The sequence below is a fragment of the Centroberyx affinis genome, unplaced genomic scaffold (assembly GCF_046629955.1).
Source record: "Centroberyx affinis isolate AG114_WGS23_722 - 3 ecotype Tasmania unplaced genomic scaffold, CSIRO-AGI_Caff_v1 ptg000043l_1, whole genome shotgun sequence".
Classification (NCBI taxonomy): Eukaryota; Metazoa; Chordata; class Actinopteri; order Beryciformes; family Berycidae; genus Centroberyx; species Centroberyx affinis.
In genome coordinates, this window is record NW_027278756.1 from 7,867 (window position 1) to 152,045 (window position 144,179).

The 144,179-nt window shown below is 43.1% G+C and overlaps 2 protein-coding genes across 2 annotated transcripts in view; both read right to left on the reverse strand.

The window, feature by feature from the left end:
* Positions 1-607: 607 nt before the first annotated feature.
* LOC139642357 (neogenin-like) lies at positions 608-88,303 on the reverse strand (the record flags this gene model as incomplete). Its single annotated transcript, XM_071517164.1, has 4 exons — positions 87,770-88,303; positions 30,375-30,698; positions 2,283-2,558; positions 608-758 (listed from the first exon to the last, which is right to left on the reverse strand). Coding segments are annotated over exons 1-4 (842 nt in total), but the record flags the coding sequence as incomplete, so codon positions are not given.
* Positions 88,304-136,795: 48,492 nt separating this feature from the next.
* bbs4 (Bardet-Biedl syndrome 4) overlaps positions 136,796-144,179 on the reverse strand; it is an 11,892-nt gene continuing 4,508 nt past the window's right edge. Inside the window, exons 6-15 of the mRNA XM_071517216.1 lie at positions 143,615-143,668; positions 143,397-143,524; positions 142,330-142,384; positions 142,086-142,154; positions 141,723-141,875; positions 140,452-140,623; positions 139,612-139,681; positions 139,350-139,494; positions 139,051-139,255; positions 136,796-137,753 (exon numbers count right to left, since the gene is read on the reverse strand). Coding sequence (XP_071373317.1) covers positions 137,593-137,753; positions 139,051-139,255; positions 139,350-139,494; positions 139,612-139,681; positions 140,452-140,623; positions 141,723-141,875; positions 142,086-142,154; positions 142,330-142,384; positions 143,397-143,524; positions 143,615-143,668 — 1,212 coding nt within the window. The 3' untranslated portion in view covers positions 136,796-137,592. The remainder of the gene's footprint in view (positions 137,754-139,050; positions 139,256-139,349; positions 139,495-139,611; positions 139,682-140,451; positions 140,624-141,722; positions 141,876-142,085; positions 142,155-142,329; positions 142,385-143,396; positions 143,525-143,614; positions 143,669-144,179) is intronic.

Sequence of the window (144,179 nt, forward strand, 5' to 3'; positions counted from 1 at the left end):
TCTTGGGGCAGCAGTGGAAGGATGGCATTAACACCTCTGGGAACAGGCGCCAGCACTTTAAGTGTTTGCTCTTGGAGGCCAAAGGCACTGGGTACAAAGAGCAGTACATTACGGTTTCTGCTGCTTCTCAGAGGCTGGGAATGTGGGAGAGCCAGGGGAAGCTCCGCACACAGCCTTGTACAGCTTTGGAATAACAATTGAGGAAAATGACTTTGATGGGTAAAGCCGATTCTGACAGGCGTGTGTTTAACAAACGGTATAAGGCATGGGTATAGACGCTATAAGAAAAACGTGTTTCTAAAGGTTTTTTTTATTGCTGCTTTATTCAACAGTATAGTATCTGTAGAATCCAAAAAAGCAAAAAGACCAAGGCACACTTTCTCTTAGATTAAAAATGCCTTTATTGACATGGCATTGATATTTTTACTTGACGAGAAAGATTGCCTTGTTTTTTTTTTGCTTTTTTGGATTCTACTGATTCTACTTTCTATCATTGATTTTTAACCTATGTGTATCCCAGCAGCGCCCCATATTCTTCTTTTCTTTTCTTTGTATAGAATCTGTGCCTAAAACATTTCCCACTTACAAACAGAGTTCATGCTCTTACCTCTCCTCTAGCAGCTTGTCTCCAAACATCCAGCGGACGTCAGTGGCCGGGTAGCTGGTGACCACGCAGGGCAGCAGCACGCTGGCGCCCGCCGCCTTCGCCGTAGCCACAGGCTGCACCAAGAACTCCGGCTTCCTCTCTTCTCCTGTTTCTGGAACGGGAGAAGTTGGGGTCAGGGTTAGGGTGGGGGTTAAGGTTCGGGGTGAGGCAGTGAAGCAGAGCAGCAACCTTACGCTTAACGGGTGTCATCCGTCTTAAAAACTTCAAAAGAACTGGAGTCTGAAGGGCTGTTTTTCCTGACACCTAACCCAGAATGGCCAGATGAATGATGCCCACGCTGGTGACGGAGACAGCTGAACTGGAATGAACTCTTTAGGGGTTCAAAGTGATCCCCCACAATTCCAACTGTGACAAACTGCATGGGTAACATCCAGCAATAACCAGGAAGTCATGGTTGGCTTAAGCTTTTGTGACCCCAACACACATGTAGGACTTCAGTAAAATAACTGAAAAGTCCTGGCGTTTTATCATTACAATTCACAACAGTTCAAAGCTGGATCTCAATTCACACACGGAGACGCATGGAAATGAAATCGACTGCATTCCTCGCCCTTTTTCAACTCTCAACACCTCTCAGCAGAACCTCCCAAGTTAATTTATTCCCAAGCTGATTCATCTCGACTTCAAAAGGAACCAAATGGAAATAAATGTATTTCTGTCCCTTGAACATCTGGTAGCATCCAAACAAAATCTCTTTAAATTTCCTCACACAGCTTTATGAGTTTTCCTGCTGTACGCATAGAGCCTTTCGCCACAACACCACACATCCTTGGGAGGAGACATACAGAGAGATAAAGGCCCCCGCCGGGGTCTTGTTGAAGTCTGATTTACGACCTCTAATATCTTCTCTGTGCTGGCAGGAGCCTGGCGCTTAACAACTCAGTAAATAAAACTTCTGGAGGGGGCGAGACGAGACACACTGCCACGGAGGAATTCACCCCCCCTTTGAGCTACAACTGAGTGGCTGCACTGATAACCCCACTGGGACTTTTGTCATTCAACCTCAGTCTCTCTCTAAGGTGAGATGTGTTCATATTACAGGTAATGAGCAAGGCAGGGGGGGCACACCATGTACCTCTGTAATCAAACGATGTACTGAGCTATACATTAATTTCAATTTACTCTACAAGAGGTTGCAAATGGCCCAGCAGCTCTACCATAATTGCACTGTAATCAAGGATGTGATCAGGATAATGCATGCAAAACAGGTAATAACTGAAGACAGGCAGAAAAAACACTGTCTATTGAATATCAATGGGAGTTTGGTATCCAAAAAACCTGAAACCATTCCATATATCCATATATAATATTAGATTATATCAGTATATTGTCTAGTCTTTGAAATCATGACTATCAAATGCTACGTTAAGTGACAGCAACAAAAACCCAATGATCGGCATTCTTACTCGAAAAAATGTAGCAAGTAATTTCATTGTTCTTTTTTTTTGTAAGATTTTTTTTTTTGAGAGAGACAGGAAAGATTGGGAGAGAGGGGAGTGACGTGACAAAGATCCTGGTACGGATTTGAACCAAGGACACTCGGAGGATAGTATGCGTCTTAGACCACTGAGCCTCCAGGATGCCCCCATTTCATTGGTCATTTGAGCACGGTTACCTGGCAGTATCTGGAGCAGCGCCTCCTCGCTGGACTTGACCGGTCCCATGTTCTCCACCAGGCAGCGGTACATTCCGGCGTCGGCCTCCGAGGCGTTGCTGACCACCAGGGCTCCGCTGGGCAGCTGGACCAGCCTGGTGCCGAGCTCCAGGGGCTGACGGTCTTTCTCCCAGCGGGTGAAGGGCACCAGGTCCGGGTTCACCTCGCACGCCATCACCTGGCTGTCCCCCACACGCACGCTGGCCGGCGCTGGCTGGCTGGTGAACCTGGGCATTCCTGAAGGAGAGACGAGGACAAGGGTGTAAAAGCAGCTCTTAAAAATAAAACTTCAACGTCAGCATAAATGTATTCATGAAATATGGAAAAACATTTCAAAACATTTCAGAGGTGGTAAGTTAAAGGTGACATAATATAGGAATTCAAATTTTCCAATATTCATATAAATATATGATTAAAGATGTTTAATGAAGGCATTGTTGGGTGGTTAAATTTAAAGTTGTTACGTTTTCTAAAATCCACCCTTTTGTTGTACAGGCAGTTTCAGATGAAACCCAATGAACGCATCACAACTGGACTCGATCTTAATTGGCTCTCCTCACTAAAGAATTACTAAATTACTAAAGTTTGCAGCCAGTTTTCTTGATGCCAGTTTTCTTATCTTTAGCCATAGTATATTAGATAACAAAATCATTTAACAGAATAATATTGGGCCTTTAATAAAGCAACTAAGTTATAAAGATTGAACTTGGAATATCTTATTTATACTTGATGAAGCCAAAAATGTAACTGCCCCCCTCCCCTCTTCCTCACACACACACACTCAACATACACACACACACACACATCCACCCACATGTGCAAACACAGTGGTGTAGCGCAATCACTTATCCTCGATGGTGGATGCTAATTCGGCGCGCGGCGCACAGAGACACACGGCGCTAATTAAAAAAGCCTGGATCCACAGGCTGTTTGTGTTGCTGTACCCCGACTTTCATCTTGACGCAAAATAATTATTTCCTGCGTTTGAAGCCATTGATCTGAAACCGACACTTGCGGGCCACACCGGCAACAATCGCACACAATGGCTTCAATTAAAAAGAACTTATAATGTGTAAACTGCAAATGGTATTCTTGGGTTTATTAGTGAGTAAGAAGGAAGAGTTGCTTCTAAAAAGTAAGAAGGCCACTCCATCCAAAATGAGAAGAATGCCATGCTGTGTTATTACCATGAAGGGCCTCTTGAGTGTTTGGGCTGGCTGCGGCTGTCTCCTTGGTAATGTGTGTGCGTGTGTGTGTGTGTGTATTTGATACAGTGTATATAAACGTGTGTGAGTGTGAGCGAAAGAGAGAGGCTGATGTGAGTGTGTGTTTGTCTATTTCCGAGTGTGAGCTTGCCTGCTGTAACTGTGCTCACACACACACAGAAAGTGGTGCTGAAGACTTGCTGAGTGTTGATCTGGCTCCACTGTCCCCTCTCACCTACAGACGGCTCGTCAAATCCCCTGCCAAGAGCGGCTCTGGGGCAAATCACACTTTAAGATAAGGCCCAAACAGCTACAGACTCCCCTCCCACTGGCTTAGGCCGAGGCGTAGTGTACACTCAGCACTAGCTTTCGACCAATATGGGCTTTTGAAAGCCGATGCCAACGCCGATATTTTTGTATGGAAGCTGCCAATCGTCTATATTCTTCTTGCCAGGGTAGAAAAAGCCTCAGCAAAAGCATTTCAACCTTGGGACACTAAGAGTCTCCACTGAAACCAATACTAATGAAATTCTTTTAGGGTTAGCAGCTCTTTAAGGCAGGGTGACCCATCGCCCCAGGCTTCTGTATCCTTAATGCTGTTATGTAACTGAGTATCAAGTTTATCTTTCCTAACTTGGTTTGGTTTTACTGATTTTAGATCCAGCAGAGTGATGCTTGCAGCACACAGCTGTTTAATTGTTTAAAAAAAAAAATTAAAACGTCTTGGCTCGGGACTCGCCAGTGGCAGATAATCAATACGAAATGACTAAGATTGGAGATTAAAAAAAAAGTTGATCCGGACATCCCTATAAGGGCTGAAAGATATTGACAAAAGATCTAATTTTGACTATTTGACAGAATATTGCAATTGTGATTTAAATTGTGTTTTTTCTTGTCATCATTTTTTTAGAACTTTAAAGAAAAGTAAAACATGGATGTCAGTGTGCAGGATTTACTGAGTTTGAGCATGATGAAAGGTTTTCACCAATATTGTATTTGATACATGGACCAAAGATTACTGGCAGCACTTAAACACATTGTTCAGAAATCCATTTTAGACGCTCCTCTCTCTTAAGAAATTAATTGCATCCTCTGCGATTTGGAAATTGCAGAAGTTCATTTGGCGATTTTGATTTTTTTTTTTTTATTAATTGTTCAGCTCTAATCCCCATATCAGCCTAACTGATACTCAACACACATGGACACACACAATGACAGTATCTTAAACTGCACCCACGGTATTGAACGATTCAACACTCATATCTACTTCATGTACCCACAAATAAGACAAACTGAACACTACTCTTGCAGTCACTCCAAACACAGATCAAACAGACTAGCCCTCTCGGCTCATTGCCCAACTGTACCAATCTGATAAAGATAAACTAAAGCACATGGACTGGCTTTATCTGAAACTTTACAACTGCTTTCTACAAAGCACAGTAAATCCTTCAGCCCATGGAGCATATGACATTTAAAAAGATACACTTGAAGACAAAGGTCATGAGTTGATGTGCCCCAAGTCTAACATTTACAGCTATATCCAGATCCCTTTGGGGCAGCCAAACGCTTGACATCTGGCTCAAGCGGACACACAGGGGAGTATTGAAACCCATCGGCAGACACGACAGCAAGTTAAGCTTCTGCAAAGACTGAACCTCCACGGAGAGGAGAGAGTACATTGGATTGTGCCCTCTCAACTTTGTCTCAGATTGTGAGCACTTTTCTCACTCAGTCTGCAGTGGACTCTGCTCTGCCCCCAGACATCGACTAATCCTTTGTTCCTCCAGCCTCATCACATCTCGCCAGGCTGAGTTCATCAGTTTGCTGTCTTGAGGTGTGTGTGTGTGTGTGTGTGTGTGTGCATGTGTGTGCATGTGTGTGTGCACTGGCGAATGTGTACTAGCACATTAGGATTGGGTCAGGGCAGGGCATTATAGATGGGAAATGCTGAGTGTCGGTGCTAACACTATCGACTCCAATTAATCACAATTCTCCATTTAATCGACTGGGTGGGAGCTTCATTTTCCACCCCCCTGCCCAGCACCATCTATCGAACAGAGGAGCTGCACTGCCAGCCTCTACACTTATTATCAGTGGGTGATGAGGCCCAATGAGTCCAAGAAAGCAGTGATGCTTCAGTGGTCAAGACACAATGCAAATGCAGGGCAGTAACCCAGATGTTTTTCTAGCTAGGTAGGAAATGTCTGCACACAAACTAGAAATAGAATCTGTTGTCACTGGAAAGCAAACATTCATTTCAATGTGCAATGTAAACGAGAGCAATATGTCCCTCCTTTGTGGGAAGTGGCACTCTGCCTGCTGTGCAGCGTTAGATTCACCAAACCTTACATCATCTGCTTGGCTTTGCCAGCAAAGCTTATAATCATATGAATGCTAATGAATGAATGTGTCCATCATTCGATGAAGATTAGCAGAATAGAATGCCGCTGCTGAGAGCTACAAACAGGCGGAACGACTGTCTATCTCGCCTCGGAGCAAAACTGAGTGCAACCATACTTGCACACACACACACAGAGACATACACACACTTAAAACACACAGTTGGGCTCCTACTATTCTTAATTAAAATCAGGTATAGAATGAGAATGAGCAGCTTAATGGAATATGCAGTAGGCTTTAAGGATCTCCCTCTAGATTCAACTGAATTAGGAACTGACTGCAGAAAAGCTGCCTTTCACCTTGGATCAAAAAATAAAACTGTGCTCTATGTTATTCAAATATTATTTTCGAGCAGAGTTAATTTAACAAATTAAGCAAAAATAATCAAAATAGCTTGCATTTTAGAGTTGCCCAGAGGTTTATACCTCCAAATAAGCCTCTGGCCTGCCAGAGTGCTGTGTTTGGTCTGGTAATCTGAAATAACCAATTTTCCACTGGGATAATTTGAAATGACAAAACCAATAAGATGACCCAATTAAAGCTGAATTTGGCAGCTCCAAAGGGCAGCGAGAGGTAAAAGCTTGAAAAAATGGAACGACTGTGACCCAGCCCAAATCAAACCAAATGCCTCTCTGGTGCACCTTGAGGTGCAGCAACTGTGTTCACAAATAGGATGGACAGGAAACCTGGCAGTCAGGGAGCAGTGATTACCTTTTTTGCTGATTCCTCAAACGCACAAATCAAGCCAAGTCATGACAAGAATTGACTTGAAAAGACATTTCATTCATTTCATGACGTGAGAGAAGATTAAAAAAAAAAGTGACACTGACAAACTGACTGTGTTATGCAATGTCAGCATTATTGGCAATATTGATTTAGTAGTCAAAACGTCTACAAACTAAACCAACAACCAAACTTTATGCTAAGCTAACACAGCCAGAAGTCCATACTAGTTTCAGATAAGAAGCCAGAGACAAAGCAACACCTCACACCTCTGCTGGACAAGCCACACCTACAGGTATCATGGGCCCTGGCTGCACGTTATAAACCGCTTAACATGTTAGAAATGATTCAACTCCAAATCAATTTGTTCAACTCCGACTGGTGACAGACCAACCTCTTCCCAAAAAGTCAGTCAAAAAAAAAGAATAAGAGATAAAAGAATCAAGTAATTTAATTGGAATGCAGCCTAAATGTATTCCTAACCTTAAAGGCAAAAATCCACCCGTTAAAACTCTTCAACACTTGTAAAGAACAGCTATTGGCGACGCAGCTTGCATTTCTGGGGCCATTTTGTTGTTTGGTGGTGTAATTGTCTTATTCCCACGGATAACTGGTCAAAGGTAGACGACATGACGTCATGTTGAGATGTTTCTAGTGCAGCTACAATGGATCTAACTAAAGCATCAATGGTAAATGTCAGGTTTTGGTGTCATTCCTTTAGAATCAAAGAACAAGGGCTTGTTTTTAGACTTACCACAGTGATGTATAACAATCACACAGGGGAAAATCCACCATAAAAGAGGCAGAGAGACCAATTTGTCCACCAACTGTAGCCTCAATAGACCAGAATGGAATCTAGTCACAGGACATGTGGCATTTTGAGTAAGGGACACAACTCTCACTCACTTCCATTCTCCTTCTCAAGTGGAAAAACTCTTGCTTTTATCATGCTGTCGCTTTTGTTACTGCTCTCTCTCTCCCTATGAATGCAACAAGTTCACACCCATTCTCTGGGGGTTGGCAAAAGTCATTCTGGGAAAGGAACAGGTAGGAAATCACTAACAGAAGTAGAAGTAGACGAGGCAGGTTGAAGGAAAGTGGGAACACCAAAAAAGTAAATTGCAAGGCTTCATCACAAAATAACTCCTGGAATGCAGTGAAAAACATTGCAAATTGAGGATATTTAACAATCGGCAGGGGGATTTTTTTTTAAAACCCTCACCAGCTTCACCCTTGTCCTGAAACATCGTCCTCCCTTCTCGACACATTCTATTACCGGTTCACAAGCCACACACACACACACATCGACAGAACAATCACATTCCTATCGTCGGTACGTTTGATCAATTCCACAGTAGCAGACGAAGCCAAACCGAGCTCATCGGGCCAAATAGGACCAATTTGAATCAGTGAGGCGGTAGCTTCTTCCCAATATGAAGAGTAAGAGTGTGAGAAGACACCCAATCAATGGCAGTGCATTGCAAAACTGAGGCTGGGGATGAAGGGTGTGTGTGTGTGTGTGTGTGTGTGTGTGTGTGTGTGTCTGTGTGTGTGCGGGGGTAATCAAGTGATCCAAAAGAAGACAATATCTATTAGCTGTATGGGCCTTAAGCTGTGTGTGTTTAGGCAAGGTCTAAATGTATTTTCCCCACTATAAAATCTCTCTACACAATATGTACTTTGCTTTATTCAGTTCAGTGGAAACTATTGCCTCATTCTGTTCATGTTCCCTTGAAGGCCAGCCGCAGAATAAGAGGTAATTAATTCCCTAATTGAAGGTTTCAGAGCTTCAGGGGAGAATATTTCTAAGGGCTTTTACATTTCTACTCCATTACAGCGAATCTTGCTATTCAGACCAGATCTTAGTGTTACATTCTTTAAACAGTAAAAAGGATTCAGCCCTTATTGATATTTTGTACATTTTCTTGTGCGACGCAAGGAAACTATAATTCACAAAGTGCTCCACTCTAAGTGAAAAGGAAATTTTTGAAATTTCTGAAAAAGACATTAAGTTCAAATAACAGAAAAATCGAACCGTATTCATGTGCCTTGTTTCGCGCTGGGCTTTAGACTTCCTATTTACAGTAAATTGTAAGGCTTCTGAGTAATATTTTTCTTTCAGAATTGTTCTAATGCTAAAGGTATAAACTTTAACAAACTAGACTTTACTGTTATTTGAGTTTATGCCTTCTCATTCAATTTCAGGGTTTATATTATGGTTATGACAGAATGGATTAAAAAGCCAACGGGACGTTGTTTTTTTTCGTTTTTTCTCAGTTTCTGAGAAAGCAGCGTTGAGCCAGAATGTCCAGAGGCTTTAGCATGAGAAAATAAATCTACCATTGCTAAAGCATTGGTTGTGTGTGATATTAATACTTTAATGCAGTCTGTGCATGCATGTATGTGTGTGTGTGTATGTGTGTGTGTGTGCATGTGCGCCTGTGTGCATATGTGCTGGCAACCCCATAGAGGAGGGGCAGTAAACACCAATCAGATGCATAAATGCCTGATGTCTGCTCTGGAAGACAAATGCTTACATTTCTCCTTTGCTCTAGCTGTAATCAAACATTCACGGCCTTGTTATGCAAAACCCAAACACTGCATTCCCTCCAAATAACAAAAAAGGCAATTTTGTTCAATCCCCCATGTTATCATTCTATTAATGAAAGCACTTAAGGATTTATAGTACGGAAAAAAAAAGATCACTCTATCTCTCTAATGCACACTACGTCACTGTGAAGTTCATCTTTGTTGGGAGGTGCTTTGGTGATGTTCTTAAGTGGCTGTGCATATTACATGAAAACCACAGCGTGATGAATTCTTTATATCCTACGCCAAGAGAAAGTTCGCTTTTGCCTGCTTTAATACGAATACGAGATGCGGTCAGAAATGGGGCCGATATAAGTATTTTACAAAGCTATCCTTGATGTTTAATTACACAGTCGGTATGGCTTGATATGGGGGGGGGGGGGGGGGGCATAACGTAAGACAAACTTGCTAAAGCATTTCTTTTACCATTAAATCGGTGGAATCAACATACTGAACAGGGTCAGAGGGAAGTGAGGGAAATGGAAACCTTGAACACCCTGTCAGTGTTAGAGAGGTTTGGTGGGTGTTCTCTACTTCTTCTATTTCAAAGGTAAAAAAAACAACCTTCATCCTGTATGGGCGATTGAAAAGAGTGAAAACAGGAGGATTAATTGATGACTTTGGGCTGGAATCTAATAAAACAGTCACTGAGGCACTTTGTCATCATGCATGAAGCCTGACAAGACTGACATGCTGATGAAATTAGGAAATGCACAGTCTGGTCGCGTCATCACAACAGATTTGTCTTGTTCAACAACAGGAAGGGATTATTGGGAGTGACTGCCATGGCAACCTGAGCTGAGATGATGCTGCACCCACCGCACAAAGTTGTCCAAATCTTTATTCGTCAAATTTTTGGGTTGAAACATAATCTTGTTTTTATCCAATTCAGACAGCCGTTCTTTAAATTAAGCGGTTAACAACGACACCAATTTATGACAGACACAGGCCTGTGCTACATAGGCTGTAGTGTGATATTAATTTCCACAAATCCAAAAACAAACTCATGTGAAATCTGGGGGACAATGCTGTGGATCCAGGCCAGCTGAGCCAAAAATGAAGAACAACGGCTTCGTCCGATAACCCTCTGGCAGATTAAAGCACAAGTTTGCCCAACGGAGCAGCGAAAAAGGCTGTGGCTTGAATCGCTACTTTTTGTACACAGTGCTCGGCGCGGAGAACAATGGCAGCCACAAAAGCATACACGCTCACAACACAGAAATGCTTTTGTAGCGCGCACACACATCAGAAGGATAGACAGAAGATGGATGGGTGGCGTTCCAAAGGAGTCGGGCCTCAGACAGGGGTAGTTATTTTATCTACTGGGCTGTAAAAATGGCTCTCGGGTGCATGAGATGACAGAAAAAGCGTTATCCTGACCTTGTAACCAGTCACCGCCTGAAGAGAGTACAGTAAAACCTTCTGACGACAGCTGCTATCCCGGAGTGACACATCAGCCTATTGTTAAATTTTCAATATGACAACCTCAAGACTATGACGGCAGGAGGCGGTTCACACGCAACTGCACAGTAAAAAAAAAAAAAAAACACACATCATTTCATTGTTCAAAACAAACAGAAGCAAATCAGACTCGGTAAAATTCGAGACAATGTTCCTCACCCGAACAATTGACAGAAACACCTTTTTGTGCATGTTGCGCTAACTCAGCGGGGCTTAACGTCTGTGTTAGCTCTCAGCCGGGGGAGGGATATTTTTAACTGAACCGCTAAACCACTCCGGGTGCAGACCAGATGTTGTGCTGAGGACGACCTCTTAAACATTCAGGACTATCAGCGGACGCGGGCCTGGGGGGCGCAGCTGCTGTTCAGAGCCGACTTCACCTCCTCCTGTTTACAAAAATCCTCACTCTTTAACAGAAGTGTGTTTTCACTGCTGCGTTCAGGAAAACAGGCAATGTGACACGCATTTGGATGAACATTCAAGATGCTCTAGGCGCACGTTAGAAACCGGCTTCTTCATCGTGCTCGTTACTAGTGCGATAAGCCGCTTGTTTGATTGCTGAATTTCCTTTCCACTTACATATGTTAGCAGAAACAAAAAACAGATCGCGCCGAAATGAAATTGCGCGCAATCAATCCTGTCGGGACGAGAAACGACACACGAGCATGATTCTCCTGGCACAGTTGGCACTCTGACAGCTCCCGATTGCCTGTTGTGGGCACAGAGGGAGGACAGACTACAAGGAGGCACATGGACGGTGATGGATGGAGAGGGACTCATGACAGGGACAGGCCAGTTGCCATGGGAACATCAAGTTGACAGTCACGGGAAGAAAATGAAGATTTCTTATTCAGATGTCTGGTTTTCAATCACACGACTGTGCTTTCCTCGGCTGATTAATGCCATTGTTTTTTTTGGAAAATATTTCATTTGTCGAAATCACATGTAATAGCACAATTTATTAATGACTGGTTGTAAATAAACTGGTTGTTGATTTTGCTGTAAATCATTATACAAATACAAAAACCTGCATATCTGAGAGAAGAATGTACAATATTTGCTACTACTAAACACACATAATCAAAGGCCTACAAAACCTGACCTGCAAAATAATTGTCCCTTCATGTCTTTGGGTGTGTCCTGGCAGCTATGGAGACAGTGTATAAGGCTGAAGAAGTGTCTCGTGAAATGGATGGGTGTCTCTGCGAACCCCTCTTCTCTACACAGACCAAACCTGTCAATACCCGTTTGGAGCCATCAAGTGAGCGACAGCACCCAGACAGCTGGGGACGTCTGTCTATTTTAGAGGTGTCACTGCGAAACAAAGCCTTGCAGATGGAGAATTGAGCATGTGTGAATTCAATAAATACCTGGAATGTTTCTACGTGGGGATTAAGTTTATGTACAGCACATCACACCAGAGGCACTGGGTGGTATTCCCTGAAGGAGAGGCTGAGGGAGAGAAGAGAGGTGTGACTGTGCGTCTGTATATTTCTGTATGTTCCTCAGTGTGTGATTGAGTCGGCATGTACGGGTTTAATCTCTCCTTTGTGGGTATCACATGCTTCTTCTGCCTCCCACGTGTTTTGCGCCTGTTCAGAGTCAGACCACCAGCCGAGCTAACGCCCCCGGTATCTGGAGGGAAAGAGCCCGTTTTCATTACAGGTAATTGAGTTGTAGCTGAAACAATACTGATTGCATTAGGGCCCGTAATCATGTTAAGGTGTCTTATTTTATCTCTGGAAACTTAGCTCATTCTTGGCCCATTTTGAGGCTAACCTTCGCCAGAGGTCGTTGCCAGGGGAGACCGTGGCAGCGGCTGCTCCCGTTGGCCGAGCACAGATAAATGTGTTGTCACTACAGCCGTACGTACCCCCCCACCCCCCCCACCCCCCGCTCCCTCCCTCGCTCCCTTATCAGAGGAATAAAGGGAGGAGGAGGTGAGAAGTAGGCGAGGATGCACAGAGACGCTCAACAGAGTAGTCTGATGTCAGAGGAGTCACCCGCGGGATTATAAAGGAGCTGTCAATCAAATCCAACGCAGGCGCTACAAAGAGCAGCTATCGGTGGCCTGTCCTCGCATCTTTCGTCAAGTGCTTGCTTCCTTAAAGCCCCCCCCCCCTCATCCTCCTCCACTGGAATGAAGGGCCTCTCCGCCCTCCACCGGCTCAACAGGCCATCCAGATAAAGAAACCAAACACACCCCAGCCCTGCCGTTGATGGACAGATAGATACAAGCTAGAGGGATAACACTGGGCCTTCAATCCCTCAACCCCCCTCTCCCTCAATTCACATACCGACCCACTCCCTCCTCCACCTATCTTCTGTGCAGTCTCTCTCTCCACATCGACCTTTGTCTCCTTCGCTCCTTCCCCTCCCTGCAGCAGCATCCACCCCTCACTTCCATGCCTGCATTTCTTCTCTGTCCTCCTCTGTCTATGTAGCCGATTCCCTGCATCACTCTCAAAGTCTCTTTCATTCAGTCTCCACCCATCCCTATCACACCCCCACCCCTCCCTCCCCTCCCCTCCCCTCCCCTCCCCTCCACCCTTTTCTCTCCCTCTTCCCACCACACATTTCAGTGGGAATTCTATTGTTTGCTAGAGAGGGGCATGCTGCTGCCGGTTCTTATCTGGGGATGTTGGCGGCACATCTGCAGATGCTATCGGCGGCCCTGTTGCTCTGTTTATGCTCCAGCCGCGCCAGGCAGCTAGCAGGGAAATGAGACGGATGGAAGGAGGGACGAGGGGAAGACGGAGCATCCTACTCACCGGACATGATGGAGCGAGGGGCAGAGAGGGGCGGACGGACAGGGGGAGAGGGGCGTACAGTTGGGATATGGAGGGGAAGGGATTACTGCACTGTTAGGGCTGGGCCATAATTCAATATTATGGTTTATCGTCTTTCAGTGGAATCGTGTCGTGATGATATGGTGATTTTGGGATGTCGTGACACACAATTCTGCTGTCTAAATTGATGATAATAAGCAAATTATATTTAAAAACTCTGACAAAATGAAGTATGGTAGGAATATTATTTGAAAATCTCAGTTTTGTGTGACATTACCAGTCGGTTCAACAGGATGAACATTAATTTGATCATTTAATTTTGCATATGTGAGCTATATTGTGATATATCTTGATATAAAAGAAATCCTTATGATTAACATGATATTGATTTCAACCATATCGCCAGGCCTTACTGCACTGACACACAGACAGAGAGAGAGATCATGCACATCATGTATACATGTGCAGACAGACCCGACTCAAGTCTGCACAACCAGCAATATGCGCACAAAAATGTGCTATTGTTTGTTGCTATGCAGCATTTGTATCGATTTAAAGAACACATCGAGAAACTGTTTCACAGCCTCACACTCATGTTGGCACCCATGTCAATGGCTGGCTACCCTGGTCGCCTCGCTCTACTAGCTGCAAAAGCAAGGTCATAAAAGAGGAGACAGAGACTACAACGAACAGGAATGTTGCATGAATGAATCATTCATACACTTATATTGGCTTTCCACTGACCTTGACGCTGCCTGTCAGACCCTCTGCTCTTTATGGACTCAGCAAATAACACCATGCCTCTGTAGGGGGTCAAGACCATCTCAGTCGAATCAAAGACAAACCAAGAACTGGCCGAGTCCAGGTTGAATGAAGATGAACTCCAAAAAGGAGGATCAAGACCGAGGGAGGGTTGGCTCAATTCAAGACCAAGACCAGAGCAAACTGTCTTCCTTTTACACCTGATCAATGCTAAAAGTAATAAGGAAATCTTTAAGAATGTAATGATAATGATACTGAGCAGTATTTTATCAACAGGATACAATGCATAATGGAGAAAGAACAACATAACTCAACATAACATAACTCTTCAAGTTGTTTATATCAGACTACAAGAGCAAAATGCAAATGTGTCAAAATAAATAACCAAATACACATTAGTCGAGACAAATTAGGCCAGAGTCCAAGATCAGGAAGTTTTCTCGAGACTAGACTTGAGTACTAAATCCAGTATCTGTGACTTATAGTACACACTGCGGGCATACAACATGTTTATCTTCCAATATGACTTTAACATGCATCTTTAAATTACCGTGAGCACTGATATTGTGTGGGTGTGTGCATGAAATTATACTCTGGTGAAGCTAAACGAAGATGAAAACATTTCCTACATCAGGCAGAGTAGAGGTGACAGGCTGTATTTAAAGGGGACTGTTAAATAAACATGTACACATTTGCACACACATTATGCAGAGAGTTTCCAACACACAGCATTGCTAAATATGAGCAGCTGCTATTTGGAAAATATCTGCATGGGTTTTGTGGCATTGTTGATTATAATTATGAAATGTATGACGAAACAGAATGTGCAGGTTTTAGTGGAATGAAGCACAGGTAGGGAACCTCGCAATTAGGAGAACCAGCTTGAACTTAAAGGCCCCATGAAGTGGCATGGAGAGCATGATTTGCTTCCATGTATTGACGCATTTCTGAATTAAACAAAGTTAAGGCGGGAAGTGTCAGCGGGAGGGGCTTACGCGCATATTAATGAGATATGGAGGAAGTGGGTGCATCAACGTCAAGCCTGCTCAGATCAAACATGGACAGCATTCTACACTGGGTTGTGGAGGAATATTCTGTCTCCATCGCCCGTCTGGGAAAATTGTTTTAGGGGAAGCGCAGCCAAAAACACGCCTTCATCTCATGTTGCTAGCTGAACTGAGCTGCATGCTACAAAAAATAGCGGGGAGTGGGGTGAATAATTCCAACGGTTAACAAACTTTTTTTTTTTTATACATACAATTTCTAGAAATCAACTTTTTGTCTTTGGCCTTTATCGGTGAATAGGTATACACTAAGTCTAGTAACATCGACAAAAAAGTAAAAAAGTTATTTTTCATTTCATAGGGTCTTTAAAAAGAATTTTATGGAGACAGAGGAAGGCAAAATGGCTGCTGACAACTTATCCTGAGACAGATTGGTTTCTCTGCAAACCCGTCTTCTCCACAGTGGACCAAAAGAGGGACTATGCACCTGTATGTGTGTGTGAGTATGTGCACAAGGATGAGGACTGGCAGCTTGGGAGCAGCAGATGTTTCTGAAGACACAGCTGTAGCGCTGGGTGATGATGTCACTCGACGTGGCCAGGGGCATTCATCATCATTTACCTCGTCTAGGGGCGTGATGGGGTGGTAAATTAACGTCAGTTAGCCCCCCCCCCACCTCCACCACACAAACACAACATCTCTAGCACTAATTTCTGCTTCCACACTAAAACACTGTGTGCAGACACTTAGGTTTAAATTTAGAATCAACATAATGGTGACAGAATGGAAAATAGACTTGGACAACTGAGTGACTGATCTTTGCAGTTGGATTAAGTCTGAGGTGTTGAAGGGCAATTTCAGCACAGGAAAACTTTATACTGTAGAAAAATAATTTAGAGATTAAAAAGTTATAGTGTGTTTAATTAAAATTGTGTCTAAAGGCTACTGTAATTTAATTTATAGCTTACTATTTAGATTATCATAAATCCTAATTATTAATTAATACATTTATATCATCAGCAAACAAAGCTTTCAGCCCCTTGGGGCTTGGCTGTGGCTGTCAAGAGTTGAATGATCAGAAACCCAGATTTCAAATGTTTTTTTTCCTTTCCCACACTGAAGTAAACATCTTTCTGAGATGCTCCAGTGAGCCCAAATAACAGAGCATGCATGGATGCTCATATTTCATCAGGGCCGACTGGGGATCCGGCATGATGCGAAGACCAATCTCTCCTCCTAGAAATGCACCGAATTTTTAAAGTTCATTAGCCATGTCTGGTGCATATTACAGACTAAACAAAAGACAGCAAACACAGATGTCAGATAATAATGTGAAAAATTGCTGTACATACTGAATAGGCTGTAGAAGGGCAACTCCTGCTAAGGGGCTTCCCTATTTGAATGAGAATCATGCAGTGTGCAGCGTTTATCCATAAGTAGCCAACTCTTTACACAGTATCACTAGGCAGATGCTTCACTGTTTACTTATCACCCATAATTAGGTTTGCAAGTATGAAATGGATATATTTAAGGAGGGTAACATTGGTTTTCTTTCAAATAGAACGCCAAGAAAACAAACCAAAGAGTCTTTTAAATGATCCCATCAGCGATAGCGAGGGAGGCAATGTGACAATGGAGGAAATCTAGTCAATCACTCAACCCTAATGGAAAGGGAAGAAACAGATCTCTAGAACACCTGGACGGTCTGACAGTGTGGCACCAGCAATTAGGCCAATCCATCTGCAGTGTATTACCTACAAACGGAGCAGATGCTACGGCGAACGCCTCCGAATGAAGTCCACCTCTGTGATGAGCTTTAATCATGTGTGTGAGAGCGTGCGTGTGCCTGAACACTGTGCTGTCCACCCAGAAGCAGGGAGAAGTCATCCACCCAAAAGCCCAAACACTGATTGTGTGTTTCTGTTTGTGTGTGCTTGTGTACTCCATGTTTTACCGATGATGGAAGACGGCTGGATGGGCTGCAGTAAGAACTATATTTCTTGCCTTTCAATGTACACTCCAGGTTGCGCAATCCGAAACAAATTCCTCTCGCCTCAACAAAGATTTAATACATACGTACTATATCCCTACCATCAAAGACAAATGCTTTGATTCCATTGTTGTATATAAGCTTGCTGTATGTTCCCTGGCTGCAAATGTGTGAGAAATTGCGAACTGAGTGTTAAAATGCAGTGCTGAAGTGTGGAGAAGCTGAAAGGCGGGGTAGAATGGGGGATAAAAGCAAAAGTGTTGGCAGAGTGCAGAACATAAGACATGCTACTGCAGTGCTATTTCCTTTGTCTTCCTCTGTGTGTGTGTGTGTGTGTGTGTGTGTGTGTGTGTGTAGGTAAGTGTGTGTGTATGTGTCTGGTGTGTGTTGCACTTAACCACACAAGAGGAAACAATAGGGGAGATGCGTACTTATCACTAACCTTGGAGCACAAGCTACTCCACAGCTTGTAAGTGCGTGCGCACGCACACACACACACACACACACACACACACACACACACACACACACACAGACACAAGGAGAAGGATGCAGTGCAGCATGCAGTCAATTGTACAAAAGGCAATTCCATAATACCACACATCAACACTAGCAGCAGGGTGCCTGTGCTCAACCACCAGAAGGCTTTCTTTTTTTTTAATCATCAATCAAGCCTCATCAGACTCAATTCAGTGACTCTAACGCCTACATGGCGTCCCTAGCACGTGCGCACACACACACACACACACACACACACACACACACACACACACACATCACGTCCTTGACACCTCCACAGCTCGCATGCACCAATCAGAAGGCGGTAAGGGCGCTGCATGGTGTGGAGAGGAGGAATCTCAACACCCTCCCCAGGGCCCTCGCACACAGAGTTCAGGGCAGCTCAGTGAAAGGAGGGCACACACCCACACACACACACACACACCCACACACACATTCACTCTCACACACTTTTTTTTTTTTTTTAGCTTCTTTACATTCCCCACATACACACACTCGACTTTCTTTCTTATCCTTCTTAATACGAGATATCACTTTCTTGTGCCTTCCCTCTCCCTTGTTTATCTCACTCTCTCCCTTTCACACTCGCTGTAGCTCACACCAGTCTTCTTGCATCAGACATGTCATGCCCCTGCACATTAACAGAGTCAGTCTGTGTTCCAGCAGGCCTGAGCAGGCTCCAGCATCTCCCCAAACAGGCTTTATTTCACATGGAGGACACGTACGACGCCCCGCTCATTCCCCGGGTTTTCTTTTCACCCCTGCCCCTCTGCAGAGCGCACAGGAACACTTGGCAAGCGCCACCCATCCAACCCCATCCCCACCCTAAACTCCCCTTTTTCACCTCACACTGGCTCTGACTAACACTGAGTGGGGAGCGGAGACTGTATGTCTTTGGCTAAAAGCAACAAAACAAATACAAATGAACTTTGCATTAAAGGGCGTCAAGCAAAGAAGAAAGCGCAAAGTAAAAGAGAGAAAGTGTAGCCCCCCCTTGGTTCTAACTCCTTTGACTTGTCACCAGCAAATAAATAAATAGATATATAAATGGAGCTACCATAATAAAGGGAAATGGGAAAATGGGAAAAGATGCAATGTTTATTTTCCTTTTCACCAGCAGAGAAGCATTTTTGAGGAAGCTAAATGCAGTCAGCTAGAAGAGAGAACCAAGGCTTTGAGTCGAGGGAGAGGGGAGAGAGATGCTTTTCGAGGTGTCACCCCTGACACCTTGAGTGTTGCCCTGTATGTGTGAGTCTGACAAATTTGATGCAGGTGAGGAGAGCACCCCTCCCCGCCACCACCAACCCCCTTACTGCTATAATACCATCCATGCCAATGGAGACCCGCTCAGATGGTGCAAAAAAGGGAACCCATAAATAAAGTCAGCCTCTGAAGCATAAAAAACCAAGAAATTCACCAACTGAGCACTTCGCACTTTTGTTTCTTCACTACACTCCGTCTGTGCCCAAGGCGAAGCATTCTTTCTGTGCAGAATACGCAATGAAACACTCATGGTCGCACCATATTTCTGCATCTTCAGCACAAGCCAAGTATAGTAAAATATGCATTTCAAACATATTTTATTTACATCTAGAGTGGCAAAATCGAATCCCTCTTCTGTCCCTAGAATCACAAGTTTTATTCACAAAATAGACTGTCTTTCAAAGGAAATCCCATAAAATACATCTTAAGCTTGTCATCACCAGTGACGATGCTTCCAAATCTCAGCCAGACAGGCACAGAAGGAGTAAAGCGCAGGAGGGCACATGAGAACATTGATGTCCAAGGCAGTTTTTCCCGAACTGTATGAAATGTTTAAAATCATTCAGAGAATAGTTGTCAGAGTAGTGGCCTTGGCCATCAAAACCCAAGGCTAGCTGGTGGACCGTATCAATCCAGAATAAAAACTTTCCCTACTCTCTCTCGCTTTTTCTGCCCACCCTGTCTGTCTGATGAAAATAGAGGTGTGTTTGAAAAGATTTCCCCGAGGCCTGGGGAGGCATCAAAAAAACCACGAGAGTCAACTCTCTTTCAGGTTTCAAAAGCCCTGTGAAGCCCAATTTGGCTTTGAAACACAGGGACGTTTCGATATGAAAACCCAAAGCCTCCTTATGTGCGCTCCCTCGGACGAGCGTTGGGAGATGAAAGGGCATTGCGGGTGAACACACTGGTCCATAACATCGTAGGTATCCCTATCTGTTGAAACGCTAGGAAGGAGACACGGACAGTGAATCTCAATGAGGGAGGGGAGGATAAACAAAATGCACTCCAGTGCAGTCAGAGCTCTTTTTTATGCAGATTGAGTGAACCAAGAGAGTGACAGAATGTAAAGAAGGCAAGTGGGAGGGGGAAAAAAAAGATTTGAATAGACCACTCTCATGGTTGTTTGACTCTACCCAAATCTACCCGCTGGTGCTAAAACAACTTTTCTTGAAAAGGCTTGAATGAGTCACTCCCCCAGGTAGATAGAAACTCACTGCAGACAGAGGACAGTTTTTGCCTTCAGTGAGGGCTTTACCATGCAAATCCATCTAGAGCAGTCTAGACCTACATACGGTCCAAGTGTCCAAATACTGGAGACTCATCAAAGCCCGGGGCGCACTGAGCAAAGCACCTTGGCTTGTGGATTTGAAAGGGGGCCGTTTTGGAAATCGACATGGGCGTCATCTGGCAGAACAATGGGAGCTTTAAAGGGACACTGGGAGACAGTTGTCTAGCAAAATGGATGAATGGCAAAACACACTTTACAACAGTGCAGTCACTGTATGCATGCTGTGCGCTACAGCATCCTGTGGTCTTCTGAGGGATAAGTCATTAGACAACTATCGCTTCCATTCATCTTAATGTGTGAGAGAGAATCATTTTCACCAATTGGTGAAAAGGGGTAGAAATTAATTACACAAAATGTGAATTAATTCTAATTGTGGAGGCTGTAGCTCGTCTGACACCAACATGTGAAAAGTGTCACTCCAGCTCAGACGCAAAGGCAATGGCAGATGATGGAATGAACTGGAATTGGTTTAATTTGATTCAGCCATTAAAGCAAACTATATCAAGGGTGAGAAAATTGGATTGCCAACTGGTCTAGACATGATAAACACAGAGCCAGTGGCCTTCGTCTTAAGCAACTAATGGCATTCCCGTATGATGCGCTCCATAAAAGAGCTTCCCACCAACCAAAACCGAAAGAATTTAAAAAAGTTTTGAATCTGTGTTGAAGGAATGTTGGAGGAAAGCTGAAGGAATTTGTTTGGTAAGTATTTACTTCTATGCAAGTCATCTTTTCCTGAAACAAGCAGATGTGGTAGGTTTTTTTTTTTTTTTACTGGGAGCAACTCATTCAGTAAACACAACATCCCAATTCACAGAAAAAACACAACTATTACTAGAACGCAACTGTGTTCAGCGATGCGAAGAACAAGATTCCAGGACCTGTGGATAGAAAACATGTTGAAGAACTGACTGTCGGACTGAACTGACTGTTTTGCTTTAAAAGTTCTGCACATGTACGCCGTTCCTTATTTTTAGTTGTTAGATTGTCCAAGTTATTTGTCAGTGAATTTTTTTCAACACCATGTAGGGTTATCATTTTGCATTTTGACTGTTTACTCCACTTGCTTGGTGTTGATGGTATTTTTGGAGGTGCCATTTTAATAACCACTAGACAATTGAGAAATTGCTTAATTTGCAGCATCACTTCACTGAAATCTGGGAATGTGTCAGGTTCAGTCTCAGGACACTTTGATATTTGAAATATATCCCCCGTACAAATGTATCTGTTGAAAACACAGATTCAGGGGTAATTCTCAACTATATGAGATCCCAAAGTGATACTAGTCACGTACGAACAGGGCTTTTAGACAGAGTGGATGGGAGCGAGGTAAACAGAACAGATAAGACACTTCTGTCTCTCAAGATGGGCTGATTAACACGTCACACCAGGAGCCAGATTCCCAGTGACACCATAATTCCAACCTCCGGGTCAAAAGTGGAAGCGAGAGCAAGAGCATTTAAAGAGAAATCTATTAGGTTTTGTGAAAAGCCTTGAGCAGTCAAAGGAACCTTCATTGATGTGCGGATGCGTCTCACATATTGGGAGACGCATTATGCATCGCTGTGAATAGAAGTTCAGGTGGTGGGGGAGTTGAGGTGCGGGGGGGGGGCTCAGGAACACAGTGGAGTCGAGGGAGTTGGGGAAGTCATTATGCACAACTGCAGTCCAAACACGGTCAGTAGGCGGTTTCTCCACCTCAGCTCACATGGAGAGTTTATCTTCATCTGCTGACTGCAGCAGTCAATTATCACTCTCATTACTTTAGAACTGAGTAATTGCACCGGCCTAAGCATACTGCAGAAACAGGCCAAAAACTGCCCAAGTTCAATTAGACAGTACACTTTAATTTGGAAATTTTAATGCAGTTTGATTGTAGTGATGAAAATGTCCCCTGGTATTTGATTTTTTTTCAAACACTTTTTGAGCAGCAGCACAAAATCTGGCACAGGTACAGTAACAAAGTCAAGCAGAATCGCACTGAAAAACTCTGAAAACGTGTTTGCATTACATACAACACTGAAGGATCCATTTGGTGTGGATTCATTCTATTACCCTCCTGTGTCCACTGAGCAGGTACGCTAACGATAAAGCTGTCGCTAGAACCTGTGAAGTTGTCATGGCAACCTGCACCCTGCACACCCCACCCCCACTGCCCTCTTATAGCCTGTGATAAAGGCAGAGACTCCGACACTAACAGCCTGTGTTGGAGCTCTTAGCTTTCACAAGCTGCCTAGCATCGGTGCTGCACTTTCAATGTATGATCAGAGCTCATGTTGGAAAATGAGATGTCACACAAAAGCAGTCTAGAAACATACAAACACAAATCAAACATGTGTGCGAACATTCACACACACGCACGTGCACGGGCGCTCGCATGCACACACACACCAGGCGCTGAGGTGTCTGGAGAGTAGAGATAGGGCTCTCTCCATCAGCCACTCCAGCTACCCAGTGGACCTAATCAGTCAGTGAATACACGTAAAATGGAGGCTGTCATCTACCTCCAGCCCACCAGACTCCCTGGCGACACTTTTCTCCCGCCGCCTTCCTCCGGAGAGAAAAAAAAAAAAAAAAAAAAGATGGATCTTTCCTCGCAGCTCCATCCTCGCCCAAGTTTTCCCACCTCGCATTTTCCCAGCCGTTGTATTTTCTAGGCTTGATTTCTGCTCTCGGTCTCATCCTCTACGGCTGAAATGCATCGGGTTTTAACGGAATCACTGTTATTTTCATTTTTCATCGCTCCAAGGGTAGCTGAATGTTTTCATTTTTCAGCTCAACATATGATTAATGCACCTTTAGCAGAACGGCGGGGTCGCAACAGTCTCCGTTCTCCTTTATCTACAACCCTTCCCATCCTGTCGCCTGCATCCCTCCCGCCGCCCGCCACAGACGGATGAAAATCAGGGTAATGGAAGACTGCTGTGACCCTGACCCTGCTTCCGGGTCGGGGCCATCCGTCACGCCGACGACCCCGGCACTCAGCAGCAAGGCAGCACGTAATTGGTCATAAGGGGGGAAGCACCTGCACAGGAACATACGCACACAGACTTGGCTAAGACTCTCTCTCACACACACACACAAACAAACAGAACGATAAAAGAGGAACGATAAAAAAGAGGCAAACAATGACGTGTTTGATGCGTTTCTTTCTGTAGTTTGCCGTTAGAATGGAGGAGATTTTTTTTTTTTTGTTGTTTTTGAGATTTATTGCTGTTTGTTTGCCGTGTTTGCATTTTACGACTTGCGCAGCCACTGTGGAACTGCAAAATGGGCGAGTGGAAAAGAAGCTCCTTGAAAATAAAAAGAAAAGAGCATGGGGGAGGCTGAGAGGATAATAGAGGGAAAATGGAGGGTTGAGAGAGGGATAGTAAAGAGAAAGGAATGGGGGGGCGGCAGAGATAGGAAAACTGTAAGGTAGAGAGGATAGCTGATGAGACAGGAAAAGAGATGGAGAGAGAGAGAGAGGGAGAGAGAGAGAGAGAGGGAGAGAGAGGGGTGTACTTTGGGCAGTGTGAAAAGAAACACTGATTGAATGAGAAGGGAGAATGCAGACAGCTCAGCGAAGAGCTCAGTCCTCTCCCAGGTGGCAGGTCACTAGAGCAAGTATGTGTGTGTGTGTGTGTGTGTGTGCGTGTGTGTGTGTATGTGTGTGTGTGTGCAGAAGTCATCTGATCTGGCCATATCTCTAAGTGTGTAGTTGGGAACAGATGGGCCTTTGAGATAACTTTTTTTTTTTGCCCTGGATCATCCCCATTTATATGTGTGTGTGTGTGTGTGTGTGTGTGTGTGTGTGTGTGTGTGTGTGTGTGTGTGTGTGTGTGTGTGTGTGTGTGTGTGTGTGTGTGTGTGTGTGTGTGTGTGTGTGTGCGCGCGCGTGTGTGTGTTGCAACACGACCACCGTTTCACTAACACACACCTGCGATAAGCAAAAAGCCACTTGACCCCGACTCAATGTCACCATCGATCGCTCTAAAGACCCCCGAACACTACAACACAGGTTTTGGGATGAAATCAGGCCATCGGCATCATGTGACATCACAACACAACACCCATTATTACACAGCTTTGTAGCATACTCGATGCTGATTGGCCAATGAATGCATTCTGAGGACTGTTTTATCTGAATGACAGACCGCTGTTTCACATCTAATCATACCACTCTGCAGTCAAGAAGTCCAGTTGATTTTGTTGACTTCAAATCAAATTACCTGGCAACACCTTCTGCCAAAAAGAAGTTTGTCCTTGGTTACGGCAGAAAAACACTCTTCAACATGGAAGAAACACAGAAGAATTTTACAAACATTTCTTTTAATTTATTCAGACAGCACAAAACATTTGATTGCTGGTTAAGCGCTGAATGGCAATCTTAACCAGATTTGTTCACGTTGTTATGGTGAACAATTTTTTTAGCTTGTACATGATTGAGATTGTAATAAAATCATTTTGAATCAATATTTTGTGTCAAATGATTCATGAATTTTGTAAGCAGCCACGTAATAAGCATGATAATGTACAGTGAGCCGGCCATTATCGGGGCTTATTTTGCAATAATGGCCGGCTCACTGTACATTATCCTTTATGTATGTGTGTGTGCTGACAAACGCCCATGCAAATAAACTCTCCAATGTGATGGTGGAAGCGTTACATGCACAATGGTGGCAGCCTGACAACCTGAAAAACCTAGCTCAGTGATTCTCAACCTTTTTTATATCAAGGACCCCAAATGTAGTACATATTAGAGCCACGGACCCCCATTTGATGAGATTTTGTCTCTCGGACTCAAATCTGAGAATATTTTTATTGTCAGATATGATTTTGTCCAGAATTCCATGACTATCTGTATTGTAGGTAGAGATAACAGTAAAGCTATGAATCAGAACAGTCATTCTTCTATATTCTCTAATTGTGTTAACTTCTTGTAAATGAAATAATGGTGAAGTTTAACAATTCATCAATTTGCTGGGGACCCCCTGGAACCTCCTCAAGGACCCCTGGTGGTCCCCGGACGCCACGTTGAGAACCGCTGCCCTAGCTGATGCAGTGTGTGAGTGCAACCGACATGAAAGTAGAGTTGATAAATAGGAAGAAAAGAAAGTGCTGGATGTGAGGCATCACTACACAGACAAGACGCCTGAGTTTGACTAAAAGGAGAGTCACACTACAGCAGATTATTCAGCTGACTGGTCTACCAAACAGCATAAAGCATGAATGCATGTGTCCAAGCAAAATAATGTTTTCTCTATGTTTTGCGTTTTGGTAAAATATCCAATTTAAAGTATTTCAACTGCAAATTAAGAGCATATAGGGCATGTTAGAGGGTATGTGCATTCATGTTTAGGGGATTTCTATTTTTGGTCACCTGAATCATCCACTAACTGAACCTACTGTATGTGTAGTTCTGTTAGAGACGCAACAAATAAAGAAGCCGAAGAAGATAATCCTGGCTAACCACAAATAGCTTTGTGCAATATTTGTGCCATTATGGGCTTTTATCCTGTCAAAAACTCTTAAGCCATGTTTGGTTGACATCCATTTTACATCGTCAAAAGGTGGCTTAAGTTCAATTATTCACAATATGTAAAGATGCTAGATTAATTAATCAGCTGCATGTCCTACCAAGAACAACACAAAGGACTTTCCGTGCAATGGTGACGCAATCATCCTCTTTCAGCATTTTGAGGCTGTCATGTCTTGGGGGTGCGACGCCCCCCCAAAAACAGATTAAAATACATCAAAAACAGGATTAAAGAATCTGCCGACACCCCTAAATCCTTCAAAGGGCACCCGACTCTATCAAAGGATAAGCACACTTAAATATGAGGCAACAGACATGACACGTGAAGAGTGTGTTCATTTTTATAATTTCTACTTCTGTGGGGGAGGAGGGGGGGAATTCAGTGCAACATGATATCAAAGCAAAGTGATAAGTGGCTTTGGCTGTCTTTCTATAGCACAGTAGCCTATAGGTGAGACAGAGAGAGGAAGAAAAAAAAAGAAGAAAGAAATAGAGGGGAGAGGGCAGAGAGAAGAAGAAAGAAAGCCGGAGCAGATGGGGCAGGTACAGTTGAATAGAAAAGCGTCTCGTCCGCCTAAGCAGGGGTCAGGAATCAAACAAAACAAAGAGACTGCAAGATTGAGGTAGAGAGGGAGAGAGAGATGAAATGAGTTCTCTATTTTCTCATTTGGGGGTTTCCCTGTTGAGCGGTGGTGAGGTGGGGCTCACCTCAAACCCTCCTTAAGGAGGGGCGAGTTCAAAGAGCGCCGTGGGGCGGAGGGAGACGACCAGACAGTTGAGACGGGATCCTCATTACTCCCGTCTCGCTCTGCGTCCCGGCTATCACCACTGTATGCCGCTCTCCCTCTCTCTCTCTCCCTCTCTCTCTCTCTGCCCTATAATTTCTCTCCCCCTCCCTTTCTCCTTTTTTCCTCTCGCCGAGACTCAAACTGAATACATAAGAACATGCCCAGCTAGGCCACACGCCCCTCTCTTTCTCTCTGTCTGTGTCTGGGCATGTGTTGCTACACTATCCGACTATGCACACAGGCTAAAACACACAGAGGCAGGCTGGGCGACAAAGCGAGGGGATAGAGGGAACACATGGGAGAGGGAGAGACACCGGCTGCATTTAACATGCGCACAATAATGTGACTATTACCAGCAGTCTGAGTGAGACAAAAGTACGATTAAGCTGTTTACACTACCCTTATTTTCTGGTTTACGAGTGCTGTCTTTATAAAATACGCACAATTTTAAGTAACTAGAGTTGCTTGTCATGATGTGTGTGTCAAGAGTAACTAAACACAAATCTGTGTAAACCCTGACATCAAATGGTAAAAAGCATGCTACTGAAATTGCAGTCTGCTATTGGCTGATCTTTGGTGCCAGATGATGTTACCACCTGTTGAAGGTGACATCACCTGGCACCAAAGACCAGCCAATAGCAGATGGAAATTTCACTACCATGCATTTTACCATTAGATGTCAGGGTTTACAGAGATTTGGGTTTGGGGTTTAGTTACTCTTTAAACTGGAGTACTCCACATATGTTACTGCAATTACGCTTACTCTAAGAACATTCAATCAGAGTATGGTCCTGCTTTACTCGCATTGTTGTCTTAATCGCATTACAACAGCATTTTTTTGTGTGTGTGTAAATATGGTCACAGAGAAAAAGAAGGAAATGTAGAGAGAGAAGCAGCTTGGGAAGGCGGAGAGGTGAAGCTGAGCGGAGAGTCACGGTGGTGGCGGCGGTGCTGGAGGTGGAGGGGGGGGGGGGGGGGGGGGGGTCTCCTCTAGAAGAACAAGCCCCACGTCTCCCAGCAATCAATCCTAGATATTACCCCGGCATTTGTCCGCCACGCTCCACGCCACGCTAGCCGTCGTTACATCTGAGAGGTCACGCCCACCCCGCCCCCCGCCCCCGTTCCCTCCTGCCTGCACCATCGTTCTGGGTCTGATGGCGGCCTAATGGCCTGCTCTCTCTACGCTGCAATTAACCTCTTTATTGGCCACCTGCCAGCCAGCTGGAGATACATCATTGGCTCTGCGTGTATGTGTATGTGTGTATGTGTGTGTGTATGTGTGTAAGAAGGGCCGTAAATACAAACGCTTAATGTGCATGACATTTGCGCATGTATGACTTGTGTGTGTACAGTCGTTACTGTTTTTACGTCTGTGTGAATTTCTGAGCGCTTGTTTCAGTATATACATATGTGTGTGTGTGTGTAATAGCAGATAGATTTCACCTGCTCCCCTCTCCGAGTAGGAATTGATTGAATCTAACATCCCATCATAGTTGACCCAGGTAGATCCCACTGGCTGTGAGGCTGTTTGATAGCAGAACTCATCCTAGCATAGCAACCATACGAGTCCCTTCTGCATTAAACATGAATGCGGCTTTGCTGACAGGAATTGATGAAGCGCCAGGCAGGATTGTCTACTGTCCAGCTACGCTTGAAATGACTCGAAGACACACACACACACACACACACACACACCAGCGTCTATTCAATTCACGCATATTTGTTCACACAGACGCAGACACTCCTTTTCCGAGTCTCTATCTCTAATGCACACACACAAAAGCACGGAAACACTGATGCGTTCTGGTGAGCTGTTTGATGCTGATGTGCTGAAATGACCTTAAGGTCAGTAGATTTCCCATGGTGATGGTGAGGTCAGCCTATGTGACAGAGTAGGAACAGGCTGTGGGAGCCACACACACACAGCCAGACACTAATTATCTACTATCACCACCATCGAATTCAACACTAATAGAATTTGTGCAAAGGCTGAAAATGTCTAGAGCATGTGTTCAATTGAAATAAAATGGTGCTGTAAGTCTATTATCTGTGAGACCAAACGCATACTATGTTTTTGCAGCACCCAAACTGTTATGGAATTAATTTCAACTGACAATTCCTGCATTGACCAAAGCCCGCATGTTGCTGCAGGGGGATCAGCAATAAGACAGGCTGTACCAAGAGGAAACAAGTAAACACGTTGTCCCCCGCAAATGATGCAGGCAGCCCTTAGGCCAATCGGTAACAAGCGTCATCCCTCCAAGTTTCATCAAAAACAGAAACAAATATGTCTATGTGTATGGACTATTCTGTGTCATTCCCCATATATTGGTTATTTTCTCCTCAGAGGGAACGGATAGGTTTCGTTTTAGAATGTTCTATATAACACAAAGGGAGAAAACATTACAAATAAAAAAGTGTGCATTTTTCTCCAATAAATCGTTCAAATCAAAGAAACAAAAAACAATACAAAATCATCAGCAACTAATCCCTAAATGATAGCGTCCCCCAGGCCAATTAGTGTATTCTTTAAATGCTGAGACACTGCGGAGATGCATCATCCCTCCATGTTTTGTCAAAATCAGACCCGCGGTGTTTGAGATCTCACCTAACAGATCACGTTTAACGGACGCATACAGTACAACTACTCCTACTCTATGGGTGAGAAAGCAAGAATCTTTTCCGCCTCTCCAGGCAATATGCTAGCTCATTACCTTGCAATTTAAAAAGGTTGTGACAAGAAACACAGAATCGCAGTCAAAGACTGTAACTTCACACAGGCACTCAGTATCAGAGGGGCTTACACTCGACTATCCTATTGTCAACAAGAAGCCTCTCTCCAGCGTCTTTCTACCTGGCAGAGCAGCACTGAGGGGAAAGCACACAGTAATTGCATTCTGCTGTTCCTCTGGCTGCAAATTGAATTTCGGGGTGCGACTCGACTCCAAACACCTAATAATCCCACGCCACTTGCTGTTCCCAAACTGAACAAGGTCACATTGTAGGTCGGGCAACAAAAGAAAAAAAAAAAAACAGACCCTTTTGCACGCATTTATCCAGTGGGGGCAATGCGTGCAACATCCAGCTAGATGCCAAGGCTTATAGAAGAGAAAGTACAAATGGAAAACAATTCAAGGACAAAGAAAACAACATGGGAAAGCAACTAAAGGAGCTTTTCACATATACAGATGTTATGTGGGTGTGTATTTGCAGTGTAGGCTTGGAGTGGAAAACATTTTGAAGAGATGGTTTAAGATGGAAACCTTTTTATGTTTTCTTAAACGCCGGTTTTTATTTCTTCAAACCTGACAGTGTTCCTTAAAACAGGAGGGACGATATATAAAAGTAAAACACTTTCAAAAAAGGCTCCATCTGAAGACGTAACAAAGTTTGACAGTGTTCAGCTGTTCATTAAATGCTATTAATCAAATCTATATGTACATGAGAGGCATTTTACATACCATTCATTTTCTTTTTCTTACCTATTGCTAATACCACCTCTCACACACTTTAAACTTCCTTTAAGCAATTCCTTGGTCTGAGGTTTTTGACAATAATGAAAAATCTAAACCAACTCTAACTCAAAGCACTAAATTTGTCATTCCAAACAAGTTCACAATGTTGACATGCTCCAAAAAAAAGAATCAAGGACAATTGTGATGATGTGTTTTTAACGACAAAGTTTGAGGTGTACAGGACAGCCTGAACAAAGCTAATCTATTAATGAGCCTGGTGGGTCTTGCAGTCTTACCTGCTACAGCGAGGCGTGCCGTGCGGCTGGAGATGGATCCCAGGTTGTCGATAGTGGCCACGCACTGGTAGGTGCCCTCGTCGGGCTTGTTGTGCTTGGAGTGAACCACCTGGGTGATGAGCAGCGAGCCGTCGGGCAGCACGCGTCGCCTCTCGTCCGAAATCAGGCTCATGAAGGTGCCGTCCTTCTTCCACTCGATGCGCGCCGGCACGGCTGCGTCGCTGTGCGCCGAGCAGTTGAGCAGAGCCGGGGCGCCGCGCACGGCCAGCGTGTCCTGGGGCTCCACCGTGAACCAGAAGGGGCTGAAGGGCTGCGCCGTCGTACCTGCAGGGGGACAGAGCAGAGCGGAGGAGTTAGCTCAATGTAGAAGATGTACAGCTGCAACGATCAATCGATTAGTTGTCAACTATTAAATTAATCGCCAACTATTTTGATAATCGATAAATCGGTTTGAGTTTTTACGAAAAATAAGTCAAAATTCTCTGATTCCAGCTTCTTAAATGTGAATATTTTCTGGTTTCTTTACTCCTCTATGACAGTAAACTGAATATCTTTGGGTTGTGGACAAGACAAGACATTTGAGGACGTCATCTTGGGCTTTGGGAAACACTGATCCACATTTTTCACCATTTTCTGACATTTTATAGACCAAACAACTAATCGATTAATCGAGAAAATAATCAACAGATTAATCAACAATGAAAATAATCGTTAGTTGCAGCCCTAATAAGATGTATAATGTATAAGACGGTATAACAGGATCAATGAGACCTGTACAGTGACTGGTAATAAATCAGTACGTATATGTTACATGGTACAAGTCTAAGAGCATCTGTATCTGGGCTATCAACACAGACAGAGGATGCAGCCTAGGATTACATAGGACTAGTTGCTTTTTTTTTGTTCAACCACATCATGACAAGTAACTGCAAAATCACATCTTCCAAGATGTTTGTGACTGCAACAGCACATTTTAAAACTCATTCTGTTAAATGTGCCAACGGAAAAAGCACTGATTGGCCAAAACAAGAACCTCCAAACACTGAATGAAATGTTCAAAAAGGAAAACATCTTTTTGTTCATTCTGTCTTTTCAGCCTCTGTGTTCAGTCTGTCCCCAGGCCTCCACGAGCCTTTTCATTAAGAAACCACAAGCCCCGCTGGAATTGGATGGGAGGAACTGACAAATTTAACTCAGTCTAGCCTCCCTGGCAAGAGAATATCACGTCCTGCTTTATTACAGGGAGAGAGAGCAGGGAAGGAGTTAACACTTTGGAACGTGGTTGCCATTTCCTTTTTTCTCAAGCAAAAATGGTAAAATCGCACTGACATGGATAGTGCCAAAGTCAGAGTAAGTGCAATTGCTTTGCATTTGTCCTCATCCATTATTCAAACTTTCCCACCCTAAGAGTCACACAGTGGTATTGTTTAGATAAATAACACCAATTATCAGTTCTGCTGGGATGGAGGAGAGCTAGGAAAATAATTAAGGGGGTCTGAAGGTATTTTAATAATGCAACGAATGGAGTAAAATAAGTGGCTGAATGTTAAATGCAGTTTAAAATATGCCGCTCTCTTCCAAGGAAATGGCAGGTCTCCAGAGAGGAAGAGAGCAGAAAGAGAGGAAGACAGAAAAAGAGAGAGAGGAGGGAGAGAGGAAGAGAGAGGCTACGTCTACGGTTCAGCTATTTAACTACCAGGAGGTAATTTCTCTACCTCGCGGTGCCAGGTCCCTAGTGTGAGATCCAAAGAGAGAAGCAATGTAATGTGCAGTATCCATTACAGTGGCAATATGGCTGCTTGTCCTCGCTGCAGTGAGTAAACTTGGAAGCACACACAATTATAACAATAGGCTGCAGAGAATCACTGAATTGAATACATATTTGCCACTTCCACACTGGGAAATAAATGTAAGACAACATGGTATTCCAGTTCGGCTGTTCAAGGCTGTTATTTATCCAAGCATTGACGGAGAAGACTAGACTAGGTGAGGGAGTGAGAGTGCCCTCATTCTGTCTCAGCGGCCAGTGTTGGACCTCGGCCACTCTGTCTGTCTGCAGCATCCAGGCCAGACTGATTAGCAAGGCCCTTTGCTCTAAGAAGACAATCTAGCAGCCTAATGCTATTGGCTACTGCCTTACTTAAGTCGTCTTACAGCTGCTTTCCCGGCATTGTAATAAAATAGTAAGTCTGGCAACTTTCGAAGCTGAACATGGTTTACCTGATTGGTTACTGCATGTAATGTGCAGCTGCAGGCTAGATACAGGTGGAACAAAATTAAGGGCTACCAGAGTGTCTTGGGTCTGCTGACAAAAAGGCAGCAACTTATTATTGTTTTCTTACTTGCCTTTCCCCTCACTAATTAAAAGTGCCAAGACATATTTTGTTTTGAAAACTGCCTCAGGCAGAAGGAGGATGTGAAAATCAAGCGAATGAACAGCAGTAAGGATGCTGTATATTTTTCTCCTAATACAGCACAACACAATTTCAATCATAACACTTAGCAGTAGGAGTGGTTTAAAATTCAACTGAAGCAAACGGCTGATTTCAGGAAATCTATAAATCCAGTGGCGCCATGTGTATATATTGGGCAGACTGTGACACAACACCAGCAAGCGTATTTCACTGGAAGTGTACATGACAGATGGAGAGAGACCGGCGTGGAGTAGCGGCGGGGGGAATTCGTCACTCCTGCAGGCCAGAGGCACCATGGCATGCTTAATCATCTCTGCTTTACGCTGCTGGAACAGTGTGTGTGTGGGTGGGGCAGGCCTTCCAGGCCCGAATCTGCCACTTTTCAAGCCAAAAGACTGTCTTCAGCTGCTCTCCATCTGAGGAGGAGGCTGGATGGGGCTCGGAGGTCCTGCGGCATCCTACCGGAGCCAAAAGAGTCGCCTTTAGCAGCTTTTTTCCCCATCGTAGGAGCAGTAGGGGAGGGCTTAGCCTCAGCTTTACTCGCGCCCAAAATGGCCGACCATCTGCTTTCAATTGCAGACACAACATCCACTGTCAGCAGAGCGGGGTAAGGCAGAGAGAAAAGAGGATGGGACTGGGGGTGGAGGCAGGGGGGGTGAAGTGGACGTGTTGGTAGGGTTGGTGGAGTGGGGATGGGGGTGGAGGTGGGCAGTTTGTGTTGACCTGCACTCACTCTCTTTCTCACAACACCCAACAAACCTCCACCTCCAGTCCACCTGGAGTCATTTATCTCCAAAACCTAATCCTGGATTAATAGAATTCCAATAGACAATAGATAATTAGAAATAGTCGAGGATGGGGCTGAGTTCAGCTGTGAAACTGGTCCGTTCTATTTTGAGAAAATGAGGTGTAATGGGTGAGAGCACACACTGAATTTTTAACTTCCCACTGTGTTTACACACTTCATGGGCCCCATAGGAATTAACAACAAAGCCCAAATATCAATTCAGGTTTCTGAACTTATATCATAAGCAATTTCACCAAGATAGCTAGAAGACGGAGTGCACTGTGTATAGTTCTATCCAAAAATCCAGTGTTTTTGGTTATCATTAACAGGTTAACGAGCCCAAATGCTGGAGAAAAGAACATTAAAGGCTAGCATCAGACAAAACATGAAAGAACCCCAATTCTGGCAGCCTATGAATATGAGACAAGCGAAGACGAGCTTTAAGAACACAAAAATACACTTTGTTTTGACAGGGGTTAATTAATATTTTATCAATACAGTAGACGCTTTTTCCTCAAAAGAACAAGAAGCAAAGAGACTTAGTATGACATGACGAGAGGAGACCCAGGACGCTTATGTAGGTTGGCAAAGTCTGTCCTGCCCTGCCTCTTCCTCTGAAGGAGGGAGGAAGACAGATAGACAGACAGACAGACAGGCAGGCAGGCTAAATGAGTAGGATCAAGCCTACATCCTAGCAGGGGGGCAAGGATCTCTATCTGCAACATTTAATTGACACAAAAGTAAAAAAATTCTTGTACCAACAAAAGACCAGCTTCAACTTTTCGGTCAAAGACAAGATAAAGTTTTACTCTTCGGCAACTAACAAGGTGAATTCAGTTGTGAGTTACAGGCCTGGGAAGCATCCCTAATGAATACCTACAGAAGGAGCTGCTTTCTACTGAACTATTCATTGACAGAAAACTCAACACTGCATTTCCTATCATACATCTTCAAGGTGCGGGTGAAATATCAAACCAAAACTTTGCTAAAACAGAGCAGAATGAAAAGAAAGAGATGAACTAAAATGCACTAGAACAAAGGATTCTGCCTCTTATTTAGACACAAACGTTTTTAGTCTTTTAATGCGCTCATCAATATGCATGGCTCCAGATGACTGCCTTGCACTGTTTACTAGGTAACACAAAGTAAAACAGAACAAAATTCAGCGTTGTTTTTTTTTCTTGCCATTGCAAACAAATGAGTGCCACATCTTAATGGCAAGACTTTATTGGTGCTGAAATAGTGCTGGCTTTCATTTCACAGCTGCAGAGTTAAAGAAGGAGGGCCTGTGGCTAGAGGAAGGGGGTGACAGAAACCACATTACAGTGAGGGAAGTCTAATCTATTCAGGCCTAGTGGTGTGGGAGCCCCCCGTTTGTCTTTGAAAAATAGGAACCACCGCACCGGGCAACCAGTGAGAACGAGGGAGCGGGGAGCAAGGGGCTAGAAAATGAGGTTGTCTGCTTGATAAGTATGGGCTGTTACCTCTGTCCCAAATCCACTTTGCTCAGCAGTCATAAAAGGTTTGGGAGCCCAGCTTACGGCGCTGCCCTGATATGCTCCCTAGCTCGCTCTCTCTCTCTCTCTCCCCTTCTCTCCCAGTTTCTCCCTCGCTCCCAGATGAAAGAGATAGAATGGAGATGTTGAACAAGTGCTGCATTCCCCAAACTTGAGCCTGTGTTCAAAATATGCCTTCAGAGATGTTACAGAGTTTGCAGCCAAGGTGAAGCGTGTGTGTGTGTGTGTGTTCACAGAGGAGCATCAGAATGTAGGCTGCACATTTTCAGGATCTTTTTGGTTGAAGGTTTGGCAAACTGTGAACTGTGCCTGCAGTGGATGACTCACTTCTGTGACACACATTCTGTGGCAAGGATCGATTTCTATTTCAGTAACAATCCGTCTTATGATCTTTTATTGGGGGAAAAAAAAACAGAATTGTGCGCAATTTCAATAGTAGTTTATATGGTCAATCTCACAAAGGCATGTTTAATGCCCCAGAAAAAAAGAAGGGTGGATGGGGGTCTGCTCTCCACACAAAGACTCCCTATTCTCCCCTTAGCCCAGCAGGAAGCCTCCTCCCCCATCGACCCACCATCTGAGAGCAGCCATATTGACTGGTCTCCTTATCGAGCCGCTCTTGAGACAGAGCAGACCACTCTCAAAACCAGCCGCATTTTCAACAACAGAGCCTCTCTATGGCTTGGACTAGTGGACAAGGAAATCCTGTACATGCTTAAAATAGTAAATACACTTGATATGCATTTACAGCCACTGGAAATTGGGAATTGCATTGGGAGTTCATTTTTAGCACGAGGGAATAAGATTATCACACTCTTGGCTCTGTATTTCTATCCTTTCCTTTCTTATGTTGCTTCATTGGATTCCTGAGCTGTATGACCTTGTATGGAAATACAAAGCTAGGAAGACAAAATCATTAAGAATGGAGCATGGATGAATAGAAATCTTGCAGTCAGGTAAAGATAGAACGGGAAGACACTTTTGTAATGAACAGCAGTTCCTTCTCCTCCTCTGCTGCCTCTCAGGTCTTTCCATCTCTCCACTGTTAGTCCTTCCACCCTCAGTGTCAGACTCTCCTAACTGGGACTGATGGAAACGGCCGTCTCTGCCTCCCTATCCCCCCACTCTCCTCCGAGTCTTTGCACTTCCATTGTGTCTGCATCTTTTTCTCTCTCCCTCTGCAGACTCGCCTTCATCTTTCCATCTCTCCAACTCCGTTTTTAAGCCCATCTGTCACCGGGAAATGCATCAGGGACTTAACAGTTATGTTGGAGACCTAACTTAGAGTGGAGCGGAGGTGGGGTGTCTTTTAGAACAGGAGAAAGTGCTGAAGCTAACTTGCTTTATTAGAGGTCTCCATAAAAAACATAAAAGGTGTCCTTTCCTAATCAAAAGACCACCACATGGTTCCCGTCAAGGACTGGAGTGGTTGCAACTTGAGGTGGCTGAAGTGGCTTGCAACAAGCCAGGAACAAAATGCTTGGCATAGATATTGAGAAAGCAAGAGCTTTGTTGGTTACTGAGCTTGACATTGATGTACTTGAGTTGAAATGAGTCGAAGAAGAAAAAGTTTGAGTAGAAACACCCGTTTACCTTTGAAGTGATAAAGAGGCAGGGTGAGAGGGGCAGAATTATTTAGATAGATCAGAGTTTTCAGCGCAGCAGTCCACAACACCACACTGTGAACATATAAACTCTCCCTTAAAATGAGAGCAGAGGCCTGAGAACTGTCAATGTTCACACATCTAAGCAAAGACAAAGTCCCAGCGCTGGAAGGTGAATATTTACTCTGGGCGAAAGGTCACAGTGACAAACAGAAGACAGGGAGCAGCGTGGAGGGACATGAAATGAATCTCCATTGTTGTTTATAGAGTACAACACTCTTTTTTCCTATCTGTGACAGAATTTTCTCAGGAGTTACAGTGTGCAGCTCAAGTGTCCTCTCTGAGCGCTGATGCCAGGAGCGACGCCTGGCATGGGGGGGGGGGGGGCTCGGGGAATGCCACAACCCGCTGACATCGGGATTCTCCACGTTCCCCACAGCCGTCGATGAAATGAGGGGTTGAGGCCAAGCCATGAAGGGATGGACAAAATGATTGGTATACCCAGCTCACACTGGCCCTCCTGTAATGGCACCCGCTCAACTGGCAGATTAAAAAGGAGGAAAGGATCCAATTTTCTCAGCTCACAGTTCTCTGTCATCCTGTCCGCTCGCTGCCATTGTAAACCTCTGGAGCCCCGGAGAAAACATGACAGGGTCGCAACCGGGGCCGGGTCACCGCAACTACATCGGCTTTGCTTGCACTGAACGCTGCCAAAAAATGTCATTCTAATGAACTCTTTTTAATCAGATGAAGAAATAGATCCATCTCAAATGATCCGCCGCTTAATAGGATTAGCAACTGCTCTGAGCACAAGAATCCGGCAAAATATCAAATTTAAATGACCATGTCCAATATGCAGCCACTGACTGATCGAGTTTTATTCTGGTCCTGTGTTATGATGTCTTAACACATTGCAGTCAATAACATTGGCATGCAGTAGTATACCATACAGAAGTAATTAATGAGTACCCCCCCCCCCCCCCCCCTCCCTCCCCTCCCTCCCCCCTTCTCCAACATACACTCACTTCCTGTTTTTCCCCTTAGGTGTACCGGCTAAATCCGAGACCACCTCGGAGCCGGGACTCTCGCCGCAGCGCCCAACAGGGTTCCACTTTAAAACGGCTCAGGACAGTACAGAGTACACAATAAACCTGTCCAAGTGTAAGCTGACGCGAAAAACAGCGGGGAGGAAAACCGCTGAAGCTCGTTTCCCCCTCGGCTAAATGGACACTTAGCCGAACAGATAACCTGCCAACGCCACGCTGGGCGCAGCTCCGCCGAGGAAGCAGCGCTGCCCTACAAAGTCTAACAGCAGTAACTACTTTTTGTGCATTTTTAAAAGGTCATGACTAGGGATTCCATTTGATATAAAACTAAATATGTACTTAGAAATGCTGTTAAATGATATACAGTCCACTGCTGTACAAGCAAAGATTCAAGTCATTTTTATTTATTCGAGGACCACAATGGAAATAAGTCTTTTTGACTTTAATGTGTGTTAAATTCCTCGACAATTTTGCTATATGTGTGTGGTTGTGGCCTAAGGGATATCAAACTTATGTATTTTGTAGAGTCTGTCAAATAAAATCAATCAATTCAAGTCATTTTTCTCAGTTTCCCTGTTCATGTAGTTGCTGTCCTGGAGGGTAGAATGGGAAAAGTCGAACCATGTATTTTACATGAAGCATTATCAGCGGGTGTCAGTTGTTGGTACAGGAAGATGAACACAAGTCTATCACTGCTGGGGAAAGGAGCTGCCCCTTGGCTATAGGAAAGATCCCATCAGGAGCAAATAAAGGAAGTGAGAGATACCACAATGTGCTAACAACAGCACTGACTAGTGTGTATTTAACTGTGCAGATAGGTGGACAGACAAAACTAGGCGGGAAATGACAGAAGACAATTGTGTGCGAAAGGAAGACGCAGATTCCAACAGACGAGTGTGTGTTTGAGAGAGAAAGAGCTGCAGGCAGGATTAGGTGGACATGGAAACCTCTCTCTCACCTCCGCCGGATGTGATAATTAACCAACGCTGATTGAGGCTCGCATTCTCCCTCTGTTATCAACGTCCCTACAGGCCCGGTGCTGAAGGCTTGGCCCGCTGAGACGACAACAACACACAGGCAAGCGCACTGCGAGAGCCGGTTTGGAGAACGCAGGAGGGTACGGCGTGAGGGAATGTCAAAGACGTCGCCTCGCGGAGAGTAATTGGGAAGCAAAATAGCAAGAAACAGCATGTTTCTTTAGGCTAAGTGGGCACCAACAGAGAGAGGCGGCAGTCAGACTAAAGGTTAAAACCATCATTTAATGTCAGCATTTCAGATTTAGGCTAACCTTTTTTTTGCTATTAGAGGAAACCTTATGTTACTAAAACCTCGCAGACGCCATTATCTGCTATTCTCGAGTAAAATGCTTTTTAAAGTGAACTCTGGTGCAAGCTATCAGATCTAGAGAAAAACGACACACTTTAAACACTGCTAGGCAAATGCTGCTATTCAGGTGCAACCTTTCGACTTTTAAAAAATTCAGATGAAAAGTAGCCACAAAAGAGGAGGAAGAAAAGTGGAAATGCACATCTACTTTTTGACCCTCAAGACAATATAGCGTCATCTGAATATAACAGACTGTGTGAGGAGAATAATTTGGAAAGCTGACAAGATCAGAGAGTACTACATTATGCTGAGCTGCAGAGCAGGTAGTAGTACAAATAACAATGTGTGAATGAGTCTAATAGAATAAGTTGGAAACCTTTGAAAGTCAACACACTGCTAACGGAAAAGAGTGATCCTATCAACAATATACAGTAATTAAAATCCATTTGCGTGAAGGGATAACACTAATTACCTCTGAGAATTGGGGGGGAAATGGAAAAGTGGAAATAATGCCCGAGTTCCTTTTACACCTTGTGATTTCGGAACATTTTAGTCAGCCATGAGGGGTCGAGTTATCTGATACAGTCGTCAAATCAGCGAGCGCTGTGCAAACTTTGCCAGGAAGTAGTCTACACACTGGGCAGATTGAGCAGAGTTCCTCCTTTCCCCATGAACAACAAAAGATGAGATAGTCATCTGAGACAGGAAAGCACATTCATCTTGCCGCCCCCCCACCTCCATCCCATCCCCACTAACCCCCGATACTAAAGAAAATCATGTGGCTGTAATGAGATATCCTATGGATTTTTTAATGAAACACAATATTGCATTCTCTTGCCCCTGGTTTTCTGCAATCACACTCACTCACACACACAAACACACACACACAGAGGAAAGAAAATCAATATAATCCAGTATGCCTTGCAAAGTCAAACACCCAGCAATTTATCAGCATTGGATTTCAAAGTCTGGGTCTCTGCCAATTTTGTTCTTCTCTGCTGTCATTTTGCATACTATGTTTTTGGTACTTTTTGCCACATGAGAAAGGAATGGGAAGCGTTACCTATAATTCCCCACAGAGGATGGTACCAGTCAGTTTCAGCATCTGGTATGAAGAGCCGGAGAGGGAAGTGGGCGTGCTTAGTGCAGCGTACCTCAGACCAGTCTGCCAGAGGTCACTTCATTTCATTTGATCTCAGCCAGTGCCTCTGGCTCCTTTGAGCGGTCAAGTGTGGCCAATCAGCCTCTGATAACAAGCATGATGCCAATTACTGGCCCCAGACACAAAAACATTTCAAACTATCTCAATTTCTCCCCTTGTTAAGATAAACATCAGCGTGCAAATTCTGTTAATTACTACAAGTTAGAAAGAAAGCTGAGTCACAGTCCTCCCCTTTCAAAGTCTTAATGAACATTTACAGAGTAATTACAATACCTTGATTAAGTCTGAGATACAGAAAGCATTACACTGACCAATTATTGTCACCAACAAAAGGAAATGAGACTATGCTAAGGCTGAACTGATTAGTGTACCAAAATGACTCAACTGATTTTACTGTGCAAAGTAAACAACTTCAAATCCCCCGGCCAAGTCTTTATATATAGTAGTCTTAGTCCTCTTAGTCCTCTGTCTTGCAAATGATCCCACAACACAGTTTCCTTCTCGATAATAATCCACATCTACCTTTAACCTAGCCTGCAACTACAATATGCCTTCTGTCGAAAACAAATATATATCTATATGCAGGATTTTTAATCCATTTCTCTTTTTTGTTCCTCCCGGAGTGAGGGGTTTGGGGCTTCAAAGTGGCTGGTGAGGAGGTGCTGTTAGCGGGCTGCTGATAAAAGAGCAGCCAGTTGCTGCGTGTTCACAGCGATTTGGAGGAAACCATTTAACATTGGAGCACAGGAGATCAAAGGCTTCCAGCCAACACTGGGGGGAGACTCGATTACTAATTTACTCGAAACCGGATGCTACCCTTCCAAAAAAAACAAAAAAAAAACTTAAAATAACTCTGGACAAAATATCCAGGGCGGCTTACAGAAGGAGGGGGGACAGCAGGAGGGACTGCTATATAAAGACAGTGCAGTAATAATAGTGGAGTTAAGTGTGGTTACAGGGGTTAAGTGTTTGCACCAGGGGCATAGTTGGATTACAAAATGAAGAGGCTGTATGAGGCATAAGGGAAGGCCCCTCGGATATTACTGTAGTGTACAACAGACTGGCACGCTCCCTTTGAGGTTCTGAAAGCACTCATATTTTTCTGGAGAAAATCACTTTATCTGTAGCAAGTGGGCCTTGCTCCCACTTCTGGCCTGCAGGCTTAAACCAATTCCCCAATCTTTCCACTGATGTTTCGTAATCTACAGCAAATATATTATTGACCAACACTCAGACACTGCGCAGCAGGTTGTCCTGGTGGCAAAGTAAGCCAAATCTCATACCAAGTATTTGCCATGTTGATTTTGTTTCCAGTTCTGTGTTTGAATGCCTCCTCCCTCTCTCTCTCTCTCTGCTCCATATTTCCTGTCACTCTCCACTGGATACTGCCTAGCAAAGCAGAAATGCCATTACAAATGATATTGGGGGGAAAAAAGAATACTGTCCACTAACTGCATTCAATACATCCATGGGTGAACTACCTGACCTCTCCGCCCAGCCATAGAAGTGACCCGACGTACCAATTATTTGCGATCTGTTCAAAAAGGCCTTTTGAAACCGGGGGGACTTGACGCTGTGCCCTTTGCCAGAAAGTCTGTGCTGAAGTGACAGGGGTTGAGTGAGTGTGTAAAGTCCTGCTAGGCTGCAGAGATAAGCGCGCCTGAATCTGAGCGAAGAGCAGCATCATTAGTGGGGAGTTATTTGCGCTGATGCTATCTCCTTCCCCCCTTCTCTCTCATTCCACCAGGGCGGCCTGCTATGCCATTCCTCCAGCCGGCCTGGCATTTCGTACATTCGTTTCATACAGCTTCCCCACTTCCGTTCAACCATTACACCTCTTTGTCTGCACCTTTGTTCCACTGCAACCGTCTTTTCTCCTCTTCGCGCTACGCCACCGAGCGTGAGGCCTGCGCCGGTCTCTCAGGGTGTAACTACAACAAAAGAGCGTGGAGGATGTTGTGGTGCTGGTGGCATGAATGGGAGGTGAAGTATGGCATAAATATCACCCATTAACACAGGGATGCATCGCCACACACCCACACAAAATCTGCATTCTTGGTCACAGAGACTGGGTTTGACATAAATACATGCATGTGACCTGTGTTAATACCCATTCCGCATTGCAATACGAAAGGGGCTTTCTTTCTTTTTTCCCTGCCCAACGGAGGCTGAACACTCATTACCGAGTGCGCTTATCTCTGCTCTCAGTGCTGTCGGCTCGGACAGCAGGAGCTGCCCAGGCTGTTGTGGATGCTAATGTGGATCATATTGCAGGTGAGGAAGAGGCGCAGTGTGGCAACAGACAGAGTAATGGGCTTTTTGTTGTGCAGTCAAGACATCAGGAAAAAAAGAAAATCCAGCAGGACACGGCAAGGTGAACGTCACTCACAGTGTGTTTGTGTGCATCTCAAACAGAAGGAAACAATGTCTCATTTGTTTACACAGAGAATTATGGCTCTGTGGCCTCTATCAGTCTGGCTTAGATAAGAGCTGAATGAAAAAGGGCCTCATGTCCCAGCAGCCACAAAAGGACAGAGTGACTCAATCACAATGAGTATCATTTCTCAATGTCCACTCATGTTTGCAACATTAAAAGGAACATATATAATACTTGGACCAAGGAGTTATTCATAATATACATCTAATTTTCCATTTGAAATGTTTTAGATGATGTGATATTATAAAGGCAATACCAATAGTAACAGGCTGTTCTAACGGCACTTTATGGCTTGGCAGATTGCATTGAAAGACTGTGTAGCGATGGGTGTAAGTAGAAACGTGTTGTGCTTAGGTCACCCATCTTATAATCACCAGCTCACTGTTCCTTGGGTTGAGTGAGCATCGGTTTTGTCATGTTGCCAAGTCAACTAGTTTAGCTAACTAGCTGCAACAGCGGCAGATGTGTTTACAGTGTGAGGATTGGATACTGCGTTACTAATCTTCTCAGCGATGGCCTCATTTGTGTACAGTAATTACACCACATTATCAGAATTAATTTGGCAATGTTAAACCGACGTAACAATGCTATCTGTGTAATTGTTGATGCGTCTCTGAGTTAGCGAGTTAGATAAATGAATCCCATTTCCTGTATTTCCTGTGACTGTGTCTTAGCCCCATTGTGTGAGGTGATCAAGAGTGTGTATGTGTGTGTGTGTGTGTGTGTGTGTGTGTGTGTGTGTGTGTGTGTGTGTGACTGTCCAACCACAGAGCTAGAGATTTAGCTCATGAAAGGGAATTCCACCCCCCTTCGGCCCCCCCTCCACCCCCCCCCCCCTATCTCTGCGTCTCCATCTAGCTGCCTCTCTCACAACAAAAACACAGGAAGCAGAGACCTTGGGCACTTGACACTGACGTGATTTGATCAGAGCGGGCTGAAATTCTCTCTTATCTGTCAGCCAAGGTGTGTAAACAGCCGACCACTGGATATGACCAGTATATGTGCGAGTGTTTACGGGATATCATAAGCAAGCTGTTTGCAGAGTAATCTTTATCCCGCTGGTCCGAGTTACCCTCTCCACCCTCCCCACCCCCCCCACCGCTTCTGAGGCAAATTGCATTACCAGTAGGGCTTGGGTGAAGTTTCATCACTATTGGCTCAACTATTTGCGGCAAATCTCCTTACTGGCCTACATATTAAGCTCGCTTATCAATCATATCAGTGAGGCACGTATCAAAAGAGCATCAATAAAAGATGAGAGGATTATGTATTTAATATGCTACATATAGCTTACGTGGTATGGTGGTCATAAATAATTCACTGGTGAGGTATTAGATAGGGGCCTCGGTGTTTCGCTGAAGCAACATTTCTCTGTCATGTTGAGTGTCACTCGACGGTCTTCTCCCAAATGGAAATTGCGCGTCGATATCGGCTGCTGAAAACTTTATCAAGTGCGGGCTTTGAAGTCATGATGAATTGTGTGTGTGTTCACCTGGAGGTGTTGACAATACCCACGCAGGGCTTTCCACCTACAACACAGCCAGCGCCAAACAAGGGAATAAACACCAGGCAGTGTTTCTGAATGATTTCCTCCCTATACCCCTGATGTATAATGAGGTATGGTTGTGTGAATGTGTGTGTGTGTGTGTGTGTGTGTGTGTGTGTGTGTGGTCACGAGTGGGTCTGCGCGTGTGTATGCACGTCGGAGCCAAGCCGAGCCAAGCCAGTGAGTAAATAACTGGCTGAGTGGCAGCAACTGATGAGCAGTAATGATTTGTGTGCAGTGCAGTCTTTCCCCCTGAGGGCTCCATGCATCTCCCAAACCCCCCCCCCAGCCCCCCCTCCCCTCCACAGCCCCCCCACCCACCACCCCAAGCTGAGAGCTGCAACCGGAGGGGCACTCTGGCCCTGAACCCATCTAATCCCCAACACAAGCCTATTTATATGGACCCTGTGTGGGAGTGTGTGTGTGTGTATGACTGTGTGTGTTTTCATGGAGCATGCAGCAGCACTCCCATGAATGTATAAATATACAAGTAGCTGCTGTCCCCAATCTGCTGTGTGTGTGTGTGTGTATGTATGTGTGTATGTGTCTGTGTGCGTGTGCATGTGTGTGTCTCTGTGTGTAGGCTAGGCTGACAGAGGTTAAACAGAGAACACCCCTATTGGGACTTATTTATTTCAGTCATGCAGATTAGCCATTAGCAAAAACAACTGACACTACAAAGAAACCGTACAACTAAAAAGATAATAGTGGGAAGTATAATGCGGCTAAATTTGCGGTAAATTTCAGCCAAAGCTGGTGAGAAAAATGTAGGCTGCGATGCAATATTAAACACAGAGAGTCACTTTACATCCGGACTTAAGTCTCTTCCAGCCTAATCTTTCCTGATCAAACAATTTACCTTCCTTGCCGGCCAGGGGAAGCGGTGCCAATGCCAGACTTCAAGCTCTTGGAAAACAAAAATACTATTAGTCACCACAAATAGTTTTCATATTTAATGGCCTCTCAACTAGAGTGCTCCTCGCTGGGCTCCCCTGTCCCCTCCATCACGTCTGAGTGTTTGGTTAAATTATTAATGCTGCCCTTGCAGGCTGCAGGTTAGCCAGAAGCCAGGGTGGGAGTATGTAGTGCGCAGAGGCCACTTCAGCCCTTGTTTACATGCTTGTGGGGATTGTGATTGAGTGCTCACCTGCTACTAGCCCACAGTGATGTCAGTTACGCTAACATGGTTGCTATGGATTTACTTGTACACCCAAAGCATGCACATTTAATACACATACATGCGTTGTATACAAACACGATGCATATATTCACACGCGGCGTGCGCCCAGGTGGATTGGAAATTCATGGGCATGGCTCGCAAAGGTTCTGTGATTAAACCAACCGCTGCCGGAAAGCTGGAAGTGCGCGTGCTGAGACCAGCTGTGGTGCAGCGATACCAAGAGCGGTCTGCCCGGTGGAATTAGCTCAGAACACAGAGCATAATTATCTTCACTGGCAGGTAACAGCTTCACTCTGCGCTGCAGGTTTGGGCTACTCAGACAAAAGTAAATCAACAGCTGTGGTTCAGGAGGAATGAGGTGATGGAAAAGGTAGCAACTGTCTACTACCGATGCATGCCAGCACACTTGTATTTACAGCTAGATTTGGGTGATTACACTTTGTCGAACCAGAGTTAGAGAATCTTTGTCTGGAAATGCATCCAGGTTCTTCTCAAGTCATCTCTCAAACCTCACACAGGCCGACAGCTCAGCTAAGGCCTTCGCTGGGCATGGATAGATCACTCCGCTCAGCTCAAACACAGGGTTTCACTGAAAGTTTATCAAACTAAAAACACATTTTACCACTTTTGGAGCAGTCTGCCTTATATTGTGGCTATGAGACAGTTCACATAATTATTTAAAAAAAGGCAGCATATTGATGTTTATCCATCAACGCAAGTTGAAATAGTCCTTTGAGGTGGGACAAAAGAGTCATTCCTTGCCTTCTCCAGGCAGGCAAGAGCTCCATGCAGCACACATAAAGAAAGAAGTGAATGTCAGGGCAGTGGAAAAAGGGATTTTAATGGCTTCATTTGACTCTTGACAGGACTCTGGGTTGACTCCAGCTCTGCCTTTGATGGGTGGTAGGCATCCAGGGGGCACCTTTGTTCAAGCGCTCAAGCTCTGGCGCTATAGAGAAAAGTGAAACTATGACAGAGTAATTTGGCAAAGGGGGGTGGTGTGTATGTGTATGTGTGGGAGGGGGGTGGGTAGGGGGGTGGCATGGGGACTACTTTTATCCACATCCATTTGGTTTCCTGTCATGAGCACAGACAGCACAAAGGGATGGGATGGAAGACCCGCTCTGACGGGGGATTATGGTAATGGGCACCTGAGCAAAACCGAGCAAAGCTAGCAAAATCATTGCTGTTACCCCACATACAAACCCGATTACAACAACATGCACAAGATCGAAAACAGGCAAAAAAAAACAAAAACAAAAACAAATATTCACAAAAATCACCTGGAGGCATGGAGCGCTTGTTTTCAGTTTCCCATTCTTTTCAACTGCCTTAGAGCGCACCACGTTTTCCGTCATTTGAACCTGTTTGTACATGCCTGTGGGACTGGGATAATTAGCTCTGACGCTAAATCTATTTTAAGGACCAGCCAAAGCGCTGGAAACTGTGCACCACCACTGCTTAATACTGTACATGAAAAGCCTGAATGAATGATGAATCCATCCATTAGCGCGGGGCTTCTGGAGTGATACAATAAGACTACGCTCTGTTCTCTCTCCTTTTCTTTCTAGCTTTGCGGGGAGGGGGAGGAGCGGCTGTCGTGTTGAAAGGTGGGGGTGATAATTGGTCTTGGCTCTTTTGATGTGCAGACGACGCCATAATCCGGCCTAATCATATTAAGGGGACCCTTCTTGGCCAGCAAGGGCCATCCAGCTATAGCCAAGATATAGGCAATATGCCTTGGCTTCAATCTGAGTCTGTTGTAAGAAGTAACAAACAGCTGTCATTCTATTTGGCTGTGATTAAACAAAATGGCCTGTACACTAAGCTTGAGGTTATTGTCAATGTCCATTTCAATCAAAAATGCATTATAAGCCGGTCTGCAGTTGTCTCACCATTTCCTTCCAGCATCTATCTTTGGATTCTCACAATAATAGCCAATCAGAAAAGAACATCGATCCTAAAGGTGAAAGGCTTCATAAAAGGTTCAACGAACTAGATCAGGGAAAGCCTACAGCTTTTCTTGATCCAAGTCTTGTCATGTTAGTGGGGGACAAAGGACAAGGGGGAGGTGGGGGGGATAAGGCAGTCTGGGACCATGTGTCCTCACCCTGGGGGGCCTAGCCAATGATATCACTGTCCTGGGAGGCCAATATGGCATTTCCTGCACGCACCCTGGAGCGAGGCACTGGCCACACCATAGGATGTGTTATGGGCATATGGCGTTTTCTGTTTAGCATGCTTGGGTTTTTTCCATTGATTTTCACAACAGCAAGCCTTTCAAATTAGTTGTTTGTCCCCTTTTCCGAGAGTAAATTACCACTTGCAATTATGTTTCATCAGCTCACAAAGGGGAAAAAAAATACTCTCAGTATAGCTTAATACAATGTCTGCTAGTCATGTCAATGAATTTACACACCTGGTAGGGATTTGGACAGCAAAACCACTGCTTTATCAGCAGGTTCAGTTCAGAAACAGCAAAATATACTAACGATGAAAAGCTGTTTGCCAAAAATACATTCATAAATTACGTAAAGCATAGCATATAGAAGCCGTGTCTGTATGTGTGTGTGTCTAGGAGGAATACTACTAGACTGGGCCCAGGCACTGTGGTGTTAATCCCACAGCAGCCCTAGCATGTCCCCTATCACTGAAGCATGCAAATCTACACACACACACACACACACAGATACACACAAGCAGGGGTAGACTATGCATTCTTATGGCGAGCTTACAGAGAAACGACTGCGCTCAAGCAAATACACATTATGCCGTCTCAGACAAGCAAGCATGCCCTCTTTCCCTCTAAAATCTTTATTCTGTAATGGGGACAGACGTTCAGGCAGGCACACACACTTCCTAAACTATAACCTTCTCTTCTACTAGATCTTTTTCTTTCTGGCAGCACTATCCATCAATAAACATTTACACTGTCTGTGCAATTACTGGCCGTGATGGTCGGGGTGTAACAGGCCTATAGAGACGCACTCTTTATCTCCGGTCCTGTGCAGGCTACCATGTTACTCCTGGTGTGTTTTTAACGTTCAAGTGCTTGGTGTGTGATTGAGCAATTGCCTAGACCATATTCCAATCACCTCACTCACCATCGCAATAGAGTTGCTAAAAAATACTCTCTAAGTGCTCCGTTTGAAGGGAAAAAACAACATGGTACAATTATGTTCCTAAAAGATATCCATTTTACACTTTGAAGTGTAAACATCTATAGTGATTTAAGAGCAAATCTGCCTATAAATAATGTGTAAAGAGTCAGCCGCTCGTGGACAAACTCATAATCATTTGACAAATCTGTGAAATGCATGGAGTTTATAAAGCATCAGATATACAGTAGCTGCCCTCTGTCGAACATTATATTTTAGATGTAGAAAAAGAGACTTTCCATCACGTCAAATCCCCTGTTGGCCCTGATGAAACATGAGAATCTATGCATGGTCTCAGTTATTCGGGCTCACTGGAGCATCTTAGAAAGATATTTAGTTCAAAGATAAAACCATGTTTGAAATCTGGGTTTCTGGTCACCCAACTCTTGGCCGGCACAACCTTCTTTTTTTTTTTTTTCACCCAGGGGCTGAAAGCCATCTTTGCTGATAAAACAAATGTATTAGTTATATTCATTATTATAATCAGGACTTAATAATTGATAAAAATATCAATTATGGACAATAAATGAATTTGAGGGCACCATTTTAATTACACATAAAAGAGCTTTTAAATCGCCTGGGCATTGTCAGCCTCCTTTCAGTCAACAAAGGCAGGTATTTTGTGGTGATCCCCAATGTAATCGTCCAGTCACCCAGGCCTTGTGTGTGTGGTGTGTGTGTGGTGTGTGTGTGTGTGTGTGTAACTCAGAGGAGGAGGAGAATCAGGATTCGGGAGGGAGGGAGGGAGGGGAGGGAGGGGGGGTGGGTTCTGGCATTGTTGTAGGAATCAAATAGCGTTGCCATGGCGACCCTCTGGCAGTGGCAGCCTCTTTGCGGTAACCAGAGAGTAAGGACCCCGAGGGACCCCCTTACCTCCCTCCCCTCACCCCTCTTGCCTCCGGCACGTTTGTGGAAGGGTTGGAGGGATCCAACCGGGGGAGTCTGGGGGCGGGGGGGGGGGGGGAATGCGGTGGGAGCGTCTTCCAAACGGACACACACAATCCACCATTGCTAAGTCCTCGTCGCCGTACCGCGTCCAAACTGAGTTTCTATTTTCCTCCCCGGGTCTGCTTTCAAACACTGCGTCCAACACAATGAGCCAAAACAAGAGCTGGAGCCTGTTGATAGACATGTGGAGGGCTGGAGGACGGAGAGCGGGGGATGGGGAGAAAGGGAGGAGGAGCCACAGTCTGCCTGTTTGAGCGCAAAATAACTAGCCCCGTGTGTGTGCGTGCGTGCTCGCTCACACACTCACACTCAGATACACACCAACCCCCTCCTTTGCCTAACACAGGTGGGTATTGTCTGCAGCGTGGGGCGCTCCTGGCAGCCAGCCAGCTCCGCTCAGTCACTGGGCTAGTCCTGCCTCAGTCGGCTGGCTGCGCAGGTCCAGCATGGCAGACTAAAGGCTCTCTCTCCATAAACGGCTCTTTAACCGTTTCCTACCCATCGGAGCTGGGTTGGAACGACCTTCAGGCTGATCTGGACACGTTTGAGCTCCCTTCTGAACTGGAAGGGGAAATAAAATATCTTTCAACATGTGTGAAATGTTAAACCGTAACACAGCAGAGAGGATGCTTGTTACTTCTGAAAATAATCACTTACATCACCATGCAGAATTACTATTATGGATTGTGGTTCTCAACCTGGGGGTCGGGAGCCCCCAGGGGGTCGCAAGATGATTTGTGATATGAAAATATTTCTACAATACAAATTTATTATCTTGTCTATTTTTTTTTTCTTGTGAAATACTGAATAGTTTTCAGCCTTTCTGTCTTTGGTTGAACTGTTCACCACCTGTGATGGGGGGTCACGAGTCGACATCGCTTCGTTTTAAGGGGTCATGAGCCAAAAAGGAACCAGTGGTATATGGCATGTTTTGATTATGGCCCCATAGTTGAATTTCGACAACTGTATGTCTGTTCACATTTTCTTTCCAGCGATGTGCTCAGACGGGCTACTTGCACTGAGCTTCGAGCTCCCCAAGGGGAAGTCCTGGTCAAACCTTTGACTCGACAGACTGCACAGAGAATTCTACATCTGTGAAAAGCATCTGCAATTCCCTTTTGTTCCTTTGTGGCCGTGTCAGGTCAGTAAAAGAAAAGGAGACCAACTGTCAGCAGGGGAGAGTGTGACAACGGGGATGGTGAAATGTGACAGAAGCTTGAGGAAACAAACGGTCATTGATTAACCCTCACAGGGTTTTCTGCTTAGTGGAAAATGTGGAGAGAATCATAGAATCTAACGTTTAAACAGTGGAAATTGTACAAATAACTTCTGCCATGAAAAATTTACAGAAATGTATTTAAATACCATGGAAACATGCAAGAAGGAGCAGAGCTGAGTGCACCTATTTGCCTGTATGTATACGTCTCAAAATCCACAAGGGTCTATACAGGCTGATGAAATCAACATATCAAACCAATAGTCATCAATGGTGCAGACCTTCATGTGAATTCCGAGTATCAGTGAGGACGCAGAGATACACATGTGACTGTGCAGCTTTCACATCTAATTGCAACGGTTCCTGCCTGGGGTAAACTCTGATACAGCATGAATATTCTTTTTCTGCTATACATTTGCTCAGCAATCAACAATACCACAGTTCAGAACGAGGCTTCGAGCCACCACAGATATTTTCTTAAGTATATAGAGCTCTGCCAATCCAGTAACAAATTGCGCCCTCAGCATGTCTTGGTAATGCTGTGTGTTGAAAGCTCTCTGTATGGTGTGTGTATGTGCGTGCGAGTGTGTGCGTGTTCATCTAATAGTTTTAAAGCTTAATGTTGCTTCTACTCTTTCTGATGAGAAAAGTGTTTTGGCCAAGGTTTGGATTCACCATTATAAGATATTTTATGCTCTATCAGTCACACCATATCTATGCTCAAAGTGATACAGACAATTAGAATAACTGTTAAAGCAAAAATTCCTGCCAGATAAATGTTTGTATTCACACTTTAAGCATAGATATACTGGTTAAGGTAAAAAAAAATTGGGATTTTTGAGTATAAAAACATCTTAAAAACATGTAAAAACTCAAATTCAGGGCACAAAAACAACGCTAAAATGGGAAAATGAAAAACAATTTGGCAAAAAAATATAAATGGGTGTCATAGGACTTTAGCATTGATTTATCAATGAACCCGAAGACCTGCAAGCTGTAGCTCAGGAGCCGCAGGGTTTATGTGCGGAAAGGTTATTGATGGAGGCATTGATTAGCTGTCAAATCTAAATGTAAAAGGCAGTCAGGTCATAATTTCAGATCAATCAACATGGCTCAATGTCAGTCTATAACGTGTAGCAGCATGTGGCCAACATGATGCCGCATACTGCTACATGACAGTTAAAGGTGCTTAAGGCTGCAGTCAGGAATAAAGTTAAATAGTGACAGAAAAACAAAAAAACATTTTCTAATGACATCTAATGACAATTTCAGCTGCTTTCTTACTCTCAGTCTTTCAGTGTGAGCTATGTGTAAACAGTACCCTACTTAAAATCAAATAGAGATAAATTTTTTGTTCATTATGCGCTAACAATGTTCCCTGGAGGTAAAATTTAAAGCCACTGCTTTCTTTTGTTGTTGTAGTCAGGTTCAGGAGGGGATAGGAGTGCAACGGGGAGATGGAAAAGCTTTTTCTTCCCTCAACCCTCCCAAGAAAGAAGAGGAAGGGAAAAAAAAAACTCTGGAGGGCATTTGGAGAGGGTTTTTTTCTTGACTTTAATTACAGGCCTCTTGTCAGACAGATCTCCCTCCAAGAGCTATAAATTGGAGGGAGGTGGTTGGAATAGGAGTCTGAGCAACTCTTTCCCAGTCTCGAAGTCTCTTTCACTTTTTTCCCTTTTCACCTCACAAACACGCAGCAAGCTGAAGCACGCAGGAGGCCGACCATATTATGGCTCGAAAGAGTCTCACGTGCAAAAAAGCACAAGTAACAATTGCGTAACACACACAGGGCACCGACTACACACTGGAAGGGTTAATGTTGTTTCAGTGCCTGACTGGAGGTGGATCTGTTGATCTTAGCTGCCACTGAGCCTCCGCTGAGCTCATCTCAACAGTAGAAGAACGAAAACACAGCCTGGATAGTTTATGAATACACACACACACACACCTCAAAATGGTACGATGTTCACATTCAATACAAGAAAATTGTACTTTGTACTGAACCGAAACACAATTCAACTCACCAGCTACTTCAGAATATACGCATCCATGCACACAAACACACACACACAGCCCTGTGTGTACTGAAAAACACACAGGCACACTAATACACACACACACACAGTATAACAGCCGTATACTGTAGATCCCATTCAGTTTCTCTCTGCAGCGCCACACTAACTCTCTTGACATTCACTCCTCTGATGCGGCTCAGATCATGACAGATGTCCAGAATCAAGTGCAACGTTTGCTCATGGGGCCTTCTGTGCTGCACAATTAATCACAGATAATCGCACATTGTGATTTTATGTTTCCACCATTAATAACTGTGCAATCCGGCAATATCAAAGTGTTTTTTATATTTTCAGTTTCCCTGAAAGTCCCATATCACTTCCATTACACGTGACCAATCACAACCGTTGAATGTGCAACGTGTTCCATGTGACCAAAAGCAAAAGTAAAGATGGAGAAGCAGGCAGCTCCGGTGGGAAAGAAAGACAGAAACCTTAAATAGAGCGTCGGTGGAAAAACATATTGACGGGAAAAGTGGAAAAGAATGGATCGGCCCAACGTTAGAGAGGAAAATCTTTCTCCTGAGTCTGAACATTTCTGTTCCTAAAAGTGGATCATCATTTGTCATTTAGAGACTCTTTGGATTTAAACCAGTACAGTAAACAAACAAGTACAGATTCTGTGCAAAGTTTGCCTTAGGGCTGTAGCGGCGCCAAAAATAATACATAGTAATTATTTATTATTTGAATTTTGTAAATAAGGACCAAAATAAGAGTAAGAGAGTCAGTGTGAAAACAAGCTTTTGAGCTGCTGCTACTTCAAGAAATACTGCACTGAAAAAATGTGAAAATATGTGTTGAGGTGCAAAAGTGAGACAAATCATGATCAATAATCGTGATCACAATATTCAGCAAAATAATCAGGATTATCATGCCGCCCTAGCTAGAAAGTTTGTGTGAACGCTGTGACACTTGCAGAGGTTGGGACAGTAAGCCGCGGGCGAGATGAGAACAGAATCAGCAGCCCCTTTGAGCGGATCTTCAGATACGGCTGTCAAAGTGTCAGAGGGAATTGCATTCGCTGTCGGTGTATGTGTGAAATCGTGGCGTCCTCTTGCTTGGCTGGGATGGGGCATTTTAGGGGGCATCACATTGGGTTGTTGTTGGAACAGCGTGCCACAGTCCGGCCCGGTCCGCACCGTCTGCCACTGTAGGTCAAGCTGCAGTCGGTCCCAAAGCACCAAGCTGCCAGCCTGTTTCTACGCATGCATGATGATGGGTGACAGGGAAAGCCAAAGGCCCTGTCGCACCATTACAACCATTGTCTGGGAGATTAGGAGAAGCTAGCATATGAGCGCACACAAAAAAAATGACACTTGAATGTCAACGTGTACTGTGGCAAAGAAAGAGGGCTTCCAACATGTCAGCACTCGGGCCTTCCTCGGTGTGAAAGCTTTCTGTTCTCTTTGAGTGCAATATTCCACTGGTTTTACATACAAATATAATCTTCTAAACTTTAAAAAAAATAGGGTAAATGTCACTGGCTTTCACTGAGAATCTGGCTGAAATCAGAGTTGGGTTGGACTATTACCTTCTGTTGCATTCTTGCAAATGCCAGGTGCCTCTATTCAAAATCCCTGTGTGATAATCAACACTGCAGCCAAAGATCATTTCATGTTGACACTTAATACTGACACTTTCTTTCAGATTATGTTTTTTTTTTTTGCCTACCTTTCTCCCCATTCCCCCACTCTCTCATATGGGGAAACCAGCACAGAATCGGGCCAAAAATCCTCCCCAGAACAACCTGCTAGCCTGCAGCTACTGTGTTACAAGTAAAGAAGCTGACAAGCCTTTTCCTCGCCCAACACATTGACTGCCAAGGCTTAAATAGGTTTTCCTGTTCTTTTTTACCCCCAGCTACATCCCTCAATACCACCGGGGAAAGAAGCCGCCCAGCTATGCTAGTCTGGTGTAGTAATGTGTGGAAAGCACCCAGTACCACAATGCTTCACTGGCCCCCGCTGTTCCATCACTCCCACCAAACACAGACTGGTGCGATATCCCGTTTTGGCGTGACACCTTTGACTTGACACGCCGTGTTGCTCCCTGCCGTGAAATCTGTTTGTCTGCCGGGTTTTACTAGCTAAGAATGTCCCGCCATGCACACACACACACACACACACACACACACACACACACACACACACACGTGTCACTTCCCTTCCCCCTACATCTCCTCCTGTGGCTTGGGGTCCACAATTCCCAATGCATGTTCATTTGCATCTCATTATTCGGTAGAGAACAAATAGCATGTAGCTGTGTGTGTGTGTGTGTGTGTGTGTGTGTGTGTGTGTGTGTGTGTGTATGTGTGTGAGCGTGCACATACGAGAATATGCATGTAATTTCTATGTCCAATAGCGTCTTGTCTGTGAGTAAATTGTTTATATTGGTGTGTGTACAGGCGTCTCTACGCGTGTCAGTTGGGGGTTAAGTCACCTGCTGCGTCACTGATTGCAGCGTCCCACTGCGGCTCAGCAGGGTGTAATCAGGAGGGTGGAGGTGGAGGATGGGTGCGCTGGTGGTCTTTCCTCACTTCAGCCAAGACTCCATCTCCATTTCAATATCTGTCTTTCACCTGGGTGTGTCCTCCCCTCTCTCTTTCCTACAGTTTGAAGGCTCCCTTTGAAAATTGTCTGTCCGACTGAGAGGCGGCATTACGCATACAAACACAGACATGCAGGCATTCAGACGTAAAAATACGCCTGCTGAATACAGAACACTGGTAGGAGCAGACATGGCCGTGAACACACGGGCGCAGGAAGAGACGGGGGCTCTGAGACGCTGGAACATATGTCCAGTGGCTTTACATCCTTGGCAGTTTCACTACAAGGTCAGCCTTGTGAGGCATACACAACGCTCCCCCCCCCATCCCCCACCCCATGTTCAATCAAGGAAGTGATGCTGGACATTGTCCAGCGGGCCGGCGGAGGAAAGGATAGCAGGGAAGAGGGGTAGAGCGTGCCTGTACAAGCATGTCACGCGTGTAATATCCCCTTTTACCAAAGCGAGCGGGTAAAGCATGGCAGGCATTGTGCCTTGTGGCTGCCACAAGGGAGCCATCCTGGCATAGGCATGCTGCATCGCAGTTACACGCCAGACAATGAGGAAAGGCAGGATGGCGTGTGGGGGAGATAATCCGCCCCGCACACAAATAACGCCGTCCCCCTGGCTTCCGGGGCCCTCCTTTTGTTGACAGGGGCCACAATGTCGCTCAATATTCGACCTGACAAGCACAGCAAATCACCGCGACGGAGTTGAGTGTCAAGAGGAAGTGGGTTTGTTTGCTTATTGAGCTGGAGCAAGCAAGGTGGGAGGGAATTGGAGAAAACAGCATGAGGAGGGGAGCTGAGGGGGAAGTACGGCGGAACAGAAGAAGAGAAGTACAGACTGGGAGCAACAGACAGAAACAGAATAAATCTACTGGCTGACAAACAGAAAAATAAAGGGAATTAGGGAGAGTGCAAGGAGGAGTGTTCTGTAGCCTCACAGGGCGGTTTGAGACCCAGAGAATCATGGGTAATAAAGTCTCCACAGTGAGGTGGCAGTGATCTGAAGAGGAGCTGTGAGGAGGAGGCGGCTCCTGGAGAGCGCTGCCAATACCCAGGGAGATGCCTCAGACGCTGTTTGTACAAGCCGTCTGTGTGCGAGGGGGTGTGTGTGTGTGTGTGCTTAAGAACAGGGACCATGGATTTCTTTGTCACCGCGCGGTCGGGAGCGCTACGTTTCATTTCCTGTGGTGTGAAAGCCTCGATCTCTTCAAAAACCGTGCCAGCCTCAGCCGAAGGGAGGGACCATGGAGGGGAAGAGTCTCCGAGGTAAAGCGGTCCGCACTCCCTTTCGCATGAAGTTTCTTTGTCTCCATCCCTCACGCAGTCAGCACGGTTGTCAGCTAAAGTCCCTGAGGGAGAGGGGGGGGGGGGGGGGGGGGGGGGCCCTTCTACACTCTGAGCGAAGAGGCTAATCACTTTACAAGAGTGTCAAGACATCCGTGCGCCCCTGATAGCAGTAATGACCGCCATGATCAGGGTCGTAATCCTTTCCCCCTTGCAATAATTTTCGATGGTGTCACGGCATAAAAGGAGGACTAAAATCAATAAAAGCGGAGTGACGTAATCACCGATGAGCTGGCTGGCTTCTGCAGGCTGCTGCTGCTCTTAACTGTCTGCTTGTTATGGCACCCCCTTACACACTCAATTAACCAGATTCATTAACCAGCCGATATGTCTCGTTCAGAATCAATTTGGACCCCGTCTCTCTGTGCCCGTTTCAAGCCAAATAAAACCGGCACGTTAAAAAAAAAAAAAGCTGACACTAATCACACGTAAATAAATGGCGCACATTAGGTGGACATTTCATGGTCTGTGTCAAACCATTCATTTTCTCATTTCCTGGGCAAGTTATCAGTTTTTTTCTGGTCCCGAGTCTGCCAGCTAGCTCAAAGGGAAGAAGCTGTAGTTGTCAACGGCTGGCAATAGTACATCTTTCTTTCTGGAGAAGCACCTAAGGGATGCTCCGGAGTGGGAAAACAAAGGTTTTACAGCTGAGAGAGTAATAAAGCCTACAAGTCAAAAAAAATATCCACGGATCACACCAGAGGAGGGACCAGGTAAAGTTGAAAAGCTGCAGGAGTGCATTTTCCAAGAAATGATCCAGATATCTCACACTTTCTTTCATTTTAGATTCAAGGACACCAAGTTCCCTTTATCATCAAATCTTTTTGAAACCACCAAATGTGACTTCAGAGAGAAGGGGAGTATCAATGCCTCCACAATATGTGAGGTGTTTACGCAAAAGAGCAGTAGGTCTGAGTATCAAGAGCCGGTGCTTTTTAGATATCGACCAAATGACATTAAAACCATTGAGCACCAAAATGACAAATTTCGCTACTTTCATTTTCATAAAAATAAACTGATCACCAGGAAAGATCATTATATTGTCACTCTTTTCCAAACCAATAGCTAACAGCTATGCTATTTTCACTGCTTGTGAATGACAAAGCAACAATGTGCGGCACATTGACATTCAAGGCTAAGCTTAGTCTTGCTTAGCCAGATGTTTCTCAGTACTTTGATTCACTTAACTTCCATGCAGGGTTTACCAAGAAAGAGCCTCATTAACATGATCATAACACAACTCATTATAATTCAAGGTAAAGGCCACCCCAGCCCCTGATACCAACACCAGTCTAGCCTTCACTCATCTGTGAGGCTTTTAAACCTGGCAGCTATAACTGTGATGACACAGCCACCCCAGGCAGTACCATGATGGTGGGAGACACTTCCAAATTTGATTAGCATTTGTCTCCCCAGGTGCCCTCAACTCCTACACAGGTACACTCATCTCTCTCTTATTCAGTGGACAGTACACTCACACTACTACATAATTAAATTATTTTCCAAGGAGGTGGTAGTTGGTATATAAACAAACATTTTCTACAGGAAGTAGGAGGAAATAGCAAAGGAAATAGCTACCAGTATGTAAAACATACTGGGGGCATAGTGGTGTACAATAAACCATACTAGCCTTGAACAGTGGCACAATCAAAAGTAGACCTGTGAAGGTTACAGGCTAATAGTGCTAATACAATAACACCCAGATTTGCAGTGTCGCATTACAGCACCTCTGACTGTGTACCGGTGCAATCTGTTCAGGCCATATTACCTTGTCAAGGCTTAGAACAATCCTTTTTGAGGATTAAGACAAGGCCGATGGAATAGCATTAATCTGGCCTACAGGAGCTGAGCTGAGTGGGGTGGGGTGTGTGTGTGTGTGTGTGGGGGGGCATCCAGAGCGAAGCAGCAGCAGATGATAATGAGAGGAGGACAAACCATGCCATTTCTCTGAACTCCATTCCATGCTGGCCTCTGGGGCTGAGGCAGACTGCTTAGGTTACGCTGCCATCAGGATGAGAAAAGCCAGCCAGCCAGCCATCCAACCCTGTGACACTGCATATGGATAGTCTTTGAGCGCAACAGGACACAGAACTGGCCTACATGCGAGCCAGCTATTAAGCAAGTCAACCGAGCCAACGTCCTCAGATTCTTGTTTCCCTTTGAATAGTAACAGGGTCACCTCGATAGCCCCGCACCACCAACATCCTATATTTAACCTGCTCCTCGCTGGGGGCTAATAACATATTAATATAACTGTGTTGAAAGCCGATTTGGTTTGGTGTTAAACTGATCCTCCAAGGGCCGGTCGCTGGTCTTGTGACATCAAGGTGACTTAGTGGTGTCCGGGGGTTAGGATAGGGCTGGACTAGGAGGAGTCTGCAAAGCTTAGGGCAGCGATACAGGCCTTCCTCTGTTTGAAACTCCTATTTGGCACATCAGTTAGAGGCCTGCCCTTCAAACCTTCCACTGCCCACCACTTCCAACCCATAATCAACGTCATCAACTGCTCACACCAAAATATCAAAAGCTGAACTGAAAGGCTTCTTTAAAGGGCATATTTAACTACATAAGAGGCTCTTCTGCCTGGGATTGACAGCGGTTCTGGCCCTAGCAGTGTGGAAATGTGTTCTCGGATCAGGGATAAGAGGAGACTGATGCAGAGATGTTGAGAACTAAGAGATTAAAAGTTTCCAGAACATTTTCAGACGAAAGCCTTTTACAAACTTGCTTAGCTTAGAGATCAAAGGGGATTGGCTCAAGTACTCTGCTAAAGCTGAAGATATATGGCACTGTGTGCAATTTGCCTTTAAATCAACCCTTGAGGGTTTGAAAGCATCAGACCATCGTCCATACAAATTGAATATGGAGAACACACACACGCACAACAGTTCGTGCGGTCATAAGGTGCGCAGCAATAACTGTGTTACTGCTATACTGCGGTATCAGGAGCCGTCTCCCCCGCAACATCTCTACTATGGGCTGAAGCCTTTAACAGTCATTGCAGATACAACAATAAAACACCGCAGACACGGCAGCAGCACAAAAGCCAGCATCCCTCTTGACCCTGCCAAGATGGCTGTCGCTCTTGCACACTGAATGCCTAACAACAGTAATGCCCACCATTATTATAGCTGTAAACATCAGCCTACATCCTGCAAGGAATGAAAACATCACGTCCATTATCCTCTCCTATGACAAAGACAACAATGCACAGAAGGGGAGTAGGGATAGGGCATCGTATTTTCTGGCAGCCTATTACAGCGGACTGTTTGGAGGTTGATGATGAATAAATCATTTCAATATGGCTTTGGTGGAAGGGGCAATTAGAGGCTGCAGCTTGAGGCTAATCAAATCCAAGACTCTCTCTGTTTCCCTGGCATCCATTAGAATGGGTGGAGGGCGGGGGGTGAAGATGAGACACTAAACATTAGTGGCCTCTGCCTTGCTGCAGCCACAGTGCTAGCCACTTCCATTAGGTTTTGCTACTGCCTCATTTGGTTACAGTAGCTCTGTGGTGTGAGTGGGTTTCCACCAAATGTAGGCGTACAGTGTGTGTTATTGAGTAGCTTTCCTTGAGACAAACAAGAAAACACTATTGTGAGCATGAAGGGCAGAAAACACTATTGTGAGCATGAAGGGCAGAGGAAAGCAAACTGGAGAGGACATGGAGCGAACAAAAGGTCCATGCAACAGTATCAAAAGATGATTTCATACGTTTGTGTGAGAGAGGTAACCGGCCTTTTCTATTGTTGATACAGTTGTGCAGTTGTCAAGATGTTTCAACAACAGCAGGAACACTTGTACAATCTCGCCAAAAGTGAATTCACTGGCTTTTATAAAGATAAATGAAGTTTCACGTGAGTGTCAGGGGGGAAGCCATTTGCCCTCACAAATATTTTGCTTCAATAACAGCAAAACATTCATTATGGCAAGAGCAGACATTTGCCGAGAAGCATGTGTAGAAGCTATAATTCCGCTGGTGAGCAATGGACATTTTCTTCATATAGTGGGTAGGAACTCGATTTAAAGAAAATTGAGTTTTGAGAAGCATCATCCCTTACCACCACCAACACCCTCCCAGCCCACTCCCCACGTGTTCCCAGGTTGTTGCAGTTGTTTTTTTTTGGGTGAGGATTGTGTTGTTGACCTCCGCCTGTCAAGGCCAGGTGGCTTCGCAGGCCCTATGGAGTAAACGCACACCAAGATAACAAGCTCCCAACAAGACAGGCAGCATTAGAGCAACGGCAAGGCCAAATACGCATGGTATTAGTGAGCAGAAACTGCTACAGGCACACACACACATACATACAAACTCCCCACGAGACACAGACTGGCATGAAGACACACACAACACAGAAAACACACTCTCGCTGACTACATCCCTGCTCCAACTGTCACCCATCTTCCCTTACACCACCTGACACATCAACATTACCTCATCCCCAAAATAAAAATCTAATTATGAATTTAAAAACAGTGTCTGGTAGAGTTTACCAACTTACATCAGAATTTGGCTGACTGTGACTGGTGTTGATTTCCCACCTTGACTCTAATCTTCCAGTAGAGCCCCCTAACTGTCTCCTTCTCTGTCCTCATCTCTCCGCCTCTCTCACCTCAGATAACTGGAAGGGCTCGGCTGTCATGTCGCCGCTGTATGCTGTATGTATTGCTGTATGAGGGGAGGCGATTGGCATTAATAATCCCCAGCATCATCAATAAATCAGGGAGCCGGTGCTTTAAGAGGACAGGTGATGGCCCGTGCACAATCGCCCAGATCGGCCTAATTCGGCATGCTGTGAACAATGTGGGAGAATGGAGGGAGGAGGAAGAGGGAGAGCAAGAAAAGTGGGGAGGTGAAAAAGAGAGGGAGGAGGGTCTTTGGGGCTGAGGTAAGGAGGAGAATGGGGGGTTGGGGTGGATAAAACTAAAATATGGAGGGAGGAGGAGAGAGGACTGTGGAGCAAGGGATGAGAGAGAGAGACGTTTGGGCTTGAGATCAATGTTGCGCAATGAGGAGTGATGGCCTTCCTTACATTCCCTTATAGTGAGTGACTTGTCTGTGTGCTACTGTATATGTTGACTTGGTGCATATATGTGTGTGTGTGTGTGCATCACCACCACCACCACGCTACCCCCCACCAACGCCGCCACCACAGCCCCTCCACCCCAACATACACACACTCACGCTGAATTCCTAAGCAGGGGAGTCTGCCTGCCCTGCACCGAGGGAGTGAATTATTTATCGTAGGCCCTTTGCTGCGTGTCAGCGGCTCCGCGGGATGAAATGATATTTATGGAGCCCCCTGGGCAAGGGTGGGGAGGACAGAGGGAGAGGCAGAGAGACGGGAGCGGGGGCGGTGGCGGGGGTCCGGGACGACACAAAAACACACATACGCAGAAGGTGAACGGTCGTCGGTTCCGAAGGAGAACGGTCGGCGATGGAGGGACGGGAGAGGAGACAGAAAGGAGAGAAGAAGGGAACGGAGCAGCGGTGATAACGGTCAAGCAGGGAGGCGAACGCAGCGGAGGAAGCATCATTAATCAGGGTTCAGGGGAAAGGGGGAGCAGCAAGGGGCCACAGGCAGGCATGCTGGGATATTATGCATGTTAGACACTATGTGTGTGAGCATGCACTCAGGGGGCTGCGCTGTGTAGTGCCCACCCTTGTCAGATGGCACCGCTAGTAGCACAGACAATTCAATTGTGCATTTGCCTGGCAGCATGTAGCTTTGACATTTCCTTTAAGGCATTGTACAGTTTTTGGGGGCATTTTTGCCTTTATTTGATAGTTAAACATAGAGGGAGACAGAAAAAATAGAGAGGGCGAAGAAATGCCGGGCCAGATTCGAACCCTGGAGGTCACAAGTATGTGTAAGCGCCTTATGTACCGTTTACAGTGATGGAGGGATGAACTAAGCAGATTTGTTAAGTTGTGAACCAGACTCGAACCCACAATGCCGTGAGCACACCGTACCCAGCCCGATGCACAAAACCACAAGCGTGCACCGCAAGCACATTTCCATCGCAAAGGGACAGAGAGGAGGAAAGAGAACAGGATCTCAAAAGATAAGCAGAATGCAGTGGAAGTGGAACATCAATTAGTTACTCCAAAACAATAACGGCGATTTCAAATTCAAACTCTGGAATTTGCTTAGAAGGGAAATTTCTTCCCCGCCTGCCCGTGAGCCAAGACCACTTTCTCCCTGAGTCAGACAGTCATAACAACACCACTTGGGTTTCAAAATGGAGTCGGGTTTCTCCGCGCCGCAGCCTGCTGTGGCAGAGATCACTGTGGTGAGGGAGGGAGAGAAAGGGAGAGAGCTACAGAGACGGACAAGGGTAAACAGCAGGAGGGAAATCGGTATCAGGCAGAAGAAGGGGCCGGGCCAGAAGCGGTTCCCTCAAAAGGAAATGAGCCGGTGGTGTCTGGTAAACAGCCTCACCGCCGGTCCCTGTGTAGCCCAAAGGCCGCGGGAACATGTCAGAAGCTGAGGAGGTAAAATAAAATAAAATAAAAACACCAGCCTGGCAGAGGAAGGTGCTGAGAGAAACAGACGGAGGCATGGAGATACGCGCGGATTCCAGCTCCATTCCTCTCACCTTGTCTCGCTGTGGCATGTGCTTTCTTATCACTTCATAACCCCCCCGCCCCTCCCCTCCCCTTTTCTTCTTCCATCCCTGTTCTTCCTTCTCATGCCTGTCTGCATCCCCATCCATCACCCCCTCCTCCCCTCCCCTCCCCTCCCCTCCCCTCCCTTTCTGGCAGCAGACAGGCTGCACAGACCTGAACGTGCTCACACAGACTCGCGAGGAGGGGTGAAAGGTCACGTGATCGCACGGGGGATTTACCTCCGTCATTAGGATGTAAATGAATGTCAGTGAGAAAGGACAGAGACGGCACCCGCGTGTGTGTGTGTGTGTGTGTGTGTGACCCTGTGTGTTTATGTGGTATGTGTGTGTTGGTGTTGGTGTCTTCCATCTGTGAGAGGTGAGACGTTGTGGCATGGCAGCGGCAGTGGGAGTAATGGGATTCAGTTAATGACAAAATTAATTGAGGGTCTGACGCCGGCAGCCGCTGATAACGCTGCTGTGTGTGTGTATATATGTGTGTTTGAGTGTGTTTGGGTGTGTGTGTGTGTGTGCGGTTGGGGGCCGCATTAGCCTAGCCACAGAGAGGATGGTTCCTAGGTGATAATACTCTCCACTGCCTTTGATAGCACAGACGGCAGAGAGGAGAGAAGGGGAGGGAGGGAGGGAAAGGTAGAGCAGAGGTAGAGGGGGAGAGATGATAAAAAAAAAAAAAAAACAGGGCTGGAAATAAGAGGTGCAACCAGAGCTCTAGAGAGACACCATGAGAGAGAGAGAGAGAGGGAGAGAGAGAAAGGAGGATTAAGAGAGTGGGACACAGTGTGTGTGTGCATGCCTGTGAGAGGCTGAACACTGATAGTGCCTGTGGGATGAGTCGGTGGGTGACAGACATGCTAGAATTTGCCGCCATGCCACAGAGGATCATGCATCCCTCCGCTGGAATGACTAGAATCACAAGCGCATCCTCCGCCACTAGCTTGACCCATGCAGGTTGAGTCTGCAAGGTGACAGTGGCAGAGCAGTTAGGGCCAAAATGACAATCCCAATTAGTTTGGTGTAAATAGCAATTATGATTATTAGTCACAGTTATTACACAGCTTTGTTGAATACTCATCTCTGATGGGCGCATGAAGGCATTCTGAGGTTATTTCTGAATCTTATTTCAGACCGCTGTTTCACACCTAATCATATCACTCCACAGTCAAGAAGTCCAGCTGATTTTGTTGATTTCTAATGATATGTAGTCGTGAATCCTTGTGGGGGAAAAAACATTACTACTCGGTTAGTGCCGACGGTCCTGCTGGACTATTTGTTTGGCTGGAGCTTGTAATTTAAATTAGCTTGTAATAAAAATGTTTTAAATCAATATTTTGTGTCAAGTGATGAATGTGTTTGGCAAGTACCCGTGTAATAAGCATAATAATGTGCAACATGTATTGTAAAATAAGCCCTAAATCGACACCACGGCACATTAATCTTGAGAACAAAATTATTTTAGTTCACATTTGGAATCTTATATCAACACATTGACTATGTTCAACTACAATGGATGTTCACCAAGAAATGTTTCAATATCGCAGTACTCTTTTATTGCAATTATTAATTGCAGAAACTAAAATAGAGATCTACAATTATACACAATTAATTGTTTAGCCTTTCAAGGCCATGCTGCCTACTACTCATGCCTTCTTTTTGAGTACACTAGTTTAGAACACAGTATAGTATACAGTATAGTGCGCTGTTATCTTGCCTATGCGTACTGTATACTGGGGTGTAAATACTGGGGGACCTAGTGGTGAGAGAGACTGTGCTATTACCAAAAGGTCACAGGTGCGATCTGGCAACAGCCCACATGTCCATCAGTCCTGTCAAAGTCTCCTTGAGCAAGAAACTGAAGACCTATTTCATTGCAAGTCGCATCAAATGCCGAAACAAAAAAGCAAATGTAAAATATACCACAGAGCTTTCTGGTCTAGAATTGCCTGCAGATACAATTTGCCTGTCAGGCGAGAGTAAGCTTGTTGCCTTCATATGTTTGTTATTGTGTCTTATGCAACCAGCGCACTTTTGAAAAACACTGGGCAATTGAGCAGCGTCGCAATCAAACGCCTACCTACGCATGGTTATCTAAGTGGCAAAATTCCTCTTAATCTGTCCAATGTGTCTGTGTGATAAAGGTGTGGTGTCAGTACTGCGTCTGTGGGTTGTGAGCCCAGGCTGAGGGAGCACACACACAGCACGCTTGTCAGGAAGAGCAGCACTGGTCCTTGTTGAATGGCCTGGCATCGCTCTTTGTCTGTGTGCCACTGATTGTTCTGCTGTGTGTGTGTCTGTGTGTGTGTATGTGCATGTGTCAGTATAATTGTCTATGCCCGTCCGCATGCTCAAACATGGGCATCTGTGTGGCATTTGTTTGCACTCATATTTGCACACAGAATGGTTTTTATGTCTGTGTGTATGCATGTTTTGGTGTGCAGGAGGGAAAGGAGCTATCTGCTTGAGGAGAGAGGGGGGAGACGGGTAGCCTGGCCTGCCGGCACTTCAAAGCTTCTGTGGTTGGCTGATTGGCTGGCTGATTGGCTGACTGATTGGCTGGCTGGCTGGCTGGTTGGCTGGCTGGCTGAAAATCCCCTAAGGGCAGGCAGACCTCAGATTTGATTACACACCCAATAATGTGAGCTTCATATTTGCTATGCGAACAGCGCTCATAACTCGATTAGACAAGTGATTATCTTAGCGCAGCCAGATAGACACCAGTCAAAGGTGTGTGTATGACTGAGTGAGTGAGAGGCAGAAAGAGGCAGACAGAGGAGGGGTGGGGGTGGGGGTGGGGGGGGGGGGGCTTAGCATGCTCTCCTTGTCAATTACTCTGTCCTTGAATAACAGAAGACAGACTTACGTGAGAAGGGATGCTTATGCAAATGTTGGACTATTATTTCCTTGCACACAATCCCATTCATCCCGACCATAAATCACTTTCGCACCCATCGCTTTCCCCCCTTTACCCAACATTATAGCTTTTCAAGCCATCTTGTCACCATTTTCCAACCATAACAAAAACCATCACGGCTCCCGTCTCCGATCCTCAGACAAATTTCCTTTCCGCAGCGACATTTGCTTGCGGAGAGCCGGCTCTGTGTCTGTTTTTTTCCCCCTCGGCCCTGATTCCAAGCCAGTGGGATGATCGTTAATTACCAAGGAATGGGCTGCTAATGGTTGTCTGCGCCGCTCTCCAACCCCCGACCCCCACCCCACACTCCGCTGCCTGTCCCGGGTCTCCATGGCGACCTGTAGCTGAGTGGCTGGGGGCCTTGTACTAGGAAGTGGATGAGGCATAATGATTGGAGGGCGGGCCTGACCCCTCTGCTCCCTGTGCCACTTGACTAGGCATAGTGCTTATTAATGGACAGTTTCTCTGGCACCTCACTAAGGCCTTGATTTACTAACAAGTTTACAGGAGGGGTTGGGTGGGGAGAGACAGGCCATACCAGGTTAGAGAAAAGCTGGAGTGTTTTGGGGGGCGCTGGGTAAACTTTGGCCTAGCGTTACATTATTGTACAAAAGACTGTTCCGATACAGCCTGGTGAGTGCCGATTTTGAGCCTCCATGTGTTTAAATGCCCATCAAAGCTCTCGCCATTTCCACTTCACATTTACAGTGAATAAATGTGAAGAGGTTTACAGACAAGGTTGGCTCTGGTCACAAGGATAGTGCAGTGGCTTGAGTTGTTCATTTTGTGGTTTGGTTTTGTCTTTGTTACAGTGTGCGAGCTGGCTGTATCTTTACTTTGGAAAGAGCACATCCGCTGTGAACAAACATCACACAGATTGGTGCAACATGACGTGAACGGCCGACCTGCTGGAGGTTGGCATCTGTCAAACTGAAATGGAACAGTAGACAATGGCAACCTCCTCTTGGTTTTATCCATCATGTACCCGACGCCTGAAGAGGACCTTTTTCCTCTGCTTATCTCATCTCTTAAAACAAATACAAATGAATGTGCTCAGCTGTCTCCCAAAAAAGGAAATGTTGAGTCTGGCCTGTATCCCATGACGACGTAGGGGAGCATATGGCACACAACAAATTCAATATGAATGTAAATGAAGCTCAAATTAAAAATACAACATCTGAAGGGAGAAATAAAGAAAAAAGAAAAATCGTGTGAGGTTCCCCGAGTGGATTTGAGATATGTGTTTAATTTTCAGCCGACTCAACAAATCAAAATGCATCTAAAATATAATCACCCCCCCCCCCCCCTCTTCTGCAAGCCAACTGCAGAGAGAGAGTGTCTGCAGCGAGATAGCGAGCTGAAATTCACCACAGTGATTCTAAGCTGGTTTCAGCTCAGCAAGGCCACTTGATGCAAGGAGATTACAGTCCCTTGTTTCTATGTGCTCTCCTCTGAAAGGGTTTTGTCATCTGTGTGCACATATACAAGGTCAAACATCTCCAGCACACTTCAGTGGCTGGCTGTGCTGAGAGGATATTGCGGTTTTATTTACACTCCGATATCGTAAAGCCTACCTGAGTGTAGGCCTTTCATAAAAGCCCGCCTTTCCCTCTGTGCCAGACATTTTGTGAGTGGCTAGTCGAGACGAAAAGCATCCGAAGCCCTTAGACTACAACTCCGGGCTGGATGAATGATTCCCCCCCTATTCTATTTACGCACCTCCTCAATGTCAAACAGCAGCCACTAGCCTCCCATCTCCCGGCTCAATGGCCTTTTCCCCATATTAATGAGCGTTGGAGGGGATCAATAGGATGACAGGAAGACAGATCGCCTCGGGTGGGGAGAGGAGAAGAGGGGGAGGATGCTCTCCAGAGGCCGGGGAAAACAGATTCCTACAGGCAACGCTCCCAACTTCTAAAGACTGACCCCCCTCCCTCCGCCTAATACAAATACATATCCTACCATCATAGCATCCTGTGTGTGCCTGTAACTCAGTGTGGCATTCTTCACCCTCACATACACATCTATTAATCTGGAGATCTGGTCACCACTGCACTACTGTGGGCCCTCAATTAAGAAAAGGTCACCTATAATTCATTAGCAAATGAGGAGTCATTTGTTCGTAGCATGCTAGCCTTGCAGCGCTCAGTCTGACGCAAAGAGATACAACAATGAGAGGTTTGATCACATGGACAGCGAGTGTGACCTCTGACTGAAGCAAAACCATTAAAGCCACAATAATTGAGTATTCTCTCCTCTACGCAAGTCATCAGGTCAGCGGAAGGGCTATCCTACCATTTCGCAGCATTACTGGATGTGGTATAGTGCTTAAAACCACATTAAGGCACTCTCAAATACAGAAGAGGACATATATGCCGTTAGAGCAGATAAGGATAATCCTACAGAAGCGGACAGGCACTCTCTGACCAGGAGAAGTCCGATGATTTCTCCTCTACGAGTGTTGTAAACCTGTCCTTAATCTGTCAGCTTGGATTCCTACTGGGCTTTCTCTCCCCTCCCCTTCTTCTCATTGATTTTTGTTGTACGCTGGTTTGACCGTGACAATCCGTGACAGCAGGATCCAACCAGGCCCAGTTTCTGGTATTATGAGCCTGATGTGTTTGGCGGTGTCTCTCTTTGAGAGGAAATATGCTACCTGCCACAGAGGCGCTCGATACACACCGTGACTGGCTGACATGAGACACGCTGTCTGCTGTGGAAAACAACCACTGCCTTAGAAAACCATGACTGCTGACTGCTACCATCACATATGTGGACGGTGCTGACAGGACAAGAGTCCAAACATGCCGATAATTCATTTATTCAGTCTCTACCTGCTTGATGCTTTGCAGGGCAAAGGGGGCTGGAGCGTATCCCAGCTGACATTGGGAAGACAGGGAAACACCCTGGACAGGTCGCCATGCCAAGAATATCAAACTGAAGCAGGATTTTGGTTTGGATTTTGGTAGACATGCCTGCTTTTACTTTTTAATTTTTTGTATTAACCCAGAATCCATTGTTTTCATACTTTTTTCCTATGTGCTCTAAACAGAGATAATGAGGCAGTGTCTCCAAACAAGTGGATTTGTGGAAGCCAATGGTGACTCCAGAGGGATTAATGGTCCAGCAGGGAACTATTACAGATCTAGATCCCATTTTCTTACGTTTCATCCATCATGGTGAGAGCATTAATATGGCATTAGCGTTTCTCATACATAAGTGTACTATATTCATTTTGCTATTTATTCTGCTACTATATCCATAGTCAGCCCATACAAGTAAAGTGATTAACAGTGTTTTATGTAAGTGCACTTTTATATTTAATACAAGGAAAAAATATATGTAGAAAATGTTAGGCGCTCAGATGTTCCCCTCATCCTAAAATGGAAACACTGCATACACTTGCTTACTTTTCTTCAATGTTTCTTCTCACTTCCCTCCTTCTTTCGCCCATCAATCTCTTCCACTCCACATATCTGCTTTCCTTTTCTGGCCTCCAGATTGAGCCATCTGCCAAAACAATACTCTGAATCTATAGTCTGTGTCCAAATAAAATATAACTGCAACTGAGGTAGACTGACAGACTATTATGTTGCTGCATTTTAGATAAATGTCTACATTCCCTGATGCAGCTGGAAATATGATAGAGAAGTACTCGTGGTGATATTTAATTTGGCCTGACCAAATTTTAGCTCAGCATTAAATCTTGACCGAGTTGCAACTGTTAACAGGATGAATGATTCAATTGACTGACACGCGCTCACAATTTCAAATGGGCTGACTTTGCAGCAAATACTGATTCGGCCCTGGATGGTGTGTGCTATGAAAATGTTGTGTCTACTGACGTGTGTGCTGCAGTGTGCAGTTATGGAGACCCTCTTCTTGTCTGGATTGCTGAGTTTCAGCTTGTGATGAAATATTATAGAAGTTATGAACCGCATCTTTACACTGTAGTCTGAGCCCAAGGACAATAAAAGGTTAAAGTCCCGCTTGGTGATAAAGCCGTGTTTAGAGATCATTGTCTGATATGCTGATATGATAATCAAAGAGGAAATTGTATTTAAAAAACGGTCCTGTTTCCACTGTGTGTGCAGCCTTGCAAGAGAATAAGATCAGCGGTTTATATACGCTCCATTTTATTCTCAATCTCTCTTAAGAATTCTGTTTTGTCGTTGACGAGGCATCGCAAAACAAGCCCATGTCCTCATCCAAACCCAGATAATAGCAACGGGTGCAAAGCAGGGAACCGAACACATGCTTATATTCAACAGTGTTTCTTCTCAGGCAGGTGGATCTGTCTGTCTGATGGTGACTGTTTGGGAGCTGCAGGCTGTGTGGCCAGCGCAGTGATGATGTATGCACACCTGCCATGGCTCCTGGCTAGCAGTCTCACAGCTGAAATACTGGGGGAAGGGGGAAGGGGGAAGGGGGAAGGCAGGGTGGAGATGGGGAGGGAGGGACAGGGAGAGGGGTAGACGCCTTGAGGGGCCATGCTGGAGGGGGGAGGAGGGGGGTGGTGGGGGGGGAGCAAAAGAGCTAGAGAGCTGTATCCATTATTAATGGTCGCTTGGTGTATGGAGAAAGAGATCTAATGTGGCCGTCAAGGTTGTAGTGCGTGTGTAATCGACAAAGACGGATTCTCTCACCATGCCTCTTAAGTCTCTCCCACTCCCCCACCCTCTCTCTTTCGCACACCATCTTCCTCTCACACACACCCACACACTACACCCTCCTGTAATTTCTCAATAACAAGGAAATTTATGGGCCAAAAATTATCCTCAGACAACAGGTTGCAATGAAAAGCCACAGGAAACGCATGGGGCGCTCATTAGGTGATGCTACGATTAGATGAGACAAAAGTTAAGGTGCATCATATTTGCCTTGGTGTGAATCATTTCAGATCAACTCAAACAGTCCAAATTCACACACAAACACAAAAATTGATATTCTGTCCTTAATGCCAGTTTTCCTTGCGGGGGCAATAAAAACAGTCATTATCAAATACTTTCACACTGAGCACATTCTTCAAGAAACAAGCTGCTAATGAGCACATAAGTGGAAAAAATGTCTACTAAATGTGTTTTGGTGAATATTTCGCAGCGTGAATATGATGTAGACATCTCCGCTGTCCAAGTGCATGTGTGCAAGTGTGAGATTAGTTTTTCCACCGTCCAATTTCTCCTCTTCCGCTATCAAAACACGCCTGCCATGGGATCCGCTTGTCATGGAACCTCAACGCTACGCCTCACCACATGGTAAGAGGAGAAGGCTGCTGGGAACAAAGGGAATCAACAAAAGGAAAATGGTCTTTAATAAAGAACGTGATATACCTTAGGGTACTGGGGAACCCAATGAACCATGACTGTGCAACACCATATGGAAATAAATTAAATGCAAAAGATACTTAAAACAAATGGCTGGGGCTGTAGGTGCGTGGAGAAAGACCCTTTGGCCTCCTAGCAGCTGGGGCGGGCCAAATAACCGTGCCACCATGAAGAATCTAATACAATTACACAAACCGAGGTGTTGGGGGGTTGACAGAGAATGATGAAGCCAACATCAAACACCGTGCTGATAAATGGAAAGCAGGAGGTGGCTGGCCAGAGGAGTTGGAGGAGCAGGGAGGAGGGAGGGGGGGGGGTGTACGGGGAAGGAGGGTGAGGCTGTTATTGATTGTGCTGCCTGTGTTCTCGTTGTGAGCAGGAGGAGAGGGAGGGGGAGGTGTGAAGAATGGAGGGCAGGGTTCGCCCCGCGGGCAGCAGTTAAAGCCATGTGCCCCCTGAGAACACACCAACAAGCCTCCAATGAGCTGCCCATTGGTCACGCTGAATATTTGATCCACACACACACACACACACACACACACACAACCAGTTACCACTACTGAAACCCTCTCCGTCCCACCCCCCCGCCCCCTCACATAAACACACACACCCCCGCACCAACAATGCATCCAGGGCTGATTGAAATTCAAAAAAGGAGCTTTGACGCCACAGGCATAGACAGTGATGGGCAGAGGGGGGTAGCAGTTGTGGCTCACTGGGGCCCTATAAAAAACAGATGCTAAATCACTTAACAACCCCTAAATTAGTTGCCTGCGATTCTGCCGGGACGCGGGGAATCTAACAGTCGGCGGACACAGCGTGAATCTGTAGCGTAGCGCCAAGGCTCTCGGTCTGAGGTGTAACACTCCACTGGAGGCTAAATGGACTACAACAAAGGAAAGATGGCCTCATCAGAGCGCATTTCTTCACCTGACACAGCGAACACAAGTCACTGCAAGGCTGCGTCGATACCATTCCCGGTATCATCAGGGACAAGAAATCTAATATGGAAACTGTATGGCCAAACTGACAGTGGCATTAGTTGACAAAGCTCCACTTTGAAGGACTGCTGCGCCTCTCACCACCAGAGCATCCAAAAATCAATTTATCGGAAATGAGGACGTGAGCCGCTGGTGACGGACGACGCTTCATGTGCATCTCATTTGCTCTGAGAGAGGCTTTGCTCCAGATTTATCGCCTCCCCTGATCTCATTTCCTTTTCATATGCTAGTAAATCCCAGGTAAGGCAGACGTTTGGGATGATACAGGGAGAGTGGCCGGTCCGCTGAGATTGGACTCCTGGAATTAATCTGGGAAAATCCTCAATGCTAACCTGCTTAGTTGTGGCTTAATCTGGGGGTAAACCAAATATCAATTACACTAAGCACAAAATGTGGGCCAGACAACCACTGATCCCTTTTCCCAAGAATGGAACTGGAATGGCACTTTGAAAACTGGTCCGTTTGATTCCTGGCATGTAATTGGCATTCATTAACGCACACCTGAATAAACAAAAAGCTAATGGCTCATCGGGGGAAGTAAACATTGCTGCAACACACAAGCACACCCGTTGCCTTTGTCTAATGTCCAGCAGGATTGGTAGTAGAAAATAACCTCAATCCCAACTACATTACCAATCTTCTCAGAATACAGGTCAACTCAAATACGCTTATGGTGTGCGTTCAAGGACAAAACAACTTTCCTCTGGAGGACTCCAGAGGTGGTAGTTTAAGCAACACCGTCTGACAGTGAGTCACGCCTGCATGCCAGAGAGAAAAATGAGGATGTTGCAGCCAGGTGTGGTTAGAAAATAGTAAACAGGTCGACACTGAGGATTGCCGTCGGCTCCACACAGCACATACCATAACCATGGGTGACATGTTTGTTTCCTCATGTGAGTTCCCAATTCTAGGTTTTCCCAATCGCACTCTGGCCTATGTGCCCTATACATTCTGCATATAAGCAATACAAGCCTGCCTTAAACAGTCATGGATTCAAACTGTGAGCTCCATTTTCACAACAAACTGGGTCACTTAGGACAGAACCAAAAGAGCCCCAAAAATCTAGCATTATGCAATGCAATATTACCTCATTAACTCCTTTTTATGACCAGATTTACCTTTGAGCTATTTTCGACTAACCAAGAGAATACTCTGCTTTTATCACCCAACCCAGTTCGGTCAATTTGGAACACAATGAGCAACCTGCACACTCCTGTGTGAGTACAGTTCATTTCCTGCCTTTATTGTTACAAGTGCTAGGTTCATTCACGGTGGCTAAAATGGAGAGGGGGGGGGGGGGGCAGACACTATTTACTCAGCAGGGAGAGACATGAGGCCCTGGCTTCCTAATGGCTTCCTGTATTTCACACAATTGTTTCCCCTCAGGAAATCTTATCGATACAGATTGCCACCGCATTGACCAAAAAACCCACAACACACGGTTACTGTGCTTTAATTAAGTGTCTTTGAATGGGATTTGAGTACTACTATTTTTCCTTTGTCTAAAAATATTTAGGACTGCTTGAACGGCATGGTGGTTTAGAAGATAGCTGTGAACACAGAGGGATAATGGAACAAAAAACAAATGCCATTTTGCAGGTATATATCATAAGTTCTTCTTTTTATCTTTTTATCAAGTCCAAAAAGCCTTCTCATTTTCAACACTGGTAATTGAATCTTCTCAGCTCCCTGATGTTTCTTACAAGGTGAAGTTAACATGGTCAGGCTCCTACAACATACACGTGAACCATGGGTATGTGTGGGACTAGCCCACAAAATCCACACTCAACCTCTCAGACTAGCATGCGAGGAATGTTCTCCGAGCTCTCCACTATCAGAGATGAGCCAGGAGGGGCTATCCTCGCCTTTCCTTTGAAGTCTGTGTGGGAGAAAGAGAAATGGGAAAGGGGCAGTGGTAGTGAGCTAGAGCCAAGAGGCTAGCTGTTGCGAGGCCAGCCAATTCCTCTCTCATTAGAAATTAATTACCGGCGTAGCCAGCGTGGGGGCCGAGCCGTGGCGTCGCTAGGCATCCCATGCATCGCCCCACGGGGAGCACTTGAACCCCTGACCCCCCCACCACGGTCGTTTGGGGCCAACAGGGGTGCGTGACATGGCCCTGGCCCAGAGACACTGCCCCGCCAGGCTGGGAATGCAGTGGCACTGTGGGGGGATAGGGAGAGGGACAAAGAAGGGGAAGAGGGGCTCCATTGATTCAGGGCTCAGTGGTTTAGAGGGGGTTAGAGAGCTTCATCATTAAGTCTCCTGTCACTCAGCAACAAAAAGCACCCCACGAGCTAGCAGTGGCTAATAAAACCACCACCCTTTATAACTCAGACCGCTTCTGACATCTTCTTTGAGGGGAAATGAAAGTGTGCAATGTGGACTTCATGAGAATATTCACATCTTTCCGCTGAATGAACTGTTGCTTCACGCTGAACATTAGGCCTGGTGAGAAGTGCCAAAACCGACTTGAATTAAGCTGCTTTCACACCTGCTTAATTAGATAATGTTGGGTGAATTTTCATTTAGACTTGCTACACTTCACTACAATCTTGTAAAGCATATGGCATAAACAGACTGCAGGACATATTTTAGGATATTGCTGTGTGTGTCTCTGTGTGTGTGTGTGTGTGTGTGTGTGTGTGTGTCTACTCTTTGAGTGAATTTGTTCAGCAGGTGTCCTGAAAGCTTGAATGACATGCTTATGCACTCAGGACTAATTTAGACCACTCCAGGTAAATGAAGTATGAAAGCAGAAATGGCATTTTGTTTTCTCTCAGAATAAAATTCAAGCGGTTGGATTGTTGGAGAGAAAAGCCAAGAAGCACTCTCTGTTATTCACTATGGAAACATACACATTTAACTCCTCAATAATGACCATAACATATGGCTCCAATCCTTGCTGCACATCTATGACAGAAAAATAACTAAACCTGGCTTGATGAAAAGCTGATGTTTGACCAATAGAATTTAGCATTTCGTTTAGGGAAAGCAGTAATATATTAATACAGCTGGATTTGCCTGAGGACCCATCATTGAGGAAATTACTAAATGTGTGTTTATGTCATCAGCTATGGTTTTACTTGTCATATCAGTGTAATGTTTTTAGATTTGATCATAAAGACCAAATTTTATGAGATCATACTGCTGTGCATCCACACTTGACCTGAATATGTCATGCACCTCCCATGGCTGGACTTATTTTAGTCTAAATCCACATTGCATTTCCTGTCTTACTCTCTCTCTGTCTTTATATTGCCCATTTGGCTGGATTGCACACTGACTAAGGATATTTATCATAACAATGCGAGCCTGACTATTTTAAAATCTGGCTCTGAAGATCCAATAGCATGTGAGAAAAATCCAATTGTTGTGCATCCAGACCTGTCACATGCCTCATCCTAGCATGATTGAATGGGGAAAAAAAGTAATTGAACCGACAAGTGTAACTGTAGTCATTAATGTTCATCCCCTGCTTTCTTGACGGGACACCTCGTTAAGAGTGGCTTGGCAGCAGCTGGCCTCCTATCCCGCCCCATTACAGCCCCACCATGCCCAAACCTCTGCCATCAGCCCTCCCACCCCACCCCCCACTCCAAACATATCCCTCATGTCTCATATGACATCTGTGTCTCGGGGTCCTGTGCTGGAATGCCGCTCGCCTGCCATTCTTCTGCAGGTGCTCCCTGCTGGCCGCCGTCCATTTTGCGGCCGTTGTTAGCGCTGCGGCTGAGCGACCTGTCAGGCTGACATGGGGGGGAAGGAGCGAGGGGAGTCAAGGTTCAAGGGACAACGCTTAAGGAATCAGGGGGAGTTGATGCAGCTGCTTTCCATCGCCGCCCGTCACGTACGCTTCAGGCAGGAGGAAGCGCCGCACCTAGACGAGCTTGCGGCCCCGCCTCCGCCCGCTTATCCTCTTCGCCGGGCTCTTCCTCCTCTTCTTTCTCCAGATCAGACAGAGGAAGGTCATGTCTGTATTTAGACACAGCTCAGGAGACTGTGTCGTCCCAGATGCTGCTCTCAGGTTCTTTATGGCTTCATCCAACTGAGGGCGTGAAGCCCAGCTGTACTGTGACATGGCAGCAAGTAGGCAGGGTGGGGGTTATTTTGACATGGGGCCAAAGAAAAGGAGCAAGATTATTCTCAGCCTGTTACAGTCCCACTTGCAGTCACCTCAAGAACAAGGTCATAAAATGCGCATAGAAATGAGAGAAAGACTGAGATATAGCACATCTTTATCTGGATGTGAAATTTGTGCAATTTGGTTCTGTGTTGTGCAAGTCTAAGTCAGTAATCTAACTTGCTTCCCATAATCTTAACTTGTTTATCACAACCATGCCTTGTCTTTTATCATACTCAATAAAACAGAGATTAGCTGAGATAAGCATCTTCACGAAAGGTCAAGGACTAGAATCCACATCAGGAGGTCATAACTGAGAAAAGGGAAGTGCTGTCTCTATATTCCCATAGGCACCAGTGGCCAGGTGCACAGCCACATGGGAAGTGTAGTCCTCCCATGTCAAATCAGAGCCACCTCAAAGAGAAGTCAATTTGAAACAGCTCTTTGTCATTTTAAAAGCCCTCGGAGGCGAGTCTTACGGTACCGAAAGCATGAGCAGCCCATGAAGAGCCATCTCCTTAATCCAAAAGAAGCTACTGTTTTCTATTATGGCAATACAAAGAGAGGGCCTCAGTTAAGGCTTGACATTTTCATCAGCAACAAAATTTATCCACAAAACACAGTGAAGTGTTCATTATGAGGCTGCACTGTAAAACACATTTCAAGCACAATTAGCACTTTATGTGACCAAGCTCATGCTTACTTTGTACTAAAGCTGCACAACATTTCTACAGAGGAGAAAAGCAATCGTCTTTGACGCGGGTGCTGCTGAGGGACGCATTTATTCAACAGTGAAGGGCCAAGAAAGCAGAGAGTCAAAAGAGACAGCCGATTCCATTACATCATGGCAGTGTATTAAAAAGGCTTAGAGCAGTAATTTCACCATTTCAGCTGCCTCTCTTGACCTCTGTTAGCTTTAGATGAGCTCAGAGTTGAGGAGAAACTGGCTCCAATAACATGGTGAGAAGTCACTGCAGCCAGTGGAGCCTCATGCCAAAGGGGAGCTCCCACAGGCACAAAGGAGCCTCTATCTCATGCTGCACTTTTCAAAGAATCATTTCAGTTCGCATTTAGCAGCAGAAACACTGGTTAATATCAGGAGAAAGTTTTGCAGGGGTCACCATAGCAGCAGGTGAAACCAAAATAAAACCTGGGAGGTACATTGGAAGCTTCCACTTTAAAAAAGAAAAAAGAACCAAGGCACCAGCTGATATACGTATATTCTGCAATTGTGTTGTCCATGTTAGTAAATTTACTAGTATAATAACAGCCCCCACAGTTCTTAACTCTAAAATTTAAATTGTTTAAACTTCATGTCTCACACTCATGGATCCAGCACTGGCACATTGTGTCCTTTGCTAAAAACATGCTGGTAGAGTGTCATGGAAAAGTACTGTGTAGGATGAAAAAATGACACCTTCATCTTTTCTTGCTAAAGTTTAAATACGCTACGCCTACCATGCTTAAAAGTGAAGTGGTTTAAATGGATTTCTACTACAAAAACCAGACAAACCAGTTCTTGACTTGTAAAACAGTCCCAAAAAAACTTCTGGAGAAAATAACTGCAACTTCAAAGGGAATTGTTCTGGGACTGCTCACCAAATTTGCAGCGACTCATTAACTATTGAAAAGACACCATAATTAGAACTCTTGTTTGGAGGAATTAGCACTGGTATTGAATTGGGGCATGTGTGCCATCTAAGAAAGTAAAGAGTTTGACTTTATCACGATGTAAATAAAAAAATCTTAGCATGGTCTGCCTGTGCACACGTCAATATTTTCCAATGCAAGAACATCGGGTTTTCATTTTTGTGAGTCTTATAAAACCTTTTCCTATGCGTACTTTTAGAAATCAAAGCTCTTTGACGTACCCAAACCACACAACTAACAACCTCTTTGTCATTCACAGCTGCGTGCAAATCTATAATTTTGTCTCTGACTAAAATAAGACCTTTACTATAAAAGAAATGTGCTATAATAATATAAACAGTGGCAATCAAAGTTTGCCTTCCCTCTTTTTTGCTGGCAACATATGTGCTCAGCAGTCAATACTGGCTCACTGACACCAAGGTTGCAACCTGCTCTCAAAAACACACTGATGTCTAAATCAAAATAGGCCAAATTTCTCACCGCCCTCTCACTGAAACTAGGTAAACACTTTTTTTGTTTTGGAGAGCGCGTTAAAGCCGGGAAACTCTGAACCTTGCTGATAAAACAGCTGTTCATCCCCAGATGGGTGGCACACGCCTATACAAATACCCACACAAACATACACATACACATCCCACCGTGTCCAAAGCTGCCAAAAGCCACAGGCTGGGCACAAGATGATGGTAGCCAGCTTGTTTGAGCAGCGCTCACAATCCTCTCTCTGTGACTGACTGCCCCCACACCCTTCCAGCAGATGAAGAGCTCCTTTGACTGAATGAAGGGTGAGGGTGTCTGTGTACATGGGCGATTGATACTGTATGAGTGTGTATGCAGGATTGTTCTCTCTCTCTCTCTCTCTCTCTCACACACACAGACTGGCAAACCTAGCACCAGACCTATGACCAATGTTCCCAGTGCTGCTGAACCATTAATTGAAAAAAAAACTTCCAAATAGCAGAGGCTACACTTTATTGCTTAAGAGAGAGAGGTGTCCAAAATGGATTTCTGAACAAGGTGTTTTAGTGCTGCAGGTAATCTTTGGTCCATGAATCAAGTACAATATTTGTGAAAACCTTTCATCATACTCAAACTCAGTAAAGCCTGCACACTTCTATTTTTTTTTCTTCCACAAAATCACTTTTCTTTAAACAATTTTCGAAAAATCTTTATCTAAAAAAAATGTATGACAAGAAAAGCTTGTGATGATACGAATTGCAGTTTAAATCGCAATTGCAATATAGATGTTTTTGTCAGAATCTCCCAGCCCTAGTACCCAGAGTGAGGATGAGGACGAGCAAGGTTACTGAAAACAATACATGTTAATTTGGTCTATGAATTAGGTCAGCACCAGTCTGCCCTTGCGTTGTTCAGACACAGAAGGTCAAAAGAATTCAAACTGGGTTAACAAGGTTCAAACTGCAGCAGCCAAACTGGACAATGACCACACACAAAAAATAACATTACATTGGGAAAGCAAGATTGATTTTTCTCTGGTTTTCCACCTTTACAATTTCGCTTTGTGAACTACAACCCATTGAGGAGGCTTTTAAAATCCAGGCCAATTCTTCACACCCTGGACGTCCTCCAAAAAGACGGTGGAGGATAAATTCATGTCTGAGAGCTGCGGGGCAGTGAGCTCCAGAAGGTAGAGTGGAATCAAATTAAGGTTATTAATCAGTCTTTCAAGAAGAATATTAGTCTCTCTTAATTTACCATGAGAGCCCCGCTGCCAAAGAATGAGATTTGCCACCTCAAAATTACATTAAATATAAATTATGTTAATTATACTAAAAGTTCTCAAGAGTAACAAGTGATTAGGCATGGAGTTGCCCAGATCGAAAGGAATTGCTCTCTCTGCTCTTCTCTTTCACCGCAAAAGAGAAAAATCAAAGATTCAGAGTTCGCTCCAAGTTACTTCTGTTTGTTGTCCTTCAGGTTTATAAAACTGTCAGCTATGAAAGGCACTCAGAAGACAATGCCTCTGAGGGTAAAAGCTCTCTTTCAGTGTTGACGAATACAGATCTCACAGAAGATCCCACAGCACATTTCACACCTTCAACAGAACATATACCTGCTTTGGAACACCAAGACCAAGCTTTCCCCGGAGCAGGCGGACAAGAAATAACAACAACAAAAATGCTCCAACAATTCCGCCTTTCCATTTACTTGTTGAGCAGGGCTGTAAAAAGGGTTCAGTGTAAAACAGAGCCTAGCACTCATTAGGCCAAGCTCATCTGACAAGCACAGCTTGCATGTGTCATAATCCTCTGCAGCTGCCACCATTGGCAGGAGACTCCGTGACAGGAGCTCGGCACAACCAGAAAAGTTTGAGGAAAATTTCGGGGAAAAGTCCTCACTGTCCTGCTGAGCTTGCATAAAGATTCCTTTGGAAGGGACACAAAGCCCATTCCTTATGAGGTTTTGCTGGAATGCCAGGCAAGGGGAAAATGCTTCTTTGCTAACTGTATACTACTCAACTCATATCTAACATCAATGCACACAACTGCCATTTGCTGCTGTCACACTGCAGTTCTAACAGACATGCACTGATTATAAAATGAAACACAGAAGCTTGGCTCCCCTAGTTTCTCTGTAGGCAATGAAATGCATGACACTGCCATGAAAGAACATACCCAACTGTGGCTGCAGTCTAGCAGAACAGCTATATCACAGAACATGTCATGCTGCAAGACTAATAGTTTGCTATTCCTATGACTCTCCCTTAAGGGTTAATATGGCCATTATGTGTACTGATCTGAAAGAAGCTTCAGTAAACCATGGAGGTCGTAGTATATTAGAGTGCACCAATTATGCCTTTTTGTTTGACACCTAGTCAAAGCCTAAACTTGCAATATCCCACATGCCTCTAATCAAACAACCCAAAGAAAGAATAACAACACGTCAACGAATGCATGCAGTAGCCTTTTGCAGCAATGTTCAGTCAAAAGCTAATGCACACTAATAGGGTCAGGAAAGATTTTATCAGTCAATTCTTAACGATTCCTTCTTAGCAAACCGATTCCTTAACGATTCCCTTCCTCTCTTATCTAAATTATTATAGACTATTTCTGGCACTCCAAAAACACAAAGTCTGCAACTGAATTAATAGAAATTCTGCTACGAATCCCAAATTAGACAGAATAAAAAATGCATTATTAAAACTGTTTTAACCATACTGTTTTATTATTGTGTTAATCACAATACCCTTGACTCCAAAACTATACACACACATCACACAACTGTACACTATGTGTGTGAGTGACTACAAGGTTGTGATGGGATATAATGAAGCCTGTGTGCTCGCTTCAGTTCTCCAGGCGCGGAGAGAAGTTGCCTTACAGCTGAAGTGCGTAGCAACATAATGACAACGAGGACAAACTAGACTCTTATCGCCGTGTAGCCACACTTATGGTCTCTTCTTTCTTGCATTGCCACGCTCGCTCTGCGCTTCAGCTACAAGGAAACTGAACTGAACAGACTCTGCTCCCCCAGAGGTCACTGCACCTCAGATTCACTCACACACACAGCAGAACAGGGAAGAACTGGGGAGCAAAACAAGTTGATAGTGAATTAAAAATGGTGTTTTCTGTTCTATGTTAAAAAGTGCAGGAAAAGAACTTGGAATCGATAAGGCAAACATGTTTCCATCTGGTCAGTGCTGGAAACAGTGGAACCAGTTCCTCAATGAAACCGGGTCTCACTTTGCAACCCTACATTGCCTTAAGTCGGCACTAAAGTAGAAATGGAATCAAAATTTGGCATGCTCGCACTGGAAAAATGTCTGGTTTGTGACCAAAACGAAGCGTCACACTGGCTTCAATTACCGCAGCCTGCATGGGATCACCAGCATTTGGTGAAGTTTTCACACAGCTTCGTTCGGTGCCACCCAAAACACCATCGCCTGCAATTGGTCAACAATGTCACATGATTGGCTGTGTCCTTTGGGCCGTGCGTTTCCGGAATATTTCCTTTGTTTCCATCGCGTTCCTCTTTTCTCTGCTCATTTCCAAGAAGAATCAGTTTGAGGCTAGACTTGCTTACGTTGTGAGAAGATATTTGCACTTATATGACCGCGCAAGCAGGGACTATAAAGACGTGGAGTGTCATTAAACGAACAGACCTCCAGTCGCAGTGAGTATACAGACATTTGCTTGCAGTGTCGTATTCGACAGCAGCAAGTCTAGTTTCATTTCTACTATGCTGCCACCTTTTCCAAGGTACCGTAACAATAGCATGCCAAAAGACAGAGGCACCACACAGGCCAGAAAGGAGCGCTTTAGGGTCTGTTCACACTATTCCACCTTTTTCAAACTCCCTGAGCACTTTATTTTTTTACCTTTAAGGCAATGGGGAGCAGCAACAAGGACAGAAAGCGGCCAATATGGAAACGTGCTGCGCCTGATGTCTTCTTAGGCACAGCAGGAACACCTCTAAAGCTGAGAAAAGTTCAGCTTTTTAGAGGAGGGCACATGATGTGGAGCGCTTTTTTTCACAACGAAGAAGAAGCAGGCTTTCACGAAACATAGACAGTTGACAGTTTCAGAAGTTTAGTTTAGTTTAATGAAAATAGAGAAAGTATCGATGGAAAAGCTTGTTACTGTGATCATAGAGTCAGTATGGAGCACATTAGCTGTGTTTTGGAGTTTCAGCTAAGTGTCTGAGAGTTGTACCTTAGTATTGTTTGCTGATAATGGCAACTGGTCATTATGGAAACAAAGTGCACGCTGTGTGACCCGCTTTTTTAAATTATCAGCATAAAATGCCATTGAGGCAGCGCTTTCTCTGCAAAAAACAGCGGAATAAAGTGAGCGTACCCTTTTGCAGCTAAAACTGCAGCTCTTGTCAGATTAAGCAGGGCACCGTGTTTTCTGTTTTACAGAAATCAGAAGGAAATGTGGTTTAAAAACAGAATTGAGACACAACAGCAGAAAATCCACAGAATATGAATTTTTTAGAACATTCTTGTAGAAACAAACAGATTAGATGGTTCTGATATATGAAATGTTTTGGCCTAGATTTAGATTCCATATGGCTGCAAAGATACCTGTTACAGATCATACATATTGAAAGGTTATATATGCCTTTTGCCTGCTGTAGAAATATATATATTCTTAAGAAAACAAAACTGGGATTCCAGGTGTTTTTGAGCATACAAATACATATTTAAATACATAAATACTTATATCAGAAAAAACAGAACTGCAAAATCCCAAAACATAGGGAAAAAATGTTAACTATGTCAAATTTAAGTGGATTCCATATACAGCCTGAAGAAAATCTTTTAAGGCCTTTGGATGCAAACCAAAATCAGAGAAGCAGCAGAGATTGGTATGCAGTCTACAGTAGAGAGACAGAAAAAACAGACTTCCACCATGTTTCTCTGATCTCAGATAGAGGCAATTTCATCTTAGCAGGGGGGCAGGAGAAGCCATGGACTTGTCAATGATCTGGTCTGGGTTTTAGAGCATGACGCGAACTTGGCTCGTCTCCACTCACAACACAACACCCCCCCCCCTCCTCCACCATCATCATCTCCCACTTGGAGAGCGAGCAACCAGCAAGCCCTCCCAGTCCATCACTTAACAAAAGAGATGAGTAATCTCCGTGGATGGGTTGCACAGGGGACATTCAAGAAAAACGATGCCAGTTCAGAGCACAGCGAGGTTTGAACAGTATCCAGGTTCTCTTGTGAGATCGGAGTCAATGAGGATAATTTCTGGATTAAAATCTTAGAGGAGTGTGGAAGGAGAATTCATGTAGCGTCAATCTGGTGTACAGGCATTCAACCTCCAGACTAACAGCTGATGCGTGAAAGTTTGATGCGGTGGGCAAAGGGATCAAACCAAGCACGTTTCAAGACTTGCATTATTTCCAAGGTGGAGATGATGGAGGTCTTGCTATAGCTTGACACCACTATGTTTTGCAGTGCAACCTTCACTGTAGAGTAGTTTTTAGGGCAGTCCTAAGGCAGTCCTGTTTTTAAAAGAGAACAATGAACACTGACAGAGACATAAGAATATAGCAGAAGTTTCCCAATACAATTTAAGTATCATGTTCAAATTCATGAAAACTCACTGAATTCATAACTACCCCGTGTTTTCATTTCTGAAATAAATGATAATGAGTTAATGGTGCAATTAATTACAAAATTTGCCGTCAGAATCAAATCACTGATTGGGGAGGTACTGTAGTTCTTGATTTCACTCAATCACAACCCAGTTCATTCAATAAAGATTCAATCGAACCAGATAATTAGGCATCTCATATAAAGAACAAACTGGAGCACCTTTTTATAGAAAAAAAAGGCAAACAGTCCTTTTGGTTTGCCACAACAGACAGTGGTGATTACACTGACCTCCAACCACCAAAAAGATGCAACAGCAGATGTGATGCCATTTATTTGGAGGATATTGATCTGCCTTGCCTCCTGCCAATTACAAGTAATAAACTGCCGTGGCAGTTATTGTAAATGATGTCAATAATTGCTGCCATTTAATCAGCTCCAAAACATACAACACATACAGAGTGATTCCATTTGCCAGCTAAAAATGGCAAAACAGCGGCAAAGCGAAAACAAACAGATGTTTTCGGCTTTGGTCTCAAACTGCTGACCTTTCCATTACCTCTCACACTGAGGACGAGACACTGAGCGGCTACAGACTGAGCCTCAAGATTCCCAGCCATACTACATCAGCAGCAACTCCTAATGGGGGCCGTTTCATTAGTGAAGCAGATGAATCAAACACTTGGCCAAGTGTGCAATTATCCGTCTCTCAGTGGAGGGAGGTCATTAGGACTTTATGAGCGATTGGAGCCCATAAATAAATGATCAGTAAACAGCACACTATATGGCAGAGACAGCAGGTGAGTCTGCATGATGCCCATGCCAACTTGTCATGAGACAATGTGCACATGTGGCAAAGATTCATCCATTCGTTTCAAGCTGAAGTTGAACTGGGAAAATTAATTGAACATGCAACACTTAGAAGGCTTTCCGGTGCAACTTTTTATACTTTTTACTATTACTTGCATAATGATTACACAGTGAAATCAGCACAATGCATTAATTATTGTACTGTGCAAATGATGGTAAATAAAATCCAACTTAAAAACTTTCTTGTTACTGTCCCCACATACCGGGATGTAGGACCACCATGGCTCCCCAAACAACAACACAAAGACGGTAAATCACGTTCTTAGCAGTAGAGTCCACAGAAAAGACCTTAAATGCGCCAAAGAAAACGCTGGTTGTTTTTAAAAGCCTGTGCAGTGTTGCAGCCGAGGTGGTCTGTGAGGATAAAGCCCTGGAGAGTGGCCTGTGGGAGCAGAGAGGGTTGCCAAATGTTTACACGTTTCAGCGAGTTATTTGCATTGTCCGCGGGGAGACAATCAGCACACAATTCCCCCCCCAGCAGGATTAGAGAGATAAGATAGAGCCTAAATGGATTTTACACTCCTCTGACAGGGAGTTGTTTACAAAGCCAAACTTTTAGTGCAATTTCAAAGAGTTTCACAAACTTTTAGGGAGCTGCGACGGGAGGAAACTGCAAGAAGAGAAGCACTATGGTTAAGAGTTTGACTCCTAAATGCAGCTGAACTTTTTCAGGTTATTTCAAAGTAAAACAAAAAAGTAAACCTATCCATTATGCCCGTCCCCAGATGGAGATGGAAACCAAATGAGGAAAAAGGAGACAGACTGAAACTCTTTGAGCTTTGGGCTTCGACTCTGCCAACTTTGATAAAGACACGTTCTGGCCGCAGTCCTGCTTTGCAAAGGGCTCAGGGCCTCAAAGAAATGTGTTTTGAATAAACAGATATTTTCAGTGAGGGGGACCCCACAATTAGTAATTTGAGACTCTCTCCGCGTGTGGGTCCCAGTCCAATTCTCTGGAATCAATCAGAGCTCCCAGAGGAACTCCCCGGTCCCCTTAATCTCCTGGTTTTATTACTTTCCAGACAGTCGGCCCGTTTCACCCTACCCCCATCTCTCTCTTTTGTACTGATCTCCAGCAAAGCCAAGGAGGGGCTTTTTTCTCTCTCTCTCTCCTCTCCCTCTCTCCTCTCCCCTTCCACCACTGCAGAGCGCTTTTCATGCAGGAGAGGGTCTTTCATCAGCCTCCACACGCAAGAGAGCCCAACAGCTAGCTGAGGCCCGTCAGTCCAAAGCCTGTCTTCTCCTCACATTCATTCTTTTAACCAGCATAAAAAAACCCAACATACTTTCAAAGGCACATGAGCTGCCTTTCTTGACATACACTGTTACTATTTTGCATATCATGGGAACAATGGGAGAGAAAACTGGGCCAGGTTGCAGTACAGTCAGTTAAACCATTCTTCTTCAGACTACGTGTTGCAGTGTTTGATAAAGAGTCTAACAGCTTGCATGATAAAGATATGACTCTGTCACGATCAGGTATGCGATAAGAGCACACTGTGCACTCCAGTGAGTGCTGGGCAGGCAATTTTGTTTTTCCAAGGCTCTCCAATTTATCTCAGTCACTCAAACCTTTGAGTGCTTTCAACAGATTGCGGTGGGTTATGCTGAAACATGGGCCCCGAGTCAACACCTCTACTGTCTTTAAAAAAAAAAAAAACACAAAGAAGAAGAAAAAGAGTGAAATCTCTCACAAGAGCACCACCAGTTGGCATGGGGTTTCATGAGACTGATATTGAATTGCAGACTGCAGTGCAGCGCTCTCAGTTCAAAACAATTAACAGAAGCCAAATGAATTGGGTTCTGTTTATCCATCAGCTAAACATGTATTGACGCCCAGGTAATGAGATGTCTGCTGGACTGATGATGCTAGCTTATTACCTGACAGTAAGCCCTAATGACTCTTCTCATAGTGTGTTTTTTTTCTTTCTTCCTAGATCCAAGTTCCTGCCATCCTTTGCAATTCAATGACCACAGTGGTAGTCCAACAGAGATAGATGGATGATTTCAATCCAACGAATACCTTTTCATTTAGCCCTCCAAATCATATTCCACGCAATCCAAAGAAATGCTGGTGAAGCAATGTATGAAAGGTACGTCCATAAATCATTTGAAAGACAAACAGAAAAGCCTATCAACAGTTCAGATGGAGCAGCCCTAATGCAGACAAAAGGACTCAATGGAGAAGCGTGTTGCTTTACTGCTGGAAACAGGGCTGGTCTGTGCGTAAATAGTGTGCCTATTATGTAAAAGTAGCCTACTTTTAAACTTAGAAAAATGGTGAAAGAGTGGCTGACCTCGGTGGAAATACAGCACAATTAGCTGCTTAGCTGTATGTGTGTGTGTGTGTGCCTGCAAACTGAGTCCATGTCTGTTTTTTCAGAGCCAACAGCTTGCATTCCGGGCTTTTTCCAACTCGTGATACAATGTAAGTTTCAAGCGAGGCGAAAAGAGAAAACATGTAGCAGAATAACTAACTGGCAGCGTGTTAAAAAGAAAAGAAAAAAAAAGACATTTACCTTTGTCGACATGCTTTGCCACGGTGGTCGCCGTGTAGAGAAAGGTGAGACAGAGGAGAGAGAGGAGCGACAGAGCTCCCCGCTCGGCCATCACTTTTCACAAATAAATCTTTGCAGGCTTCAGGAACCCAGGAGAAGCACACCACCACCAAAAAAAAAAAAAAAAAAAAAAAAAAAAAAACAGAAATCCTTAAGATCCCCGGGCCACCTCCTGCAAAATACACTCCCGAGAAAGACACAAAGAAAAAAAAAAGTTCAAAGTCTCACCCTACGAAATGTACAGAAACATCCGGAACCAGCTACTTTTAAAACTGGCCGGATGAAACATGTAGCAGGAGCGAGAGAGAGAGAGAGAGAGCCGCAGGTTAGAGAGACTGTTTTCTCAACTTGGTCGAGGCAGGGGTCGGAGGAAAAAAAACACTGAAATCAATCCATTGGCACGGAAGCGCAGCGCAAGAAAAAGAAAAATACACGGACGACTGCGCCACAATGCGCCGATTTTCTATTCCGATGTGTGTCAAAGCCCGTAAAAGACGAGAGTGAGCTCAGTTGGAAAAGATATGGAGACCCGACCAGAAGGAGAAATCTCCGCCGCGGCCAGCTCACTGCTCACGGACGGGACGTAACAGCAGCGTGTTGAAGGGCTGGATCTGTACCGGCTCCCCGGAAAACAGGGTGTGGAGTCACACGGAAGTTTGGATCGTGTGTGTGTGTGTGTGTGTGTGTGTGTGTGTGAGGGAGAGAGAGAGAGAGAGAGAAATAGAGAGAGAGGGAGCGAGAGAGCAGGCGAAACCTAAAATATGGTACGGGACTTCAGTGGAGAGCGTTCACAGCAGGCTGATTAGCAGTAATAGGGGAGAACGGGGTAAAAAAAAAAAATGAGCAGCTTCTTCTGCGTTTTGTGCCACTTTGGTGAAATTAAGGTGTATTTCTTTCAAACAGTAATTCCTATGTATACTTTAAGGTTGCTGGGAAGTCATGGAAATTAAAACATTTTCTGTAGCTGGTACATTTTTCGATGTACGACCCATTAAAAAGTCTTGTGGCACAACTTCACCCCAGGACAGGACCAAGAGAATACAATGTTTAACAACCTAAAGTGTCATTTATAGTTATAGCCATTTACTTCTGTCTATGTCTAATTTACATTTCCCCCAATCATTTTGCAATGCATTCTATATGTAATTCATTTTTTTTATCGTTTTCAAAATACAAACTTTATGGTGTCAAACCTAGCTCGAAATTAACTGCTATCCTGGTTAACAGACGCCCCAAATTAGAAGACATGGATGTGATAATAAAGTTTGTGAGCTGACATGTTTTAGAGGCAGAGATTTCCATTTCTTCCTGTGAGTCAGGTGATTGACAGGAAGGAGAGCGTAATGTAATGCGCATGTTGATATGGAAACAGTCAGCTTGGGCACGATGAAACAAAATAAAGCATAAAATAATAATAGATAAAGCAGAAACCTAGACTAAACCAAATGAAGGTTTCATGTATACTCTGATGGATTATCTTGCTCAGGCAATTTTCAAGTCTTTGAAAGTTGTTTTTTGTACTTGACAAAAATGAATAGCAGCAAATGGCTTCTTCTGAAAGGAGGAAAACGACTGTGTGCAGACACCAATAATGTTAAGGAGAGGAGCAACCTAGGCTATTGGTACAAACTTTTAAAAAACACCAGTATAATCCTTCAAAAACTTTGTTTGTCTTTTTCAGTCCTTTCACTGGGGACTCACCAGCATGCAGAGGCAGACAATCTGTCTCTCCTGTCTCTGTCTCGTCTGAGGCTCAACACAATTTTGTGGGGTGTGTGTGTGTGTGTGTGTTTCATAACCTGTTCATGGTACTTCACTTTTGTCGATTTTGTCAATACGTCTCTTCAGTGTCATTCTGTCTGTCTTCTGTTCTCTTGCTACTGATCGAATCGAATCCTTGGAGGCTGAACTCCTTGCGTTTGTAGCCTTATGGCATAATGGCATAATATCTAGTCTGTAATATTAGAAAATACCACTTGAGTACATATATGTGTTCATATTAACTACATGTTAAATAATGTAAATGTGATTAGATTGCTGTAAGCTGAACCAGTGGCTCAGCTTGCCTCAGGGCTAGAGGTACATTTCACCTCACAACCCAAAACTGCTTCACACTGCAACTTAGGCTACAGGTATGTTCAATTTGTTACCTCATATTTTACCTTTTACAGTCTTTTAAATCCATATGTGATAAAGCCTAAAACATATCCACTTCCATTTAGATAGAAGAATCATGATATTTTTACCATGAAGAAATCACCTGACAAAGCAAAAATCTAATTTTTTTAACCTTCTCCCTCTGCTCTCCTCCATCACAGATTCAGGGAAATTAATTACTCTTCCTAAATCTGTCATCACATGATTCATTTTGTGAATGGTTGCCTAGAACCAAGGGTTTGCTCATCTTACCCACCGGTTCAACTTACCCCATTCTCCCCTATTTTGAGATCAGTGATGTAATGGTAAATAAGAAGGTGGGTAAACTATGACCTCCTGTCAGCAATCATGAGGCCACACCAATGTAAAAAATGAATAATCTTTTCAGAAAAGCATTAAATTCTGCTTTTTACCCCTTAAAATACCCCACCCTCATGTAACTTACATCATTTTGATATCACTTAGTATGTTGTATATTATGAATTTAGGCTGTAAAGGTTTATATGAGACTACCTTCTGGCAAATAAAAATGTGTGTAAACTGAATTTATTTGGTTTACCCTCCACTACACTGATTGAGACACTTTATTGATCCCTATAGGGCCGTTCTCCTTAGGCTTGGATTTATCTGAAAAGAAGTAAAAAAGGAGCTTACTTCATGCCACCTATGGGTCTTCTTTATCCACTGGTAGTGAATTTAATCGCAGTGAATCTAGTGAACAGTTATTTTTACCTCTTATCTTTGTAATCCTGCAACCAAACAACTTTCCTACAGCAGACCTACAGCGTACTCTCCTCATGCCAAGTGACGCTGTCTTCATAACTAGTTTATATATAGCCCAAATATTAGGAAAAGATAGTTTTCCTGTTTATAAACAACATAGAGTATTGTTCACAGGAATCCAAATGGACCAAGGGACCAACATCTGTAACTTGATTCTGACAGATTAGGGCTGGAAATCAGAAGATAGGATTAAGTCCCTTAAATTTCAGATCAAGTTGCTTAAAATAATCTGGGGACGTATTGTTATATAGCACAGGAAATTAAGGATGAGATGAAGTGAGTTTCCTTGGGTTTTGGGGGGGATAGAGGATAGAAGGACAACTAAACCAATGTCAGAGCGGATTCTGAAAATGTGACATTTGCACCACTCTCCTTTTGAAGTAAGTTCTTTCATAATAAAATTTGCAAGCATGAAAAAGATGACCGCGGAGGCTGCTTGTGAACATTGATTATAGTTATTGTAGTTAAATGGAATGGAACCATGAAAGCAAAGCAAACAAACGCTGTATTTTTCCTTTGGCTTGTGACTAGGCTTTAGGGAAAAAAGAAAAAGAAAAAGGAAGAGCTGCCTTCTTGGGAACTGGTGATGTCCCAACACTGCTGGATAACCCACTCAACTGAAGCCATGCACTTAGACACATGGAACAGCTCCACCCACTGGCCTGAGGGCCGCATGACATATTAATAAAGACCATTTTCCCCCATGGGCATGTCAGACCCTTATTCTATTTGATTGCTATCTCTGGGGCTACACTGGACCTGTTCTCATTTTACCTGTCAAACATTTTCACTCTCGATTGGTGGTTATTTTTTCTGCTCCACTGATTGCATATGGTGTGCCTCAAGGCTCACCTCTTGGGCCAGCACTGTTTTCTTTATATATGTTACCCCGGTGGTCATGTTATTTGTCAGCATAGCACCTTTGTTTCACTCCTGTGACACCTACACTCAGTCACATCGCTCAGTTAAACCAAATGATTCCACTGAGTTGTCAGTATTACATGGCTGACCAGCTGATGTCAGGGGCTGGATGTCAAAAAAAAAAAATCCTTCCACCCAATTCAGACAAAGCTGGCATCCTTGTTATTGACCCTGACCACATCTCAGCTTCTCTTGGTCCTTTACCTCTGTATAGCAAGCAGGTATCTAAGAGGTATATTGAGGAGATATCTTGGATTCATGTTTAAACCTTGAGCAACATACTAAAGAGCTGGTTCAGACATGGTTTTATCTTCAGGAACAATCGATTTTAACAATAATGAGAGACTAATATACACTTTTATATCATCTTTTTAAACTCCAGAGTCTAAAAAGTGGAGACAATTGATGGCATTGCTCAGGATTGTGCCAAATTCTTAGTTATTGACAAGCATGTCAACACAAATCATATTATCTTTATGTTAGTTTCCCTAAATTGGTTGCCAGGGTTCATTTAAGAACCAATTTTAATGTTTTACTGATAACTTTTAAGGCACAGCTAAATCAAAAATAAGATTTACCTATGTTCAAAACAAAATAATGAACCTGAAAGCATGCATTGTTTTTTTATTCATCACTGAAAAGCAATAGCAACTGCAAGACATTTTTGATACAAATCCTAGGAATCCTTTTGATCACAGAGTAAGAACGCACTGCAAAAGGTTAGCAGTGTGTCTGAAGCTGTCTGTCACTCCATTAGCTTCAGTATGATATCTGAGTTTCTGACCTTTAGATAATGGCAGGTTTGAAACGTTGAGTAAAGACAACATACATTACAGTCAGACGCACATTCAGTCTTGGTTTGGCTTGCAGGTTTGCATGACCCTCTATTATATTATAATGGCCAACATGTGTTCTTCTACGAGAAATACCCCTACTTCACTGATAAGAAACTAAAACAGTCATTCCAACACTACATGAAACCACACCATAACTTTTTACAGTATGCACTGCTTTGTATAATGAAGCAATCTATTCCAGCCACAGCAGAGCTGCACGCTGAACTCAGTTTACATCCATGGGCCAATTATATTATGTGCATGCTCACAGCTGGGACCAAACTCTGTTCTAATTCTTTAAGGGTGTTTTTTTCCCCCCCCAAGCCTGTTGCTCAAAGCTCAGGGAACATATTTCTTCCAGATTAAAGAACAGGGTCATACCAAATCTCAAATGTCCAACGTTAAAGAGATACTCACATCATGAATCAAGTAATGGCAACCGTGCCATCGAGGAAATAGCCATTAGATTACGGCAGGGAAAGGATGGTGGATTAACTTGCACTTGTAGCAGCTGTTAAGTATAGTATTTCTAACATTTCTTAATATTTTGAACCCTCTTAAAAGCAGCAACCATATGTACTGTAAAACACATCCATGCATCATTAAATTGCGTGTATGTGTATGCATTTTTCAGAAGACTGTAGCTGAGCAAAAATAAAAGAACTGAGGCCAATACAAAATGCAGGGAAATCTATAGACATACAGTAACTTCAATCAATTCTGTAACATGTGGATATGTATTTACTTCTTAAAAAAAGGCCATCCTATTTCATCTTAAACACCTATCCCCTGAATATTCCCACTCCTGCAACAATAACCACAGAATCAATTATTTTGCCCAACAGATTGGAGTGGATTACAAATATTGGCACAGAGCTGGATGTGAACCTGATCTTATTATTTATAGCCGGATTAAGTGGCATGAGGATTAGGGCGTAATGTCAGATAAACATCTTCGTTGGCATGACACTCGGTGGCTCTGAGGCTCTGTGCAGCCGTCCTGGAGGATTACTCATGCTATGAAACGTCACCTCACCCACTGAGCATATTTACAATAAGGTTTAGATGGCTTATTGGTCTGGCAGCATGGTCATATATAGCGAGGCCTAAGGATGCGGATGTTGAGCTCGCCTTTTGTTTCCTCAGGTGATTAACAGTCTTTTTTTCCCTGCATTTTTTTAAACCCTCTTGAAAGTTACCTTTTTATTTTGTGTGAGGCTTATTGACATTGAAGTTTCATCTGCACTCGTTTTCCTTGAGGATTTCATGAAAAACTGCTCAACATATGCGTTGATAACACAGGGTGCTGCTAGTTATTGCTTTACTCTTTGAATCATTACAAAATGGATTTCTTTTTTTTTTTATTTTACCTTTAACCAGGTAAAGTCATCTGAAATTAATAATCTCTTTTTCAAGGGAAGGCCAAGGATAACAGCAGCACAGAAAGTTACAGAAAGACATGACAGCACCAAATAATGGCACAATATCACAAGTCTAACAAAGTATAAAATGCAATAGTTTAAATAGAAAAGAGAGAGAAGCTAGGAGAGAGAGAGAGAGAGAGAGAGAGATGGGGGAGGGGGCAGTGGTGACGTACAAAAACTGTCCTAACCAATAACTGATTGCTCAGTTGTGGTTGTGGTGTAGCGTAGGTGTGTGTGTGTGTGTCTACATTTGTGTATGGAAATTGCGTGTATGTAAATTGTTAACACCGAATTTAACTCAGGAACATTACTCAGCCCTCACTCATATCAGTCGCAGGCAAAGGAATAACATTTAAACACTGAAACTGCAGCGGTATTGCCTTTAATCTGACACATTTGAACTATGTGTATAGCTGCGTATGTGTGTCTGTGTGTGTGTGTGACACAGACACACTTGGCCGTGGAGACAAACAGCTGCTGTGTACCTGGCCCAAACCCCAGGCTAAAGATGGCAGCACATCGCCTCATGGAGCATTCTCACCTGCCACTGCACAGTACAGACTGACATCAGCAGGACGCAGCCGGTGTGCGCTCAGACGCCCTGTCATACATGTGCTTACACGGGCACATTTTCAGAGCCTGGCACACCTCGCCTCACACATGTCAGCACTTTCTCTCCCTGTCTGTGCTCTTTCCCTGCGTTGCTGGTAATCATTATTCTAATTACCGCTCGGTGTGCTGCTGCTGCCGAAGTAACGCGGCGTACCGGCCCCGCTGCAGTCGGAGGGCTTGATTGACCTCGGGAGTCACAGACGAGTGCGAGGACGGAGAGGGCGGCGGAGCGGGCTTTCATCCACAGCGAGCGGACAAATTGGGACGTGTGACAGTTTGAACCCTCATTACTGTATGTGACGGTGTGGATTCTGGCGGATTAGTTAGAAATCGGCAGTATCGACCGTTGTCTTGAGGGCTAGGTGCTCTCAAAGCAGCCTGATCTCATATCAAATTCACAGTTATAGTTATGAAAAGTGGTGCATCCTAATCTTCCGAATTGAGCGAACCAGGGGGGCGGAGCTGACGTGACTGAAACAGGCAGGAGTTTGATTTTGAAACGGTGCGGTGGAAAGTAAGAGTGTGAAGGGTTGGAGAGGGGGTGGATGAATTTTTACATTTGCTGTCAAATGCCTTCATTTTCAACAAAAAATATTCTTATTTAACCATGAACAAAGGCCTTTCCCTAACCCCAAATTGTTGTCGTTGCCTAACCTTTAACTAAGGTTTTAGTTGCCTAAACCTAAGCCGAACTTTAACCCTAAACAAAGTTGCTTTAGTGCAGTGATGCAGCTACTCATGCATAAGTATAATACAAATCAAGGGTGCATCATTTTTCATACGGTGTTATACGCTGAGAACATGCTGCTCAAAGTGTGTTTGAAACCACAAGAGGTGCATTTATTATGCAGGGAGTACATACTACAAAACCCTCATGCAGGTAGGTGGAATCATGTTGCATAGAAGCAGCTACCATGGGTTTTAGCAGCATAATAGAAGAATGTATGCTTGTCTAACAGACACATCAAACACATCAAAGAACCCTGCAATTAAACTTTTGATTTCAGATGGCGCACCACACTTTTTCAACTTGTTGTGCCTACAAGTGAACATAAAATGAGCATGCTTTGTTTTTATACATGCACATCTAATTCTTTTTCTTGCGTTTTAGGATGTCCCCAGTTTCTCATTAGTTGGTTTTGTCTTCCTAACAATAGCTGGATTGTGAGCGGCCAGAAAGAGAGAAAGAGCATGTCAGTGGGAGAGGCTTTCTCTGGCCTTTTGTTTCTTCAGGAGAGACATCAGTCTTCTCTTAAAAGGTTAGTGTGTGACAGTAGCACACAGGTGTGCTTGAAATGTCAATGGTTTCTAATGAAAGGAATAGAAATTCAATTCACGCTCATTAAGCCCAACAGTTCTTGGTTGGCTGAATCTGTTCACCCCGCTACAGTTCACAAGCATTCACAAGTGTTCATGTGTATTTCACAGGCGGGCGTGAGTGGGTCTACTTAATCTCCATCTCATTTATTGAATATGGACAGTCCCCGCACTCCAAAGCCTACAGTTACATCCAAGCGCAATACTTGAAAGAGAAAAGGCATTTAAAGGGGATATTAGGTTGAAGGAAGGTGTAATTTGTCAAAAATGGCATTTCAAAAGAATTTGAGTGTGGAAGATAATGCAGTCTCTTGAGCGCTCTGCCCATCCTCCCCTCCTCTCTGTTAGACTCCATCTTGTGAAGGCAGAAGCTTCCTTAACATCCCAGCAGGAGTCTGGTGCTCGGAGACGCTAGGCTAACAAACCGAGCAGCGTAAACACAGGCTTCAAAACGAATACTCGATGCTGTGTGGATTTTCACCATGCTGCACCGCTTTGAGTTAGCCATTGAAATATGTTTATGAAGGCCAGCTGCGCGGGCCCCAGAATTTTTTTCTGTATAATGAGTAAATATTTGGAGCCGTTTGGGGAGTCCTGTTGATACACTCGTATTTGAATTGTTACCGCATAGTGTGCTTGAAAAATTTTGAGGGCACAAAAAGATGATGAGTCGTACAACCCTCTACTTTTCACGCTATTGTACGGGACACAATCAATTTTGCAAGCCCATGTTGACACCCTCTTGTCCTCTCTCCAGATGGGGTTGGTTTGTTTTATAGCGCTGCCCTGAATGGATGGCTTTCTATCGCTCGTAATGAGCACCATTGAGATGAGGTGAAGTCACTTAAGGGGCTGTCTGGGCAACACATGCAGCCTTCCCAAGATGTATGACCGCAAGCTCCCTTCCTCCTGGCTCACCTCCCACCTCCCCCTCCAGCCCAGCTCTTGTGGTTAAGGGCCTTCTTCCTGCCAGAGGAGGTCGACTGTTGTTGTTGGAATTGCCATGGCCACTTAAAGGGGCTCTCTCAATCAGCGGCGACTGCATCTCCTTTAACGGGGCTTGGGGATCGCCGGAAAAAATACAAAATAAGAAGTAGCACCTAATCTCAAATGCTCGATGCTCTCTTGGCCTAGAAAAATGCAACCATTTTGACCTGACAAATAGGATACAGGTTTCCCTAAGTGTTTCATTTTACTAGTAGGTGGCCAATTTCACTAGCATATTTTCTGTGCTTATCCCTCCATTTTCAGGCTAAGCAGGTACTCTCGGCCACATGGGTGGACTGTAATGTTTTATCCATGATGGATGATCATACTTCTTCACCAGGGAGGCGGCCAGTGGGCTAGGCACAATGTAACGAGTCCAAGCTACAGCAGAGCTGCCCAGACTGACAATGAAATGGAGGGTGCCATATTGCAATAATGGGAAAGAGGGAGAGGGAGAGAAAAAATAAGAGAGGGAGGGAGGAGAAATACAGAGAGCTCCAACAGGGAAGCAAAATACCGCAATCTGTTCTGGCAGAACAGATTGAAACGATTACAGTGAGGGGAATATTCAGTTTTTTTTCCCACTCTACCTCATCTGTCATGAAGTGCATGAATGCTTTGACCAGAGTGAGAGAGAGAGAAGGGATGCAATCTTTGCCAAATTCTGCTTTTCTGCTTTGTAGCATCTTGAATTGTTCTCCGTTTTATAAATCACATGTGTGAAGAGGACAATGACTGACAATAAGATTAGTACTTAAAGGAAAAATCCATCCCAAAACACTTTTTGTGGCCCATTTTGTTGTTTGGTCGCTCATTTTTCTTATTCCCGACGAGACGAGACGTGACATCACATCAAGATATTTCCAGTGCAACAATGGAGTTTGATAGCTGAAATATTTTCAGCCATCTAAAACATGAACATTGAACATCAGTTAAGTGTCCCTCAGAATAAAAGAGCAGAGGCTTCTTCACTTTGTAGCAACGTTCAACAGGCAGAAATCCATCGTAGAAGAGGCAGAGACCAATTTCTCCCCCGACAGTAGCCTCAATAGACCAGAATGCAATGCAGCCACAAGACATGTTGCATTTTGTTGCATGTTGTTGAGTAAGGGCCGCAGCCGCAATCATACACACGACCCAATGTTCACAAAGTACTTGGCTCGATAGGTATGTTTACATGACAGTCTGTTGACAGTCATTGTGGGAAATCACTAAATGAAGTGTAAGTAGAAGAGGCAGGTTGAGGGAAAGTGGGTACAACAAAAAAGTAAATAACAAAAATTATTCCTAGAATTCATTTAGCATCATATATAGTGTTTCCTATAAGCTCTATTCCTTGTTGATGATCTTTTCCATCAGTCAATTACTGGCCATATAAAATACTTGTGTCCCATTCTATCGCTTTCCAATCACAAAGAAAATGAGTGGAAAAGAACCTGGTTACTTTCTCTGTCTCTTCTCTCTTCTGTTACAGAGGGAGCTTCATTAGATATTTATATGACTCAGATAGGCGGCGGTAGGTTGTCAGCGCACCAAAGATTAAACTTGGCTTGTCCCAATCTGGAGCTGTGAGTGAGCAGTGGCAGAGTCAAGGCTTCAGCACTGTCACTAACATGACCTTACAGGCACATCCCTGGTGCATCTGGGATAAAGCTTCGGGATAAAATAAGAAACCTAGGAAAACTATTGTAGAGGAGACTGTAACAAAATCACCCCATGTCACACAGAGCATATAGACAATGTGTATTCACCAAGGTTGGAAGTACTGTAATTGAGTAGCTTTTTGTGTATTTTTTAAAATCAGTAATTTTACACTTTCACTAGATATCAGAAAGGTATTTAAATTATATCCATTACAGAGGACAGATTTTGTGGCTCTCCATAAGCATCAGAAACTGGACAATCGTAAATTGGCCAATTGTGGAGCCATTCACAGTATCAGTCAGTAATCTGGTTTTACATTATTTCCAAATTTCCCAAGTAAAAGAATTCAATATTGAACTCTGTACTTTCATCTTTTTAGAGTTGCATAGGAATTATCTCATCTAACAACATTCTCTTTTCTAAAAAAGTTATTTACACCAGTTATTTCTAGATTTTTACAAATACTTATACTTAAGTAAAATATTTGAAAAGTCATAGTACTTCTACTTGAGTATAGGACATTCTAGTATTCTTTCCATCACTGCTATTCCCCACAGCAGCTAGACGTTTCTATGATGGGAGAACCTCACTATGAACTCAACTAACATGTCACAGCGACATGTCAGGCAGAAAAATGACGCATTAGCTCCCCATGGTCCATTACAATGCACTACACCAGCGTGCCTGTCTCCTCTCCAATAGTTATTTATTCCTGCCCTGTAATTAGGCCTGCCTGCAAAAAAAGTCGATTTGTTTACCCCGATGTTTCTATCTCATTATGTCTTGAATACATTCCCCCGGGAATTACTCTGCATGTAGCCTACGGAGCGCAGGGGTAGTCGGGGTTGTTTTCAGCGATGATGGATAGTTCTTCCTTTGTTCTCCTAAGGAAATGATGTTTGTTTTTTCCACTTGGGTATCAGTCAAGCAACAAAGTCTTGGTCATTTGCATATACTAGGTGCGTTATCTTTATCTTTAGGTTTACATAACACCACGCCTTATAGTCATTTTAGGTCACTGCAAGGACACAGGTTATGAGCTGAGCCTTCCGAATCGATATTATATTTTCCTTTTGTACTTTGCAAATAAGAGTAAAATTTATTAACAAATGCTACATTGGTGCCTTGACTTGGACCATGCACTGTTGTGTACAAGCATGTCACAAGCTGTCCTGTCTAGCATGTCATGTCTGTCATGTCAGCTATGAGGATGACATGTCTTTGCAGCATTGTGCTCTGTATCTTGATCCTTGTGGTGGATTGGATAGTCTGATATTAAAACTAGTAGTAAATAGTCAAAAAATGTCATATGAAAAAGGGGACAGCATGCACTGTTGCCTCAAGTATTAAAGGATCCCTATTAAAGAATTAAAATGTCCTTTGTATACATATATGATGATTTTAAAAGATTTTTAAAAAAAGACATTGTCCATTTGATTTTGTTTGAGTGGTTCAGTGTAAAGTTTTTGCATTTTCAAACATCCATCCTTTTTTTACAGGCAGTTTTGGACTAACTCCAGTCAACACATCACATCTGGACTAGATAATTGCTAAAATTCTTCCAATCAGACAAATTTACATCATTTGATCTGACACACCCACTGGAATGGTTTTGCCTCATTTGAATTAGATGAGCTGGTGTTGTCAGCCAATCAGAGTCTAGTATTGTGAATCTTCTTCCTGTGAGGATTTAGTCTTCAAATTCATTCAATAAATACCCTTTTAACTAAACTACATTTTTTTTGCAAAACATCATGAATAAAATTACTCTTATTCAGACCCAAATCATCAAAACTGAATGATATGGGCCCTTTAAATTTGGGGTTAATGGGGTTAAATAACAGAGCAGCTACTCTAACTGCACTTCTTTAGATTATGAATGGGGATGATATGGATAAAGAGGTCAAATGATATGCAGACAGAGAAATGAATGAGGATAATGGATCAATCAGTCTGTGTTAAGCTTCCTCCTGCAATGGCAAATTTGAAATATCTATCCCCAGAGGAAAGTAAATAAATCCCAGTGTCAAAGTTGAGCTTCACTCTGATTTTCACACTTAATACTATTGACTTTAATACACTAGGCTAGAATAAGTAATGCATTTGATGTATTCTTGTTGACATGCAAGAGGGAATATTGGGGGGGAAAAGGCCCGGACAAGCAAAGCTATTAACAGACTTAAACCTCCATACCACAGTCTAAAAAACGAAACAATGAACATCCACTTTTCTTTTTATGGAGCTAAGGTGCACCGGTTTTCCTTCAGTGTCATCTGTAATGGGAGAAAGAAAGTGATATGCAGATCACCAACTGTCTTTGGCAGAGACAGGCCTTGCTTGAAATCACACATCTCAGAGCGGTTCGCTTGCAGCTTGTCTCAGCAGGCTCCTTGTTAACAGCGTAGCGCCTCCAAATCTGCTCCTCTAACACCTCCCGGCACGGGTCATTACCACAGAGATCACTGCTGATGCCCAATCAGAACACAGTGCACAGCATTTCCTCCAATCAACCAGCAGTGCACCATGGGACGTATACTTATTACTAGTCAGCAACGGGCAATGAAAAGGCATAATAACAATGCCCTTAAATAACATTCAGAATGGGCGAGAGGCGGGATGTGGTGGTGTGGCACTAAAGCAGGCATCATTATCATATGGACTGCAAATGAATAGATTAGGTGTGATACTATGAACACACTTGAATCCATGTGTGACTGTGCAATTACAGCACATTTACTGCACCAGCTGCTGTATAAATCAAGGCGTTTGTGCAGCGTGGTGTGACAAACGCTCCCAGGAGATAGAGCGGATGCTAGCTTTGAAGGTGAAATATAGCAGAAATACATTCACACATGAAGTTGTGCTAAGAGAATATTGAATACTGAGACAATCGGATGTATATAGAAATATGACAATGGAATCGTATCACGTGCGTGCGTTCAGCAGGAGGACATGTATCCCCAAAACATACTGTATATAAGGCCAGTGTGAGTATGCGTGTACAGAATTTTACTGTATGTATAGGCCTATGTGGGGTCAGCAGCAGCCTAGAGGTCAGAGAAGCAGGTTTGTGACCAGAAAGTCGCCTGGTGGGAATCCCCGGATCAGCTGAGAAAATGTAGTTGTAAAAAGTAAACGAGTAATGCTCTCCCCTCCTTCAACAGCTACTGTCACACTGCCCTTGAGCAAGGCACTGAACCCCTAAACTCACTTAAAAGTCACTTCTATAAGCAAACTTTGTTGTAACTGTTCTTTACCTGTTTATATACATATGCTATGTACCTTTTTCTTTTAGTCCTTGCTCTTTGTAACCTACTTGTTTTGTACTTTGTTTTATCTGTCTGTTGTTTTTTACTGGTTGTGAAGCACTTTGTAAACTTGTTTTAAGAAAGGTGCTATATAAATAAAATGAATAAGGATGGGACAACGTGCTTATCTCATGATACGATTCGATACACAATATGGGGTTCGACCACGATAAAAAGTAATAACTAAAAGTTCAATGACAACAAAGTATGACTGCGCAGAATTAATTATTTATTAGTTTATTTATGAGCTACAAATTTTTCTAGCAATGGCATTGGCTTGCTGGAATGTAAACAACGATTTAAAAATGTCATTACAAAGTGAAAATAATATAATTTCGTTGGGAAGCCAGTGAAATTGTGATGGGCAAGATGGACAAGAATAAAATGTAGCTCATATCGCAATTCATTTTTCTACCCTATGATATACGTATTGTCACATATTTATATTGTGATATATTGAATTTCGATATATCATCCCATCCCTAATTATTATTAATTATTATTAAATGGAAAAAAAAGTTGAACTCACTCCTCTGGTTGAAATACTGTCCGTTTGGATTGGCTCACTTGGCTGTCTATCATGTTAGCAAGAACAGGACCTGATCATTAAAGTAGGCTATGGGAGGATTTTCTCGCCATAGTCGTCACTGTCATGAATGACACCTGGAACACAGACATCGCAGTTATGGGTGACAGGTTGGATGAAGACCTGCTCTATCTATAGGCTGATGCCTTTGTAGTTCTGTTAAATCCATCACAAAAGTAATTTGACTACTATAACCTTCCAACACCAGGGAGATTTTATGGCAGCAAAGAGTTACCTTTTACTTTTGTTCGCCGTCATACGGTTTGGAAGTAATTATCCGCCAGTTCTGACAGAAAGTCAACCCGGACGGTTCTCTAAACTCACAGAAAGTCTTACAGAAACTCTCTCTTGACACTGTCATTACGGCTCCAATCTGTCTTTTCCAGCCAGGCTCCTCGCTCATTGGGGAGTTTCTTCCAGTAGGCTTTCATTGCTGACATTTTGTGTGACACTTTTGGTGCTACTGCCAATTAAGCCATTCATAAATAAACCCAAGATAGTGTCTTTGGCTTGGAACTGTACATAAAAGCTGGATGCTGTAGTCACTTGCTGGAAAAGGGATTTCTCTGATGGACTGAGGTCTATTAGGAATGTTGCGATTCCTTCTGTTCTGCATTAGCGTGATCCGAACAAAAGATCCTCCTTTGACTGCAAAGTACATCGCGCCAACTAAAGGAGAAACTGTTATCAAAACCATATGCATTTTTAAGATCCAGTTTTGGTAATTCATGCCTTGGAAATTTTCAATTATTGACGTCTCACCGAGAGTCATGAACACAAGTCACCATGTGAGAGAGATGATAGCAGTTCAGTTCAGACATTAATGTGAACCACAAAGAGAATATTTCAAATGCCAGTCCGATGCTTTAAAATGTGGGGGACTGTTCCAAAATGTATGATGGTGTTGAATATATCAATGTTGTGATAGTACTGACATCTACTAGCATACGGTATCTTCAAGGCATGGAGGGATGAAGGTAACATGTCAAGTTAGATATAGGCCTAGAGCTCAAAGTAACAGTTTTGTCAGGATTTATTATATATGGTTATATCCCAGTGAACATATAAAGCCACGTTAAGACTCTGACCCACTTCACTGTTTTATATATATAACTCCCATTATGTCAATATTATTCAAAACGACCTAAATGGCATATTACAGTATGATAAATATTCCATCAACGTAAGTTTGCATTTAAGGTAGGAGTACAAACCTGGATGACATAAAAATAATGTAATGTATATATTAATGGTATGATTCTTTTCTTCACTGAAAGCTTTACATGTTTTTGGGTCAAGTGTTTTTTGAAAAGCATGTTCCACTTGTTCAGGAAGCGAATGCTTCCTGAGTATCGCTGACCACGTTTACATGCACACACAAAAATGCGATTGTTATGTGATTAAGACAATAATACAGGTAGTAAGGGATATAATAATAAGGGAGGATCAATGTAAACACCAGATGCTCTGATTATGTTTGCACGATTATGCTCTTAGAGAAATCATAATTGCAGTAATTAATGGAGTACTCCAATTTCACTCACATTAATAGAGACCAGTCAGGATTCTGTGCAGGGTCTCACACTGTGTTGCTAGCCTTGAGCCAGGTGGAAACACAAACATGTAAATTAGATTATTAGGGAAGGTGTCACTTTGTAGAATAGAAACAGCGTAATTGCACTATAAATGACAAACATGAAGAAGCTGATGTGAAACACATTGTTTGCTCTGTGAACTGTACTTTCTCAAAATGAAAACAATAAAAAAAAAAGAATATTAAAAGAAAACAAAGTCAATCGAGTGAATTTTTCGTGTTTGGTGAACATATCATTTACGGATATTGTTTACTCTTGCAGTCACCTGCACCGTAAAAGAAAACACAGCTGTTCACAGCACACATATAGAGTTTGGCTTAATCGCACTATTGTCTCTACTTAGACAATTGGTAATAATTGCATTATTGTGCACATGTCAACATGGCTACAGAACAGCTGATCGGTATACAAATAGGCCTAACATTAACATATGCCAATTTGGCGGATGCTTGTACCCAAAGTGTCTTACAGTACAGTAACAGAATACAATTTTAGTCCGGCCTCAGCTAAGGTGCCCCTAATGAAGACTCACCTGTCATATCACAGTGGGTGGATGGTGAGAATCTGGGTGACATATGGGGGACACTGGAGGTGCACTCCAGGTTCCCGTTGAACAGGTGGAAAAGCCACCCTCCAGGCGTCCGAGGAGCGGACGGCCACAATGATCGGAGGAGCCCCAATTGGCGCGGTCCCATCCCTCGGTCCCACAACCGGCGGACGTGCCAGGGAGATGCCATGTTGCATGCCAAGGCACAGAGCCATGCCACTGACAACTACGCCAGGTGGATGGGGGTTGGGAGGGAAGAGGGGCTGGGCCCTCTGAGACGCAGCGGCGGGTGTCTGTCCTTTCAGAGGACACAATTGTCTAAGAAACAATCACACAACAGACACACATGCGACTTGAACACACAACCCGGCAGCAATCACTGGAGCGAAGCCCTGCCTGAAAACGGTCCTCACAATAGAGACAGTTGGTTCCCATAACGGACACATGCAGGTCTATGTCTGTATTTTCAACCTAGCAATATAGATTTTATTCAAGTGGACTGAGAGTATGGCATCACCCATGTCATTCATTTGTGTTAAGATACATGAAATAATATAAATGATGAATTGTTAATAATTGCTAATTCTATACTGTAGATGTAGAATAAAAAGTTGTAATTGATGTTTATTCCTATGGTCAATTTGGTATTGCATGTGTCCTCAATCATAATGAATTATCACTTATTGATGATGCAGAATCATTGACCACTGTTTGCACCTCAAAATATATGGTATAGACAAGCATCCTGCTGTGATCCTCATTCATCAGTCAGTCAACATAGACGACTGCTCACTACATCAGCATGCTTCCAGACAGATATTCACTGTGAATATTGAGAGAAAAAGAAGGTCAGACCGAGAGCAAATGAAGTCGCAGCAGCAGCACCTCCCTCTGACATCTCAGCAGCCATCAATCAAAGCTTCAGCCATTTGGTGATCAAAAATCTGCTGCCTGCGTCGACCCCAATCATTTATTCAGTATGATTGCAAATTGGTCAATTTAAGAGGGATTTATGCCCACTTATGCAGTCATATGTTAATTACCGGTACTGTCGAAAGCCCAATGCATAATGGCGGTATGGTGCCCCCTGTTGAAACACTGTCACCCCACCAATGGCTGTGCTTACATAGTGATTTATTTCATTGAAGATACTTTTCACTGCTCTTCTCTATTCAAATCAATATGCTTAAGTGGCACAATACACAGATGGACTACTCCACAGTCCAATTTGACCAGGCATCAATATAATTCTGAAGAAAAAAGGCTCTGTTCATTTTGTTGTTTTAGCTTGTCCTTGGTTTGCTGATTTACTGGGTGGCATTTCATTGCAATTCTTATTTTCTGCGACTTGATGCTGTGCATAAACATGGTGAGCTGTTCTTACATTTACACACACTCTCAGGTATAGGAGCAAGTTGATAAATCCTGTTTGTTGCTTAGAAATGGTCATACACATGATTTACACACACATCTGTACATACATATATACATTGAACGCTGCCCTGATTCACTATTGGCTGGAGCTATTGGAAACAAGCCAACACTGGCTAGTACTTCAGCTGGAAAATAAGCATTCAGGCTGCTTACCATAGATTTTTAAACAGTTGCCAGATTACACTGTGGAAAAGCAATTAACATATGGATTACTACAAAAGCTTTAGAAATGTATGCTCTTGAGGAAAACTAAGTCTTTTGGACGTCTACACGCAGTCTTCATTAGCATAAAATATGTGCTATGATGATGATACGGCTAGAAGAAGTTGACATGCTTTATATTCATACCTTTCAAAGAATGTTGCTTACATCGGTGGATTACAAAGGTACATAAAAATAGAAGGGTGGCAGTGCTTCTTTAATCTGTGCATGAACAATGTATTAGCCATCAACATTAACATTAATCCCATTGTCCCAAGGTAAAAATCTAACAGCCAGAAGTTCTATTGCTATCCCTGGCATCTTCCAACAGCATAGAGATGCCAGAACAAAGAGGGAGGGAGGGGAGAGAGAGAGAGAGAGAGAGAGAGAGAGAGAGAGAGAGAGAGAGAGAGAGAGAGAGAGAGCGCTTGAGCTGAGCTAGTGGAGCTGTTCATCTTGCAGACAGAAGTGGATGGGGAAATGTGCTCCACTCCACTAAAGACAGGCATGATGATGAATGGGGCTCTGTGAGACCAGTTTAATATCTTGTCAATGCGTGAATGGAGGGAGTACACTGTTCCTGGCTGGCTCTACAGTTATGCTTTTCATAGTGATGCAGTGTATTAGGCGTCGGGATGAATTCATGATTATGGACCAAGGTTTTATGAATTATACTGTATCACAATATCCCAGCTCTGTTTGTGAGGTTGAACTATGAGCGCCCTAACAAATCAGACTCACCCTATACATTGTTAAAGAATATATGTTGGCAGCAGGGTTATGTTATGTTCTTTTACAACACACCCACTGGTCTAGATTGGGACACCACATCATTTGTTACTTTACATTACATTACATATATACATTACATTATTCATTCATTGTTGCACTTATTCTTATTCAGGGTCGTAGGGGCTGGAGCCTTTCCCAGCATACATTGGGTGGATGGCAGGAAAACACCTTGGACAGGTCACCAGTCCAGTCCATCAACCTCTCACATTCACATTCATACCTATGGCCAATTTAGTCTCCAATCTAACCTGACTTGCATGTCTTTGGAATGTGGAAAGAAACCGGAGCAAACCCACATAAACAAGCGGAGAACATATAAAGTCCACACAAAAAGGGAAAAAGCTGGGAATCGAACCCAGCACCTTCTGAAGTGACAGTGTTAACCACTGATCCGCCATACAATACGTTGTTCTATTCTTACTGTCCTGCAATATATTATCATAACATTAATGCAATGTAATTGGTTGGAGGAAACAGATGAAACACAAGATGTGTTTGATACTTGTTAGTTAAAGGTGCCATGTGCAACATTTTGTGTTTCTCAAAATTAAGACCACATTTCCCATACATGCCACTGGTTCCTGACACAAAGAGGATGTTGCTACCTGTCCCTCCTCCACCCTCCTGGCATTTGTTTTGAAGAGCAAGAAGGAAGACAAGAGCTGATAGCAGCTCTTGCTTGTCTAGTCTTACTAGTATGCAAAGAACGCAAAGTATAGTTCTTGTTTCGTGTCGTAAAGCAATTTCCCTGTGCTGCAGATTTCCCACTAAATCTGATTTATTGACATACAATGTAAAATGCAACGTAGATGCTAGTAGAGGCTGCCAATCTTCTTGATTCTAATTTGTTGGTAATTCTACGAATAACCTCAAACTAATGTGGTAATGGTTTATTGATGTTAAAATGCTACACGTAGCATCTTTAATAACACAGTATAAATGTTACCACATTGTTTTGAAAATCACTGACTCAGATTTTGTGTCAATTGCCGTGGCAATCACAATCACACTTTCAAAATAGCCATGTTGAAAGATTTACAAAACCTTTCCTACCTTACTCCTTACTCATTATTCAAGAAAGTTTATGATTGAGTACTTTACCCAGAGGCAAGAGATAATGAGTCTGTGAACTTCCATTGAGTGAAAAGCTGCTGTCTAAGCTTGTTTAGGGGTAAACAATTGCCATAGATATGCATGTTGACTCGGTTGAACTAGAAGTGGGCTTGATAAAACTGACTTGTGTCCTTTTCACTCAAACACTGAGATGTGACAATAACTGACATCCAGTATCACAGTAATCCCACTTCTTTGAATGAACACACAGCATGGTTGGCTAAAGTCAACAGCTGAGGTGAGCTGAGCTGACAGTCACAGACAATCTTCAACAATCAACCAGAAAAACATAAACAGTGGGATTCCAAACAAAAAGCATATGGAACTGGAGCTATAATAGCTGAGGCTCAGGAGGGGGACCACACCTCAACTCCACCTCTTCCTGTCGTTTACCTTTATAAGCCTACCCGCCGTGCATACCTGTCTGCTCTCGTTCTGCCGCCGCCCCTCCCTCCTTCTTTGTTCTCTTGCTCCTCTCTCTCTATCACAGGCTTCCCATGGGGGGTCTGTCATGTCTGGGAGCTACGGCGGATCCTTCGCCAACACCGCAGTCAACACCACTCAGACGTAAAGATATCGCAACTTACAACTGTAATCATATTTTATGTCCTTAAATGTCCTAAAACCACATTCAGCTGACGGTGTGGTTCTTTGCTTGTGAAACCTTCACTGAATGTTAGTGATATACCACAGGACCAGCAACATGCCAGCTGTTTTTCAATCACTGGGTATCTTTAGACTTAAAGGCTGGCTGCCTTGCAGGTGAAGCCACTTCTCCTGTGGGCTGGAAGTCCATCTGGAGCGAGATTCAGCACAATTCTGATGAAATAAACCAGAGCACATTTCTTTGACCTTGTGCAGTGAACTCAAACAATACGCTGAATTTATGGGTATCAGCAGAAGCATTTTTTCTTTTTCTTATTCTTAAGGAAAAGCTTATGGGATGTCATGTGAAATGACTGGCCGTTTCGAAATCGAGCCGCAACCGGCCAAGCGCTCGACCAAGCAAGAACCCGTCTCTCAACTTCCCATCAACCATCTGGATGTAACTCAAGACGGGGCACAGAGCCAAATTTAAACAATCCCTCCTCTGGGCTGTTGGGGCTGACTGATGAGGTGTTACGCAGCAGCCTGACCCTGCTCAGCTCTCTGCTTTTTCCAATAACAACATACACTCATAGTGGCATGTCCACGCTGCCAAAGAGCATTGCCCCTGATATAACTGTCTCCATTACACAACGTGTCACTGCGGGCGTATGTGCGTGCGCGTGCATACAGAGTGGGGAGGGTGTCGTGGTGCATTCCACAGTGAGGCCCGTTGTATAGGAGCCACGGGCCCATAATAAAACCCAGAGGTTGTAAAAAGTGACATTTGACAGTAGCAGAGTAACCTGATAGATTTGACTCCGGATCTCAAGGATGACATAGTTGGAAGTAATGGCTGCGCACTAATGAACGCTTATGTTTAGTTTAGCTGTTTAAAGTGGTAAAACAAACACTTAACTGCTTTCCCTCATGGTTACTTTATATCTTGAACAACTACTCATAGCAGTGAGCAATTTGTATTATTTTGGTCAGAACGGAAAAAGCAATATACTGAGGGTTGGGGGAGCTGTTACGGATAAAGAGAGTAACCGCAGCATCTATGGTGTGTTTTTCAGAGGGACTTCTTTTCCCAGGCCTCCACTGCTGACCCATACTTCTTTGCACACCTCTATTTACCATGACCTTGAAGACAGCTCTCCTAAATCTGGCTTAAATTACCCTGTATGCCTGGCTGAAAGCCACACAACCCCCTTCTTCCTCTGCTCCCAAACCACGATTCTTCTAAAACGCCATGAGCAGAAAAAAGGAGGCATGGAGGGATGCAGCAGTTTGGACAACTTAAATAGCCTCTTAAAATCTCTAGCTTTCAAACGCTGTGCGGCAGCCTTTCTCCTGGTTGCAACACTCCCTGTCCTTGCTTCAGTCTGAAGGACTGCCTCCTATATGGATTAACACAGCCATTTTATTCATGGGCATCAGCCTGGAGCAGGTGCTGCACTGATCCAATAATCTCCACGTCAGATGGATTACCTGGCTCTTAATCAATGATAGGATTGACACATCCACATCAAATATACAGTTCCTATAAGCGGTGCAGCATCTGCTCTAAACTGATAAAAGAGCTTCACAGTCAAGCGCATTTAAGTGTGCCTTTCTTTTGCCTTCTCATGTGAAAGAGTCAAGGATAAAATGGGGATTCACTCTGTATGGCAGTTCTCTCATTTTGTTAATCCAATTCAAGCTATTTGAGTTTGAGAGCACAAAACCTCAATTGGCTCATAAAAGCTGGTGATTAGCAGCACATTATAACTCCATCCATCATTCATGAGAACAGCTTCATATCCCTTAATTTCTGGCAGGTTCCTTTTAGAGACCCTCTTCCCTCCATCTCACTCTTCTGCCCTCACACATCCCTGCTGCCATAATGACAGCAACCTGTGGAGTCGTGCAAAGCTGCAGATTCAGTTCCAACGACTTACTCACTGGCACTGGCAGAGGATTCTGTTTGATAGGCAGAAAATGATTAATGAGCAGTCTAAGTGCAGCACAGGAAAGCCTCCAAAAACGTCCACTTTTTCCCCTCCCAACATTTCGAGAAGCTGACAGAAATGCAGAGGTCCAAGAATAGAGCCCTGAGGGACTCCCCACTGCTGGTTGCAACAGCTCTCTCTCCGTGAGCTTGACGGTAAACAGGTGGCTGGTTCAAAGAGATGGATGTCTTGCTAGACTGCTAAGCACTAATGTAAGATATCAGGCATTGGCCCTCTCGTGTTAACAGCAGTGAACACAATGCTGTATCAACCCCCCTCTGTGACTCTATTAGCTCCGTCATCACTCATCGTCTAATTATTTCAGCTATTCATCCTCACTGTTTTTAGTCATACTGCTACCACTGGCATTTGTGTTTTTAAGAGAGTGTCTGCTTATGACAGTGTCAGTGCTTCAAAGTCGGAGAAGAAATAATTTTACATTTCCAAGAGTCTCGCTCTGTCTTCAGCGTTGCATTGCAGTCTCCGAGGCGAGGAGCGTGATGAAATTGATGTAGAAATTTTATATGTATTCATGCCAGATGTTGCTATGTGTGAGCATATTCTCAAAGCAGCTCAACATGCCAGTGTCATGAAAATCTTATACTGACTCCATGCATCAATAGATCCACTACAGGCACAATCTTTTGTAGTCGAAGCCTATGGTGCCTCTTGCTCTATCCTCCCTCTTTCTTTGTTTTGTCCTCCCTGTCCTCTTTCCCAGTATTTCTATTAAGTACACACCCTTGCGCGTGCGCACACACACACACGCACGCACGCACGCACGCACGCACACACACACACACACACACACACACACACACACACACACACACACACACACACGCACGCACACGTCAGCTCCATCAACATACCTGCTGGGCTCAGATTACAAAGCCTTTACCAGGGGAAGGGTAATGCCCCTCAGGACAGCTGTATGGGAGGTAGTGATGGCTGCCTCTCCAAACCTTTTCACTCCACTATATGGGCTATAATGAGCTGCAGTGAAGGCAGGGGGGGATTAATAAAAAGTGAAGCATATGGGAATGTGCATTTTGGCCCATTACCATTTCATTTTGGTGAAGTTTTGTGTATTCAAACATCTGGGAAAAGATATATTTATAGAGATTTCTAGACTGTGAAAAAAAAACAAAAGAACAAAAAAACAAAACAAAGCTGACTGAGAATTTTGTTTGAATTAATACTACTGGCTGAAATTAATCTTAGATTTCTCTTATCCTTAATTTTTGACCGTCTAGTGTAGTCTTCCTCCAACAATTCATGGCATCTCCTTTCCTAGAAACTACAAATCCATGCTCTAATGTGGAAAATGTGCCCATATTGTTCATAAATCATCCTGATTATTGCCACAGTGTCCACAATGTTTGTCAGCTATTTACTGTCTATAGAAGATGTCATTAAAACAGACACTCTCATTAATTTCTAGACTTGCTGAGGATTGAATGCTTGTCAAAGACCATAGGAATAACGCAAATTAACGTGTGTGTATATATGTGTGTGCATAATGTGTGTGTATTAGAGGAAAGGTCATTAGAGATAGAGAGCCACTGATGGAGGGAGAAGAATGTGACCCTTGTGGCTTTGACCTCCTTTCATCATGACCACCACACACCATCTATCACTATCTATTAACCAGCATCCTTTGTGCCTGATGGCTAAACAGTGTGTCTCTACAAATGAAAGGTGGATGGCAGGGAGAGAGGAAGGAGAGGAGGAGTGACCCAAAGAATAGCTTGGAGGAATATGGTTTTGCTATTACACTGTGCAGTATACTGTTTACTTTAATAAAGGCTGACAGTTTTGTTTTCATCAAGCACATCAAGCTTGTGCTAACTGAAACATCAATACATTCATATTTAATATATTAAAAACTAAGACATGAGCCAAATACATTTCACTGTGCTGAGGTACAAAATCATTGCCAAATTCCAAAACCGCCTTGGGGATAAAAACAGGGTCTCTGCTTAACAAAATAATCAATCGCAGCTTTGTGGGTATAAACATATGTGTCCATAATTTAGACAAAATTGTGAAAGCTGTTCTCTGTTCACATAGTCCTGAGGGGCTACCACAGGTGCGTTGCAAAGTTAATAGTAGACAAAATTAGTAGTCCAAAACTGAGGTTTACCAATAAAGGAAAAATATAAATTTACAACATGTGTTTAAGTGACAAAAAGTGCAAAAAATATGTATTGTGACATGAGGTGAAAGAAAAAGTTTAGAGTAGGTATTACACCACCCTCAGTTCTCTTTTTCTCCTTTCAGTTCTCTTTTTGAGAAATGGAGGATGGTGTAATGCTGAAATTGTTTTCTTTCACCTCAACCTACAATATATATTTATTTTCACTTTTTGTCTCCCAATCCAACACAGGTTGTAAATAAATATTTTTCCTGCATCGCCTCAGTTTTGGACATTCTCCTTACTGTTTTATCAGCGTGCAGGTTGCTCTAATTTTCCCTACTATTTAGCCACCAGAGAAAATCAGTGATACGTTTCCATGTAAACAGGATGAAAGAGCAATTTGGACATCTGTGATTGGCCGAGCAGATTTTGAGGGTTGTTTGATATATGGCAGGATGTTTGGGGGGCTTTTCCATGAACCATGCTGCGTGAGTAACAGATTGCTTCATAATCAAAACCATTCAGAGCGCAGGGTATACATTATTCTCTGGCGGATAGAATTAGCTCGGTCATTCACAAGCACGCCATGCCAAGGTCCCCTAAACGCTTTGCTCAGTTCATACAAACATAGTAATGTTTACCTCTGAGGAGGAAGGAGAATTTAAAAACAGTTTCAGATGATGTATGCTGAAGAAAGGTAAATTGAAGGCTGAGAAAACAGCAACATTGAAAGCCCTTTCCCTTACGCAGAGGTGGAAAGTAACAAAGTGCATTATTTAAAGTACTGTACTTACTTAATTGTACTTACTTAAGCACAATTTTTAGGTACTGGCACTTGGCTCGAGTATTTCCATTTTGTGAGACTTTACACTTACTCCACTACATTTCAGAGGGAAATATTGTACTTTTTACTCCACCACATTTATCTGATGGCTGTAGTTACTAGTTGCTTTGCAGAATAAGGTTTTACATGGAAAACATACAAAAAGCTCATAAAATATGATGCATTGTAGTAGTTGAAACTCCCCATCAGTATATGGAGCAGTTAGACCTACAACATTAAAATACTTCTTACAGGTTAATGCATCAATAATTTAACACTCTGAAAGGGACCGTTCTTCACAATGAGTACTCTTACTTTTGATACTTGAGTACATTTTACTGCTAATACTATACTTTTACTGAAGTATAATTTTGAATGCAGGATTATTAGTTTTACTGGAGTATTTCTCCATTATGGTATTGCTACTTTTACTTAAATAAAGTATTTGAGTACTTCTTCCACCACTGCCCTTACCACTGTCCTTCCAGTAATTTCCAGGCTGAGTTGTAGACTCTTTGCTCCACCAGTTTTCCTTCTACGCCTACTGACAGCAGCACCAGTAGGGTGGGGAAGCTACAGGCTTATCTGCAGGGAGGAGTAGATGTGTGCAGCCCCCTGTGTGGTGCTTCAGTGCTTGGGGTTTAATACCTGTTGAGTGGACAGAGATTTAGTGAGCTGAACGCTGCAATCCGGGCTTAATGTTGCACAGGTGCGTCTCTCCTCTCAGGTTAAACACGCCTCAGGGCAGCTGGCAACACTAACTGGAGGGGTTTCAGGCTCTTGGTTTGACACTGTGGCGAAAAAACTGTGTATCTCTTCTGCAGATACAAAGAAACACAGCAGCAGAAATGCGGTGAATGTAGAAAAAATATCAGGGACATCTTCCTTATATTGAATTTCAGCCCTTTTTGCACAATCCACATCTGAATTGTCTCAAAGTTAAAAGCATCCTTCTCTAACTCGTCTGTTTCTCTTTATCTACATCTCCTCCTTTATGATTGGTGTAGATTTAATAAAGAAATCAATAAGGGATAATGGCTTTTGCCTGGATTCACCTCAGTAGTGTTCTTCACAAAAAGAGTAAGTGTCCCTACTATTTTTTAATTCAGTGCATAATATCTATTATTCTACATATATATACATAGAAAATTCCCTATCCAATACTTGAAAGTAGATCCACCGCTATTCCATAATTCCATAATCGCTGCTGTAAGTATTCCAAAGGCCCAGGATGAAATTTCAAATTAGTTGCTATAGGCCCTACTTATGTTTTATGAAAGTAACTTCTCTACCTTCTCCATAATTTACATCTCTCTATGGGCTCCTTTGGTCTTACCTGTGCTCAGGGCGCCGGACAGCTGTGAAAAATCTAACTTCCTCTGCAGCGCTGTGTAAGGTAATGGAAACACGGTCATAACAACTGACATCATCACAACAAACAAGCCCAGACGGTCATCTGTTTGGCCCTAGAGCTGCAAACCGCGCATTAGGACATGGACTGTGGACGAGGAAGACTTTGGTAGTTAAAGTGATAACAGAGCCAAAGAGATCTGAGATTTGCAAAGGCAGTCAGGTATGGTTTTGTAAACCCTGTAAACTTTGGTCTTTTTAGAATTTTTATCATCATTTTCTATCATTTTTATCATATCTTGTGTTGTTTTTCTCTGTTAGACAGAACACCATGGAGTGTGTCAGGAATCAGTTTTTAAACCTTTTCAGTCTTCTCAATTCCAGGAAATGCTTAAAAAAAAGTGCTCATTTCTCACTATCTCCGACAGAACAATAGACTTCGGAGCGAGCCGAGACCCTTTTTCCCACTTGACCTCTCTCGTCTCTCTGGCCTGACCTCTCGTTGCCCTCTACTTTCTTGTTTAGCTTCCTGACTAATGTTTACACCAGTCTCCTGGACTTTAATGAAAGGCAGCTTTCAAGCGCACACTGCTTTTCCTCCGTCAATACGAGGCAATCTGAGTTTCTCACAGAGAACTTTGGAGAGCTGGAAACACCACGACCTCCCCGCAGTTTGTCCCTTCAACAAATTCTTCCCTTATTTGGTAATGTGTCAAGCTAAATATGAAGTTTGCACTTGCCTACATAAGATTAAAGGAATTGGTCGTCTTGTATAACAACATTAAGTTATTTGTAAAATGAAGAATGTGCTGAGAGAAGAATCAAACACAACATATGATGAACATGATGTAGGATGTGCAGATGCTTGTGATCTATTGATCATCAACATGCGTTCTATCAGTATAACATTTTTTAAATGCATGGATTTTTTTCATTCATCGTTTACTGAGACACAGACTTTGTGGCATACAGTGCAAATAACAGTGCAGAGGATGTATAGCAAGGCCAAACATGACTGAAATCTCCATTTCTCTCTAATGAAGACAATTCATTCCAAGACACTGGAAGATGTGTGATGCTGGATGAGCTTTTAGTGCTGCTGAGAGAGAAATAGAGGGAAATAATTGTTTGAGTATGAGAACATAAAAACTGGAATTATTCAACCCACAGTAACTTCACACACAGTGATAACGGCTTTCTGGATGAGCAGCACAGTCAGTGACTGAATGTTTTTTTTTTTCCCTCAAAAGATAATTAATTTCTCTATTCAGAGGAAAATAGTCACTCTGTGGTTTTAATTAATGTCATGAAAATGTTCCAGTAATCATTATTCATGTTCAATGCCAATAAAACATCACACAACAAAACCATTCAAAGCCACAACAATACATATAGTCACTCTCAGAGCGACTGATATGGGAATAATCAAGGATTATTATATGCTGCAGCGTTTAAGAATATCATACGCGTCAGAGCCAGTTCTGTGTCTGTGCGTGTGTATGTGAGCGTTTTCTCTGTGCAAATGCATGTGTGTGTGTGTGTGTATGCTTGTGTTTGCTAATACTGCGTGTGTGTGTGCTGCTGTGTGTGCTGTAGCGGACATGATGTGTAACAGGTGTGAGGTGGTGGGGAGGGGAGGCGTCCACAGCTGTCCCTGCAGATACAGGTCATGTCCTCCCCCATCTGCCTTCCCCCATATCCCACCAAGCCCCTGAATGCCTGGTGCGAGTGTGTGTGTGTGTGTGTGTGTGTGTGTGTGCACCATCCGTTGAATCCCTGCTACTGTAGCCAAGTGTCAGCACCTCTCTCTCCAGCATCCCACAATCCCCCCTCCACCTGCCCCGTCCACCGCCGACGCCCCGCAGGTACCCGGGGATCCCGGACGCGTGCAGTTTCTGCCATGTGTCCATTTGACAATGAATTATGACGCTTCGCCGCCTCGCTTTGGCCAGCAGCGATTCAAACTGCACAATGGTCATTACTTCTGGGTGAAAAATACATTATATTTCACAATCTGAGGCCAATACCCCGGAGTGTGAATTAAAATCACTGGGGGGAGGAATGATGAAATTAAATAAGTATGTTTACATTAAACTCTTCTTTTTATGTCTGATTGTGCACTTGGTTTCTTTTTTTTTTCTGTCACAGCAATGTGACTTCGGAACATGATAAGATTATTTTATTGTCTAAATCTCTGTCAGGTCTAAATGTAATTGAAACATTCTTGAGTTGTAAGTGAAACCACACACACACACACACACACACACATACATACATACATGCATGTGATGAGCCACATGCTTTCTTAAGTTTATTAGTTAATGGTGACCATATTATTTATAGAACTGGGTCAGTTTACAGGTCATGTACATGTTTATGTCAGCTCCATAATACTCCATCTTTGGTGCAGAAATTGAAAATAACTTTAAATGTTAACTGTAATCTGGGCTGAATTACAATTGTGTCAATAAAACGTGATTACAGAAATTACTGATAACTGAATTTAAAAACAAACCAGATATTGATCACAAACCTTTTGGTGAAAGGCTATCCGTTTTTAAAAACATATACAACATATTCAAACAGAGTTTAACAGTTGGTTGAGTGTAACTTACCATACAATTCTTGTCTCTTGCACACAAATCCTCAAAGAGGTGGTAATACTCTGAACAGAGAAATTCTCAGCAAACAAGCGTAAAACAAAGGCTGCTCCATTCTCTTTACTGTGCATGCCTGCAAGAAATGGTACAGTCGAGGAATCTAAAAGAGATGAATTCAAATATTGTTTTGGAAAAGGTTATATACTTCTTTCACCTATTAAAAACCTTAAAAAATGTCCTTTCTCAAAATGTACCCAAATACATGCAAAACAGACTTTAAATTATTATGATCCTCAATCATTAAGGAAACATGTTACAGTGACATATAACTAAGCACAAAGTGAAAATAGCGTAGCCTGAGTAATATTTTATTGGTTTGTGTCTCCTTTGCATTCCATGTTACCGTATAATCATTTCTCCCCTGTCATTATTATCCCACATCCCACACATCACTGACTTTGTTTACTTCAAATATGTTTATTGTACGTAGAGGGAAGCACATTCTCATGACGGGTTCATTTTTTTCTTAATTCCAAATTTGGCATCAGAAATGGTGAACGCATTCATTTTTGTGTGTGTACACAGCGTTTAAACATCCGGTCACATGAAAATGTAGAGTGTTTCATAGCTGCAACTCAGTTATTCCCACATTTTGGTTTGATAACATTGTTTGTTTTAACAGTTTTAACAGTTTTTTAGTGATTCTTCCACTGCTTGCTAGGAAACCACTGGGTTTTCTTACCTCTAACGCTGCAAATAAGGGCATGCCGATGTCTGACAAGATTTTGACTGACAGCTGGGCCAAATAATTACATCCCAAATAGAAATCCATTAATGCCTGGTGACAGATTGCTAAGAGAGGTTACTTGTCCACGGCAACACAATACCCTCCAGGTAATCTGAAAATGGATGTCATGATGAAAAAAATGAATCCAGTAAATTTCCTGCTGAACCAAGATTGACTCTGTCAAAAGGGCGACTGCGACTGAGAGGTGACCTGCCAAACATATGGCTTCAACTTGTGAAGAAACACACAGCCACAGGGAATCAACTCTAGCTGGAGCTCAGTTGTATTGCGAGTATTGAAAGTAATCTGCCTGTCAATATCTATTCAAGTGAGAGTTTAACCCACAAAAAAATGCAATCGGCAGTCAAATGAAAGGTCCAACCTCAGAAGAGATCTCTGCTAATCTACTCATTACAACAAGTGCAACCATTAGTATCCAGCAGCCGATCTGTGCCTCCCTGCATTACCAATGCATCATTCAGTTCTAAAAGGACTCTTTTGGCATCACCTATTCTCTAATACACACACAGCCCCACCTTAGGCCTTCGTTGGCCATGACTAATGCATATGGTTCCAGACACTGATGTGATGTGCAGTACAGGAGCTGGGAAAGCACCAGTTCATTACTGGCCCACCGGGTGTACTGCAATTTGATGGATTTCCCCAGGACTCTCCACATGGTCTCTGCAGCACATCAGGTAATTGCTGTTAGTCTAAGTGCACTACCACCAGTCCCCAGACTAAACCCCTTATGGCACATTGTCCTTCCTTCCCTCTGTGTGTGTATGCATGTGTGTGAGTGAGTGAGTGAGTGAGAGAGAGAGAGAGAGAGAGAGAGAGACAGAGAGAAAGAGAAAGAGAGACAGAGAGAGAGAGAGAGAGAGAGAGAGAGAATGAGTGAGAGAGAGAGAAATGAAGATGGAGATAGTGTGCGTGTGTGTGTGTGTGTGTGTGTCTGTCTGTGTGGGCTCGCATGCTCATGCATTTAAAAGGCAGAGTGAGATTGGCTTCATGATAATGATGTATGAAACGTAAACCAGAGGTCATCTGTTCCAATAAAGCCTCCAGTCTCTCAGCCTCCTTGCATGCAGATGAACCAATAAAGGGCTAGCTAGTGGTTTCACAGGTTACTCTCTCATTTCACTGCTACACACACAAACGAAGGATAGTTTACTCAAATTCAAATTCAAATTCAAATCAGCTTTATTGGCATAACAGGAAAGAGACCTCTCTTGCCAAAGCAATACAGTACTTCAATTGTAGTAACATTAAACAACAGTTTTCACTACATAAGCAATAATTATATCAATATCAACAATTATAGCAACAACAATATAATCAAAAAGCCATTTAGTTTACTCTCTGTCTCTCATACAGAGATGACAGAGAGAGGGGGGAGACAGAGAGAAATCAAGGGGAGAGAGAACAAAAGAACGGTTAAAACAGACAGAGAGACAAGAGAGAGACTCCAGGTTTCCAATTAGTCTGAGGTGAAATGGGATGTGGAATAGACTGGAAGGACTGTCCAGTGCTAAGCGTTACTGGGTTGGGGGGGGGGGGGGGGGGGGGGTGCCGGATTAGGAGGAGATGAGAAGAGAGGCGCTCTGTTGTCCCCCCTTCCCAGACAGCTCATCTCTGCTAGCTGCTGGAGGCTGGCAGGGAGAAAATACTCACCAGGGGGTCTGGCATTAGAAACTTACTGCACCGCTTCCACTGAAAATAACTGACCTCAGCAGCGAGTTCACGCCTGGCTGTTCACACTCGGCCGTTCTTCACCGGCACGTCAGCGAGGGAAGCGTGCGACAGTTTTGCCATTAATGTTTCAAGGAGAGGCATTGATGGCTTTAAGCATTTTTTAATTTGTCACTCTGAAGCGCTACGATGAGAGTCAACATTTTATATTGGTCCATCATAATTTTGGGAGATTTATATTTAGAGGACTAGCAGGGGGGTTTCTGAGCCAATGTTTAATGATGTCTAATATGGGCTCATTTAAATGAGCTGTGAGGTTAAAATGATAGATTAAAGGATTTTTTTGATTCCTTTGAATGTGCTTAACTAGGAAAGCAAATTGAGGAATTAAGAGAGTTCTTTTAAATGGACCTATTCTCTTCCACCCATTGATTCCTATCCCCCAGATGAGCAGCGCAAGCCAATGAATAAACAGTGGACCATTTTAGTGCTTAGAAATCGTCTCGGAGCAAGAAGCCTAATTCAAATAGCATCCTTTCCGAAGGATCGATTCCGTGAAGAAACATAATGCTACGCTCGGCTGTTAGGCTCGTCTCAAGAAAGCAATTCCACCGCTACTAGCGGCATTTGTTACTGGGTTGTCTTAAAAACCCTGCCACAAGAAGTTATTGTGTTGCCTTGCCATGGTGGAGAGGCATTTAAAACAATGAAACGACTGCTCAGGGAGCAATTAAACCTAGGTCAGGGCTGATTTATGACCCATTTCAATGACATGACAAACTCACTTGTGGGTGCATATTTACACGTCTGCATGCGCATGCACACACCTAGTACATCTGCACCTGGCGCAGATAGATCATCATTGACTTTTTCCCCAAAGTGTGCCTACAGTGTGTGTACTGAGTGTGCCAAGCCTCCTAGACCAGCTAACAGTGGCTGCTGGGGGCATTTCTTGATAATGTGACTTACTCGCGGAGGCAGCTGACATATCTGTCACCCTCTGCTCTCTAAAACAAACCCTTGTGTCACATCCCCGAAACATGACGCCACACAACAATTGGTCCGACGGAGGAAACGGCCTGACCTGAAGTTTCAATTATTCACCGGTGTTCGCCCCTCGGCCTGAGGCTGTCCAGCTCTTATAGTGTTGCTCTCTATATCTCATCACTCACTCACTGTATTCATGAATAAAAAAAAACATGGAGGGGAGGTGAGATGTGATCCACCTCCAGTGTTATCAGGATTCAGGGCACGGACTGTGAAAGTTCCCCCGGTGCCTCGCTCCCAAGCAGCAGCGCAGCCACAGTCTTCGGCAGCCTCTCGCTCTCAGCCCCGGTCGCAGTGCTGGAGTGACACTGTGCTTACTGTTTGGGCACGGACACGCACATTGTAGGCGCATATTTTACAGGATGGGTGGGGTTTAATATCGATATTTTGTGATGGATAAAAAGCATTCAAACCAGGCTGTCTTTGCCTTTCCTGTTGATATCCCTATAGTGTGGGTGAGATAAAGGGTGTGGCATTACATCATCAGAGGGATATCTTGTGAGTGTGTGTGTTGAGTCGATAGTGGATTAATTGCTGGAAAGTCCTTGATGTGCAATAGCCTTCTTGTTTACGAGTGGCTAATGTGTATCATATAAACGTCATTGAGGTGGCCATTTTAAATTCTTTATCACTGTGAAATTAGTTGCGATGACACATTCTAGCAAAACAAAGTGACCGTCACTGTTATTAATCGTAGTCCCAAATATCTGCTTTGTGTTTTTAATTGGTTTGTCTGAACAGTTCTCAGACTCAAATCCTCGGTAATTAAAAAATAAATCCCACATGCTCCAATGGTGAAATGTTTTTTTTGACATTGACATATTTGGTGAATACAGGTTGTCACTTTTGAGTTTATTCCAAGTGGCATTCGCTACCTACTGTGTACCTGAATGTCAGAGATGATTTTAAATGCAATAGACACCACTGATGACGTAAAATGCCTCTAGTCAAAAGCTGGTGTTTGAGTGTTGAAATTAAGAACCCATCATATTAATGTGGCAGGCCAAACATACTGTAGCAGTTTGCCACTCCTGCAGTCTCATCATTATTCAGTTGCTCATTGGCTTATTAAACTGTAATATAACCTCTTTGTCTGTGCATGCATTACTCCGCTGCATGCATATCGGCAAGGAAAACGTGTATTCCCCCGATGCTTAATATTTTTGCATTTTCTAGAGTTTCAGTCTATATAACTTCATTTCCTCTCTTTTTCCATGGATTTTTTCACTCTTGGCTGAAACTAGGCTGAGGCAGATCCAGCTGTGCCGTCTGATTAGGAGCTGTATTTATCAGCTCTCCCAAGACCAGTGGCCAAGTAGGAGGCCTTGCACTTGTGTTCAAAAAAACATTTTAAACGTAGCCCTGCTGCTGTTAGTGAATTTTCTAGCTTTGAGGAGCTCAGGTTTAAAATTATCTATGCAATCTAAATTACAGAAGCCTGTTTCATGTGCTATCTACCGCTCCCAAAACCAAATGCTAGTTGTCAATCAGAATTCATTGAGATGCTATCTTCTGTTGTGGTAAGCAACAACAAAGCTATTATTGCAGTACATTTTAACATTCATATACAAAACTCATGAGTTTCTGAATATTAGTGTCTTAATTTAGTTCATCATGAGTCTGGTTCAACTGTGGCCACTCCTTTGATTTCTCTCCGAGTCTCCCGGCTCTTGCTATGGAGGACATTTTGCCTCTGATCACCAATTTACATCCCTAACTATTTTAAGATGGCAAGTGATCAGCCTTTGAACAGCCACTGCTTTGATCTATCACTCCAGTTAGTTAGTCAAGTTAACTAACTTTATATTGAGTTGCATTCCCATTTAAGCATTATGGTCTTGGATTTACAAAACATATAAATGGGATGATCATTATAGAATCATGACTATTTGATCGTGTTGTCAAACAGTCACTTTCCCAATCTAGGAAGCTGACTGCTTAAAAGGCCGCAAGACCTTCTATGCCTCTTTGAATTTACTGAATCAGCCAGGAGGATACTGTGCCCTCTAACAGTCTACCTTGGTGAGAAAGATAGCGCTTAATTATTTAAAGTTTAAACCAGTTACCAACTACATCAGTAAAACCTGCATGACAGGAAGCGCTGAGTTTAAATCCGTTTTAAATGTATTCATAGAGGAGGAGTGAGCGTTAATGGCTGATTGAAGGGCTGACATGTTGGTTCGCACGGCGGTAGGCCTTCCTACCTGCCTGCATATCCTCTGCGTGGAATACAACCTCACCACAGGGCTCGGATAGCTCTACGGATCAATATAGCCAGAGGAGAATGAAATACATGGTCTTCTACTGCAGTCACAGCATTTTGCTTACATGAGTAAAAATTAATTCTACAAGGCTGCTGAGAGAGACGTAAAAACGATAAAGGGGGAGAGTGTGGGGGGTCTCTTGGAGGTGATATCATATCTCGTAAAAATCAGTGGGAATCTATGAGAAAAAGCGATGGGAAGAGGGGATGAGGGAGGGGCAGGGGAGCTGGTGATGTACGCTCAAGACCTTCCTTATGACTCAGCAAAACAGTCCCACTCAAGAAAATCACAGTATTTTTTTTGTGCTGTAGACATAATTCTGATGGCCGAATCCAATGTTCTCATACTTCAGCACAGATGTTTACCTTGTCAGTGTCTGTTTTCGATGGGGCTCGGGTTCAGCTTGTTCCAGTGGAGAAATCACGTTCTGTGTCTGTCTGAAAATGATCTTTAGTCCTCCACAGCTATCAACAAGTATCAACAAGCAATATGATCACTCAAACTCAAAAAAGAGTGCTGTACTGTACTGTAGCACAACCAAACTTGATACAATGCACACATTTTATTTATTTATTAGGGCACATACCATGAAACATGGCAGCCCAATAAATAAGTAAAATGTGAGTATTGTATTCAGTCATTTTTTCACAATTGTGTATGTGCTACCTCCCTGTTCGAGTAGTCATATTTGATTTTTTGGGTCTGCACTCTTACAAATACGAATTCCATTGTTGCAGTAGTTTGACAACTTTAATAATCAATTTAAATTTAGGTAATCACTCAGCATAACCTAAGAAATATGCAACAAAAAGTTCTATTCAAGCAATCAAATTGGTCAAATACAGTCCAAGAAAAGTTTTACAAATGTAGTTTATGAACCCATAACTAACAAAAGAGATAGTTAGCCAACTACAGAATGTAAGCCTAAGCTTTCTCATATTATATTTGTTCTACATTAAAAAATCAGCAGCATGCATGCACTGAAAAGCCCTGATACCCTGGGGTAAGTTCTTTTCTGTGATGTGGGTGTTTCTGTGAGGCCAATGGAGGGTTACTCAGCTCAAACACCTTATGTCTTATGACACTGTCATGCCTTATCACAGTGCAGAATGTTCTCTTGACAACCGGCTTTGACATCAGCAAAGTCATGCCTAAAGCCTAATTAATAGTTTATGAGGGTTCAAATAAAGTGTACTTTTCATTAGGCTTCAAAAGCACCCCCAACCATGCTTGTGATCATGTTCCCCAGACTCACCAGGCTTTGTTATATCATTGTAATCTTAGTAATGCCTAAACTCCCATCAAAGAGAAACTTCCATGCACCCACTTAAAATAACCAAAGGGGACAAACTTCCCTTCAGACACAGTTGGATTCTTTATTCATGTTAGAAACAAAGAAATGTAAAGCTAAGGTGACATTGAAAGCATAATGGGACTGCGATTTAGTGACTTGAGCTTCATTCGAAGCATTCCTTGCTTTTTGTAGATGCATGTTGGACATTGCTTTAGGGAAAATGTATGGCACACTGCTCCTTGTTGTGCGCGTACATAATAATTTCCAAGGTATCCCTTGGATGGAATAACTTTGAAAATTACCTCTGTTACATCGTACATTAATTCCCTTAACTGTTGTCAACAACCCATCCAGTTCCCTGCTTCCTTGTTCATATTCATTTACATGCATATGGTGTGACAGGACATAAAAGAGCGAACCATTGTTGAGAGAGCTAGTGGTGATGCTCTAATGAATGGCTCTCTCATCCTTGAGATACAGTTTGTGACTGACTTGCAGCTTGTGGCTGACACATTGGGGTGACACAATGAGACGAGGCTTGTGGAAAGACGGGAGAGCGGAGAACCAGATAAAGCTGCTCTGCTGAGCTGCCGGCAGGGGGTCTTTGAGTCGACTCCAGGAGAGGGGTAGGGGGGAATTTTGGGAGGCAGAGCTCAGAGTAAACAGTATCTGTTGAAAAACAACAACAACAGCAACAACCATACTCCCTAATCAAGTTGCTCTATTGAAATGCAAAGCCTCACTCCTTCAGTTCCTCACGAAAAACCCAGAGTGATTAAAAGGAAAATACATTATATGCACCATTTCACCACCTAAATTACATGTTTAAATACCAACCAAGATTTTACAACATTATATAATTAGTCATTATTAGTGTCATCGTGAAATATGGCATGAGTCTAGTGAAGCTAGGCAGATTAATTACATGAAACATCACCTCGAAGACAGACTGATATGAGGCTTGCCTCTCTCTTAGTATTCCATCCATGGGCTCTAATCCATTGATTGCTGTCCTAAATCCCAAACACTGGTTTGTGTTAAGCCTGCTGGAATGATAAAAGGGCAACTATTGGAGGAAAAGTAGGTGGAGAATGTGAAGACTAATGATTACGAGATTAATTTTTAATTCTCAAAAAGTTCGGGATATACGGTGTATCCTCAAATTAAAGATTTTCAGATGTTTACAGACCACCTGTGATATTCAGTACCATATTATAAGTTAATGTGTATTATAAGTTAATTTAAGTTTTTTTTAGTTTATAGTAATTGCCTTAGTCCAAAATGAAGTGGAATGGTGGGGACCAAAAACAATAAACCTCACAAAGACAGCAATATCTTGGACTTCATCTAATTTACACTGACTGGAAACTGGTTTGTGTCAACCATCCATCCGTCTCATGACCTCCAGAAAACAGACAGGCATATAGACCAGTTACATACAATACAGTGTTACAAGAGGCTTATTAGAAATATAACCCAAAAACTCCAATGACCAAAACAACAACAAGAAGAACAACACAATTTAAAAGCAATCAATTTTTGTAAAGTCAGAAAATCCCACTAATGGGCATACAGGTAGGTGTATTTTCATTGATGTTGGATTTTGGAGGTAAAAAAACCCTCACTTTGCACCACATCTACTTCAACGGTTTTAACATATAAGACCTGTTTACGATTTGGGTTGATGTTTCCTTTGAAGCTTCTATAACAGTAAAATCAGGTCAGATCTCCAGGCCCCACTCATGCACAATGAAATACAATACCAACACAGTATTTCACCGAGATAGAAATATGCTACCATATCTATTATACAACATAGAGAACGCGACTTTAAACAATATATCGTTTCTAAGTCTCGGTCCTGGAGTCCTATTTCACCAGCCGGCTCAGATCTCCCTGGTTCTTTATTGCCTGCCCGATAGCCATCAGCTCAGCAGAGGAGAGAAATGCTCCATGGGGAAATTTGTCTTATGGCATTTGTTGTCCCTGATCAGAAACATGATGTATACCACCATGGGATGCAAGGCAATTCAACCCATGCCATAAACATGTCTTATTGGAAGAGATAACACCACTCGGCTCTGGACACGACATGAGAAAGTGCTTGAAATTGATTGAAATGAAACTGAGCATTGTTTCAAGAGTTAAACACATGAGATTCAATAATTCAAATCATCCAATGATCATGAATTTAAGGAGTTGAGAACCGGGGTGTAGCAAATGAGATCTTGTTCCTAGGTCTCACAGCGATAAGTGAATGCTAATAGTTTATGATCATGACCTCTAAGTGTTTGGTTTTCTGAGCAGCAATGATAGTATCCGCTTGATAAAACAAATTTATGTTCCATGCTGCTTTGAATCCTTCATCTACCCTAGTTATTGTGAAACAGGACGCAAGGTTGAATTTCCAATACAGCCTCAGAAATAATGAGAAATTTGGATTTCCGCAGCCAGGAAAGTAGGAATGTAGGTGATCGCTCATGTCAGCTAAGGTTATCAATTCTCTTGAAGACAAAGGAAGCTTACATCAGTGATTTCTTTACTTCTGTGGTCTTTTCTTGTTACCTTTTTGGGGACATGAGAAATTATTTTATGACAACACAAAAGATACAAAGGCCAGGCTAGCTGAAATCATTGCAAATGATCTTTTCCTCATTCAAACTTTGGTTAAAAAATCATATCTGTGATATGACATTAACTAATTATCAAGTTTTCTGTGGCTTTAAATCAGAGCTTAGTTCATGACATGTGGCTCCACTGGTGTTGTGGCCATTCAAATGCACCTGATTTCTGTCACATCTAAAATTACATTTACAAATCTATTCTTCACGATGATTTCAGATGAAACTGTGGTATAGCTCATACTTCAGTAAAACATAGGAAGGACAAGTTTACCTTGTAGAGAAAAGCTTTGTACACCCACACCCAGTGCACATCACCACCTATAAGCACAAAGATGTAACATTACATCTTAGCAAACACAGTGGCAGAACATCTTTGTTGCTACCAGTGTTTACTTGGTTATATACGAGTTGTGTAAAGTCACAGTTTCCAGGCAGATGGCACGATGCTACAGCGTCTGTTTCAGTTATTTAGTGATAAGCAGACCAAGTATGAAAATTTAAAGTCCATAATTCTGTAACAAAGAAGACTATTTTTTGGGTTGGTTGGGTTTGTTTGGTCTGCACATCACTCTTATTTTGAAATTTGGTTAGTGTGTGCTACAGGCAGTGATGGTATGAGCCACAGGGTCAGGAAGGACGGCACAGGGTCAAACACACGAGAGTTAAAGTAATCAACAGGGCCAACAGCTGGTCTAAAGGGTACTACAGTCAGACAAGCACCAGTCAACAATGACCTAATCAAAATCCTACTGCTACCTACTGCTGCTAGTGTGGCTTTTATTTTTCAGTCGCCACATTGATATTTAAATGAACAAGCAATCATGCGGTCACAGGTGTGTTTATTGGGTATTTAACAGTTTCCACCTGACTTTTGGACAGTTGGAACTGAGCAAACACTGTAAAAAACGAAGAAGCCAATGTTTATTCATTGTATTTATTGTATTTTGAAAATCCAAATTACATATATTTTAATTAAATACATTTCGTACACCTGTATTTTGTAACTTATTTTGATACATTTGTAATTGTAATGTTGTAATTGGAACTATTTGGAATTTGTAATAAGATACATTTTGATGCACTATTCCCCTCTCTGGTCACCGCCTCCACCTTCTGCAGGAGCTTCGAACATCTGACCTTTAGTTTTCCCTAGAGAAATCCAACTGATACTGCAACTACAATTACTGGTTTTATCCTTCTTTGGTGTATGAAAACACAAACGACATACAGAGGCTAAGCTAGCTACAATATCCATTTTTGTCTTTTTCACAAGGTTGCACATGTTCGTCTCAGGTGAGATTTCCCCTCAGTTTGGCTGGTCAGGAGCCAAAGATCCTAGCAGCACAATGCGGTGAAGTATCACTTGACAAAAATTGTGGAATATGTTGGTGTACTCACCTTTAAAGTAGCTTAAAATAGGTAAAATATTATTAGTTAGCTTTGTCATCCTGGGAATCTGTCTTAAATTTGGTGTCTGGATATTGGACTTTAGCCACTGTTGGACAGGTTCAACAGGTATCATAGTATTTCACATCAAATGAAGCCTAAGAGATTAGCATCTGAAGATGATCCAGTTACCTTTGTTTATCATTGACAATGGCAAGTTAGACAACATACTCAGACTCATATTATACTCATATTATAAGCAGGAAAGCTGTCAGCAAATTGTTTCAGAGAGCGCTGGGTCACTGCTGGGAGCACCTGGGGCTGTTTGATTTATTTATATGTGCTTCATGCTGCCATCTCAATTACTAATGTTGTTATTGCCATTACACAGAATAGGGTCACTCACTCATCTGTTGGAGATAATATAGCTCCATAGGTCATGAAACATACTTCTGGATCACTGCAGCCATTCACCTACCACCTTTCTGGCTCTCTGTCTATATAACTTATTATCTGTGAAGGGCAAATGCACAAATAAAACAGCATTCCCTTAGTTTAGGCGATGTATAGGTGTCCAGCTCAGGGAAATCCCATTCAACCCGTGCCAACTGCTGATGAGAACAGCAGCAGCACAAACAAGCAGGTCGTAAACATAGTAGGATTCACTATGAAGTATAGGCCCATTTTCCTTTACAGTGATGTACAGTAGCGGCAACTAAAATTGATAATATTTTCTAAATGAATGCCCTCCCAGGTGACATTGCACATGATTATGGTAGCTCGCCCAGCCGTTTGAATAAATAGTGCTTCTTTAGCCTATGAAGGCCGTTTCCCATTTCCATTGCTTTGATTCAGTGCCTGCACCTGAATCCTCAGGTCAGGTTGAGCCACATCATCCGTGCCAATACACTGGACTCTGAGTTGTGTCTGTGTGTGTGTGTGTGTGTGTGTGTGTGTGTGTGTGTATGCATGTGTGTTTATTTGAAGTGCTGCTGTGGGAAAGCTTTGATCAACTGCTCACTGAAGGAGCTGCCTTTTCAGCATATGGACAGCTTATAGAAAAGTCTTAGCATCATATTTGATCTTACCAGACAAATTAGTTCTTTATAAAATGTAAACTTGATATGGAAACGGTTGTAACTCTACATCAAGTTTACATCTGATGCACCACATTACTTAGTTTTTTATGCTGAGGTTTTTCAGGCTGCAGAGCTGTGCATGAACCCCCACAGTGGGCTGTGTGCACGCTGCATACATACTTTAATTGATATGAAGTGGCCTAAAAATTTTAATGGTGTCGATATTGTTCTTCAAAATGATTTCAATCTTTACGGAAAATTGATAGGCTTATGATTGAATTTTCAGTCCTCACAACTTTATATGAAGAAGGCAATTATTGGTAGTGTGCAGAAACTTGTAAATTGAGGTGTGAGGAATGCAAGATTCATCATCAACCCCAAGGTGTTTTATATTAAAGACAGATGCTTAAGATCTGTTCTAAACGAGCACACACAGCTTCATTCAGTCTCAGATATATTTTTTTTATTAATCAGGCTTGAGCACAACTTGAAAAATGATTTCAAGATCACATTAAAGATGAAATCCAAATACATTTTAGAAATGAGAGCCCAGGTAATTTCTTCATAAGCTTTCAGAACATGTTTTCAGTATGTGAACTGAAAGTCTGAATGCTGCTGTGGGCAAGCTGACAAAACAAGTCATTCTCTGCAGTCTAGCTGTTGGATAGAATCTTTAGAAAGACCCGACGACAGAGGTCAGAGTATACTAACTTTGTTGATGTGTGGCTAAGCATATGACTTTCATTTTTGGTTCAACTGCTGTATAGCTAGAGCAGAGTCATTTATATTAAAGGATAATACTGCTGACTGGAGATCACCAACTCCTACAGTTTGTGAACTGGAAGAAAGCAATTTTTTGTGATCACATTTTTATTGATTTTCCCATAGGTCTAGCACAAACAGAAAAATGTCCAATATCTCATTTTTCACACATAGATTGTGTATACATAGTGTAACTAAGAGGACCATAATACATCTATCTATAACTCTAATCATATTATATTAGTGGTTATGATCAGTGTGTACTGTTCTGCAGCAATATGCTTTGCAGGGGCTGACTTCCAACTACAAGGATTTTAACTGCCTGTCTCATGCTGGGAAGACTGTGCTGAGTGCCACAGTGCAGCTGAACCAGGAGGCAACTAACATGTCGCCTGAACCTGAAAATTACTGAACAACTGGAGAGAAAGGGAAGAGATTAAGGTGTGCGGAGGGTATCCCTGCTTTGAACTTAACCAAGTGGCCATCACTAATCTTGACATTTGTGACCTGAAGTTTTAAGGAGTGCTGTATTTCTTCGCCATGTTGAGGATGTTGAGGAGTTCCAGCGTTTTTACGGCCATCTGGTGAACTATATAAGTGAGCCAGACGAGGGGCAGACGCTGCATGAGGAGCTGCTACAGGCAGCAGCAGCAGGTTTATACAGTCTGAGGTCATAACACAGTATTGAACGAAGAATATGACGGTAAAGCTAAACAGTCTAGTTCATCCAGCATCTAAAGGTGCAAAGCTCTGAAATTCTGACATACTATACAAATATCAAGGAAACAACTGACTGTGATTCATCTGGTGTGTATGGACCAGGCCATATCTGGACTGCCTATTATTTATTTTAACAAAGTAATTATTTTATCTATCACGTCAACTTGCTGTGGTCTTTGAGCTGGTGCTGATGAGACTGTTTGAAAGTAAAGCATTTATCTGTAAGTAGCCACAGAGTAGTGTATACAGAATAGATGAATAATATATAGCTAAAATCTATAGACCACATAAATGAAAGAAACCACTGACCTTTGCCATTGTTTTGAAATAAGTGGTACTTATATGGTGCATGTTGTATTTAGATTCAGGATTATTAAGAATGTTAGTAAGTTTAGTGAAACAAAGAACCCAAGAGGAGACTTTTAAAATGGAGGCCTTTCCTCTTCTCTTGTTGTGTCTCTTGAGACCAGGAGGTTTCTTAGGAAATGCAGTGAGGACCCTCTGCCCTCCTGGGAGCAGGTGGACAGAGGAAGGGAAATATTCATTCTTCTTTCTCAAAGTAAGGCCTCTCTCTCTCTCTCTTAGCTCTGTAATGTGATGTAACAAGTAAAGCACTATTTGCTACATGCTTGCCAGCTGTGAGCATCTTGGCCAACAACACAGCCAACAATGGTGGCCGACTACAGCTGAAGGTAACAAAGCTGAACACTTACAAACAAAAGCACAAACAACAGTCATCACATTGTCAGTTGACCTGAGAATATAACAATGAAAAGAATAGCAGTGACATTGCATCTTCAACAAAGGATTAAGCCTACTTATAATAAACAAACAACAAACAATATGCAATCCTAAATCAAACAATCAAATGATGTCAAACTGCACAACTTACCTTATTTGGAAACCAGAGAACTTGAAATGAATCTTGTACTAGCTAGTGAAACGCTTTTACAGGAAATTTGAATTGTAGAGAAATGTGAAATGGAAAAACCAATCTTCCACGGCAACTGCACTGAAAACTGCAGCAGGAGCAGTAACTTACAGGCCATCAGCTGCTCTATAAAGGTTACCACTATAGACATTTCATACACAGTTCAGCAAGGACCTAATGAAAATCCTACAGTCTTCTAGCTACATCAGCATATGTAGATGCAAGCACAAATAATAAATATAGGCTAGATACAGATAGATTGATGATTGTGGTGTTCATCTTTAGGATCAAACTGTGGTCTGGTTGGATTCAGTCTGCCCTGGAAAATATGTATATTTTTTAAGGCTTTTAAAAGGTGCAGCCCCAGTGACAAAATGTACAACTCTGGAATTTATTTTCTGACAGTGTACCTAGTCACAAAGTGGTGATCTGCGGCCGGATTGCAAACGGAGCCTAATTATAATAAAGTTTATTTATACAGCACCTACCTAGTATGTGGTACATACTGTAATGAAATCAGGACAATGCAGTCTCAAAAAAGTCATATATTTGATCCCAAAACAGCCAATGTGTCTATCTATAAAAGTGTGAAACTCAACCTCTGACTGCTTACTGTAAGTTGTAAATTGTTCTGGAGAAGAATGACTTGATGATTCTACAATATAATGGAATTCTTAGAGAGTGAAATTGTAGGGTTCAATATGATATATAGATACAGTATATGGTGCATGTAATGTCATTTTGTAATTATATGCTTGTATAGCAGGCAAGAATACTGCGTGTCCATCTTTCAGACAGGTTGTACATGCTCTACTTTACTGGAGTGTACAAAACTGCACAAATTTCCACTTAGAAATATGTCAGCGGGTACTGAAGCAAACCCAGAAAACAGTGTAATATCCTGGTATTTTGAGGAAACTGATGTTGGAGGAAAAAAAACAATTTTAAATCTCATATACTGAAACAGCCGACTGATCAGCGGGTACTGTGGACAGTTCAGACAGGGCGTGTTTAAGGTTTTCAGATGATGCATGAACCCCAGGAGCATGCAGAGTATTGCAGAGGTATAACCAAGTTGATATAAATAAACAGATTTTTGCAGAAAAATGAGCGCACATTAATATTTCATTACCAAACTGGGCCATACACTCACTCAATCGGCCTAACTGAGGTTCATTAGGCTTATTTATAAGCAACCTAGGTGAATACATGCTGACACAGTATCAATAAATTATACCCCAAATCTAGTGTAGATGGATTCTAAAGGGCAAACATTTCATTTTCTTCACTCCAAAACTAATAAATATTTACAACCGTATTATTTTAAAGGCTACAAAGAGAGTGATTCTTTGTTTGGCTGTGGAAGAACAAACACAAAAACTAGATTTCTGACGATTTCTGACGTCACAAATTTTAATGAGGCACTGAAAGCAGCTGATACTGGATCAAAGCGACTTAGAAATTATACGGACCATGCTGTACTCGAACCAAACTGAAGCCTTTGCAGTGAAAGTTTTCAAGTGAGTTCACAAGTGACCATACCTGACACCAGATACATCCACACTGTCACAATAATTTTAAATCAAAGTTAATTTACAACAGCCAGGCTTTTCAAAACTGGTTTTGAGCTTGATAACACTCAAACTATGCACTATGACAATAAACAATCATACCATGGTGTTACGACCCTAAATGTTGTCTAGGTTACAGAGGAGAGTAACACAAAACGGAGGGAGTCGGAGGGAGAAAGGCGCAAAACAAGGCTAGACTGAACAAAAGGACAATTTATTTACAAAGGCTCATTAATGACAAATAAAACAAAGGAAGCTTAAAAGGCTTTGTTCTGGCCAAGGCCAAAATAACAAACAAAAACCCACACTGCCTAGAAATAAAGTACAACTAAAAATACAATTCTAAACTCCCTATCTAACAAAAAAATTAATGGCAGCACACCCGTACAGAGCTTCCTAATATCAGTTACCACAGTGCCACATGCAAAAAAAAACCCAGAGGAGCTTACAGTACAGACAGGCTTCTCTCTGGGCTTGTATACTGGTCCTGATTGCCAACAAGCTCCAGGTGTCGCCACCTTCATGGAGTCATGAACAACCCTGAAAAAGGAGGTCATGGAGGCAATAACAACTCCAACATTTCCATCATCTCATTCCACCTCCAGAGCTTCAGTCAAACTACAGCTCTAGCTCTGGACTCTTCCGCCTGCAGGCCTCCAGCCAAACCTCTGTCCTGAGAAGGCAGAAGCCCTGCAGGAACAGATCACAGGAGGCATCTGTGAGGTCCAAAATGAGACCCTGTGCTTCTCACACACAGAAGAAACACTGCATCTTCAGGCATCTTCTGAAACACTGTGTTCAGTCCTCAGGCTTGCGTCAACATTTACACTGGTAAGAAGAAGCCCTCGAGAAAGAGGCTGAGGTCCAAAGAAGAGCTGTCAGGTTTTCATTCCTCAGCTTCAAACTTCTGCACCATCATCTTCAGGGGCCTGATAAGATTTATACTGTTCAGAGGCTCCCCAGAAAAGGGATGAGGATGAGGATGAAGATGGAGGATGAGCTCCCAAGGCAGTACAGTTGATGATACTGTCCATGTTGACAATACTGACCTTGAGAAAGAAGCTTTACCATTGGTATTTATTGAGGAAAAAACTTGAAAGACCACACTAAATGGTAGACATTTACAACAACCAGGCTCTCTCTCGTCTTTATTGTCACTCTGCAGTTTAACTGTCTAATAAAGCAGAAATAATCTTGAAAAAAGTAATTGCATCAAAGTATCTATCTTTCACATGTGCAAGAGTCTCTTAAATCCAATCCAACATTTATTTCATACAAAACCCTTGTACACACACTTAAGTTAATCAAAATGACATAAAATATGAACCAACTAAGCAGTTCCTACCTGCTTCCTGACAATTTCACCATACTGCATTCAAAATTGTACTGAAGCCCAAACACTAGTGTTTCATGTCACGTTGTTGGTATTTTCAGTGATTGGTTTATTTTGCCATCACTCATATAACATAGCATTGTGGGTAGGATTTTACTCTAATAATTTTTTCAATTGCTACTCAGTCAAAACCAGAAAACAGTCAGCATCCTGACATTTTCATTATGCTAATATTGAAGAAAGATTTGCCTCCAAAACCATTTTAAATGTCATCTACTGAAACTGACTACTGATCAACAGGTAGTGCAGTTTTCAGACCATAGCTACACTTTCTTGAGTGTTCAGGGTTGTATCACTAAAACCAGCCTGAGTATTGATCATCGTTGAAACTATATTAAACTAAGCAACTACTGATACACAATGGTATTAATCTTTATTTTCAGAAATGTAAACAGTTTGCTTTAGGCTCAAGCTCAGCATGAGATTTAAATTGCTGGCATGCTTAAGAAAAAACTAATAGAACATTTTGTGTACACATTACTTTGACCTTGCTAAGAGATGTCAGTCAAAATGTACCCGTGTACCCGAGTGCCTACATTTCACAGTTTGGATACAGGAAGAGTGGAGGAAACTGAGTTAGGACAAATTTCTTGTAGGCATCAATTTTTTAGGTTTTTGGCCCGTGTCATGTCCTTGGACTGTCTCATGGTCAGGAACATCACCAGTTTATAAAACAGCTCTCTGGGTCAGGGCTTGAGGATGAACACTCAGCTATTCCTGCAGTGAATCCAGTTTGGAAACGGAGGTGATCTCAGAGAGCTGATTAGTTAATATCCTATTATTTGAACAATGACACTTTGTTCAATCTGGAACTGCTTTTAAACATTATGATCAATCTAGAAAGCAACTAACCACTGAAAAGCCACATTCAGTGTGACCATCGAGTTCTTCTTCCTAGTAATCACAGACAAACTCTGTGGAAAAATAAAACTGTCCACTTTGAGCTTATGGAGCTTCCACAGTTTGTTAGTAGTTCAGTAGGATTTGTGCTTGCAGTGAAATGCTGATAGATGAATGTATATTTAAATGTCCCCTAAAAAGTTAAGCATATTCCTGTGTATCCTAATCTATATTTTGTCACGGTACCCATTTCATGAATATCCTTGAATAATACATACAAATAGCTCCACCCACATTATAATTCATACATAAATAATATCAATATTCATGTGATCTTCAGTGGGAATCATTTATTAAGGCCCGTTTTAAACCAAAACAGTATTCCTCATTTCATTCCATTTTTCCCCTCTACCCATGCTAGATGTTGACCATGACTGAATTATCATTTTGCTTGATTATTAGCTTGGTTGTATCACATTAAATTATTGTAGGCATAATGTCCATGAGCAAACACATTGCACTGTTGATGATTTAGTTGAATTTTACAACCATATTCTCCACTATCGGCCTAAAGGCAAAATCCCTTCCAAGATCAACTATGTTGGCAATTTCAGCACCAGCATGGGAGGATGGAAGTTTATTTACCATAAAGTTGTTATTCTGGTGAAGAACATGGATACTGTGCTAGATAATAGACTCTGAAAGCTCTTAAACAATACTGCCCCCTGTTGGTGGCTGCTGTATTGAGTAACCTCTGTGATTAGGTAGGGTACAATACAATAACACACTAATTGCAATTAACTTTAGCCAAAATAAAGGAACAAGGCAACTGTTTTCTTTTATGACTCTATTTAATTATAATAAATACACACCTCTATATAAACATAACATTTATCCACATATAAAAGCATGCATGCACTATTTACATTCCATAATCCTCAAAAAAGAGCCCTATCATACAATCAAGCCATATCCTATGACTCAAAATGGCCATGCCTCTGTATTTTAGCAGTGATTGTCACAGCGTTTCCTTTACATTCATTTAGCTGCAGCAGCTCCTCACAGCTGCAGGACTGCCACCATGCTAGACATGTAAATAAAATGAAAATTCATCATTTGGCCTTATTGCTCAGCTCACTTAAAAAACAACCATTATATTTGCAACTTCAGCCCAGCTGTCCATATATCATCACATAAATAGTCAAATAAGAGCCATTCTTAAACTGCAACACCTACTGGATCTGATCCTGGTATGCGCACCTAATCTGACACAAACAAAACAAATTCTACAGGAAACACCTGATCGTCGAATCAGTGTGGAGGAATGTAGTGGACGTGTGGCAAAAATACAACTTTGGTTACAAAAAGTGTGAAATGATGTATTTGACATTCCATATTCATGGAGGGCACGGTAAGAAAAAATGCACAGACAGGTATGACTTTGCCCTTGCCCTTTTCAATTTAAAATAAATTCTAGTGTAGGACATGAAACTGCTGTGCACCACAAACCTAAAACAGAAGCCTATAACTCAAGGCTTTATATCTAAAACTCATAAAACTCTTGAGACAGAAAACCAGTGTTCAGTAACCTTCATCTGCTTCCATAACGTGAGAGTGACCTGTGACGGAGCTGATCGTTGCTTCCGAGCTAATTCGTTTCCTCCATCTTAGATTTACTCTTTGAGGTTTTGGGTTTGGGGGTGTCCGACTCCTCGGGTTCAGGGGAGCCGGGGGGGTCGCTGGGCGGGCTGGGCGCACTCTCCACATCGGGCTCTGGCTCAAGGGGCATGGAGGGGGCTTTGGTGGCTCCTGTAAATAAGAAAAGCTTTAGGGTCGTTGGAACAACAAGATACATAGACGATTAGTACAGGACTTCTGTATGGCTGCAAAACAAATATGCCAGATTTGATACAGCAGATAAGATTTAAGATTTACATTATGTTAATCAGTGCAAACGACGCTCTGGATAGCTCTTAAAACTTCAAGCCCTCCTTGACCCGAGCTAATGAGATTTCTGTCCGAACCCAAACCAAGTCTGAGGGGTAAATGGTTTTCCTGAGCTCCACCCTGACTAAAGCCCGGAACACATATAATGGTGTGTTTACAGCACCTGAAAGGCAGGAACCTTCAGATCTGCCCCTGCTATAGGACCAGTCGTGACCTACAACAAAGCAATTAACAGAGCTGTTGACCCATAGCCTACTGGGCTACAGATACCGAGACCGGCGAATACACAAAACCTGCCCTTTGAACAGCCAGTATCTCTGCCAATGACACAATTGTACATTGTATAATGATACCGATTCTATATTTACAGAGTGTATTTGTGTATTCACAGCTGTCTCCTACAACTGGTCGTGGAATTTTAGAAAGCAGCTGGATCAGCCGCGCTGTGTACCTTTTTTAAAAAAGTCTGCCAGTGAACATGAATGCACTGTTCTAAAATACCTGTGCTATTGTTAACAGCTAAACAAATGTGTGGCAAAACATAGCCCATCGGCTCCAGTGAAGTAAAGCACTCCTGGCCACTTGCCTTTCAATGTGAGAGCTATAATGCACTTCAACCATCGCTGAACAGCCTTGGATTTAATAGCTTACCTGTACGCTTTTTCCACACTTCTAACCGTCTATGTTGCTAAGGATGTATATACAAATTCTTTTCCATGTATTCCATTTTGCTTTAGCCCATGTGACCAAAATCAAAACACTGTTTAGTCAATCTCCTATTGAGCAGTCAGACAAAAGGTACATGCTGAGGGAGGAGGAGTAGGCAATATTAAGACAGGCGAGAGACAGCGATTACACAGTGAGAAGAAGTTTAAAAGTTCTCATTTATTTGAAGAATTAGGCTACGGTTTAATGGAGAGAGGTGGAAGCTGTGACTGCCACTGTGATATTGGACTGCTTAGATGAAAAATTAATACTCTGAGCACAAACCCAATACAAGCTGAGCAATTAAGAATTAAGAGAGATATTTATGATATCCTGATGAGTCCTGGCCTTGACTGAGCTAATTTACTGCCATCTAGTACTACAAAGCAGTCACTTTGCTTTCATATTGTATCAACAAACTAGTAGCTAGTAACTTGTAACCCCCAGGCTGTACCTGTTTGTAGCTGCATGTTCTTGTTGTAGCTTGCGGCAGAAGACATGGCCTGGCCCAGAGCCTGATTCGTGCCAAGGGGGGCACCGGGGGTTTTGGTGGCTGCTGCAGAGCGGGGTTTTGACTTGGAGTCCTTGGCTGGTTTAGTCCACACCAGATTGTCTGCCACCTGCAGGGCAGCACCCATCTTCTGAGCCATGTCCATTAGCTGTTCGTGACAGACAGACAGAGGTAGGATGAGGAAACAAGAAATGACTTTTAAAATGGGCAATCAGACATCAAGAGCAATTGGGTCCAAGTACCTCAGGATCAAACTCAATGTTGCTACTGCTGTCTCGGAGCACGTTGACTTTCCTCTCCATTTCCTGATACTGCTCCAGAGCTCCCTTCTTGTCACCATGATTGTAGAGTAAGATGGCAAAGTTCAGGTTGACCAGAGGGTTGGACCTGTAAGAAGTTGATCACCACAAAGAAAAGACTCAACAATTCAATACGGTCTCAAACTCAGACAAAGATTAAGTCCTTTTCAAAACACATTCAAGGTAAGATGGAAGAAAGACTCACTCATCTAGAGTCACAGCTTGTTCATATGACCTGGTGGCATTCTCTACATCATCCAAGTTGGTCAGGGCCACTGGGGAGATGAGTATGATGGAGACAGGTGTTAAAATAAACTTTAACTGAATGTTTTTTTTTTATCAAATCCAAGAGCAGATGAGTGTTCAGCCAGGCATTTTGTTTGTGAATGCAAGCAAATGTTTGCCAACAAAACATTATGTTAGCCAAGAACATATGCCTAGATCAGTAAGCTGCCTAGGGAAGTAGGTCATGGTGAACATAAGGTACTGTTTTGACTATACAATTCAATATCATTCTAAAATTATATCAGGTATGAGGCTTTGAATAAATGTTGGCACACAAAATTACATTTATTTGAAATTTTACATTTCAAAACAGCATTGTATTGCTACAAAGTCTAGTAAAGACTTTAACATACATGTTCAACAAGCATTCAACTGTGGCTTAATATTCCATGCAACAGTGTTTCCCAAATGCCTTGTTGAACATGCCTCAGTGAATATAGCTAGTCACTTGGGTTGCCTGATATAGGTGGTCTTACAGTCAAAAAGAAGGAGTGACTTTTTCACCAATAACTTTGACGACGTGCCCAGTGTTCAGTGTGCTACAGTGAATAATGCTAACACTTTAGAGAGGATGCAGTCAGTTTGTTGAATCCACTAAGTAAACACAGTGTGGTAAAGTGTAAAGTGAATGCACAATAGCAAACTACTGGATACACTGAAGTGAAACTGCCAATCTTCTTGCTGCAAAATAGCCAGTTGTTCTTTGAAGGCCTGATTCTGTCCTGATTTGTTCTATTTCCATGGCTGTCTGACTCAGTACCTGCCAGCAACATGTAGAGCTCCCCCATGCGGGGGTTCAGGTTGACAGCTGCGCTGAGGAAGTGGAAAGCAGAGGCGTACTGCTGCATGGTCAGGTGCACCAGACCCAGGTTGTACAACACTTTCCAGTCAAATGGAGACAAGTAATGGGCCCGCTTCAGGCAGCTGATGGCCTGGGAGAGGAATGAAAGACAGCAGGGAAAGGAAAGACAGCAGAGAGTCAACTGCTGACAGGACTGTTAGGCAAGTAGCTTAATAATATATGATGCCATTTGTAACAATTGTAAACAGATTCTACAGATTCTGTGCAGTACCATGGTGCATTTGTGGCTGTGACATATGGACCGCATTAATTGGCAATGTATTTATTTGCATGTGATTTCAGCTCTCTGGCTCCCTAACTGATCAGCTGCCTTAATCTCTTCTATGGAGATTACAGTAACCTTAGGCTACCTGGTTTGCTAGTTAACGTTAGCTAACCCAAAAGCAAACACTGACCCAAAAGCAAACATAGCATCTAGCATATTACATATATTCACTGTTTATGCAATAATGCGCTTTGTATGTGTATTTTACCATCACAGAAAGATTATGCTACATCACCATATATGGCAGCAGTCGATTCAAACTAACAGATGAGGAACGCAGAAGTTTGTTTGACATTATCAAAACTAATTTGCATACGAAGAGGGTTACAGAAGAATAAAATTGCAGCTAAAATGTGAAGATTTATAGTTAGTTCCATTTTCACAATAATACAACTTTTACTTCTTTCTATCAGTTAGATACTGCTCAATAAAGTTTCATAGCACCCAAACATAGAGGAGTGAAGTGTCTTGCAACCTGTTGCTCCAGTTGAGTTTGACTCTTAAAGTGCATGGGCCCATAGCAACCGAATTGTGGTAAAAAACTTAATGAAGTACAGGGTTTCTTCATTTGTGTATTGCTGCCATATCAATTGTGATGCTGTGTGATAATTCGAGCATATTGCATAGCAGCAATTATTGCAGCTATGCAAACAGTAGCCCCAAAGTGTGGTTTTAGTTTGGGTGGTTAGAAGTTGGACCTTCTTCTGGATGTCTTTGTGGCAGACTGGTACTTGTTTTCACAATGGACTACTGTAAGAGCAACAGTCCTATGTGAAGTACGAAACAAGAGTTATAATGCTCTATTGAATGAATGAAACACTTTGGCAGCTTCAACTGTTTAGAAAGGCACAGTATCTTCATTCTGTCCTAGATTCATGAAGAATCCATAAACAGCATTACTCACAGCTACGTATTTCTTCTTGCCAAAGAAGCACATGCCGATGTTGTTCCAGAGAGGGGGGCTCTCCGGCACGGCGCACGCTGCCACCCGGTACTTGTTCATGGCCACATCAAAGTCGCCATGGGTCTGCATCATACTTCCTGCAGCCAGGATGGCCTGGGAATAAACACAGTGTTTAGAGAGATATTAGAGGAAGAAGCACCCTTTGAAACCTGACATGATGAAAGACAGACTGCACCACCTGAGAGTGAATGACTTTCTATTATGACTAAATTGTTTTGACAGAAGTCCAGTGCATTGCCTTCAGGTAGCTCAGTAGCAAAACAAGCATGCTGCAGCATATTGGTTGTTGAAGTACCCACTTACCGTATAGTTGTTAGGGTCAAAAGTAAGGGCATTCCCAAGGTGCTCAAATGCTTTTTGGTATTTCCCAAGCTGAGAAAATGGAACACAGATAAGTACATAATCCATTCCTTTTTAAATGCTTCTGTCCGACATCTAAATGCCACATCTCCTTTTAAGAATAATCCCCATGACAAATGTTAATATAGTGCTTGCCTCTGCTGCACACATTCTTTTGACTGAAAAGGTTGTATAAAAATTAACCCACCTGCAGAAACAGTAGACCAAGAGTAGTCAGCAGTTCAGTATTTTCTGGAGAGTACCTGGATTGAGGATAAGATACCTCGAATGAAAAATGTCACTTTATCTATGCCTGTAATTACATTTAATGCCTGCACTTATTCTCAAGCAAACATAGTTGATATTCTGGGGAATATGCTGATTATTCAATCGGGGTTTCATTCAGCATAATTGTGGAATATTAATTATGACCTGTGGGGGGACGATGTGGCTTAAAGAAAAGACTGTAGAGAAGAGAAGGAGGAGTGCAAAGAGAGAGATAGGCATTAAAATAAGACTCACAGTGGTTCGTCTCATTAAAAGCAACACCAGTGTTGGGGCACTTGATTAATTCATTTACCCCCAACAGGAGGTAGCCATAATGAAGTCTATTATAGACACTGACTGTCATTTCCTTATTTACACCACTGCTTAAATGGTTTAAATATTCAGCGTGCGAACAGGACTAGAAACGAACAAAATTTATAGTGAACTGTAAAAAACCTTGGGTAGAACTTTCTGTGAAATTGGAAGGAACACTTACTGAAATAAGCTATAATGACAGGAAAAAAGAAATAAATCAAATGACTTGCCCTTTAATTAAAGTGAAGTAACCATCTTCCTTTTCTTCTTTTCAGAAATACATTTATGTTACCGTAATCTTTTATAGTCTCTAATATGAATTTCACTATGAAGAAAATTGGTATGCTGCGGTTGTGCAATTATTAACATTCAGATGGTTGCCTTACTATTTGGCATTTCTATGAAAAAACGATGCTATGGTAAACACTTCCAACTGCCTGACCTTGAAATGCAATAATTTCAAAGTATTGCAGTCATAAGTTCCTAAATGATGATCATTTGGAGTTATCCCTCTACAGTATGGCCTTCCAGTGTAGTATGAAATAATTACACAGGTGGTTAATTTAAATAAAAAACTCAGTTTTTCTGATTGTGGGGCTAGGATGTCTTCCTCCTCTCCAAATGTAACATTTTTACATAAGAAATTCTGCCTCATGCCTTTTTTTACATTGTCCACATTGTAACTTTACTTACTCCACTGCATTCTTATACACTTCAATGGCCTTGTCAGAGTCTCCAGCCAGCAAATGAACCTTCCCAAGCATCATGAAAGTCCTGTCGTGTTTGTTTAACTGGAGAGCCATGTTTAGATGCTCCTCAGCCTGAGAGAGACAGGAAAGATCTGTGATCAAATTACTGGGTCAAGACTGTGTGGACAGTGTGAATATTGTTGGTGAAATGAGTGTACTCACACTTCTGAAGTCCTTTACGAAGGAATAGCACACACCCAGATTATGGCTGATCTCCTGAGGTAAGAAAAGATCAAATTATCCATGCAGCGTTGGCACACACTAAACTCATTAGGACTGGATAAAGGCTGGGTTAACTCTGTAGTTCTATTATACAACGGCTCTGTGGAATACATATTCCACAGTAATTAACTGCAAGGTGAGCATAGTAATAGTAATAGGGTATAGTGCTACATAATTTCTACAATATACTGTATGAGTGATTACTGATCCTGTCTGACTAGTTCAACACATATTGTTGCCACTCCTGTCTGCAGCCTTCATAGTCTGAACAGCCCTCAATGTGTTTGGAAGAATAATCTTGATGTGTTTTGTAGACAATGAAAAGATGAGCAGTCTATGTTGACAAAAACACTGTCAGACACTGCCAACTGTAGGCAACTTTAGTCACAGAAAACCTTGCAAGCACGTGGGAGTGGTTGTGTTTTAGGTATTAGCCAGACACTCACAGGTTACTGGGGAAACAGAGATATCACAAGCCAGAAGTTTTAATTTTGCAAAGCTAACA